At 47.7% G+C, this 143,570-nt stretch overlaps 3 protein-coding genes across 16 annotated transcripts; 1 reads left to right on the top strand and 2 right to left on the bottom strand.

The window, feature by feature from the left end:
• Positions 1-26,047: 26,047 nt before the first annotated feature.
• On the bottom strand, positions 26,048-29,183 carry gpr85 (G protein-coupled receptor 85). 2 transcript variants are annotated; one of them, XM_029825839.1, is made up of 2 exons: positions 28,978-29,183; positions 26,048-28,053 (listed from the first exon to the last, which is right to left on the bottom strand). In XM_029825839.1, exon 2 carries the CDS (start codon positions 27,900-27,902, stop codon positions 26,769-26,771), a length of 1,134 nt encoding a protein of 377 aa, XP_029681699.1. In that variant the 5' UTR covers positions 27,903-28,053; positions 28,978-29,183; the 3' UTR covers positions 26,048-26,768. The 2 variants fall into 2 exon arrangements, with proteins under 2 accessions (XP_029681699.1, XP_003977435.1); XM_003977386.2 differs by lacking the exon at positions 28,978-29,183 and adding an exon at positions 28,669-28,968.
• A 10,204-nt stretch (positions 29,184-39,387) lies between these two features.
• ppp1r3aa (protein phosphatase 1, regulatory subunit 3Aa) lies at positions 39,388-52,182 on the bottom strand. Of its 4 annotated transcripts, XR_003885793.1 has the most exons (7): positions 51,329-52,182; positions 51,053-51,111; positions 50,899-50,978; positions 47,019-47,118; positions 46,681-46,796; positions 39,653-39,743; positions 39,388-39,491 (listed from the first exon to the last, which is right to left on the bottom strand). XR_003885793.1 is itself a non-coding variant. In XM_029825828.1 (5 exons), exons 1-5 carry the CDS (start codon positions 52,066-52,068, stop codon positions 46,789-46,791), a joined length of 987 nt encoding a protein of 328 aa, XP_029681688.1. In that variant the 5' UTR covers positions 52,069-52,182; the 3' UTR covers positions 45,570-46,788. The 4 variants fall into 4 exon arrangements, 2 of the variants coding, with proteins under 2 accessions (XP_029681688.1, XP_029681687.1); XR_003885794.1 differs by lacking the exons at positions 39,388-39,491; positions 39,653-39,743 and adding an exon at positions 45,308-45,429; XM_029825828.1 differs by lacking the exons at positions 39,388-39,491; positions 39,653-39,743 and having other exon boundaries at positions 45,570-46,796.
• Positions 52,183-54,262: 2,080 nt separating this feature from the next.
• On the top strand, positions 54,263-134,097 carry foxp2 (forkhead box P2). Of its 10 annotated transcripts, none has more exons than XM_029851562.1 (19): positions 54,264-54,769; positions 61,731-61,797; positions 62,392-62,455; positions 87,148-87,334; positions 101,824-101,913; positions 109,076-109,213; positions 110,313-110,402; positions 111,928-112,105; positions 112,766-113,051; positions 114,415-114,519; positions 119,172-119,259; positions 120,553-120,636; positions 122,588-122,798; positions 123,660-123,736; positions 123,889-123,990; positions 126,148-126,269; positions 126,350-126,419; positions 127,107-127,390; positions 130,734-134,097. In XM_029851562.1, the coding sequence occupies exons 4-19, from the start codon at positions 87,158-87,160 to the stop codon at positions 130,876-130,878; spliced, it is 2,247 nt and encodes a 748-aa protein (XP_029707422.1). In that variant the 5' UTR covers positions 54,264-54,769; positions 61,731-61,797; positions 62,392-62,455; positions 87,148-87,157; the 3' UTR covers positions 130,879-134,097.
• The last annotated feature ends 9,473 nt before the right edge of the window (positions 134,098-143,570 follow it).

Here is a 143,570-nt window from a genome sequence, read left to right as displayed (position 1 = left end):
AGCCGAAATGACTTTTTAATAACCTGACCTGTTCAGTCTCGCTGAGCTGTGACGATGAAACGTCTGATTCATTAATTGTGCCGACGAGGGAGAAATTAGCCCAATAATGAATCTGTTTGTGCCGTCCCTTCAGTCCACCGCCAGCGCTGGGATTCCCGGTAATCAACGGCAGCGGCGATAATGGCATTGTTCATTAAACACACACACAGCTCCACAAATGAGGGATTGGACTTCCATCTCCCTCGCAGAGCTTTAATGTCTCCATCTTGTAATTGGCGTGGATTACTCACCGGTTTGTCAAGTGTGAACACAGTCCGGCTGCGCTCGCCGGGCAGCCTGCAGATGGATCCAGGGCAGGAGATTCGGTCGCTTGATCCGCCCCCCCACCTCTCTGTCAGCGTGCCCACACCAGCACAAATTGGCCTCGAAGACGAGAGCGCGCCGCGGAATTGGGCAGCGTTCGGGGGTCCCGCCGTGCCTCGTCAGGTCTGACAAATCAGCATCTGTTGGCAGGTCTGACAGCCAAGAACTCACGGAAATTCAGCCTTTTTGACGAGGTTGGAGGGGGGCGAGCCGGCAAATAGTTGTGACCCCGGCGCTGAGGGGTTATTTGCAGAAATGTAGGCAATTATTAAAACAGCTCAGGTTGACATTTGTGAGACAGACAAGCTGCAATTGTGGTCTCAGCTGTGGTCCAGGTGCTTGAGTGGATGGTGAGAAGGGTTTAGTGTGCAGCAGGAGCTGTTGCATAAATCACTCTCAGTGTCTTGGTTTAAATAACAGCGTTTCACCGCTGTGCAAAAGTGTTGCTAATGGAGTCTGGCACACAGGCGCCGCCCCTAATGTAGGAGGTTTGAAACCAGTTGAACTCGTACAGAATTTAACCAAAAGGTTCTGGGTAAAATCTCCCTTTTCTCTGATGTTCTCTCCATCCAGGTACTCAGGATTCCTCCCACAACCAGAGGACAGGAAGTCAAAAATTGGCTGTAGGGTTGGTGTGAATCCGAGTGTGATTGGTTGTTTGTTCTGTCTGTCACCCAGGATGAACCACACCTCAGCTGGGGTCGGCTCCAGTCCTCGCTAACCCATTGAGGGAAGTCTGGACGTCGATGTTAGCAAAGTTAAGCTAAGCCTCATGTTAAGGACTGATGGCGGTGAGGCTAATTCCTGCAGCCGTCCTGCTCAGGCTCGACGGTGGCTCTCGTGTCAGCCATATTTGTGTAGCAACAGGAAGTGTTGAGTTTGAGTCCTCTCCAGTCTTGAGCACAACCTCAAAACCTTCGCAGGAAGGCTGTTAGCGCCATCATCCGAAGTGTGATAACTGAGCGCGAAGTGACTCACTCGTGGGCAGAGCCGAGCGTCGACGCTCAGGTTGGGTTCGCTCTAATGTTACTGGGACGTCGTCTGTCACGGGATTTGGAATATCGGAACAGTCCGCCGGAGCTGCGGATCCACACGCCGGCCGAGACGCCGACATTTTTATTGTCCGTGAAAGAAACACTGGAATTAAACGTGACATCAAGAACCTCCTGCAGAGCTCCAAGAATGAAGCAAAGTGAATTTATGTTGCGGGGCACATCATCATCATCTCCCTGTCTCTCCTCTGCATCGTGTAATTTCGTGCAATTTCTGTGTCACGCTCACTTACGTCTGTCCCTGCAGAGCCTTTGCACCCCCCCACCCCTCACCACCACCTCTCTGTCTCTCTTCCTCTTAAATGCGACACACATGCAAACACATGCAGAGATGAAGAGAGTGTTCTGAGTGCATTCATTCATTATTACTGGGAGCAGCACCGACACTAAAACCGGAAAGGTTTTTTTTTTTGCATTTGGCTCCATCGAATATTATGACATAAACAGCGAATGACTGGGGGGGTCCATTAAGAGTTTAGTGGCCGACCCATGACCACCACCTCAAATCAGTGGGCCTCTGCGATGATAACACTTTCAAAGAGGGATTTCATACATGGAGAGGGCTCTGGTGTCACTGTCAGTCACAAGGTTTCCCCAAACGGACACGGCCCCTAACTGGCTGCTGCTGGTCCGACAGGCTGCTTCTCCGAGGGACGGTCGGCCCTGCAGCCGTCATTACGGCTGGAAAAGCCGCCCGTGTTTCTCCCGCTCTGACAGGATATCTGCTGTGCAACCAGTCCCACCTGTCAGAGCCAGATGCAGCTAATTGGGTTTATAATGACGACATTCCCTGCAGCCGCGCAGACGTCTGACTGACACGTTCAACCGGAGCTGATCCATCCCAACTTAATTACCTTCTTACAGCGCGCTTCTAACGGCGCGTTGGTGCTTACCTGCTGTGGCCAGAATGTCAGGAAATGTGAAACAGGATTTAAAGGATTTCCTCTCTCCCACTTCATTTATGAAACTGTATTAGTATAAAATGTGTCCACTTGTCTGGTGGAATTCTCTGGGTCTGGTGAACACCTTTTTAGGACTGCTGAGTATCTCAAGGTGTGCAGACTTTCTTCAAACACTCTGCTAACACCTGCTGGAATGGCTAATAAGAACCTTTCTCTGGTGATGATGGATGACGTGAACCTTGTGAAGTGACATGGTTGAGTCTGTTGAGCTTGGAAAGAGTTAAACGTCAAATCCGTTCTGACTATTAGAGGGAAACATCATTTAAAACCTTTTCTTAGTGTTTAGATGATATTGTACTATCAGTTAAAGTAGTTTTGGCCACGCAGAAAGAGAGGAACAAATGGTCCTAAACATCTGCAGAGCGAATGTTCATGCGCGGTTTGAGAACAGTCGGCGAATCCTGAATTTGAAAAGAAGATTAATGCTGGTTGACTCTGATCGCAGGAGCTCAGTCGCTCTTGCTGAGTCCAAATATTCCAGTTAGTGCAGTGAATAATTCTCTTTAGAGACATCAAGACATCACTGACATTAGAGGGAATCTTTGATGAGATAATCAGGTCTGGCAGAGGTCTGCGTGGAGGCTAATTTTTAATTTTAAAGAAGTCCAAGTTCCTTTTAAATAAGCAGGAATCGATGTGCCAAACAGACCACAGCATTTATTTCCTGCAACCATTTGCAAGAAGACATTTTAAGAGTATTTGCCAGCCATTCCCCCCCCACAAGGATTGATTGACATGGGAATTATGGACGCCAGTGGGGGAAAATAAGAGAGCCTGACCCACAGCAATCTTATATCATGAAAGAACCTTGGAACAGCTTGTGCAATCCGGTGTGATTAAGAATGTGTTTCAGTCATCGTGAGCTCTCAGCCTAATAACAAGTGGAGGAGGAGGAGGAGGAGGAGGAGGAGGAGGATGAGGATGGAGACGGAGAGAAAGACGGATCGTTTTTAGGTCGACTGAGAGACCACTTCACACTCACCGGATTAGCAGAACATCTGAAAGAGACCAGGGATTTCACCAGAGTGGGAGAGAAAGAGCAGGACACCGGTGGAAGGAAGGAAGAGCGGATTGATAAAATACGTGAGGGTTGAGCCTCCAGCCACATGAAAAATGGCTACAAACCCCAACTCGGGTCAGCAAGTTAGCAACAGCAGCTGAAGAAGAAGAAGAAGTCGTCTGCAGGTCATCTCCAACAGCTCGAGGGAAATATGAAACTGTCTCTTGGGTTTGCTTCTCTGGCCTCTGTCCCAGCAGAACCACCTGATCGATGCTTCGGTCAGGTGGTTCTTCTCTGAACATGAATGTGGTCGCGCAACAGTCATGGGTCCGCCACCCCTCCTTAACTCCCCCGACAATAAACAGGACTTATCTTCAGCCGGAGCTGTGTGAAAAGAACTCGAATCACGATGTCATTAGATGCTGCTGTTTTCGTCGGCCATCCCAAAATTATAAGCACAGATTGAGAAAAGGGGTCAAGCTCCCGCTGCGGAGATGAGGCAGAAAGGGGCGGAGCTAAAGCACACCCTCGAGTACAGCTGAGGTAAAATTTTAAATAGAATTTTAGACCTTTTAACCGTTGTAATCGATTTCCTTTCAGTCGCTACATTATTATAAAAAGTAATTTTCCGAACAGATTGAGATTTTTTTCTATGGTTTAATCAATGTCAGCTGTGAGATGAGGGAGTTTTATACGTCTTTGATGCAGCATCTGTCCGTCGTCCTCTTTGTTTTAGAGTCTTGAATCGTGCGCAGTTTTAATTGTAACTACACGCTAATTCACAAGCCACTTTTCCACAAACATTTCTGGGAATTTCTTTACTTTGTGAATTTCTTGGTTATCTCTGGTCGTCCTCCTCTTGGCCCCGGTGGAAACTGAAGAAATTGTTCAAGCTAGTTACTGACTAAATGCTAAATGTCCTCGCGGTGGAAAAGTGGACAAACACGGCACATTTGGACCAATCCTCTGTCCACCGCTGCTCATTTAGTAGAAAACCCTTCCACAACTCACTGATGACACGTCGGCGTCTCGACTCCTGCCAAATCCTTGTAAATTTCTACTCAAGCCGATCCCCCCCCCCGCCCCCAATCAGCCTTCATCCCAGTTTTTGCCCCGTGTCCCTCGTTGGCACTCATCCGTCCGCTGCTCTGGCGTGTTCACAGCCAGAAGGTCGGTGCTTGATAATGACATATCAGTGCGGAGTGTAGTCTGGTCGTGACTCACCCGCAGATGGCTCGGAGGAACACACGTTTCCTCCCCCGCAGTGCCCCAGTTACCGATAAAGACGCGTCTGAAGCTGTCAAACTGAACTCTCTCGCCGTGACATTGAAATGAGGTGATTTGGATGCAGTGATGCCGGCTGTAACTATGGTGACGCTGACTCATAACGTAAAATGTTCGGCTTTTGATTATCCCTGATCAAAGGAAGTGCGCCTACCCTACATAAAACCAGGTAAACTGGAGGATAGTTTTACGACAACGGTTTTCCTCGTCTGTGATGTGGACGAGGACGAGGACGAGGACAGGACGCTGTGTGGTACTGTTGGAGCTGCGTCTCAGTGGTCATCTGCTCTCCCGCCTCCTCTGTGCTTGCACCAGACTGTTGCAGTACTAATAGTGGTATAATTACCTCAAAAGTGCCTGGAGATTGTTTACCCACCCGTAGGTGGCCTTCCACGGTGCGACTTAAACCAAATAAAGCAAAAAATTTATGCCATCCCTCGGAACCCCTCAAGCCACCTGGCTACCACCGCCGCGCCGCTGCTGCCGCCACCAATTTTTATAGTTTCTGAGCAAAATAACTGTGACATTTTACTTCATAGCCACACGTTTAGCGTGATTAACTGCTGCTATTTGTGTGAACAGGGAATCTGTGATAAATAGAGCAGCTGTGCTAATGCGGGTACGCTACACGCTAACGTCAGCGAAACAATGCGGGTTCAGGAGGAGGAATCAATTGAGTAATGGTTTGAAAATGCCTCAAAATCAGAGCCACTAGCAGTATTTATTTGTTTGGTTGAGGACGCATCTTCATCAAGGGGGGACTGGAAGTCCTGCCTTGTTTATGGAGCGGGACAACACTATATACGGCCCACCGTAAGCCGGCCATGATGGAAATTGTCATTGGCGTGTTAAATCTAAACCATAAATCAGTTTCAGAGACTCTTCAGTCCACGGCTGACACAACGCGCCGCCGTTCCTTTTCAAGAGGGGTTTGTCGGATTGCTTCGTTAGCGGCGCAGGTGATTTACTCCAGTTCTTTATCGCCCTGAAAGCTGCCGGAGCAGAGGGAGACGGTGATACATGTGAGGATCTGCTGCATCCTCCAGCTCCCAAAGGCCACGCGAAGCTTGTCGGGATAAGCACTCTGAGGCGCTGTAGCATTCCCAGACTAACAAACAGGAATCTCTGCAGGGACGCAACAGCTTTGCAGGCCGCAACATTGGTGCGATTCTATCCAACAAGACGAATGTTGTGTCTGTTGTGGTTATTCGCTTCGGAACAATACAGTTTCCTACACGCTGTCAGGATGAGCTCATTAGGCCTTGCGCAGTTTGTTTAAAGGGAATCGTGGTGTTTGGTTTATTCTATTATGCTCCATCATCCATGCTGTCAAATTAGCAAAAATATGCTAATTATGCTTAAGTTACGATTTATGAATACCCCTCACCCATATTAGCAAGGCAACAGTAAAAATAGGTGGTCACTTTTTTTTCTTATGTCAAAAGCACCATCTAATAATATGACTGGAACCTAAGGAAGGGAAATGGACGCTCTGATCTTCTCATCCAGTGAGCACAACATCCCCCTTTCTTGGTAAAGCTAATATAGCAAAAGAGAAGTGCACGCTGGGGGCCACGAGCTGACAGCACTAATTGGCAGATACCTGTTTATTTGTTCCAGAAGCCCCAGTGTTAAAGGAAGTGAAAGCCAATGGGAGGGGAGGTGGAAAATGAGCGTTGGGAGTGCTGGACGTGGGCTGAGACAAGCATGTGTCGCAGCGCCTGTGGACGGTGATAAGCACCTTTAGGTGGGAGACCTCCGAGCTCAAAAGGACTGGGCTTTTATGGGATGCAGAGCCCACTGGGCTTTTGTTGCTTGCGTTTGTAGTGAAAGAAGTGATTTGTGTGCTTTGGTGGTGTTTCAAACCTGCTCTTATAGGAGAAGACATTAAATCATGTCCCTCTTTAAAGCCATCTTTAATCTGAAAAATGAGATTAAGGTTACCACCAGGTCAACATCGAGCTATTAGAATGAATCAAAATAAGCTTCTGCACCATAAAGGATTGATATTAATGTGTATTTTAACCGGGGGTTTTATCTTCCTTTGGGTGTGCAGGCTTTTTTTTTTTTTTTAACTCTCTACATTTCTATTTTGCTAAGTGCTGGACTGAAGTCTGAGAGGAAACGCTGCCGAGTCCATCAGGACCGACGTGACGCAGCAAAAAACACTGGCGTTTCTGTGGATTTGGACCGGCCAAGTGAAAAAGCCCGCAACGGGAAAAAGAGAGAGAAAGAAGGATTTACATCTAAATGTAGCTTTTTAATCTATGGGCCGAGTTCCTGGATACAGAAAATCCCATAATTGTTTTTGACGCTGTCCACTGCAAACGGTCCCGGAGGCTGTCAACCACAGGACTCAATTACAACTACTCAAAAAACTTCAGAACCTCTAGAATCATAGCCGGACCCCCTGATAAAGATCCTGGAAGGTAGCAGGAATGTCTTTATAAGACTTTGGACTCTTTTGTCTACCTCATGTACCCGTCTTGCACGCTTGCGTTGTCCTCTGCTGGGGGGACAACGCAATATATTGTCCAGGCGAGCCTCGGGACGCTGCGCTGTGCGCCGATGCGTCGCCTCAAATGCAAATCACACTCCAGCACATAAAATCACGACCAGTTTTTGGAATAAAAAAAGAAAAGTGGCTGTGACCAGTGAAATGTGAAGAGCAGAGCGGAGCGCCGGCCGTCCCCGGCTGAGTCGCTCACAGTTTACAGCTAATTTGTCCCTCCAAATGTGCAAATGGGATGAATTAGCGTTTTAATCTAAACTGGTGCGTTAACAGAAGATGTGAGTCCTTGTGGCGATTGACTCAACTGTCACAGCAGAGTCTCCCCACCCCCCACCCCCACTCCCCATGAGGCTCTTGGGGACCTGGAGCAGCTGGATCGGCCGATTCCAGAGGGATCTGATATCTGTTTGCAGGCCGATAATATAGGTCGGTTACACTTTTACACGCGTTTGTACCACTGCATCATTCCAAAATTTCAACGCCTACTCACCTGTCGCGATCAGTCTGTTGCCAGGGTGATGCACCTGTGTGAGGATTTCATAAAAGAACAGTCCAGCTGTGAGACTCGCTGCCTTAGTTTCAAATATGAGTGATAATTGTGGGTAAATTTGGCTACGTGGAGAAAACAAATTGCCTTTTGTTGTTGTTTCGGTGTCAAGCCTTTGATTAAAATGATTCATTTTTAGCCATCGTTTAAGTTGTTTATTTTCTCGATTCGTTGAAAGTGCGCAGGGTGTCACACCTCCCTCCGCCAGCAGGGGCGCTAGTGTAGGAAACGGCGTCATGTTGGACAAATGTCATTTTGGCTGCACATGTTGCTGTCCCTGCTTCATGGAGGCATAAAATACATATCTGAAGGAAACATATATATGAAACATGCATATTTGTCAACATCTCACAACAGTGTCACAATAAATACGACTCCAGCAGCACAGGAGGAGGGTGCCTGCCAGCTCCTGACTGGGTCACTGGAGTTTCTGTCCTCACGACAGAAAAACAAGACGCATAGCAGGGAAGAAAAGATGAAGAGAAGCGTTCAGAGAGGAGGAGGGGGAGGGGTGGTGAATAAGGGAGGGATGTGGATGGGAGTCACGGAGGGACACGGTCAGAGAGATGGAGGCAGACGTGCTGCAGCATTCTGGCTGCTTTCCAAGGGCAGCGATGCTTCTAGTGAACAAACAAAAACACTGGTCAGCTAAATATAACATTTCCCTCCAGCGCGCGAGCCCCCCCGGAGATGTGTTGGACTCTGGAGAGGAGAGGCAGGGATGTTGTGTCCCGGTCACGTGCACCCTAACCTGCAGGGAAGCCCACCTGAAGCAGATGGAGGCATGGATGGACAGTGGGGGTCACGTCTGCCCTCTTGTTTGATTAACTGTTGCTTCTCCCTCTCTCTTCCTCCAGAAAATGTCTCTCTCTCAAGTATCAGCCTTCTTCATCTTTTTTTGTCAGCAGACACAAATAGAGCTTTGCAAATGAACCGCTCCTGATGGGTATTAATAATTAAGACGGCAGCCGGTGGGATGGCAGAATGGAAATTAAACTTGGGCGGGTCTACGCAGGAGAGGCGGGAGAGCACGAAGTGACTTTTCCAAATGTGAAATGGGATGATGATGCGTTCAGGTGCAGGCTGACATCTTCACCATAACGCTCCTCCTTCACCCCACTGACAGCCATCAACGATGGTCGTCTCCCCCCAGGAGCCTGGGCCTGCTCAGGGTTTCTGCCAGTTGAAAGGCAGGTTTTCTTTGCCGCTCTTGCTCCCTCAGGGAGACAGGCTTGCATGGAACAGATGCAATATAAATACAGTAAAGTTGAATTAAATTGACACTGACACTTGTGAGTAAAACTGTTTGATTTTATCTTTCATGGCTTTTCCCTCGACATACATTTCAGAATAAAATTGTTAAAATTTCAAGCACTTGGAGATCTAAGAGAAAGACTCGGATAAACAGTATACGGCGGGGTAATTTAACGCTAAATGCTAACGCTATTCAGAAATAAAAAGGAAAACCAGCTAAAACAGCCATTTGGGGCCGATTTGTCCATCATTGTTTTAGCTTTTCCGGGCTTAATCTGAGAACTAAAACAATGGGCAAGCACGAACCCCGGTACAGGCTTCTGTGGGGGTTCCCCCCCATCCTTGTGTCTTCTGTGAAGCAAAGACTTGTAGGTTCTTCAAAAGAAAACAACAACAACAGGCCTGAAGTCGGTGGCTGCGGGGTGTTGGAGGCCGCATGTTGCTTGACACAACATGCAGAGGCAGACGCGCACTCCGGGCCTGGCTAGGCTAGGACTCAGCGCCACTCCTCATCAAACAGCTTCAGTGTTGCCCGACTCTGTGTGTGCTTCATGGGGTGGAACCTCCAGGTAAACAACAATCATATTTCCTCGTGTCTACATGCTCCAAAACCTGCCACGGGTAAATTAGCGAACTAGTTTGAAGATAAACCGCGTTGATCGGAGACAAATTGAGCACGGGACGCAAGATGCCGCATGATCTGTCGAATTAATCATGAGGAGGAAATTCACACCTCCCGAGCATCTCAGTCACTTCCTGTCTAGCCCAGTGGGACACAGACGCTCCGCCACCCTCGGGCGGATCATGACATGCAATGCAAATCGACATTCCTGCATGTAAATTACACCCAGTGATGAAGCTCGCATGGTATTTCAGGAACTCTGACGTCTCTGATGTGCACAGAGAGCCTCTGACCTTCAGCTGTGAACAAAATGCTGCTAACATCCTTACGGGGAGTATAGATAATAATATTATTACAATTTCCTGGTTTTCTTGTACGCATCATGACTCAGTTTGGAACTGGGGGTTACGATGGAAACGGAATCGTGCGAGTTGTACCAGATGAAACGTCACTAAGTAGCTTTGGTACAGGAAGACACTCAGAGCTATTTATGTAAGCTAACAACAATGGCTAACAAAGGCTTTTCTCGAGGGGCTTTTTAGCAAACGTTGTCAATTGCTACTCGCTGCGTTACATCCGTCAGTTTCTAAAACCGTCACAACATTGTCATGCCGCTCTGCTACCTCATTGCCTATGCACAAGCCATCTGGGTAATATGACTACCCCTGATTGTGAGGAACCACTTAGATCCTCTTAGGAGTTGTATATTCCTGTCTTCATGGGCAAGAAGCTAGTACACAGGAAGTGCTAACAGTACAAACACAACCACCTGCCAGACTGTGGGGGTATTTCGTTTAATGAAACTTTATTTCCTGTCAAAACACTGTTCATAATATTGATGCATCCACCACCTATAGTAAAAAAAACTGGGACAAAGTACCCGCCTAAATGTCCTCGATGACACATGTGTCACAGGAACATGCAGGTTATTGCCTGGTTGCAGCCGGCAGCAGCCCACGCAGCTCACTAAAAGCCTCCCTGTCCTTCCCTCTTCGACGCTCAATTTTACATGAGTACATGCAGCCGGAAAACGTGATCTTACTGCGAGGAAAAGCCGAGAATTTATAGCCTACATGGGATTAGAAGGGGTCTATAAATAGATGGATTCAGGTAAATGTATTGCTTTTCGCATTAAACAGAAGACTGGTGTGTTCGGGTTTTTAGTGGTTGTTGATGAGTCGGAGGTGCTTCTGGAAAGAGCGGCATAGCGCAGAACAAAGCCTCGCAGGTGATATATAACATCAACAGCTCCGGAGTCAATATAATGTTTGCAGTCTAAACATAACTGCCTATAAACGATGAATATTTCATAAGATTTAAATGGCTCTCAGCAGCCACTTTAATTGAGTTGCATCAGCCTTGGCGGCATCCAGCTCAGAACTTTATTATTCCATAACAGTCTAATAAAGTAATCAAGTGCTCCGAACCCTCACACTTCCTTAGCCTGGATGGCCCCTTGTTTTATATTGATCTATATTTCGGCTTTTTTTGGACAAAAACAGGAGTCTGGCCTCCCCGATTAGAACCATTTTTTATCTCCCTAATCAGTAATGCTGCCATTATGCAAATATAAACACGCATGCACACATATCTGTGCATTAGCACTCGTAAACATGATTATCCACTTGGCATGGCGTGGTGGTTTCCTGCCGTTAAAGGTTATTCCGATGATTCCTTCTCTTTTAATTACAAGGGCGTCTGATGCAAAACGAATAAATGGGGATTATTAGTCGGAAGCATCACGTCAATTCGGATTTTATGTGCAGAGAAATATTCCGTCGGCTCAGTTTACATATTTTATACCCTCAGTGGAATCCATTACTGTGTATCTGAGCACACAATACCACACTCCATGGGACAAATTTGTCTCGTCGCGACGGGGAGCATATTTACTGAGACTGTAAATAACACCCCCCGTAGAGAGCCTGGGCCTCGACGTGTATTTCGACTCCATCCATAATTCATCAGCAGATGTTGGTTTATGTTGGTTTCCAGGTGTCCGAGATGTTTCCGTGGAGACGGTAACAACTCTGTGGTTTTTGGAGTCATTTATTTGGCACCAATGTGAGTTTTATGAATTAGCTGCCAGAGGTGACGGTGATAACATCCTTGTTTGGGCAATTTATGGTTTGCTGTACAGACTGCTGCCCTCAAGGAGAATAATGGATAAAATGCTGATATGTGGTCACTTTTTGAGGCATGGTGGCGAAAAATAACAATTTGGTTCACTGTATGCCGATTATGCGTTTTCATATTTGAGCAATATAAGGATCAAAAGTGATGGCTGAAGCACCATTTTCTTTCAAAATCTGATATTTTTGGCCACAAAAGGCAGGGAAAAAAAGATCAGATCAAAGTGTGAAGGGAGGCTGTTGGCTTGTGCTTCACTGCTGGGATTAAAGAGGAAGCATCCTGAGCAACCAGAGAGACCCTGCTGCCCCGCTGGTTTGTTCCTGTCTTTGAAGACAGAGGTGGGTGTGATGAGGACTGTGGGGACAGCACTGATGTTGAACTTTTGCAAGAGAGAAAGAGAGAGAAAAATCTCACAGTGACAAAGTGTGTGTTTTCCTAGCAGGCTTCTCTGAATCCATTTGAACGCCCACTCGGACACCTACGGGCTGGCTCATCCACAGCCAGCTCAGGTCCTGCACTAAATCCATTACCTGCTGCTTGGAATGGACGGCAGCAGACTCGACATCAGAGAGGAATGAGGCGTGGAGGAGAGAGGAAATACAGCGGCCAACGGTCGAATGTGAGATGGAAAAATAGGACAGGACATAGATTAATTTGTTTGGATTTGGCTTTATGAATCCACATTTGTCACAGCTCTGTGTCCCTGTCCGCTCTTTAAACACACTGAACTCTTTTTCCAGTCGTGGTAAACTCGACTCCCGCACGGCCACGGCTGACGGAGGAAAAGCTCCGGGACCGGCGGTGTTCCCTCTAGGTGCCCCGTTTTGATCCGTGCTTGGCCAACTGTCCTAGAAAGTTCAGGTATCCGTTGGAGGAAGTGGATCCAACGAAGAGCAGAAACACCATCAAAGCTGCCACTCATTTTCACGCATCCTTGCTGCAGCCTTGAGACGGGATGTACAGTAGAAGTGGGGACACTAGCTTGTCACACTGCTGTTTTATTTTGCGAGAGTGGACTATCTCCCCGCCTCTCCTTCTCTTGAGCCGCCATCCTCTGTCTTTTTCTCCGAGCCCTCCAATCAATTCCCCTTGACTGACCGTGTCACATGGGATTACGGCTAAACTGGATGTTGTTGTCGCAAAAAGACACTCGCTGCAGCCTCAGAAAAACACTCCACTCACCGTTTGCATGTCAAGGAAGCAGATTTGGTCGCTCTCTTTTTAGAAAGGTCTGCTCCGATTTCGTGATGGGACCCTCCTGCTTCTGTGACAGCGAACACACAAGTTAGAACACACAACTCTTGTTTGTTTTTGGGAGGGTTCAGAGACAGATGTGTTTTTGTGATTGTGTAGATGAAATAAAGTGATAAGTGTCATTTCTGGAGTTAAAGAACTGATTGGATAAATGACCTCCTGGGTAGTTTCATTGCTTTCATGATTGAATGTGAACAAGAGGCCTCGAACACCCTCGCGAGGCAGCTTCGTCCCGTCCACTGAAGCTCGGCCTGGGACATCGATTGGACCATTAGCATGCGTCTCGCTAACCCGTTCACCCGATGACAGAAATGTCTTCCCCCTTCTGGCACGGAGCTTGAGATCTTATTCAATCTGTCAAGTCAAGCAACAAAAACGGAGGATTTGTGTGGGAACGGGCGCAATACGACGCGATGTTGGTCAATTCCACAGGTCGGAAATAAAAATCCTGACACTACGGCGCCTCTTGGCCGCGGTGTAAAGTCACCTGACTTAAATATACGCTGTCAAAGGCAAAAATAAAGGTGCAAAGGTCAAGGCCCAGGACGGCACAGGCCAATTCAATTACTGCAGCCATCGCCTAATGAAGAACAAACCCTGCAGGTGGGGCTCTGTCGGGACGGCTGTGCTGACTGCTGCCTCTTGTCTACATGATCTAATTTGCAAAGACATGCCGCTATTGATTGCCTCCCGCATGCCAACGTTGGAAAACCGTTTTAAATGCACATTTGCAGTCCGCTATCTGGCGGCAGCTGAATAAGCTCCAGGTGAGCCGGCATCGACGTCAGGAGGCCTCACGCCCTCGTCGAATCGCTAACTAATTTTCTTATCGCTCTAAGCTGCGATGACCAGATTGCCTGTGGGCTATAACAACACGGGTCAATAAGCATGTTCAATGTCCTCAAGATAGCTGGAATACAGATTTTCGCATTTCTGTCATGAGTGGTATTATCGGTGCTTGATGGGGTGGTGAGAGGGCAGTTGTGTACGAAAGAAAATCACCTCACCACTATTACACTTCCTGTCTCTCCTCGACGGTAGACTCGCTGATGTCCACCAAGTCTTATCTAGCCTGCCTCGCTGTCAGCAGGAGTCTTCTATTTTGGGCGTTATCTTTAGCGGGTGGGCCGGTTCGGAGCCACGGGGCCGGAGGAGATAAGGCGGACAGGGACACTAACCTGCATGTCGGTGGTCAGGGTAGGGATGGATGAAGCCCGCCCCGCTCCTCTCGCTCAATAGATCCGATCGGGATCACCTGGGAGCCGCTTTCCTGAGCTGGGGCTTTACATCTCCACCTTCGTGGTAGTTTTGTTTTTAAAATATTTTCTTGCTTTTCAGATGAAGGATTAGCTGTGATGACGAAACATTTGAGAAGAAACCAATTGGAGCTTCGGCAAAAATCGTTACCCTCTGAAATTATAAAGGAGGCCCGTTGAAATCAGCGTGTCTAAATCCATCAGTGACGGAGTGGAGCATCTTTAATGAGGGAGTTTTTCCAGGTGGGGGTCCTGTAGCTCAGGACAACGTGGAGTGTTTAAGCTAGCTAACTCGTGTTCCTGTATAAGTATTAGTTGATGTAGCAATAAAGAAAAATGTCTTCTGGGTGTTGGAGGACCAAATTTAGGAAAAAAAATGTTGCTAACGTAATAGTGGTTTAGCATTACGTTAGCAACATATCTTGGACCGCACTGGACCAGGACTGATACCGAGGTCGCATCTGCGCAAGAAACCGAAGTTTGAGCCCGTGGAGACCTCAGACGAGGCTTCGGTACGATGCAGCGAGACTGCAGATGAGGATATCTGTGCGTGCACGGAGGCGGGTGGTGGGGCGGTGGGGGAAGGGGGGGGGTTGCGCAGACAGAGAGAGCAAAGGAGCAGACGAGGCCAGTCAAACGCTCAGGCTCTCTCCCTGGCGGACGCACCACCACAGTGGGACGGTTTCATTTTCAGAGCTTTTTCTCGCACTTTTAGCCTTCATCTGCTTGAGCCGCGGTGCCGTCGTCATAATGAACCCCCCCAGCGGCAAACCCCATCACTGATGCCTTTTGAGAGTCACATATTGACTCAAACACTGTTATTTTGACTTTAATTAGGCTAAACTCCATTGTCACCAGCATAATTCGCTCCGGAGCCTCACTGTGTTTTGAAGGCCACGTTAGCACCTTGCATGCTAACATGACATCTTCATTTGTTCAGGCTTGAGTTGAGTTTCTGGCAAATGTGTAGCTGTTATGCAATTCAAGATTAAAATACCATCAAGCAGAGATAAAACAGTAAACTTAAGGTTAACCATATTTTGCTTGTAGCTTCTTAAATAATTGTGTTTATTAGATTTCCAGGAGCATTCCATTAAAGGTCATGTCCTCGTTGCAACTGCAAATAAAATGCTGTTCTCCATTTCCAGCTGTGCGTGGGGCTTTGAAGATAAAAATATTTCAATTTTCAGAAAAAATGGATGGCATGCTTCTAACTGGCTTTCAATTGTTGCTAAGCAACAACGGGTGCAAAGACAAGCGCTTCCCCCGTTTGGCGCTTTAAGCTTAAAAACAGATCCCTTGTGGGCCGAAAAGGGATCTTGGATCTTGTTCAAGGGAATATACACTACATTTCCAAAAGTATTTGGCCACCTGCCTTGACTCACATATGAACTTAAGTGCCATCCCATTCCTGACCCATAGGGTTCAATATGACGTCGGCCCACCTTTGGCAGCTATTACAGCTTCAACTCTTCTGGGAAGGCTGTCCACAGGGTTGCAGAGTGTGTTTATTGGAATTTTCGACCATTCTTCCAAAAGCGCATTGGTGAGGTCACACACTGATGTTGGTGGAGAAGGCCTGGCTCCCAGTCTCCGCTCTAATTCATCCCAAAGGTGTTCTATCGGGTTCAGGTCAGGACTCATCCACGTCTTTATGGACCTTGCTTTGTGCACTGGTGCACAGTCATGTTGGAGGAGGAAGGGGCCCGCTCCAAACTGTTCCCACAAGGCTGGCAGCATGGAATTGTCCCATTCCATGAAGCTCTCTGTACGTGGGCTAATTTGAAGGTCACATGAGGTTTGGAGCTCTGTAGCAACTGACTGTGCAGAAAGTCGGCGCCCTCTTTGCACTATGTGCTTCAGCATCCGTGACCCCTCTGTCAGATTACGTGGCCGACCGCTTCCTGGCTGAGTTGCTGTTGTTCCCAAACTCTTCCATTTTCTTATAATAAAGCCGACAGTTGACTTTGGAATATTTAGGAGCAAGGCGTCCTATGACAGTTCCACGCTGGAACTCACTGAGCTCCTGAGAGCGGCCCATTCTTCCCCAAATGTTTGTAGAAACAGTCTCCAGGCCTCAGTGCTTGATTCTATACACCTGTGGCCGGGCCAAGTGATTAGGACACCTGATTCTGATCATTTGGATGGGTGGCCAAATACTTTTGGCAATATAGTGTATTGAGGACTCAAGCTGACGCCCTCCCTACCACGTGCACGAACTTCTGAAAATGGACCCAGGCAGATGTTTGCGAACTTTCCCGCGCTTAGCGCATATGTTTTCGCCGCGGCCACTTTCATCTGCAGGACGGCGCTGCATTATTATGCGTGTTATCCGGTCACCTCCGTGTCAGGGAACAATGGGATCAGGGCTCTGGATGAGTAGGTAATCATATCAGTGGCGCGTCGCGGCCCTCAGCTGCTGAGCAAAGCTGCTGATGAAACTGATTATATTACGAATCAAATCCCCGCAGCGTTTTAATACAGCATTTTATGTTAATTTGGTCTTCACTTTGCAAATTGTCTTTCACAATACAGCTGTTTTGTGCAGGACTAATGGACTGTAACCCTGCTAATGCATTCTGAGCGGCTAACGCTACGTTAATCCCAGCAGGGCCGATGACAGTCTTAGACAATAGGAGCAAATTGCCATTGTTAGCATATAATTTAGGTAACTCACTTTCCTTTTTGTTGATCAAATCTTCATACGCAACCATGTGTGTGTGTGTGTTTGTGTATTTGTGTGAGAAAGAGAGAGAGAGAGACCCTGCTGTTTTCTTCATCTTAGCTTCTTCACTTTGCTGTACAAAGGTCCCACGTGACCTGTGTTGTTGGAAGAAGGCCATTTGTTTGTTACAACACTGTCTTCTGTCTCCCAATAGCATGACTGGATTAGCACAGCCAATGCTCAGACAAAAGATCGTCAACATCTCCAAATGTGATGATGTCTTATAGCGATACGTTTATACGAATTCTCAGAGAAATCTGATGAAGGGACACCCTAGAACAGCACGTTTAGTACATTACCCCTTGATTTCATTTGATGTGTTAGCCTCATGCTACAACGTGTCATAAAAATGAAGACATACTCCGACACAATTCTCAAAAGGTAGTTATGACATTCTGGTTCTTCCCTGCTAACATTTGCATTTGACCCATCTGAAAAGAAAGGCGCCAAAATTGAAGACTTGTGTAATTTTAGCTTTAGCTTTACCAACACTGAAGTGACCCTGCGTTCATTAGAATAAATGAAGCCAATTATCGAGATTTTCGATGTAATTGAGCCCAGGAACACGACGGAGCTGCGGATCTGGCTAATTACTGAGGGAACATACAACAAAAGGTCTTCTTTGAAAGTCCAGCAAATATTCCTTTTAAGATTTCTCATGCCATAAATGGATTTAGCATCAAACAAGTGGGCAGATTTAACACCATCAGCTCTTTGGAATCAGGTCCCTGTGATCCATAATGCAAAATGTGTGAAGTCCAAGTGTCAGTGCAGCGGTTTTAGCTAACAGAGGTCGACAACTATTCTTGTCACTCCCAAACCTCTCCGTGACTCTATTAACCTGGCAGCACGCCGAGGACGGAATCCAATCCGGCATTTCGCTGCGCCGCGGCGCAAGATATGATCAGCAGGTGATTGACAGCGAGAGTTTTGTCGCGCATTTCTTATTTGGACGCTCCAGATGCTGATTTAATTTGTCTGCTTGTCGTCTGCCCTTTGCCTTCTTTTTGTTCATTTACATTCTGAAGAAATTTAGCCTGTGTGCATTTATAACGTTTTCTTTTCTTACGTTTGAGTAGAGAAAGTGTTCAGTGATACCCACCATTTTGCACATTCGTGTTAGTCTGATGGCTGTGAAATATTGTAGTATAATTATCTGAGCTATCAAAAATAGATCTTTCTTTGGTTTTGCAGCCTTTGTCCTATAAAATTCAGTGATTACATTTTCTTTAATTTTTTTCCCCCTTCTGAGCTTGCCTGCTAGCATGCCAGGCCAACCTGATTTGTTAAAAGATGCCTCGACCCCATGCCCCCAAACTGTTAAAGGGTTGCTACGCTAACAACACGCTACCCTCAGAGCTTTGAACGACTTGTTTGTGTGCAAGGCTGGGAAGAAATAAAAAAATAATCCTGGCAAGAGAACCCTTTTAAGGATTTATTTTTAAAAACATCATACAAAGTTCATAAATGTCACAAGTCTGGAGAGGCAGAGAGAGAGAGAGAGGCAGAGAGAGAGAGAGAGAGGCAGAGAGAGAGAGAGGCAGAGAGAGAGAGAGGTTGGGGGTGGAAGCCTGAGCATTTGCTGTTTTCATCTCACGAGCTCGGGGCAAAAAAAAAAAGAATTGTAAAACGGCATCTTCCAAGAACTAATCTCAGGCTGAAGAGCAGCGAGAGATGAAGAGGAAGCTGTTTTTCCTGTCAGCTGGTTCATGGTCGGCGGCCATGTCTGATGGAACCACACCGAAAAACAAATCACAAGGGACGCGAAGTACAGGTCACTGTGCTTAAACTAGACGTCACGCTGATAAATGACGCAGTTTCTGAGGCAAAGCTGGGACAAAAAACACTGAATAAACAATATCAGATGGTCTGGGAGGCTTGAGATGACGAGAATTTTATAGTAACGGTGCTTTGGGGGAGTTATTTCATCCATAAATGCACCGTTATGATGATGATGAATTGATTTACATGTAAATAATGAGCAACCGGAACAGTGCAGGTTTCTTCATCCCGATGCTATAAACACATTTCCGCCATCTTCCGTGGTTAAAGCGCAGGTGCCAGCAAAGGTGGATGCAGAGATGGTGGCTCCATCCAAGCTGCAGCAGCTTCATCAGTCCCAGAGAAGGAAGCCTTCACGGTACAGCTGTGTAGCAAAAATAATTCTTCAACAGGAAAACTGGACACCGACATTCAGGAAATTGCTTTTCCCCCAAAAGAGGGCAGAAGTTTACAATATCCCCACACCAAAAATAAAAAAAGGAGGGGGGGAGGTCATTAAATAACATCATCTACAGCCTCCAGAGGAGAGAAAAGCATTTCCTGAATGCTCTTTAGTGCAGAGAGGGTTTGATTCGTCACTGCAGGTTATCTCCGCAATTAGCGCACGTAAAAGGAGATGAATCACCCCCCCGCCAACGCGCCGAACAGATAACACCGCCATTGTCTGTGTTAGATACACTCCCGCAAACGTGATGAGGCACAGAAGCAATGGGTGAGTTTTTTTTGTATAAATGACTGTTGCTAGGCGATGCAATTTAAGCAATCTGCCTGATTTGGGTGACAAACAGTGCGGAGGTGTAGGAGGGTATCGTGAATTAGAATTACGAGGGAGATGATTGACAGCCTGACCAAAATGGACAATAGTTGCGTATATACTGCATGTATACCATGTTAATATATCTTGTTTTTCCATTTTTCTGAGCGACTCAAGGCTACATTTGAAAAGTGTTGATAAAACTCTTGAATGAAAATGTCAAATTCCTTTAACGCTGCAACGTTAGCTTTCTTCTTTTTACTTTTTTTTTTCCATCAGAAAAGTTTTGTTTTTTAAAAACTGGGATTCACTAAGAAAAAGTGCAATAGAAGCGGAGTTCAATCCACCCCGTGATGATCAACGGTGCCATCGCCGCCACGCTTCAAATCAAGATGGCTGCCAGGAATGTGGCGGCATCATATCGCTGATTTCGCCCCGCAAATGGAGCGTGAAGGCGGCGAGGTTTGAACCCGAGCCCGTCCGTCGGCCTTTGAACGTAAAACGAAAACTCAATCTCCATCTTCCACTCCGTGGCGAGGGGGACGATGGGGAGGAAGCAGGAGTGCTCTGCGACCGTGACGGGCTTGACTCACGAGAATGAGATGTTTCCAAAAATAAAGAAGGGAAGGAGTCGGAGGGGGAGGGAGGAGAATGTGCTGAACAGGCCCGAATACAAGGAAAACGGTGGATTAAGTGCCTCGCATGCCCCTCCTCCCCCCCCTTCCAAAAGCCGCTGGATTCATCCCGAAACACGCCGAATTAGAGGGAACAAATCGCCTGCGTAAACACCCCTAAACGCTTTCCCAAACGCTACCGTGCGGGCAAGAGAAAAAAAGGGGACTAAAGATGGATCAGAAGAATCTGCTCAAAAACCCCGTGAATCTGTCGCCGTGTGCGTGTTGTCAGACATGTTTACAACTACAGCACAACAGATTGTCCTATAGAAACACTGCGTGGTGAAAATATGTCATCCCCGGCCTCCTCGCTGGGAATCGTAATACTCTGAAAGCCTTCCATAAGCTCGAGATCGGCCTCCCTCTGTTTTACAAAAATGTTTTGCAGTGGCGGATAGTTTCCGGTCTAATTTACGTTCGCTAACATCGGAACAACGTGCTAAAAAACCATCACAACACACGATTTCACGTGACCCAGATATTCCTGCTCCACTCTGCTGACTGCGATGTAGCGCACGTCTCTTTTCAGACTCTCCGGGTGCTCACGCCGGCGTGTGTGCGTGGGCAACGCCTGGTGAATAAGATGATTATCTCCACACGCTCAGACTAGCAGGCTGCTGATTGGTCAGCCCAGTCAAAATTCAGTCGTCTTCACTATCAAGGAGGGAGTCCCTGAAAACAAAAGAAGACAGAGGTGGTAGTTTGTTGTCCGGCCCGGCGGTTCCCTAATCACGGCTGGGACAACGCTGCAGGGTATCATGGGACCCTTTAATCTAGCATGAAAGACATGGGTAATCCTCGCTGGAGGATTTGCTCCCGACCAGCACTCAGATTCCAACTTTGCGCATGTTTGCTTAAGCACTAACCCACCAATTGAGATCTATCCCCAGCTCTGTCACTCATCCCGAGTCTTAGCGGCGCAAGTGGAGGGGGTGGACGTGTTTACTCTCGACTCCCGAAACAGCCGAGAGGATTTAACGGCAAAGAAACAGAGGTTACGCAAGCTTACATCCCGACCTGGGCTCTGAACATTCCGACCGTCGCCGCAGTTGCTACCTTCCTCTGGAAAAGCTCAATCCTGCAGGTGTTTTCTGTTAACGCGTACGTCTGCGTCGGCGCGATAACCCCACCCGAGATGAAAACGTGGCAGCGACGCGTGTGCGCAACATGACGGCGGGTTGGATGAAAAATGTATGAACATGTGTAAACATTGTGTTGAACAGCTTCCAAACACACTTCCTGTTGTACAGCTTCCAAAACAAACTGGGCCCATGTTTCCATCTTCATCAACCATGTCAACACATGATCGGACAAACCGGCATTGGTGCGAGGTTTCGCTGAATCCGATTTAGACGATTTCCTCGTAGAAACGGGAATTAAAAGAACCTCTTTCCACCCACAAACTGATTGTTGTCTCTTTCTTTTGAGGGCTTGTTCCAGGTTCTTGGAAGGACGTTCCACAGGGTTCATCTAAGGCTAACTCATACCTGACCACAATGAGTTCCTGTTCTACTTTTGAGCTAAGTCTGGCCCCTTTTGCAGTGCACAGAACCATGCAAAGGAACCTTTTTGGCATCCATTTACATCAATATACTGTAGATGGTGAACTTGTCTTTTAGAACTCCCTACCTGGCTCCATTCAACAAAACTGACCCACCATCACCTGTAAATAATAATTAGTACATAGTGGTGAAGGATTATCTCTTGGCTGGGGCTAGTTGCTAAGCAACGGGGCAGATGAGACTCTTGTAAAGAAAAGGTCCCCTTCGTAACCTGGTGAAACATGACGCATTATGCTTTTGCACAGCTGAGACAAACAAGATATTTTGCCGGATTTAAAAGGGTTTAGGGAGCAGTGTGTCACCGTTGGACACTCCACGGTGTTAGCGAGGGTCAGTCCTCTCACCTTGAAATGATAAACACCCACAACACTGCATTTCATTACGAGATCCGTCCCTAGAACCAAAACAGCATCCATTAGCTAGCAGCTGAAGACAGTGCACAGAACATGTGACAGAAACCTCAAGCATAGCCCAGAGATAACTTCCGGTGCCCACAGCTGTGGTACCAAAAATATCCCTCAAACTACGCAAAAATGAGGGGGAAAGCTGCTAGCAATTTTCCAGAGAAACAATCCCGCCAGAGAGATTAAAGAGTGAAGGAAACATTTAAATATGCAGGACAGAACCTTTGAAGCCTCCTCCCCAGTTCAATTAGTTAATATTTAAAGTATTCTTTATAGGAGAGGTCCGCAGGAGGAGGTGGGAGAGGTGGTTGATGGAAGGGAACACACAAATCTACATCATCGTCTTAATATTAAATCATTCTTCGTGCTAGGCCAATATTAGCCAGTGACATCATAGGTAAACCTCCAGCATCACTTTTTAATGCTAATAACTTTAAATGTAGGCTAACTTAGAAATGAGCTCGGCTTAGGGAATCAAATATTCATTTTTGATGCAGAAAAAGTGATGCAACAGCATATCTGGACATCCCGAGCTTCATTTTTGAGGAGAAAATCAGCAATTATACATCGTAAACAGACCTTAATTGGAAAATGTTCATAAAGCTATTTGGACTGTTGCAGCGTCACACAAACACACACTTGCAGGTTTGTGGTGCTTAAATTATCGCTCATTCTGGACATGAACAAATTGCTGTGGCACATTATTCCTGAAGATGCCATTAAAGCCATTAGAGGGATGTTGCTGCAGCTCTGCACGCCGGTGGTTATTAACCGTGTGGCAGAACCTGCAGCTGGATCCGTCTAATACGGGCCGTTTTAGAACACGGGCGGATCTAAACAACCTGTGACTGAGGACAGATTACGGAGGACAAAAACAAAGGAATTTACCCAAATGACCCGAGGGGAAGTCTAAGAAAGGGCATTTTAAGTCAACGTCGCTCCACAGAACAAAATGAAGGCCCCGGAGAGCCGACGCAGAGGCCAATCGAACCGTTTCATTTCCGGCTCTGTTCTCAAGCGGTCCGCACAAATATGCAGATGCCAAGACGGGAAGCAGTTCTTTTATTTCCCGAGCAGCTCGTCAGAAGATTGAGTCCTCCACTTCATTTCGTCCCAGGCAGCATTTCATATCGGAAACGCTTCTTGGCGGAGGCCAGGGCTGCACTTTAATTAACGTTCCGTGTGCATTACACAGATAGAAAAGCGTTGGAGAGGAGAGGCTGACGTTAAAAATTATGGATCGAATGTTCATAAAAACAGATGGTGTTTATTCAAATTATACACAGCCAATCAGGGAGCTTTCATTCCACAGCCACTGGCAGTCCATTAAAAGCCGGAATTCTTTGTGCGGATACGAGGAGAGTGACATGGAATTAGGGAGGGTTGGATTATTCATCTGCAGCCAAAAGCCAATAGGAAACTCGTCTGATCACTGGGTAAAAAACCTCGCCCTGCAAAAACGTTTCTTCTCCTCCTTGACGATCTAAATGCAGGCGGCAGGAAGCAGCCACAGCGGGGCGGTACGGATGAGTGCCACGTCCTAATTGCTTTGATTACCAACAGTATGTTGCTCGACATCCCGACATGAAAGGTGGCCCGCCTGTGCCAGAACCAACCCTCCCTGCCCGTCAGATCCTCCCGGACAAGGAGCAAGAACAGGGGCCAGCGCTCACCAACGGGCCTCTCTCGGGTCCCAGGTGATGTCTTCAACACCACACGACCACGATACGCACTGAGGCCGGACCGTTTCATCCAACGCTTCTCCGAACAAGGCTGTGATCCGCACGCGGAACAAAACTGCGCAAAGTCAAGGTCCTCCCAACAAAAACGTGTCCCCCAATGGGGATTTCTCATCAGTGGACCCTGCAGCACCACATGTAATTACCAGGACTGCTTAGCAGCACCACACCTGGGCTGCTGCCATTACTGAGTAGCATAATAAAAACAACAGCATTACACGTGAATGGAATGAAGCAGGAACATAAATAGGTAGTTAGAAGCATGTTATGCACAGGTTGACATTTTATATTTACACCTTTACAGAGAAATTCCACTTAATTTAGGGGGGAGTTGTGATGGCGTTTATTATCCTCAGAGAAATATTCTATTATTCAACAAAAGTGCTGTTTTTTTTGTCCTTGAGACACAGTAGTCATTCAAGAATGGTATATTTGCATTTTTTTTTTAACCTAACAGAATATATATTCATGTGTTCACATTTTCCGAGCTCTCATTTCCATTTACACTGCTGCTGCATGTCAATGTGACCTTAAAAAAAAAGAAGAGAAAAACCCACTAGGTCATTTGTGGCTACAGGGTATTCATTAATCCAGGGTGGAGGGGTGGGAGTGGGGGCTGCATATATATTGCATCTGAATTCCAGTGGAATTCCCCTTTAACACAGTGCAAGGTGGAGTTTTTCCATTGGAGAGAGATGATCTCCATTACATGCCAAACACACGTCAGCGACACAGATCACCCTCCGTTCCGATTGGACGGGATGACAGAAAAGGCCGCGTTCAAGGGAGAAAGAACAGAAATCATTCACGCTCCCATAACAAGCCTGTTAGCATGCACAGAAATGATGCAGGCAGCTGGTAATCTCAACGCATATTAAGGACATTTGGAGATGTCGCAGACAGAAATGCGAGGTTCTCGCTCAACATGGGGTTAAAGGCAACAGAGCCGGAGTAGGTTGAAGGAAGGAATCATCGCCTCCTTACAAAATTAGAATCAAACCTGCAAATCTGTTTGAAACACTAGAAATATTTCAACATGAAGAAGTTCCAGGTTTAAAGAGCTGACTGCATTCTTTTTTCTTTTAAAAAAGCAAACTTTAACACGTTCACAGCGCAACTTTAGCAAATCTGCCCCCCTTCATTCATTTGCAAGTTTCACCCCAGTAACCGACAACGGCCCTGACCCAGTCACACCGCCTCGGATACACCAACCCTTCCTGTCGGAGCTCCGCCCCACCGTTGGGCATTAAAAGAAAATAACAAACGTTGTAAAATGGAGACTTTTTATTTTCGAAAAAAGCAACAGATTACACAGGTAACTTTCAGCAAATGCAGTCCTAACTGAAACTGTACTCACATTCGGGACTTCAGAAATGAAAGACTCACATACTTACGCACAATCTATCTATAATATACAAAAAAGAATACAGAATAAATATTAAAATGGCCACAAGAGAAGAAAGAAAGTCATTGAAAACAATCAGTAGAGAGCAAATGTAGGGAAAGTAGAAACGAGAAGGTGTGCCTTAAATGTGTGTTGTTGTTTTTTTTCTCTCTTTTACATTTTTTACAAATTGTGCAAGATTTCATACTAAGGCTCTGGTCTGAAGTGACGATCCAAGCGTCCACGAAAACGCACGCGCGCGTGCATGTGGAATCATGGCGGGATCAGACTGGGCTGCTCGGTGTATGGCCTGTGATATTCACGGGGAGTGGGACCAGCTTTGGAAAATGAACATGCACTTCATGTTGGTGTGACCCCCCCACCCCCCCTTAAAAAGGGAAGAGGAACTGGAAAAAAACAGAAAGATGAGCTTTCTAGGAGGGAGTGACACGAACGAAATATTGACAGTGACAACATCGTAATCATTAAGGCAAGAACACCTGGAGTGGCATCGGTAGTACTGGAACGTCGTGATAGTTGGTGGAACATTGAACTACTTCCTCAGTGTCCTTTTTGAGTCTCGATATTCTTTCTGTTCCGCTTTCTCGGTAAAGAAAGTGACAAGAACATAACATCAGGGTCTGATGGGCGGTAAAACTACGAGAAAGAACTAGTTTTAGCTTGCAGCTTCAAAGAAAAAAAGCCACATTTTTGCCCATCCCACTATAACTAAGCCCCACCCACCCTGCCCCAAAGCCCCACCCACCCTGACCCAAAAGCCCCACCCACTAAATGAAAAAGATATCACTTACATCAAAACCATTTTTCTCCTCAGGTGATGGTGGATTCCAACAGTCACCAAGTTTTGCTTTACTTACAGCGGTTGTGTAGTCTGTTGCAAATTAAAGCATTGGTCGGGAGTGGTGGGGGGGGGGGGGGGGGTAGGTTGTCCTTGCACTGCAACCGGCAACCGTTCACCAAAGAAAAACGGCATCTTTACATCTTCTTTTTAGTGCAACTCCTAAAATGCAAAACATTTCCGGTGATTCCTGGAGAGGTATCGTTTCTTTGCTTTTTTTTCCTGTTCTTTTTTTCTTTACATAATCATGAATTTCACACCTCACAAAGAAACGTTTCAAAATATCCAAAGCGAATCGGTTTTGTTTTTACTCTTTTGTCGATTTTTTAAGTTTTTTTTTTTCCTCTTTTTTTTTTTTTTTGCTCCTCTGAAACAGCGCGGCCTTCCGAAATGTCTAGAACGAACACGGGAGGAGCTCCACGCCTCCCGTTCTTTTCAGCCTCCTTACTGTATTCAATGCGATGGAACCTTCCGATTCCTTCGATCTTCGATCGCTGAAGAAAATGAGCTAGCGAGGAGGAGCAGGAGAAAAATAACGAGAATGGAGAGAAAAGATAAAAAAGACAAAGAGAGCTCTGTACAATGGGAGTAAGCCCAGATCAATCAGGGGAATAGACACATGAGAGAAAAAACCACAGCAAAACCTTCATATAACGCAGTAGGGTTCCCTTGGTAACCTGGATTTTCTGCAGTACAGGAGCGTGGTGCTGAAGCAACGCCGGAGCTCCCGGTTGGAGAAAATGCAGATGAAAGGATTGACCCCGGCCTGGGCAAAGCTCATCCACACGGCTGCTGTCAGGTAGCCCCTGGGGACCAGCAGGCCCCTCGCAAATACCCGCCAGTAGCAGGCAACCAAATAGGGCCCCCACAGCGCCAGGAAGAAAAACGTCATGATGTAGAACATCCTACTAATCCTCTTCTCCGTTTTAAACTCATCCAGTACCAGAAGTCGCCTGCGGCCCGCCGCGTTGCTGTTCTGCCGGATGCCCAGCAGAGTAGGCGGGGTGGGGCCTCGCCCGAATCCAGCCAGCCAGTTGGCAGCGGCCTGCCCGCTGGCGCCCGGCCCGTGGAATGTCCAGTTTTGGCTAACAGCAGGCACAAACTGGACAGGCTTCATCTTCCGGCGGTCGTGGACAAAAAAGATGAGCTTGAGGTAAACCAGCTGTGTGGCGAGAAGGATGAGAGCCAGGAGGAGCATGAAGCCCAAGGAGTCGTTAACCCTGAAGGAGCGGTGCTGGAATGTGCACTGATCCTCCTCCGGGATAAAAGAGTATGTCCCCACGTCTAACACCGGCGGGAACGCCATTGCTACCGACAACGTCCAAACCATGCAGATGACGGCCAGGCAGGTCCAGAAGGTCAGCCTTTTGGTGTAGAAACGGTGGTGCGCTATGGCCAGGTAGCGCGTGACGCTAACACAGAACAGCATAAAAGCCGTGTGAAAACAGGAGAGCACGCCCAGGAAGGCAATCACCTTGCAGGTCAGCGTGCTGTACGTCCACACAGATCCATTCTTGACGGAGGTGAAGACAAACGGGAAGCAAATGGCAGATCGAAGGATGTCCGAGGCGCACAGGTCCAGCAGGAAATAGTAGGGCGCTCGGTGCAAGCTCTTATCTTTGACCAGCAGGATGGAGATCAGGAGGTTTCCGACCACACCGACGCCGATGATGAAGCCCAGAGAGGTCAGTTTGAGGAACGTGGCGAGAGGAGAGACATTCTGCAAGATGGTGTGGTCCCCTGCATGGCTATAGTTCGCCATAGATGGAGAAGGGATCATAAAGATAGCGGTATAGCTTCAGCCAAGTATCATGATCTAGAGGCGGCAGGGGGAGGCGTTAGATCCATTTGGCAGTGTGCTTTGAAGAGGTTTCCAGGCATATAGGCAACCTCTCCTCTAAGGCATTCTTTGTTCCTTTGTCTCATCACACCTACAGGAAGAAAAAAAAAACCAACCCATCAGCATCCAGTCAACACAGTCAACAGCTGCATTGTTTTCAAGCGCACCCTCTGGAGCGCCACGAGATCTCCCCATCCCTGACACTTCAGTGGGGATCGTCACGGCAGTCAATCGTTTATCGGAAACAGACGCATTTTATAAACATCAACCCCCCCTTTTTGGACTCAAAAAAAAAAAATCTGGACGATTCCAGACGCGCACAGCCTTCCCAAATAACTGCGATCACACCCTAAACATCAGAGGATACGACCCGCCTTGGATTAAATACTAACAGCGCCTTGTGCGTAAAGCGGTTCTGTCTGAAGGTTAACTGGATCAAGGTGTTCGGATCGCGATGTTTATTGCGCCAGATCGTCGGTTGTGCACGGCTGACAGCCGAACCGCAGTTTTGATCGAATTCTCCTTGTTAATGCGCCGCCGTGATTATCAGTGGGATGAACTGGCGAAGGATGCTCGGAAGTGACAAAAACACGCCAGCAGCTAATAATCAACACACTCATGAAGCCATTTTCATCGTCTGAGGGGGAGAAAATGACACAGCCTTCGGTGTTACACAGACTGGCTGGCGTTTTTGCTGGGTACTTACGTTTTTCATTGTCGAGGATTTTTACGCGCGTTTGTGAATCCGACCCATTTAATTTAAAAAAAAAAAAAAGAGAGAGAGAAGATTGAAGCCGCGTTATATCATTCTCGGTCCTCTGCAAAAAGCGGCTCCTTGCGTCCGTCAGACTAGAGAACCATTTCCCCGAGTCCCCGTTGTAGACTTGCCCAGAATCGCAGCCGCCGACACAGAACGCGCCGCACAAAGCAAAAAAAAAAAGAGAGAGAAAGAAGGGAAAACCGGAGGAAGAACCCGAGAGGCGAACAGTCGATTTGGGATCAATCAAAATCCTACCTGTTGATAATCCAATGTCGCTTCCCTTCTGGACGTTATTTACATTGCTCTACTCGGGTTTATTTGCTGCCCAAAAAAAAGCCTGATTAGTTGCTTGCCCCCCCTCTTTTTTTCCTCCACGGTGAATATCCTACAGTAAACGGGAGCCCACTGCGCATGCGCTCTGCATCCCTATTTGTGATCCAAGACGCGTCTTGTCTCGTGTTGCAGCAGCGGTTCTCTCTCTCCCTCCCTCCCTCCCTCTCTCTCTCTCTCTCCCTCTCTTTTCTCTCCCTCTCTCTCTTTTCTCTCCCCTCCACATCTGCTCGGTGGTGCCGCCACTGACCGTGAACGCGTCACTCCACAACATCAATTAAAATACATCTATATCATCCCGTGCTGCCTCAGACCTATTTCTATATGCATTCTTCTCAAACACACCGGATGTGGATGCCAGTAATTGCGTCACAAGATGCGTACTTTTGATCCAAATTAACGCAGCCCGCGTCATTCCGATCATACTGATATTCTCTTGTCTTACTGATTGGAGTCCAGCAGAGCAACACGTCTGCCTTTCTTTGCACTCATGCATGTTTCAATCCAAAATGTTTGACATTACCTACAAAGCGAAGGGTTAAATCAGGCAGCCTCAGTCACCTGGAGCTAAAATGACTTCCCCTGCACTGTATATGCATAATTGACAAGCACTTTGTGCGCTGTTGTTCATTCCGCACGAGCGCCATGAGAAATTCATGGGGTTTGATTTCTCGGCCATGTATGAAGGGCCGTGATGTCACAGGCCTTGTAACAAGTGAACACAGAATCTGACTTGTGCGTCTTGCACCCGCCAAAGCTGTAAAATGGAAATCCATCCACAGCTGGAAACAACTTTCAGGTATGGAAACTGTAACGTGCAGGTTTAATACATCCGAGGGCAGCAGCCTGCATGCTGGACATGGCACGGAAGGGTTTGTTTGACTCCCACTGCCTTCCAGACACATTCAAGGGAACACTTTTCCATGTTTGATGGGAAATCACTCACTTTTTGGTTTATAAAACAACTCTGTAAACACCTACAGCATCCTCTGTAATTAGTCTAAATTCAAATTCAGCACTGTGAAAAATCAAAATGGACTTTTATTTTGATATTACTTGCATTTATAGTCCCACTGTATTCATCTGACTGACTGATTCTTTCAACAAATTGGTTTTAATGGATATTTTTCGTTAAAAGTCAAAATCAATACCAGATTCATCAGCTTTAATTGTCAGAGTTTTGAAAAGGAGAGTTAGACTCAGAAAAAACACTTAACTGGTTTTATGAGCTAATGCATTTTAATGCTTAGGTACAAAATATACAGAAATGTATATATATGTAAAATATGTCAAATAATATTCTTTAAAAACTTGTAACAAAGCGGTAGTTTAGGGCGCGTGAAGAGATGGAGAAACGTGATTGGACAGCACGTCTGTCAATCATGCAAACCGGAAAGTTTTGATTACTGCCAGGAAATAACGTCGCGCATTAAAACAAAACCTTTTTTCAAACCACCCCACTTTGGTGGCTCCGGATACGAAAAAATGATATGCACAGTTTTCAGTGTTACGAGGAAAATATCAGTCTTTTATCGAGGCAGGACTGACATTTCAGCAGGGCAACAGTTCGGACTTCCTGGATGCTTTTCCCCGCCCCCTTCAATGAATCCGCATCGCTCTTCGCGTTTATCCCATTAAAGGCACGTTTTTTTAATCAGTCACAATGGCGCATATCTTGTGCCAGGTTGGTTCCGGACAGTGAATATAGCGGTGGAGGGCAGCATCGGGGTACAGGCACCCAGCCCGCAGAGTCTGCCTCACAGCTGTCCGTTCCGCCTGCGCGCGTACCAGCCGAGGCAGGCGCAGACGCCCACCATGGAGACGACGATGACCGCGACCAGAGCCAAAGCGTTCCCCGCGTCGTTCGCCTCCACCGGGCGGATAAGCGAGAAAAGGACGAGCCACATGATTGCTGCGGCATTTGGAAGTTCAAGTTTGGGAGCCATGTTGCTGCTGTCAGCAGTTCGGGAAGCGCAGCGTCAGAGTCAGATGGCGCTCAGGGCGAGCAGACTTCCGGGTCCGCTCAGCCAATCACAGAGCAGCTTTATTCCAGCCGCGCCTGCAGGATGTTTTCATTTTCCTCTTATAAAACAGGCATAGTTGCTCTCAAATGGGATTTCATCCCTTTGAACCTTAAAGTTTCAGATGAAATCAATGTGAAACAGCCTGTGAAACCCATTGAAAGGAGAGCTGTGACATTGCTCCCCTGTGTGTTCCTCATGTGTCCTTCTGCCAACACAGCAGACACATCAGTCAGCCTCATCAACAGCCCCTGTCTGCAGCCTCATGTCCCCTCAGAAGACAAACGTGTGTTGACACGCTTCAATGGGAAAATGGTTAGATGAGGTCAGATCAGGAGGGGTGAAAGACAGGCTCGCAAGGCTGGGAAACACGTTAATGCACATTTTTCACCTTTCCAGCTCTGACAGGGAGAGAATTACATCCCTCCTGGACCTCAGGATAACCCTTGTTCCCCTGAAACACATAAGTTGCCTCAAATCTGTCATGTTGCAGTGAAAAATCAGGGTGATTTCTTGCCTGTGTCAAGAGATTGGCCTGCAGAAGAGGGGGATCGGAGGGGGGATTACAGGCTTTGTGTCTCCCTGCCTGTTCTCTTGGAACTCTTTGGTTGTAATTTAATTAGAGCACTCTAGTCCAACTAAAATATTGACCCTGCAATGCTGCTATCTGTACCTGCTGCTCCATGCAAGTGACGAACAGGGACGTGTTCTTTTTGCTGTCTTGTTAAGCTCCAGAAAAAGCTGCAAAAATGTCCCATCCTTTCAAACACAGATCCCCAGAAGGGTCTTGTTGCATATCTCTCCAGTAAAAACACTGGTTGCCTGTGGTCTGTCCCAGTTAAGTTACAGCTCAAATGCTTCACATTTCCAAAGAGGATTAAAAAAAAGACATCCACCTGAGCTTTTCAGGTGGATCAAGAGGGGTTTCAGAAGCAGCTCCTGACTCTGCTCCAGACTGTGATCTAATTTGATGAGGGCATCCGTCTAAACAGACCCAACCACCGCGGTCGTATTAGCATATACAGCATTATTGATGAACCCGCCTTTCTGAGTCATATCTGCAAATCTATCCGACGCGCGTCGACGCTGTAGCCACGCGCTAAAAGGCGGTTCGAGGCGCTTCGTCCAATTTTCCAGGGGGGGACGTCTCCAGACAGGATGGACAGACAAATGAAAACAGGAATTACCGAACACCTTCCAAGTTTTCTCTTGAAGGTGCCACTACAGACTAGTTACCACAGAGGACGGAACTACAACTGGCGGAGAACCAGAGTTAAATACTGAGAGCTTGATGAGCCAATGAGAAGCAGGTGTGGGAGCAGGTGAGGCTCAACGGGGTGAATTATGTCGGCCACCCCCCCGCCTCCAGCCTGACCCCTGTTTGCTACCAGGATGAGATCCTCAGATCCTGTATTGTTTTAAAGCTTGTTCGTCAAGAGCTAAGCCCGATTCAAGCCTCTGCAAATGTTTAAAGCTCTAATGAAGTCTGTGATTATATAAGATTCATCTATTTTCTGTTCCTTTCCACCTTTACCAGCCAGCACACAAACATCTCCCCCGAAGATTAATTATGTTCCGAAATTGGTTTCTCAGAAAACACCGAAAAGCTGACCCTTTAAAGCGACCGCGGCTTTTATAGGCGCTCGGTGTGTCGCCTGTAATGAATTGTATCAAGAGAGGGAGACGGGGGGGGGGACATGACAGACGAATTTTCCTGTCCTTTATGGTGGGGGACAAGACTCTGAAGCCATGAAGAGGGCTAGACTCAACAGCAGGAAAACGACAGAAGGAGCAGCGGGGGTCTCTGGAGTGAGTCAACGGCTCGCTGAGATGTGGGATGTCTTAAAAAGATCACAACAATACAGCAAAATAAAGCGTAATTATTTACTCGCACCGGGCTCGGTGCGATTGTGAGGGCGGATCCTCGACAATCACACATCTGAGTGTTAGTAACAGTTGTGTAACGCATTAATCAGTCCCTTCAGTTGTCCTGTTTCATTGTAACACGCAGATCTTTTCCCACAATTACATCACCTCTTATGTCGGCGTTGTGGTTCGGTATAAACTTCCCACTCAGTCCATTCGAATTGCTGATGGTTTAAGAGAGAATTCTCCTCTTTTCATGTTTTCCGAGTTATCCAATGCCAAGTGCTTGGTTTCAGCTGCCCAGGAAAAAAAGTCTCTTCTGTGATTGATTTCCTATCTCCAGAGAGTTCCACTTTCTGCAAAACCATTTACTTGAATTAATGGGAATTAATGACTCCCTGGAAGGTAGGGCATAAATCCAAAGTGCTGTTTAAATATCGCCCTCAAGGATTTGTCAGAGGAGAATAAAGATAAGCACAATCTCGCGGGTAAGTTTAGACCAGCTTTTGATTAGCGACCCTTTTTTTAAGCGTCCCAATCCAGCAGGCAAATTCTTTAAAACATACCAGCGTTTCTTTTGTGTTGCTACCAGCTAGCAGCATTAGCTTTTATTTTGAGGATACTTCAGCCATGGTCAGCAACATGAGGCGCCCAAGCCACAACTGGCACGGTACCGAATAGTCAGCGGTCCCTGATGATAACATTGAGTTAGCATTGTTTTAGCATCACCTCTTGATGAAGGCTACATAGTTGTGTGCATAGGTCGAGCCTCAAGAAGTTTTTGGATAAAGAAGACCTTTGGAGATCAAGTGGAATCCAGTAAACGTGGGGCCTCTTATCAACCAAATTCAACTTCATGTGTTAGCGCCCAAGTTTTTGAGCCCAGAACCTGAGCAGTGGTGGGATCCATGATGGCCAGGCAACTGCACAAATACAAAAAAAAATAACAGCGTAGAACCACAGCACATCACAGTGTGTTCTTAAAATTGAAACATCACAAAACAATGACGACAACACTCCGAGTGATTTATTACAAAACATCTGAACCGAATCTAAAATAAATCATCTCTGGGTGGGAAAAAAGCCCGACTTCACGAACTCTTATATCTTTCATGTATCAAGTCTTCATTAATACCTTGGTGTGTGTGTGTGTGTGTGTGTGTGTGTGTGTGTGTGTGTCAGAGAGAGAGAGTGTGTGTTTGTGTGCGCATGAAGGAGTTATTTTCTCGAACCAGCTAATTTCTTTTGCATCTGTTTTACCAACGGGCGACAAAATTGATGGTTGGGAAGAGCTGAGAAACAGCACGGCGCTGATTTACTGTAGGCGATCCACTTTTCCTGCCACTGTCATCACCGGTATTCATGGCGCACGAATATCCGCGCACGTGTATATGAACCAGAGATGAATAGCTCGAGGCGTTCCCCATTGTGATGGGAATGTCCCCCTCCCCCTCATCAGGTGCTGCATGCGTCACCTGTAAAATAGACAACAGGATGTTGATTTTCATAACCCTCGACACGAGTAACAGTGGCTTTGACCAGGGAGAAACCTGGAACAGGACCAGGCTTATATGGGGGTCACTCCAGGAGAGCATACATCATTTAGCATGTGTCCCTTTCTTCCTGTTCCTATTTTTTACCCACAATTCTGCTTAGAACTGATAAAAATATTTGATCCATCTTAATCCTAAATTCTGTCAGCACCCACACACACACAAATAATGTAAGAAGGCTAACAGAGAGCAGCTATGAAAGGAAGAAGGAAGCAGCTCACTGCAGCGAAATAGAAATCAATTACATCCTATTGATTGTAAATAAGATGAATGGCAAAGCGGTGACCACAGCTTAGAGGGCTGTGCAGCGTCGGCTGCAGGCTGTTTTAGCCTCGGTGGAGATTACAAAAACCCCGAATCAGACTTTATTTCTCACGACAGAAGGCTAGTCTAAGACTGTAAATATGTGCATGTCCCTGCGCTAATATTAGCCACATAGCACCAGCATTCCAAAGACATAGCAAAAAATTAGCGAAAAACAAAGTAGAAGAGTGACTTGTGTTTAAAATCAGTGACTTTACATTGTTTTTACACGCTGGTTTGTTCGGTGGTGTTAGCGGTTAGCTCTCAAGCTCTGCCGCGTTCGTGCATCCTCACAGGTAGGGGTCCCGGCTGTTCGCTACAGCCCCTACAGAGATCTATATCAAATGTATCCATGATACAAACAACAGTGTGCGTTATGCCACGTTTCTGAATGTCTCCGGCAGTCGGCTACGGCCCTGGTGGGAGCCGCCGTCCCTGCATGGAGTGATGTTAAGTTATGCTCGCCTCATTGATTCGTACAGGCTTTTCATTCCTCTGCTCCCATGGGGTGTATCCTTTTCATTTTTGATTTTTTTTAAAGCGTGCACGAGCAGGACTAGAGAATAGCTCCAGTGAAAGGCCTCCCGAGTGAGAGGAGGAGAAAAATGGACTTATTGCTATTTATCTGATAGAGGCTGCTATATTTATTTTACCCTGTCCTTGAATTGTCCTGTGTGTGTTTGATATCCTCTTGTTTTGGGTTCTCTGGACCCTAAATATCACCATTTCTGTATGGGATCACCTGTGATTACAGCCATAAAGAGTCAATTAAGTGACCTGGACTAATGACTAGTACAATCAGCTCCTTGTTTGATGCTTATTTTCATTAGTTTTCACTTAAATCAATACCTTCAGCGGGAGTTTTGGTGGATTCTGCATCCACTTTGTGTCGTTTTATGTTGTCAAACGGAGCTTATGCATGATGGACTTTCTCTCAGTGGTTTCTTTATTTGTGTGACTGTGTGTTCATGACAACATGCGTTCTGATCGGCTAAAGAACGCCTCAGAACGCCTCAGAACGCCTCAGAACGTCAGTTCCATTTACTTATTGAAGTGGCACAAGTGCGGGTTTTTGTGATTGAGCCGTCAGTCAGGGGAAATTAACGAATCCGCTGATTGCACTGCTGGTAATTACAGAGTGCAGCTGGAGCAGCTCCGTCAAGCCCGGGAGGTATTTTAAGCTTACGTCTGTCCTTTCTCCAGGCAGGCAGGTCAAGCACGCCACCAGCACGCTCGGTGGATCTGTGCAGCCACTGGCAGCACCAAGCGGGTACGTGGCTGACAAATCTCCCCCACGCGGCCACTGGAATTCACCCCGTTAATATACGAATAGTTCCACTGATTCATAGTTATTGTGGCTCTTCATTGAGCTCTGAAGAATGGCCTCCTTTTTTGCAGCATTCAAGGCTCAGGGCAAGTGTGTCGCCACACGGCTGCTTAAAACCCATCCTTAAGACTGCTTAAGCAGGGCAGATTATCTGTCACAGACATGGATGTATTTAAGACTCTAAAATGGCCTTAAGGGAGATAAACATATACTGTATATGGACTGTGTATAAGTAGTCTCAGTCTGTTAGTCGCAAAGCTAACGCAGATAGCGGTTTCCTAGTTTTAGCTGAATGTCCTCCTCAACGACGAGGCTTTAAAATGGCATTCTCAAAGCCGATAAATCATTCAGGTGATGCTGTTCTTTAATTCCCACTTGAGACAAAGTCTCAAGGGTTCTGTCAGGCTTTTTTTATACAAAACCTTCCCCTCAACTGTCACTCATCCATGTCACGGCTACTCGGTCGATACAGATGCTGACGTGTGGACAGTAAATAGTTCAGACGTCCGATGCTGCATGTGGATTTTCTGCCTCGCAGAACTGGTTAAAATAGAATCCACACCAGCATTGCCTGCAGCAGCCTGCCCTTAGCCTCCACTGTGGACACTAACATGGTTATGTGGCAGAGGGAGGGAATAAGAGGAGGTTACACTGACAAAAACAGACATCCTTGTTTCTGTATTCACAATGAATATAGATCCCCTTAGTGGGAAGATGAAGAGCGGTTGCATGAGCGTGCATTTTCTCTCTCTGCACAACGTACGCTATAAAAACCGAATCAATCTGAGCAAAGCGCTCAGTTCTGTGCCAGCATCATAAAAATGCTATTTGCACGTTGTGCACTGCAGCATTTCGGACCGATGCGCTCTGTCAACGAGCCCAGTCCATCAGGAGTCTTCTCAGAGTCACGTCCACGTTTTTGACCTGGACTCGCTCGTGTGGTGTGTAAATGCAAATGAGACACGAGGACAAAATTGCTTGACAATGTGAAGTGGTGAAGTTCTGTAGTCTGACACTGAAAAAACAAACTTACACTTTAACCCCGATCAGTGTGACGACTCCGCTGATGTCTGCTACAGTTAATGAGCACAGGACAGGGATGGGCGTCAGCCCCGAGTCAAGGGGTCCAAGGGATCTTGGGGCCTGGTTCACGAGCGGGACATAGACAAGCGGATCAATGCCGCATCGGCAGTGATGAGAATTTTGCTTCAGTTCATTCAGCTCTTGATTTAGCAGCTGCTGTACACTCCGACTCTCTCCTATGGCAACGAGCTGTGGGTAGCAACCTAAAGGACCAGATCAGGGATGAAGGTTGTTGCTGGATAGCTGGACTCTGCTTAGAGACAAGGGGAGAGGGTTGATCATCATGGGAGTGCTCAGGGTAGAGCAGGTTAGGACGCCTCCATGGACACCTCCTTGCCACAGCCCACTGGAAGGAAGCCTCGAGGAGGACTTAAGAGACGCTTGGGATTTCCCAAAAGAGCCTGACAAAAAGGTGACACTCTACTTAAGGTTCTGCCCCCACGATAGATGGATGGATGGATGGATGGATGGATGGATGGTTAGATGGATGGATGATGGATGGATGGATGGATGGATGGATGGATGGATGGTTAGATGGATGGATGATGGATGGATGGATGGATGGATGGATGGATGGATGGATGGATGATGGATGGATGGATGGATGGATGGATGGAGGGAGGGAGGGATGATGGAGGGAGGGAGGGATGGATGGATGGATGGATGGATGGATGGATGGATGGATGGTTGGATGGAGGGAGGGAGGGAGGGAGGGAGGGATGGATGGATGGATGGATGGATGGATGGATGGATGGATGGATGGAGGGAGGGATGGATGGATGGAGGGAGGGAGGGAGGGAGGGAGGGATGGATGGATGGATGGATGGATGGAGGGAGGGAGGGAGGGAGGGAGGGAGGGAGGGATGGATGGATGTGTTAGGAGCCCCTCCCCTTCTGTGTCTTGTCTGTTTCCTGTCTGTCTGTTCTCAGGCTGGACAGAGCAGCTTCCTGACTCTCCCCCGTCGGGCGATCGAAACACACCTGAGACTGATCTCCAGTCAGCCCTCCACACCTGCCTGGTCCACTCTCCACTCAACGCCAATTAGTCGTTATCCGCCTGTGGTACAGCCTGGCTCCACCGTGTTTGTCTGCTTCCAGCACCTTTCGGCTTTGTTCTGAACCGGGTCTTCAGTAAATTTGATTTTCAACCTCGCCCAGTCGTGTGTGTCTGCATTTGGGGTCTTGATTCATGTCTGCAGTGCCTAACCGGATGGATGGATGAACCCCAGTTTGGGAGAGAAAAAGGGCCTTCAATGGGCTTTTTTTGCCCCACAAAAACGAGAACTATGATGTGCGTTTCTCCGTGACTCGGCTTCACCCTTTCAATTCATTTAAAACGTCTCACCAAGGTCAGCGCATTACGTAATTCCTTCTCCAGGCTGAGGCCAGGGTCGCCCTGCTGTCGGTGTTGGAGCTGTGCGTGCTAACATTCTTCTCTGTGTGGTTGCATTTCCCCCTTTATCTGCCGGGCTAGAGGTTCTCTAGCACCGTGCAAGGAACCCAACGAGAGAGGGAGGTGTGATGTCAAGGATTTCGTAACATAATCCCGACAAACCAACAGCAGGAGAGGATTTTTTTGTTGCACTAAACAAAGCACGGAAACATTTTTTCCCCCATCAGGAACTTCTGTTATAAATTTTTCTCCAGCCTGTTTTTGCACGACCTGCCATCTCCGCCTGCCAGAGATATTCCCCGCGTACCGAAATAACGTTCCATACGTTAGCCCCGTCTGCTTTGTTTGTAAGCTCTCCTGCACGAATCAGAAAACAGGATTTCACACATATGGCTTCCTTTATTTGTTCATCCCCCCCCCGCCTCCCTTGATCGGAGATGTCATTTGGCAACCTAAACAGACAGGAACAGCGGATCGGATCATCTATTTTAATCATGTTTTCAACGAAAAGTCTGAAGTTTTAACATTGCAGATGCACTGAAACAAGTTTATTTTTTCTTTTGTCTGCATTGAATCGAAATAAAGAGCCGGGATTTTATGATTGTAACCGAAGAGGAAAGCTTTGAAATTTGAAAGGTCCTAATCCTTAACATCACAGTTAAATGTGTAACCCCAACCCTACACACACACACACACACACACACACACACACACACACACACGCACACACACACACACACACACACACACACACACAGGTGGATATCAGAGCAGGACACAACCTTGAAAGAGCTCTGCTCTGCAGGGACTTTCCTTCACTGGCCTGTTTGCAGGAGTAAGACAATTGCTTGCTCACTCCATCTTTTCATTCTTCCATCTATCCTTCAATCTGTCTGGGGAAAAGAGGGTGAAACCTTGATTTCTGTTAACCGATACCTCTGCAAGCCACACGTCACTTCTACGCAGCCGATTGATTGATTGGCTGTTCCATGACTGTGAAATGTGTGAAATCAGCTAAATTGCTAACCACAGCCGTTTTACTTGCTTAGCGAACCTTCTGCAATGACAACCTCGTCGGGCCTCGCAACGCTCTGTGTCCTTGACTGAGTCTGGTCCACAGGTGCAGTCCAGTGGCGGCCCACTGCCTGCAGGGTTGGATTAGTAAAGAGGTCAGATTTAGTGTGCAATATAATACACAACAAATAAAGCAGCTTCATCATAAAGGATATGCTAAGCCATCAATCCACTAAGGCTCCGGCTCATGGAACCTAGCTTGCTTCCTCCAAAACAGAGAGACCTACTTTTATATCTCTTTCACTCTAAATGAACCTGACAACCCCTGCTAGTGATCTCTCTTTCTCTCTTTCAGTTCGTACTCCTAAGCCCCTTAAGTGTAAGATTCCTCCAAAAAAGTTGCGGAAGGTTATCTCCACCAAGGTTACAATCTCATCACCGAATGTGGCTCCGGCAATGAGCTGAACATGGAAGGGCTGAATACTAAACCGTGCCCTCAGACGACAGCTAATCATACATTTGCCATATGTTCAAGGATATCTACGCACAAGGAGCTTATATTACAAATCCAGTCACCTAAAAAGAGTTGATGTAGCTGCTGATGTGCTCTGTGATTCCATATCGCAGCGAGGGACATCCGCTGGCACGGTTGTTCCCGTTTTACCTTCCCTCCACTGTCACGTTGGTTTAGACTACATTCATGCCTCAGCTGCAATTGGACTACAGTCGAATGAATAGGTGCTCTCTCTCTTCCCGTTGCCGGCTCGGTTCTGTCCTTGACTCAACCTGCCCCCAAAACAAGTATACATTTGCATGCATTAGGACCCTCCCCTGGCTCGCCTTCTGCCCGCTGTGCCGTCGAGTCTGATTAATGATCCAAGTGTGCTGCTTCTCGCAGCAGCCGGGCCGACCGCCTGCCCGCGACTCACATCAAACGTCCTCACTCGCCAAAACTCAAACCCATTGTGCGCTCGCCTGCTCGCGTTGCATCTAATGCCGGACGCTCTCCCCACCTGTTACGTTCCGGCACCTGAAGGTGCCCAAAGAGGTGTCAACAACGCAAACTGACCAGCTAAAGTCAACCAGCATATTAAATGCTAACAAGCTACCAAGCTACCAATTTCTTTATAGTGTTGTAAACTGCGTCTCCGTGTAGGTATATGGAAGGGCTAGTGAGCTCCCAGAACAGAGCCATAGCAGCGTGATGCTAATGGGATTCTGCTATTCTTTGACTGCAGTGGCCCTGATTGGACGGATCTGATGCGCTTCTGGTGACTCCAAACAGTCTGAAATATCGTCCTCCGCCCTCACCGCGGAAAGTGACAGCGCGGCTACGGGACGCACTGTCTGATACGCAGAACATAATGTCCAATGGAGCTAAGCTGGCGAGTAATTGCGCAAAAACACGGAGAGCAGTAAATCAGGTTGATACTTGGCACGGAGGGCAGCTGCAGATGTAGGGGGTGGCGGGGGTCCAGGAGAGCTCCCGGCCGCTCTGTGGTGATACAGCACAAGTGAGTAGACGTGCACTGTACGTGCAGTCGACAGCGCTGCTAATTGTTTCTGAAATGTTCTAATGTGAAAATCATGGGATTGACTCTAATTTTGCGCACTTAATCACATATATATATAAACATATATACATGAAAAATACACATCAAAGTGGAGCGTTTGATTTGCCCCCCTGAACGTGCCTGTGTGTATCCATGTGTGTATTTTTGTCTTGCATCTGCTGCCCGTGCGGGTGAATCCTCAGAAACGGACCAATTACGGACGCGCCGAGCGTTCGGCCATGTTTATTAGCCATCTGACTTTCATTTCAAAGGAAGGAACGGGAGGGGGGGAGGGGGGTACTGTTGGTGTACGGAAGGTTGCGAGTATTCGTGGAAACCCCTCAGCACAGTTTCTCCTCCTTGAGCTGCCATTGGCTGAGTGCTCGCCACATTCTGGCGTTGCCTGGTACGTGGAAGAAGCCCTCGCTCTCTCTCTCTCCCTCGAGCGGTGCAGAGGCTCGTTGGTTGAAATGGAATCCCCGCCTCCCCATCCCCAAAATGAGGGCAGAGAGAGAGACGACAAAGGAAGCAGGGAGGAAGGCAGATTTCATAAGAGCGCACATTACAAAAAATACACTTTTTCTTGCTAATCTTGGAGATAAGCGAGATAAGTGTCTCTACCACAGTGTGACCACGTCCTCATGTATTCACGCGCTCAGCCGCTCGTCACGCCAGCAGCTTACCACTATCACACTGGCTGGTGTGCTGAACTGAGCTGAACCCACCGACGTGGATGGAAAGTACCCCGTTGCACGTGCTCAAAGGTGGGATTAGCGACATCAATGTCCTCACCTTGATGCTAAATTTTGTCTTCTCCAACCAATAGCAGCAACCCGGGAAGTGGTGTCCTCAGATGACTTGAGGTGTTCGGATGATTATTTAATGCCAGCAATCTATCTGGGTTTGGGGTCTTTATTTAAAACTAGGATCCTCTTTGGTTTTGAAGCCGCGGAAGCTGTGGCGGAAATTCGATACACTGGACTTCATAAGCTCACCATCAGGGGATTTATGGTGCTGAGAGAAACCGTTGCTGGGCCCTGGCCGATGCGGCGTGCATTTCGAATTTCCGGAAGGTTTTTTTTTCCTTTTTTTAAATAACTGTATGAACTCTGTTTACCCTAAGTGTCCTGTCTCACTCTGTGATTTTTTTTTTCGTCAACGATCCAATTTCCGAAAAGTTCCAGACGTTAAAAATGCCAGGTGTTAGCAATTTTTCTGCACTCGCGGGGAACTAAAACATACTCCTGAGCATAATTGGACTAAAACTGTCACTGTGCTCTTCACGTGGCCGTCATTACGTAGCACTTTTACGAAAACAAGCAAAGGTACAACGCGTTTTCCTGCAAAACTAATCTGTTGCCATGGCGAGGGCTTCGCAGAGCCTGCTGCGCTAATCATGAGGTACTCTGGAGCGTTTGCCTCACATCTTGCATTGGCACTTAACGCATGCTCATTCCCAGCGATCAAGCGTCCGCTGCGGATAATCACCGTCGTACTGCACCCGGCGGCGTTCTTTCTGTCCAGTCCGGCGACACTTTATGATACCAAAATTTTCTCTGTCTGATATTTGCCTTTGCTCCAAAGGCACGTTTGATCAAAGCCTCGTGCTTTAATCATAACCACGACATCAGAAATAGGAATAAAATGGAAAAGAAGGCCAATGCCTCGTTGAGGTTTCGAGAGGTGACCTCACTAACCTCAGGCGACCCAACGAGTTGTCAAGAGTCGCAACCTCCATTTCCATTACGAGAAAACCTCGAGCACATTTGCAGCATACGTGATTTAACCCAATTTTTCCTCTGCCTGCGGGTGGAAATCTGGTGACGGTGAGATTTGACTCTCCAAGCCTCCCAAATGTGTCCGCACCCGCGGTATTTCGGTAGTTTTACGTCCTCGAGCGCACTTGACGGAACGGTTTTACACGCCGTGGATGCACGAAAGCTTTTAAAGCCGGCAGGAGGAAAGAGTGGGGGAAAAGTGTACCAAACCCAAGAAATCTCCTTTCTATCGATTCAATGCAAAGACAGTTGCCATGGCAACACAGCAGTCCCGCTGTAAGCCGCTTTCGCTCTCCGCCCTCTTTTGCTCTGCCTGCCGACAAGGTGCACAGGCAGCCGCCAACGCCAAGCAGCTGTGATGTTTCTCTGAGTGATCAGGGGCTGGGCCACTTTCACACCCTTCACTTCCTTTACGTTTTTGTTGTTGCCCCCCCCCCCCTGCTATTTTTAATACAGCTCTCTGCCTTCCAAGGGCGATCCTCCTCATTAAGATGCTCCAACCCTCACCGGACGCCCGATAAGACGGGAGAAGGAGTTCACCAAAGGTCACGGGGAGCTCAAGCTCGGCGTGAACGCTGGGAGACGGCGGTGGAGCTCAGCGTCTCCACCGGGGAGGGGCATTTGCGTGGACAGGGGAAAAGAAAAGGCAGGGATGTCAGAGAAGGGAGGGGCAGTTATTCGCATAAGCTGACAGCAGCAGGCTGAGGTGCTGTTTCCTCTCACCTGCCACTCAAACTAAAATCAATCGCTGTAAAAAGCAGTTGAATGAAGCTGCCCCCCCCCCCCCTTACTTAATTCTACATCCATTCCGGCCTTTCTCTCCCCGTTTTCCTCACAACCATCCTCTCACATTTCACAGGCCTGGAAGCTGCTGAGCCACAACGCATCTGTCCGCCTTTACGCTCCTTGTTAGCGGAGAGATGGGCGATGGCGGGATGGGGGTGAGAAAGAGAACTGTTACACATTTCTGAAAAAGACTGAGATGTGGGGGGGTTCAATCCACTTCAACTTGATGATATGGCTTCTGTTCCTGTCAAGTATCAGAGCTGAGCAAGCGACAGAGGCCGGGAACAGGAAGAAACCTTAAATCTGGGTGGGGGGGGTAAATGTCTTGGATGTTTCCAACAACTCAGAGCCAATAAAGAGACATGTCTCTTCCTGTTGTGTCTCACCTGTCCTCGTCCATCCTTCTCATTTTGCAAATCCCATTTATTATCATTCTCGTCCTCTCGATTCAGCTATAAATGAACTTCCTCTCCTCCCGCCTGTTCCCGTCTATTCTTTACCACATTTCCTGCAGCTCCTCATAAATTATTTCTGTCGTTACATCCCTCCATCACGCTCATGCCCCCCCCCCCCCCGCCCCTTCGTAATCCCCCTCAAATCCCCTGTGCCCATCGGTGTTTTATTCTCATCAATGACGCGCCGTTAGCCTGTGCGTGCATCTCCAGGGGCGCTTACAGTAGGTTGAGCGTCGCAAGTCAACAGGATTACGGCGGAGCTTTATAACGGAAGGAGAGGGAGATGGTGGTGGTGGTGGTGGGGGGGGTGACGAGGGCAGCCGAGGTGAGAGGCGGGACGAGGGGAAGTGGGCTCAGCACGCAGGAACGGGAGGAAGTGGCTGCCAGCGAGAGCAAAGAGACACGACTGCTGTTTGTGGAAGCACAAGCGCAATTTGGAATTCACAACAGTGCTCCATTTGTATGGAACGCAGCCTGGGGGTACGGGTGGTGGTGGGTGTGGGGGTGGTATGTAAGGGAAAGGGAAAAAGCACTGTTGAAAAAAGCTATTGGAAACAGGAAGAAGCTGTTCAGGGTATGACCTTTCCCTCCACATGAAAGACAGGTAGAGTGAGTGGGTACATGCTAAAATGCCCCCCCCCCCCTCCCCACTGGTGCTGCACCTTACCCCGTGATGACATCACTATGGGGCGCAGGATGAATGCATGCGGCATACATGGAACATCAAACACCTGGAAAACCCTTTCTCTACTGAACCTCTTGTGGAAACAGGAAGTGGCTCCGATTTCCGACACCTTGAGTTTCACCGACGTATGTCTGCTAACAGTTTGTGGCCATTTAGTCGCTAGAGTTTAGTTTGTCTTATCCCTGATCCATTTAAAGTTATTTATGATTTAAAACATGATGCCGGGACACTTTTTTGCAGAGAACAAATGCTTGCCTTTCAGCGCCGCGGTCCAAATTGGACACCAAAGGGACATTTTCTCAGGAATAGCATGTCTCCTTGTATTAGCCGGCTGACTTGCCGGACGGCGCAGGGGTTTGCTTCCTCCTCCGAGACCGCAGCTGACAGAACCTTCACGCGACGCAGCTTTCCTCATCACTGCATTATCCATACCTCCTCTTCCTCCTCCTCCTCCTCTTCCTCGTCTTTTTCTCCTCACACCTCCTCGACGTGATGAAATGGACCCGGCCGGCAGCGACGAGGATGACAAACAGCTCTGTCATCTCGTTGTAATGCCACAGCTGAAAATGCAAGAGAAACATGGACGCGGTAATGCACGCATGCTAGCACCCATGCTAGCTCCAAAAAAATGTGTCATTTGAGGGGATTTTTTGCTTTAAACATAGTTGCCTTTAATGATTGTGGGCAGACTGATATACAGACTCGGTTAATCAGCCCTGTCTCATGGTTTAGTGTTAAAAAGGACACGTCTCTGTCTGATACGAGTCCTCGAGTGCTCACTACACTGCAATTAGTGCTGAAAAGGGAGGTGAGGGTGTCCTGCACACAAACGGCTTCCAAATGTCAAGTGACATCGCGGAAAAAGCCCGGCTGCCACGGCGACAAGAGAGCCGGCAGACATCTGGGGCTGTCGAGTAGCCGAGGGTAGGTAAGGTTAAAGGTCGAGGGGGGGTTGTGAAGCGACGGTCGGGACGTGGGCGAGTAAAAAAGTGGTGGACATGCGGAGTGTGGACGATGCAGACTGTCAGGTCTCCAATCTGTCAGCAGAATGCTTCTGTTGCCCTAAGGGTCTACAGCACAGCTCTGCCTACATTTATTTTTTTATTTTGTTTTGCTCTCACATGCACTCATGTAACATGTCCTCATGCACCCTCTTGTCCCCCCTGTCTGTGCACATCACTGCACCGTGATTTTTAGCTACAAGGGGAGAGATAGGGGGAGTGTAGCGGCGGTCATGTTTCTGTGTTTGGGGTTAAGCAGATTGGGAGAAAATGCGTGCGTGAGGTGATGGCACGTTGCTTGTGCTATTTCAAACGTTAAAACCTTTAGTTTGGACCAATTTCGGAGGATTCTTTAAAAAGCGGTGCCGCGTCGCCACCTACCGGTCGGAACTCGCCATTACACGTTAATGTTGCTACTCCTCACTTTCTTCCGACACATTTTTGGTCAAAAACAGAATTTTGGCCTTAAATCATATTTTTTCAGAAGGGGAAAAGGCGAGTTATAGTTGTATGAAATAAATTCTAATGGTGGAAAACTCCATATAAACACCTATACACAATAGTAAATGGTCCAAAACAGTTTTGCAAACTCACTCAAGTGCAGTGAGTCTATTTTATCGTTGGTTTCACAGCAGTTAATTACAACTAAAAGGAATTACTGTTGTCTCTAATTTCTCTTTGTCCCACCCCCACCTGACAAAAGGCCAAAGCAATAACTTATTCTGCTAAAGCTCTGATGGCAGAGCACCCTCTCACATGACGCTGCAGTCCTTATTATAGTTTGCTGCCTCTCTGTCTTCACATACTCACGTAGCCACAGCGACCCGTAAGGGGAGACGGGAACAAGAAGCACCTCTGCGTGGGATGCTTGGCTCTCGTTTCTTCAATCACTCGCATCACAAGGTGCGGAGCCTGGTCTCAACAACCTGAGATTAGCAGAATTATATCATAGCTGTTCCTCATTTTAAAAAATGACTGCAAAGTTTTGCAGGAAAATAAGCACAGAGTGTCCCTAAAATACATTAGTGCGCCTCCTCAGCACAGAACACAGTGAAGGGTGGCCTCCCATGCCAAAAATACTGGCTTTTGGCCACTTTGTTAAAGGTGCCAGCATGGAAATGGAGCCAGTTTACAAAAGGTCAGCATACCTCGGGCAGGATCAGGTGACTTCAGCTTCACTCCTTCCGCTTTATTGCTCACATTGTGAGACTTCCCTGCCGAAGTGAACGTCTCTATAGTGCTGTCGTGCTATGAAAACAACATAAGCTTTATAATAAACAGTCAGCCAGGACTGGTTTTCACATCAGTAAATGGAGATGCAGACATGCTGCAGACAGACAGATGAGCTGAGAAACCCAGGGGACACATATGAATATATCAAGAAGCACCGTACATCCGCCCACTCAGTATTCCTGGAGCAGCATTCACCCCTAAATCAGATGCAAAACATTTGTAATTCACAACAACAAATGTTCGACGGCGAGACGGAAGCAGTTTCAGAAGTTTATTTTTGCTCGCTGCTTCAAAACCTCTCACATCAAATCGTCACATGATCAGCCGCACCCTTTCATCCGCATGAGTCACGCAGATACATGACTGACTTTGTTCCGTTTAATACGATGCAAAGTGACGTTGGGCCCGTAAAACACAGCAAATATACACACAGCATACGGAGTATTGTTCACGCTGTCTCAGAATACACAGCAAATACAGTATTTCGCTAGCCTGTACTAATGTGTTCCAGAATGTGACCACAAAGCGTGTCGAGATCTTAAAAAGTCTTATGGGAAGACTTTAGCCTAGCTTCCGATACACTCCCAGTGTTTAAGCTAGCCTAGTTAGAATAGTTGATTCTATGAGGTTAGAAGCTGTTCCAAAACTGTCAAAAACCCGATCATGTTATGAATCACGGTGCAAATTCATGTTAGAGCTAAACAATAAGAAAAAGACAACAAAATATAAAATATAAACTAAAACCAAAGACATTTCTCCTACACGCAGCATTTATGGTACAGATGAAATTATGGTTGATTAGCCTTTGATTTATTTTTCATTAAAACTAGAGTGACACAAAAGTCTTGTTTCAAAGCATTTCTCCTGTCTTGACACATGGATCAGGCCACCCCAGCATCTCTTTGGTGTTTGCCGTTTCCCCTCTCTTCCACTTGTAAAACCAGCAGCAAAGTGAAAACATGTAGAGCGCAAAGAATGCTGGGAAATCACACAGGAAGAAATAGAAAAACAACCCGACGGCAAAGCCTGAGAAGACCGAGAGTCTGGTGACGTGACTGAGGAGGTAGAAGACGCTCCACCACGTCAGACTATCTGGCTGCTTCAATTTTTCAGAAGGTAGTGGCTCCGTCGGACTAAAACTGTCCCTAAACGCAACTTCCTGTTCTTCCCTTACTTGGGGGCGACTTTCCTGTCTGCTAGTCGCTCTTTCGGACGAGTCCGTCGGTGATCGTCCATTCTCCGCCGCTGTCAGCACGAGGCCTCCACAGAGAAGAGCGCTCGGACCTAAGCTCGTCTGCGGTTCTGCAGGCGGGTAGATTTGTTGTGTGGAGGTGATTTCCTGAGGGAGGGGCCGCTCCAGGTGCCAGCTGGGAAGTGGGTGCAGTTCAGTCAGGGAAAACACACCTGAACTCAACCCTTTCTGGAAAACTGCTTGTGTTGCCGTGGGCAGATTGTCCAGGTCGTCCACCTTCCCATCAACACTGAGGTCCTTCCTAGAGGTCTTGGACACCTCTTCCCAAATGGCCCAGAACAGATCTTCCCCAAACTTTTCTATGACCGCCTTCTTCAATTCTGACTCCGTCACATTTAGTGCAACCGTGTCTTTTGTTCCTTTATACTCGGCACTTGAGGTGCTCACGGCTTCTGCTGACAGCTCTCCTTCTTCCAGTTGAGTCAATCTGTCCTCGTCTTCACCCTGAGGGACCCCTGCGTTACCCCTTAGCTCCTCCTGCTCTTCTATTTTCAGCTCCGTGATGGTTGCCCTCAGATTCACACCATCCTCCATCCTTCCAGATGTCTCAGGTTGTCTAAGAGTATAAGTCTCTTTTGGGATGGTATTGTTGCTTATGTCCTCCTGAGATTCCATGTTGTCCTGGGAAAGCAGCCATCTTCTTCCCTCCACATCTGCAGTATTCAGGTTGGGTAAAAGTCCGATTGTCTCACCATCATCTTGAGGGACCTTCTGCCTTTCCCTTGACACCACAGTTCGTCTTTCTTGCGTTACCGGGTTGACCTCTTGTTGGTCCTTGGTCGTTCCATCAGAAGTTGGACATTGTCCTTCTGTGCCAGTTTGTGAGTCCTCTTCCTCTTTCTGGGTTGCTTCTGGTACCATGTTGCGGCCTCCTCTGTGGAGTTGCAAAGCTTCTCCACCATGCTGCTGTCTTTCATCACTTTGCTGGATTATTTCCAACCCTTCACCAGTCAGACTCCCTTGTTCTTGGCTGGGACCATCATCCATCTCCACCGCTGCACCTGTCACTGCACTTTCATTTGTAGATCCCTCTGATTTAACTGTACTTGCTGTAACTTGGGTCCGTTGCAAACTGTCGGCTCTGATTGGACAGATTTCATCTGTCCTGGACACCATGGGCCTTGAAAAAGGACTTTCATTCTTTCTTGAGATCTTGTCAATGATCCTGGTTGTCTTGGACTCCAGCGTCTCTGGCATTTCTGTTGACTCTGAGCCCCCTGAGCTGGGTTCTAAGTCAGCTGTTAGTGGCGTACAAGACTCTTCACCCATTCTTTCTATTCTTCCTCCTCCCGCTTGCTCGTGCATGATCTTCTGACTCTCATCTGATCTGTCAGCAGGACCTTTGGACACATGCTTTGCCCCTTTGAGACCAAATTCCTGCCAAGTATCTGTTTGGAACTTTGTCTCTGACCTGTCATCTCTGGGGCTGCTGACGCAAGCTCCTTCTGGCTGGGGGTTTAAGACAAGGCCAGGCAGCTGACAAGAATGCTTGCTGGCTGTTTTGGGATTGTTTAAGGGGGACAATGATGTGGCTGTCTGCAGCCATTCTGACTCTAACACCCCAGAATGCTCACCACAGCTGGACCCATTCAGAAACGCCTGCCAAACGTCGCAAACTGAGGCTTTGATGTCAGAAGATTTGCCTTTCACGTTTGGGAGGTTTCCACGTGTATCACGACAAGGCGTCCCGCCTCTACTGTATGCAGATGCCTCCACTGAGGTATTTGCTCTTCCATTACAGAGGTCATCTGCTTGCGCGCTCCCCCACGTGCAGGTTTTGGCACTATTCCAGTCCAGAGTGAGCAGAGGAATCTCGTGGTACGTGAGCACCCGCGGACTCGTCTGGCCTTTGTCAAGAAGGCCGCCAGGGCCGCTCCACATACTCGGCAGTGGCCGATCAACTTCCTGCGATTGGACCTTTGGGAAATGGTGCCTTTGTTGAGACATGAAATCCTGCACGCAGGCCAAGCGGGTTTCTCTGCGTCGACTTTTTACACTCTCCACCTGTTAAACAGGTCAAAGGTCAAAGGTCAGGCCAAGCGTCAATGCCTGAAATACCAGCAAAGCGTTTTATTTGTCGCTAAGGTCAGTACCTCCTTGAAAGAACTGCGAAGCACTTCGATATTTAATGGACTCTTTGGACGTTTTACTACTACTTTAAACCCCTATTTTATATCTAATAACTTCATCTACAAGTCACCTTGTTGAATTTGCATCATTATATCTTCTATCAGAGTTTTCAACAACATAAAAAACACAGTATCCCATTTATTACACATTTAAGGAACGTCATGTAAATGATATGGCAGCGCTAATTGCAAGCTCACAGTGTGCAGAGGTGTTTGTTTGTATCGTCATCATGCACGTTTATTTGTTGACTATGCTCGGTAAAAACAGGTTAGCTGACTCAGCGAGCGGTTTAGCAGGTGCTTAGCCAAGACATCCAAGCTATAAGCTATGGTACCAATGCAGTCACACAATCTCCGAGCGTATATCCAGTGTTAATTTCTGTTGACTTTTCTCCAAAAATGAAGAAGCCTCACCAAAGATTTCTGGTATGACAAGAACTGCAGCTTCGCTTTCTCGGCCGCCTCTTGGTCCTTCTCTGCTTTCCGTGCTACCTCTAAAAAAGATAAAAACAAGCAAGACGGTCACCCAAAAGCAGGCGCCTGCTGGTGCACGTATCTCTATACGCACCTACGAAACCTGTTGGTGTTTTACTGGGCTCGGCGGCCTTTCCTTCTGCACTCGGCCTCCTGTGGTTTATAATGAGATGTTACATAAGCAGGCAGAGGGTTCCGTACAGAAACAACACCCAGATTCCCTCCTAACACCAAATGCTTTACAAATCAAACTGTGGATCTCATTTTACACTGAAGTTTCCCCCACCCCATTTAGATTAATAAGTTGTTTTTAGGGTTAGGGTTAGGGTTACCATTAAACTGCACTGATTGATATGAGTCTCTCTCTCACCGGCTGGCTCTGAGGCAGCTTCTCTTGCTCTTGCCCTCTTCTTGCACCTGAGGTCCATTGACTGGTGCCTTTTTGGAGAAGAACAGCACGTAGTTCATTCCCTTGTTGTTGGCCCAGAAGGTGCCCAGCGGTGTTTCATAGCGCAAGCAGAGCTCCAGTCTGGTCCCCTCTGCCTCCAGCGGAGGAACCAGGGTGTACGTGAAGGCAAACCTGTCTGTCGTCAAGTCACTGGAACCGGGCACGTAATTCGCTAACAGGTCAAAGTGGGTGACCCAGCGATCCAGGCTCATCCGGACATGAACGAACTTGGTGTAACACAGGTTGACCACCCTGATGTTTCCACGGACGGTGGTGGTCCCCGGAAGGAGCTGGATGCTTTCCAGCTCCACCGTCTGCTCCCTGAGCTTCTGGTCGAGCTCCTCTGGAGAGGAGGGAACCGTGAACAGACAGGACATGGAGAACTCCTCCAGAGACTGGGACAGCTCTCTTCCTGCAGGGGAGTTCTCATAGGCTTCGGTGCTGTCGGCATTGTCAAACTCCTTCACTGATACCAGGTTGAGGCCAAAGGCGTCGGCGAACGACACCTTCCTCCGAGGGACTGGCGGAGGCTCCGGCTCCTCGTCCTCGTCCTCATCGGTGGCAGAGTCTACTGGAGACAAGGCCTCCACTGCCTGCTCTTCCAGGTCCTTCTCCATGATCGCCCCATCTTTCTCCCAGGGTTGGATGCACAGAGCCTCCATGACGCACAACAGTCTGAGAGGCAGACGTCTGCCCGTCCTGCCGTCTGTCTGGCCAAGACAGAGTGCCCCAAGCCTGGCTGCAGCGATACTGTAGGTCCGCAAGCAGGGAGAGGACGTGACTTGACAGATGGAGTTTGGTTACAGCCTAACGTTGCAAGTGTGAGCCAAGACTATTAATAGGACACATAAAACTAGACTGGGACAGGCTATTTATCCCCCCAGCAGCAGTTTGCTGCATTTATGTTAATCACAAATCAATATTTTCTATTTTACATATTAAATCAATATTGCAAATGTTTCATTATTCTATGATATTAGCAGCTATTCAACAGGTTTTACACAGATCTTATGTGCCTTTCACTTTTACCTATAAAAATGTTTGGTTGATTAAAAAGATAAAGTCTGCATACATGTTTCCCCTTTTTAATTCAAATTTAGCACGATAAAATGCTTGGATAGGCTTCTGTAGGCATACACACAAAGGTGCCTTCCTGTTTCAGAATAAACTTCAGCTTTTCGGCTACCGCCATCTTCTGGTCATACTTTCAATTAAAAATAAAATCTATAACTCAGTGTGCTTGTTTGTACCATTTTAAAAATCGGTGATTCAGGTTAATGCAAGAGATGCAGACCAGGATTTCGTCCTCCGGATGTTGTTTATGGGGTTTCCTGCTTCTTAAAAATCCACTAAAACGTCACACAAATACACCAAACACAGAAGTACATTCGCAGAATCTTCATGCGCAACTTTCAACACAAGGTTATAAACTCCTGTCAGCTTTAATTACTGTATCCAGGCTTGGAGTTTTAATGGGTTTAGTGCTGTGATAACGGGAGCCGAATAATGTCAACTTCCGATCTAATATCCGATTTAAGGCAACGTGAATATCGAATCTACGTCAACAGATGGCACCATATGACCACAGTCCAACAGTCAGCTGAGGCAACGGAATAAACTTCTTCCCTTATTATAACGCCCGAATGTGCAGATTGTGTTCATAATCATTCGCGAAATATGGAAGTGTAAAGTTGCACTATTGGTGTTTACGTTATTTTATTTTGGGGAAAAAAAAGAAAATAAATAAATTGGCCAGTAGGTGGTAGCAGCGCTCCACAACTTCTTAATACTTGTTTTTCCTCTATAATATATGTTTTGGATTTTATCAGTCGAAGTGTCTCTGAAATAGACTGAATCACAACAACCTGAACAACTGTTTTGTGATTAACACCTCCTACGTTTCTCATATCAACTCCCACAAAAAACACCGTGAAATAGAAGAAATTTGTTTTTTGTTTAAAAATGTTTTTAACGATATTTTACACGCAATGTGACAATTTCTGCAGGAAATGCCATAAATAATATCATTGACAAAAACGACTATAAGAAATAATTATAAGAAAAAAATATGGCATATGACACATCAACAATTGCGCAAATTTCTCTTTTATTGCCTTGAAAATAAACGTGTAATCACATCCATTGTCAGTTCAGGAATTTCAACATGAAAATACAATATTGAAGTGAGAAAATAAATCACGAGAGCAAGGCTTCAGATTTTAAAACCTACCCTCTCCACCCTTTCTTTAGCTGAACGCAAATGCTTCATCAGTTTAAAGGAAAAATAAAAGCAACATTGGAAAAACCTGCTGGTCCAAATACATCCGCAATTATACGACTATAGCTAATACGACACAAGAGAAATCTGCTATCTGTTGAAAAACAAGTTTAAATCATTTAAATAATTGTTGAATCTCTGACAACAACTGAATTTAGGTTCCATATTTGGACAGTCTTGATTAGGGTCAAGATCTATAAATTAAAATGCACTGATGAAAAGTGCGAGACGTGAACAGGGGTGGCGATGCAACAGAATGTTAGAAATCGGCTAAAATAGACAGAAAATAACTCATAGCATCATCTTAACACGTGTTCGGTGGACGGATATCGGGGAAATCAGGGGGGAAAAATGGCCAAGTCGTGCGTGATTTTAATCCAGACCATTCATTGTCACATGTAAAGCGACCTTCTGATAACGTCCATCACGCGGCTGCACGTTCACAGGTTCCATCCCCGCAACACCGGCGACGGCTGCGTGGTCGGAACCGCATGAAACAAACTTTTGGAAAACATTTGTTCGCCGTGCGGATGACGTCACACGCCCCCAAAATAACAACACACACACACACACACACACACACTCAGACGCACACACACACACACACACACACACACACACTCAGACGCACACACACGCACCAAGCAAGTGCCTCCCCCCGGGGGGTTTTCTAGTCCCAAATATACTTGCTTGCTGGGATACAGCTTGATGCGTGAGTGGGGGGGGAAAAGAAAACAAGCCGAGTCTTCTCCGCTGCGCGTCATTCAAACAGGACTCGGTGTACCGCTTTTCCAGCCCGCGTTGCATTAGTAATAACGGCGGCGTCGGCAGGAGACAGCACGAGACCGCGCGTGTATGCATGCATGTGTGTCCGCGCGAGTCGGACAGCGGTGCCCAGCGGAGGAATATTCGAGCTGTTTTATTTACTCCCGCGGCTTGTTGTCCGGTTCCCTCCGCGATGGTGAAGTTGGACGGTCACGTGTGAAGACCTGCGCGGCTGTTTAGAGGACGGCGACTTCTCACCTGGCGTGGCAGAAAAAGAGGTCCATAAAAAAAAGAGAGAGACACCCGACAGTTTCCCTGCGGTAAGTTTTTCTCCTGCCCGTGAGCTTATTTCTTCGCGACTTCTTTCTTTTTTTAAAAACTACGCTGTCCGCAGTTGAATTAAGACATAAGTTAGTCCCGCTCCTGCGTTGGCTCCAAACAACGCGGTTTCCACGTTTGCAGTTATTTTCTTATTAATATTCCTTTGTTTTATTGCCGAGCTGTGTTTTTTAATTAGTTTCACCTGGTGTTCGACCTTTTTCTCCCTGACCCGTCTTGACAGCAGCCAGGAACATGAAGCTTAATTTAATTCCTTAAACCGAATCATTTAATATCTGCGTCATCGTGAAAAGCTGTTTGCGTTAGTGTTTAAACAACTTTTAAATGACGATTTATGTTTTACTAAATCATATTAGCCTTATTTAAAATATCCTTCTATTTAATTCGGGAGCTTCTTTAAATTTATTATGTATCCGTTTTATTTAAATATCGCTTTTGCTTTGATTTATTCGTGATTGAATGGTCAATAAAACCAGAACATCAATCATGTATAATTCAACTTTTAATGAGAATTGAATCTCATAACTTACATAAAATTACTGCTGTATTTCAGCTACTGTTATCACATGCCAACAATTTTTATAAATAATGCAAAAATGTAGGTAAACAATTAAATGTCCTGCTTGACCCTTAAATTAAGCAATGACTGTCAACACCTTACCGTGCACGCTTCTTCCAATTTATTATTATTTTTTAATTATCTTTTTTTTTGCTGATGTCCAAAAACAAACGGGGCAGCTCGAGGAGTTTTTGCAACGATTATCCTCAAACCCCCACGAATGAAACTAAACACTGAAAAGCCCCGAACAATCTTTGTTCCTCCAGGTCACTCTTAGAAACGCTCCCCCCCCCCCAAACAAAATCAATAGCTAATTTTTTTCAAAGGCTAACAAAATATGGTGGAAACCGACTCTCCGGGCCTGTCCTCTGATCAGCTTTCACCCCTGGATTAGCCAGATCGACCCTCCCTACTGAAGCCGCGGGGTGCACAGGTGTTCCCTCCTCAGTTATGCAGGTGTGGGCCGGTCCCCCCCCCCCCCCCCCAACCATCCCCTCACTCAGCAGCTCTGGCTCTTCAAAGGCCAGGCGGCAGTAAATGCCCCTCGTGAAACGTGTCAGCGACAGTGCACAATAAGCACCTTTGTTGAACTTCTCCGGCAGATGTTTGAAATGTTTTCCTTTTGTTTACTTGTTGCTTTTGCGATTTTCCCTCCTCAAATCCGCCTCGTCTTTCTGCTGACGTGGTCGGGAGCCGTGCCCTTAATGCCCCGACTCTCCCCGCTCCCTGCATCCATTTTGATTGCCGCATTTATCATCTGGCGGTCGCGCTCTACATTATGGTAATGGGAAAATGAATGTCCTCCGCAGGATTAATGCGTATACCCTGTCGTACATTTCAATCACTCATCAAAATTAAGAGTCGGCTTTCAGCCTCGTGGACGCCGGTCGATGCCCGATTACTGTTTTGGTGTTTATCTGGGGTCAATGGTCGGGAAAGCCGTGAGAAAAGTTTGCACGTTTCTGTGATTGTTACAGCCGACCGGTGCAACGGTAAGTCCAGGCTGTCGGCCTTTTTTCTATTTTTTTTCTTCTTTTTTTTTTTCGCACGTTGCACCGATTCAAACGTGACTTTTTCAGATCAGTTCTTGAACCCAGCCCCCCCCCCCATCCCCCAGCACCTTGGTAATGAAACACGCCGCTCCCTCAACCCTTGAGGTGTGGCGGCATGTGGGGTAGAAGTGAGCAAAACTAAAATATTTGGGGTGGTGAAACGTATAGGGGGCGCCTGGCTTTCTTGCCGTTCACCTGTCCCACGTGTTTTCAGATACTCTTCGATTAAAAGCAATTAAACGCCGAACGTTCAGGTCGAATCCACGCTAAGTTCGTGGAAACGTTTCCATGACAACGGACGTGCAAGTTAAAGCAACCAGAAGTCATCAAGCCTCTCCTTCCCATGTCAGCCCCCCCCCCCCCTTCTCCCAGTAAGAGTGGGATTTGTGTTGACAGTTTTGGCCTTTAAAGGCACTTTTGTGCCGCGCAAAAGTATTTGTTTACCGGAATCATGCTGCAAGCTGTCAGACTGGGAAGATTGACTCCTGTTGATAAAAGCGTGCGCTACATGCTTAAGAGGCCACCCCCCCCACCCCCCCCCACCTCTTGCACTGTAATTATCCACATCACGGTAATAGTGTTTTGTGTGGCCAAGTTGAGCCTTGAGACAGCTCAGACTTTTTTAGTTCCGCTCTGGGTAACTTCTCAGGCCCGGCTCGACGCCGCCTCCAGTGAGAAATGTTGTGACTCTGGTTTGGAGGGTGGGGTCATGGCAGGAGGATTATGAAGCGGATCGCAGGCCACCCTTACAAATTAGGGAAAATCTCCATCCGGCGGTTTGTTTTATCCACTCCTTGGGCTTTTGTGACGTTTTCAGTGAAGTCAAACTGCATCGTTTCGTGTCAAAACAGCCAGGTGGTGAATACCGCTCGCCAAAATCGTTTTGCGAACACCTTGCGTCATCGCAAAGCACGAACAGAAGACCCGACTCGTGGAAGTAGCTGTTGGCTCACGTGGCCGTGAGGGACGCGCCGAGTTACAAAACAAATGTTTCGTTTGCGAACACCATGTTAATTTTAAAGTTGTGTACAAAAAAAACCCCCCAACGATTCTTGGCGTTTCCTTTCGCCTTTTGACAACGTGGTCTCCACATGGTCGTTAACAGCACCCCCTGCTGGGCTGGCTCTGAGCTTGGCCTTTAACACTGACTGACCTGTCACTGTTTATTTAGGCAGTTGTGTGCTCGTTTAGATCGCAGCGGTGCACCAAATGTGACCACAGAACTTGTTTTGGGCTTTTTTTCTTTCCCAACAATTGCTGGTGCCAAGATACGACAGCTTTTATTCGCGCCACGGTCGGATGACGTGGTGTGAAAAAAAAAATGTGTCAGGTTTCGGGGTCTTGCCCTGAATTAAAGACACGGGGTCACTTGTGATAAAAGGCAAGGTCGCTGTTGCTCAGACCGCATTCAGCCTGTCACTCACAACCAGAGAAATGTCATGCGAGACAGGACGGAGGCTAACGGAAGCTAAGTTGAGGCCATTGTGGCCACGTTTTAAGCAAACACAAGCCTCTCTCACGCTGGAACATTTAATGAACGTGAATGTGAATAATAACCACATTGAAACATCCCATTGATGGTGAGTTCAGATTCCCAAAAACAAAGGTTATCCTGTATCTGGATGTCCAGTCCTCTCAAAACAGGGAGACAATAAGAGAAAACAGGAAGAATGTTTATTTCAAATGGCGGGCAATAAAATGTGTGTGTAAATGGGGGGGGGGGGGGGGGGGGGGATGCTAATAGTTTTTGACAGGCACATTAGGCTGCAGAAAGAGCATCCAGCTCGGGGCTGGGGGCATATGGTGCAGCCTTCTGCCGGCGTTGCTCTAGACCAAGTTCCAACACTGGCGCAGGGTCACGACTGTCTCAGGTTTGTTCCTTCTGTCCCGCTCTTCTAAATAAAAACAGGAGGGAAAAACATGAAAGGGGGGGGGGGGCTGGCTGGCGGGCAGTGGGGTTTGTGGTGGCAGTAGTGGCTCTGTCTTTGAGTAAAGGACAAAAGGAATGCTTCCAGTCGAGCCCTTTGGGTCAGGACGTGATTGTCATCATCGTGCGGCGAGGAGACGTTTGACATTTCCAGAAATGCATGGTTTTTAATTTTGTTTCATGAGGTTCGCAGGAAGACAGAGACGGCAGTTCTCTGGTTACAAGGGAGTCCAGCGCACAGATATTTTATCTCCTTTAACACCCGGTTCGCACTCTCGGACAGCAACCCCTTAATCCCCCTCTAAACGCTGACGGTGTTTTCACCACGCTGGCTCTGTTAGCTTTGCTCCTCTGTATTGTGGCGAGGATGGAGTTGGATAATGTGCAGGATGACGCACGGCTCTGGTCTGAAGACAGCGGATCGGTGCGAGGGGTAATTACAAGCTACCGTGCGGCTCACTGGATTTTCCCTGGATCACAGCTACTGTACCCCCCCTTCCCCTCCACACACACACACACACACATACACACAACATATGGAGGCAGCAAAACAATGGTTTATTTTTATGACGTTTGATGAGTGGTTTTTAATTTAGATCGTCACTTCTGGCGAGCAGCAGGGCAGATGGTGCAAACTCGAGTGCCCATTAGAGCCTAAATACCTCTGTGCAGCTGTTGGTCATAAACTTCCCCCACCTCCCCCCTTTTTGCTTTTTCACTCTTTGACATCACCTAGGTCAACGGGAGTCAAACCTGTTACAACACCTGTTTCTGTGTATGCAAATCTGTTGTTTTGTCGTTTCATTAGGCAGGCCGAAAAGGCCGGGGTCCCTCGTGGTTGCAAATGCGACTGGCACCGGTCCCAGTTGGCACGCAGCTCCGCAGAGAGGCGCTCCAGGCGGAGCGAGGGGAGGGAACAAGAAGTCGGGTCGGATGCCTTCACATTACGGCTAAATCTGACCGGGCTCCTACGTTTCCCGTTCGGTTGGAGCTGGGGAACGGGAGCTGCTCCCCCTTCAGCCGTCTTTGTTCGGCGAGTCCATAAAAGACAAGCGAATGATGGAGAACAACACCCAGTAGCCCAGACCTGGCACACGCGCGTCTGCCACAAGCAGCCCTCCCTCCACACACCCCCTTAAGCCGTGTGCTCTACTCTCCCCCTCGTCCCCTTCATCATCTGGTGGTCTCCCGCAGCGCTCGCCTCTTAACCACATGTGCCATTGCCGGGTCTGCTTTTGCTCCGGGGCTAATTGTCCGCTGGTAAACTGCGTGCATGTTGGTGGGGGTCTCCCCTTCACGCAGACACGCCGCTGCAATGCACGGCGATAGCGGCGATGATGGCGGCGCAGGGGGGATAAGATCATGATCTCTCCATGCAGGTTTATTTTCCCCCGTAAGTCTTGAGATTGTCAGTTGTAATCCATCCCGTGCACGGAATGCAACAAATGCACCATGAAATTGAAGGTTATTGTGGGAGCGTAATGCAAAAGCTCTGTTTAAGAACACCAAAGCTGCCGTCAGACCTGCTGAGAATGGGTGTGGATTGGATTTGCTTTTCATTTAGATGCGTATTTATATGTATAAATTAAAAAAAAAAAAAACGGGTTTGACATTGAAAGACAAAGATTAAAACTCTATTTGTAGTCAAATAGCATGCCAAGTTTCCATTTTCCCCCCTGGCCTAATCTGATCTAGTGTACTGTACTGGTCTAATTGAGTGTTTTTCAAAAGTCCCCTCCCCAGCTTGGACCTACTGTAAGGGTAGGATGGATGGAAGACCTCAGAGTTCTGCCTGCGCTGGGCTAATCTGATCTGATAAGTGAGGATAACTCCTCCTTTCTTGTCTCCCCCTCCTTGGTTCGACCTCCTCCCCTCCTTCCTCTCCTCTGCCATGGTGTGGTAGGTCTGATTTGTAGTTCTGCTCCTCTCTCCCCACACAGACGGCATTTAAGCCAGGCCCCACAAGCCCCCTCTGATATGGGGAGAGTTCATTAGAGATGTGCCTTTGATGGGCAGCCTTTTCATGTGACTACCGGTTTTTCAAATACCTTGATGTAGAAGCTTAAGAAGGCATTGTGCAGTAAGCCCTCCTTTTGATGCGACTTATTTAGATCTGCATAGTAAATCAGGGGGAGTAAATAACCAGCCAACAGATGGAAGCAAGGAGATAAGGCAGCGGCGAACAATCGCATTTGTATTTTGTTATGATGTTGACAGCAGCTAAAATTCACTAATCTAGAGCCACTGATCTGCATTTCAAAGAAATCTCATTTAGCAGCAGGGAGGATAAAGTTCCCCTCATTGTGTCTGTTTTATTGCATTCTTTGCTAATTTATCTGCCGGCAGATTTAAACGCGCGGGGCTCGGTGGTCGGAGCCGGCGTCCGCTCGTTGCATAGGGGGTCTTAAATACTGTGAAAGCGGTTCCGTCTAGACTGTGAGCTGAGGGTAATTACACGTCTGACCATGAATAGAATGAGTTTGAAGACTCATCTTTCTTCGGGCGGGCCTGAATTGCTCGACGAACGCTGATAAGGAGCATTTGGTCCCCACAGAAATATTGCCAGTGACTTTCCATAATGTCCCCCCCCCCCTCCCATTTCAACAGCAAGGATGGTATTTACTTTTAAGATAAAGTTATTGTGTACAGTAATCTGACTTGTTAGCATAATGTCCTCTTTCATGGCAGGACACTCCTTCTTCTGCTGTGTGGAGGTATTTGTAGTCTGGGTCTTAAATAGTTTATCTTGACTTAGTGCACGAGTGCTTTATGTAAATACCAGCCTATAGCATTCTTAGGCCTTCATGAATACTTGAATGCATTTGCCATATTTATAAGTTGATAGAATTTATCGGCTGGGTTTATATTTGGCTATGTGTGGTATTTGTAAATCCCCGTGAATTGGAGGTCATACAGCCCAATAGACATCCTAATGCTTTTTCAGTGAATAAAATATGACAAGTGCGCAGCCTGGAGGTATATGCACCGGTAAATAATGGGGCGGGAGGGAGCAGAACTGGCCTTTCATATCTAAATCGCGGTTAAAACTCCTAACTAGAGCGCTGAGCGTACTTAATCTGCTCTTTAAGTTTGCAAAGTTTGGTCAAGACAAATAAAAATGGCAGCAATTGTTCTGTTTTTTGTTCTCTCCTGCCATTAACATTAAAACCTCATGGTCGCTCCATGCTACCCTTAGCGATTGCGCAATCGCTAAGGCGGCAGCTGAGTGCATCATCTGAATGCTTCACATTGCACTGCTAGTTAGCTCCGATGAGAGGCACAGAAGCAGGATTGTCCACACGTCTTCCTGCTGGCCCTCAATTCACAGATGCAACAAACAAAACAATTTGTTTTTTCCAGCTTTGGACTCACGCGACACTTTGTGTGTTTTCTTCTCTTTCCAGACAGCTGACATCGCTGGATTCTCTCCATACCTGTGACAGACAACAGCAGCAAGTTCTGTCCCCAAGGGTGAGTGTTTGAACACGGGCCCTTCGTGTCGTCCGTCAACGATTCCTCCACCTGGACAGTCATTTGGCGCCAGTGGCGTCCGTACAGTCGAGTTTTCATCTTCGAAATCTGACTGTTTTCATAACGCCAAGAGGTTTTTATTGACACACCAACCTGTAACTTTCCTCTTTGGTGGCCCTGCTGCCTTTTGGTGATTGGAGTGGAGGTCAAGGGGCCCCCGTTCCCCTGCTCAAATGTAACAAATCTTCATCTTGTCCACCTTGATAGAATTCCCCCTCCACTGGGCAACCTCTCAGTTGTGCCTGTTTGGTTTTCACACCCCAAGGATTTTCAATCTACTCCAACTTAGAAGTTATGATATGCGTTTGTGGCGGACAAATGTGCGCCAGCGTGGACATCGGGGCTTTCTGTATTTATTTCATGCCAATTGAGATTTGCAGCCCAACATGAGGGAATAATGTGGACAGAGGGGAGTCAGCGTGGCCGGTTTGATTTCACCCACTAGGAGCAAGAGGGCAATAACACTGCCTTGTTCATAGCCATGCTCATGTTTTCAGTCTAAACACAATCCCCCCCCTTTTTTTTTTTTGTCAGGATGAAGTATGCACACACAGTGCCCGTAGGAAAAAGCAGACAACACACACTATAAACTGAACGGGTAAGTGGAAGCACTTTTTCCTGTCCTCGCATGCACAGATAAGCGCATCGCCCGTAACGAGCCGCGCCGCTCATAAACGCCAGCTGTTCCTCACTGTGAAAGCCAAGAACGTAAACAGGCTCTTATTTACAATTGGCCGCAACGTGACGGATATGATGCAGAAATGAGCGCAGCTGATTTGCGAAGACAGAGGTCTCGTCTTCCCGAATTGAAGCAGAGTCCATATTTCCTCTCCTACCTAAAAGAGATTTAAATATTAGTTCTTAATTTGTCTCGTACGCTCTTACATCTTCAAAGATGAACTCTTACTGCCTATCTGCTGGCCATAAAAAGCCCTTCTGATCATGGTGGGGAAAAAAAGTTAAATTGCCCCAACGTGTCAAGCTACACTTCCAGTGTGGACCTATACAAAATCGCCGGCAATTAAACTCCTCTTTGACTTAGAGAAGCTCTTCAAGCCCAGCCGTCCTCTGCTCGCATTTCCAGTTTTGAAATTGATTTCAGATCAGAGACCGCTCCGTTTCCAACCCTCAAATGGTTTCTCTGAGCCCGCTAGCTGTCGTCCCCGAGTGGGCAAACGGGTCTTTACCCTGGGCACTCAGAGCAGTCGAGGGGGTTGGAGGAGAAATCAAAGCGACTGGGATCCTTCCCCACTGGCAGCCTCCATTGTCTCGCTGATCTGGAATTGGTGGAGAAGGTGAACACGGCAGGGTGGACGGTGGGGGTGGATGGAGATCAGGCGAAGCAACCCCCTCTTTATTTTCCTAATCTTTATCCACCATTAACCCCAGTGCCCCAGTGTGTGGTTGAGATCAGGGCCACTGGTCAATCCCCCATTCACTGCCACCCGGAATATTTTAAAGTTAAGCCCCATCGCTTAACAAAAAAAGTCTTACTCATCAAAGGTTTGCTCTCCCGTCCGTCCCTCTCTTCCTTTCGTTGACGCTCGTTCCCCAGGATCTTCGCACATAGACAGGAGAAAAGTTTGAGAAGTGTCCAACTTTGCATCTTGAGCTAATGAGGTTGGGTACTTTATTCTTAAAGTGGTCAGTCGTCACGCGCGGATCTTCAGTTCATATCAAACGAAAGCGCTGATGCCAACTATTGGGTGCGACGGAGGAGATGGGGTGGAGAGCCCAACGGTCTTTGAACTCCATGGACGTTTCAGATGGTTCTCCGTAGACGTGTCGTGTGTCGGACGTGGAGATGTGGAGATTAGGCCCCTGAGAGCAGAGAAAAGAGATTGTGTGGAGAGTGTTTGTCCAGAATCCACAGTTGCCATGAGAATGGAGAGAAGCAGGGTGGTGAGGAGGCTTAGGAGTATTGCCATCATTCCTTAAGGAGACGATAAAGAGGCTGAATGACTCTATTGATCCTCCCAGGCGCCTCGTTTTTGCCTCCTTCCTTTGTTGTATAAGATGGGGTAAAAACAAAAAAGCTTTGTGGAAAAATACGTGGAGCCCGTGACTGATTCAAACTTCAACGCGGATTCTGATTCCAAATCCAGTCGCCGTCATTTCCACCAACAGGAGCGGCTCTGAAGTTCCCCCGTGTTGTTCTTATTCGAGCGGTTTAATTGGAGAAAAGGTTTGAGTGCGGCCTCAGTGGCATTTTTCCAAGAGCCGGAGATTATTGTGAAACCCAAGCGGACGCGGGCGTGACATCAGAGCGGCCTGACACGGGCCTGAACTCCCCGTTTCAGGTGGGAAGAATTACAAGCGGCTTCGCTCGCAGGTGATCGTGTCCAATGAATCGGTCCCACACAGCGGCGCATTCTTCTCCCCGGGTCTAAATTCTGATTGTCTTGACAGATTGAACTATCGTGTTATCACCAAACTGTCACCCGGCCTCATTTTCCAGCCTGCACACATAGTTCTCAAGTTTATATTAGCCCTTCACAGTCCAGTGTTTATAGGATATTGTGGTTACGGCCTGAACTGGGCCCACACTCTTAACCCCTCTGATCTCTATTTATGTCGGCAGGTTACAGTATGTCAGTCTGCACCGAGCTGCCACAAATCACCTGATTTTTAGTGCAAATGGTGCAACAAACATGCTAAATAGGGCTATTTATTGTATTCTGTGCACATAAATTGGCTTCTATGAACCGCCTTTTAACAGCATCAGTAGGTTTTGAGCGCAGGCTCGTGTGTAACTTTGTATTTTAATGAGATTTTGGCAAAGCCGTAACTCAGAAAAGCATAAACGTGTGTTGTGTTTCGACTTGACGAGGGGTTCCGACCTCCCATAAAGATTTCTGTTACGAAAGGGACACGCGTTTATCGTCTTTGATGAGACGTTCGTAAAATTGCTGTCAGAGTTTCGAGCCGCTGCCAAAAGGCTTTTATTGGGAAGGCCGGGAGCCGAGTCCTTTGTTCCAAACGATCACTTGATCGCGGGTTGAAAAGGGATACAGGCGGCAGTGAAAACAACAAGAGCTCACAATCCGACTTCCCCACCACAGACCGCAAGCCCAGGCAGCACAGTTGTTGCTACCTGGTTGGAGAACTGTGTGTGTGTCTGTGTGTGTGTGTGTGTGTGTGTGTGTTGGGTGCTTGATTTGGGTCAGGGAGTTGACAGACAGTGGAATGTGAATGTGTGTATGTTGACAAACTCCACTGCACTCTGAATGGGGTTTGTGATTACACCTCATCATGCGTGCTGCATCGGTCTTGTCCCCGGCCCCCTGATCCCTCTCCCTCTCTCTCCCTCCTCTCTCTCTCTCTCCCCCCCCTTCTGCCCCCCCCCCCCCCTCCCTCACCACGGTGCCTCTTGGGCAATCATGTGGTCACACTACCTGACTCCTCGCTGCTCAAGAGTGCAGTTGACAAAAACAGCCCGAGGCCCGTCATGTGGAAAAGATTCGCTCGGCACACAGCATACATTTCACCCCCCCCCCCCCCCCCCCCATCCCCCATTACCACCAACAGATCCTCACTTTCTCCCACCCAAGTGAAGCACAAAGGTGTTCCCTTCTCCCGCTCACCTGTGAAGGGTAGCGCCGTCGCCTCGGTCCGGCCCGAAAGTGCATTTCCTTTCAAATTAGCCTTTGCAACTTCGCGCACGGGCGCCGCTTCGCCCGGATCCCACCACCTCTCCCGTCTCCACTCGGAGCGGCTCGGGCAGCTTCTCTTTGTCTGTTTGAGTTGCACTGCTCATGTCATGTAACATAAAGCCGGCGGTCGGTGAGTGCTCTCGGCTGTCAGTCAGCCCGGCCGTCCTGGCCCGTCGAGCTGCTCACCTGTGTTTATTGAACGAGAGCTGCTCCACGTCACCCAGGGAGAACACCTTGTGTCTCTCTCCTGACTTTCTCTACTTTTGTTTCGCCCCATTTCCATTCCACCTCTCCTTTATTTAGTAAATCCAATACTGCCCACTGTCCGTGGTCTAAATCTGCCCCCCGTCTGGTGTCCATCTCTTCTCTGCACCTGGCTGATCGCAAACACCCACGCTCAGACGTGCACCCACCTTGCCGGTTGAAACCTGTGTGTGAAAGTTGCTAACGCTCAGCGGAGCATTATATTGCAGATAAAGTAAATAAACTGGGCTGGGAGAAGTCCCGGGAATAGCGCGGCGGTCGCGCAGATGGTGCACCCACGCAAACAGACGCACACGCTGGAAGGGGACGGCCGCCGAGGTGCCGGGCGTCCCGAGGCGCCGGCTGTATGTCTGTGCAATTTCAGAGGTTTAATGTTTTTTTTAAAGAAACTCTTGAACAGCAAGAGATGGATTTTAGGGTCTAGTAGCTACGTATCTTGTTAGCTGAGAGCACACGCGGGATGAGGGTTAGGGTACAGGACGCGGCTTTTCATCTGGAATTCGCACCAAAACTGCTCGGAAAAGTCCCCGAAAAGTCAAAGGTAGCCAGGTCATTTCAACTCCTCTAACCTCTATTCTTCTTTTCACTGCATATCAAACCCTTTTTTGTGTGGGAGCCACTTCTCGGCGACTCCACATATTAGTTGAATTTCAGGGCTAATTTTTTTCCCTTTGCCGAGGGGCTTTAGAGCCAGCGTCCACTTGCTGAGCCCCCAGTTTAGAGCGCTAACACGTCTCAATGGTTGATAGAACACCCTATTCACGTTTCTACCTGCTGTCGGAAAAGACTCTCCTTGTACTCGCCACGGCTCCATTCTGTGTCATAAAGTGGTATAGGTAACATAGTAATACATTTGCATTGTGCCTCGTGACAAATACCCGACCAGGTCCCGCTCACTTCGCTGCCTCCCACCGTGTCCAGAGAGCGCCCGCCTTATCAAAGGCACGGGGGTCATTCAAAACTCAGCCGCCATCCACTCTTCGCCTTTTGTTGAATATTTCTGCGCGGGTGATAGTTTTCTCATTTATTTAGTGAATAGGCAGCAGGCCCGGAAGAAGAAAGAGAATTTTACATTATGGAAATGACGGAATAGGTTATAATCTTCCACATATTCATCACAGCAGACATTGGACCCTTGTGATACTGTCCTCCATTGGGCTATTGTTCTGGCCCCTTTCCGCACGCTGTTCCCCCTCAATGGCTGAATCGAGCTTTAATACTGTCCCTCTTCGGAATGACAATGTTTACCAGCTATCATTCAATAAGGAGCCAGGACGACACCCCTCTGCTGCCTGAATGTGCAGATATAGAACGGCAGCCCTGCTAGAATGGCAAGGAGAGGCAAAGTGATGAGACATTTATGTGTTTTACCAACGCATAAACCGTCCCAGCGTGCGTGTACGTACACCAACACGCTGACGCAGCAATATTTGGTCATTATTGCCTCTGTGGGCATTATGGCTGAGTATGTTGACAGTAAACTGGCCCTCACACCTCGTGTTGGGCTGCATCCGTCACTAAAATATTTACATATCTCTATAAAGATCCTTTACTCACATTGAGAGGTAAATAAAGGCCTATTTATTTCACTTGTCTCTTATTGTTGCTGGACTCTCACAGGGGAGCTAATGAGATTTCTATATAAAGAAAGTCGAGCTCAAACGTGATGTTTGTGTGCCTTTTTCCTCTGCTGTCCTCAAACTGTTTTCCCTTCAAAGTCCTGGCGGCGTTGGGGATTAGTCGCCGCGGCTGCTAACAATCATTAGCGTGTTGTCGCCGTTGTGTTGCGTTCCGCAGCTCCTACCTCTGGCGTACGTCGCCTAGTTTGGAAAAAAAGTGGGAAAAACAATCATTCCGACCTCCAGCGACCCCGCCTGACGCGCAGTCAGTTAAATGGTTTGTAAGACGTTTAATTACCAAATGGCATCATCGTTATTCATCTCATCATTAGATGTATGATATTAAGTGAATTGCCTCCCCTGGGTCCCCCTGTTTCACAGATCAATAGATTTAGCTGAAGCTTGAAGGGGGTGAAGGTGTGTGTGCGTGCGTGTGTGTGTGTGTTGATTTATTTATTTTTTTTATTTAGTGAGGGAGGAGGGGCAGTTAAATACACTTCCTGATACCCACAGCAGCAGTGACACTGGCTAATTTATTTATGCATTTAGCTTTAAAATAGTTTCACTTATGCTAATTCCCATGTCCACAAAACGGTTCTGGCCGCTGGGTTTATTTTGATGGTTAAAGGACACGTAACAAAAGACAAGGTTACGGCATCCTGCACGCCCCCCCCCCCCGCTCTTCCATGCAGTGCTTGCGTTTGCACTTCGGGACACTTTGTTGGTGTCCCGCTTTGTTTGAAGGCATTGTGGAGATTGCTAATGCAGCGTGTACACCTCTGAGGCCCTGCAGCTTGATATCGCCTCTATTCCCAACGTGAATGTGGCTGAGTGGCGATCAGGGACCATGAGCCGCTATTCACTGCAGCTGGCACTACCAGCCCAAGTTAATTGTCCATTATCTACTATTATCAAAGCTCCCCCTCCCACCCTCTCTTTTGCTCACAATTCCAGTTTTCCCGACTCAATATGCTGCTGCCACATCCATGCAGACCTCACCGCCAGGCCTTGACTGACTCCCGATACCAGCGAAGGCTTCCTTTGTCCCTGACGTTGCACCTTGAGTGTATTTTTTCCCACCCCTTTTTGCTTTTGAGGAGGATCTGCCAAGGAATCCTCGGAAATCTCACTTGATGGCACTGTTTTCCTTTTTGCTCCCCCAGAAGCAACAGGGCATGTTTTATGTATGCCGGGCACCCTCGCTGGGGCACGGAGACGTGCGCCTCTCCCCTTCCTGTCCCCGGGCACTGGGGGAAACAGACAGAAACAGCGATAAAATGAAATAAATAAAGCTCGCACAACATCGTTAGAAGTGCAGCTCGACTCCATTCGGGTGATTGTTTTTATTCCTATTGGCCCTTTTTAATATTCCCTCTTTTGAATGTATATTTGATGTCGATATTACAGCCCTGCAGATTCATTAACGTACGTTTCTCCTGTGCCGTCAGGCGTTGCTTGAATAATCGCATCAACAAGACGATGCTGAGAGTTCCTTTGAATCCACACCTACTCTCATTCACCACTTGATGCACCAGCAATTAGTCTCCAGATAATATTTCCCGTCCCGCACCCTCATAAACACACAAACGGTGCATTTTAATGCCCCTTCTCCTCTGTGCTGTTATGGTTTCCAGATTAATAAAAAGTGCAGATGTATAAATTAAGTTGAAAGGGATAAATGGTCACAATTTGACCATTACGTCCTACGCTGTCTAATGGGCAGCAGGAGTTAAACTTAGTTTAAATAGGAGTTGGATGGATGAATTGGGGGGGGGGGGAGCAAATGGTTCAGCACTATGAAGCATTGGTGTGACGGCCCCGTCTCATGAGCAGCCCGTAAAGATGCAATACATCACAGTGAAAAATACCTCCAGCTTGTGTTGCAGCGCCGCGCACATCATAAATAAAGGTGTGCCTCGTATAATTGAGGCTCGTGTGTGGGGTGGGGGGGGGGGCTCAACTGGAGATGAGAAATGGAAATCTGTGTACTGGTAAATAGATAATCACACAAAAGTAATTGAGGTTTTCAAACCCCAATCTAGTCTGCCAGCATGAGCTCGTTTGCATGTTAATCACGTCGGTTGTTTCCCTTCATCGCAGGGAAGTCCGCGCACACGCGCATAACCAGCTTTTAATTGCATTTAAAATGTCACAGAGGTGGAACACATGTAATTTAGCCAGAACTGTGTCCAAATTAATGGGTACTACTGAGACGCTCCATTGGACAGGGTTGGAAATGAGAGAGGCCGTCCATTGTTTGCGTCTTTATGAAGCTTTGGGCGATAACGTCTCTACTGGACCGGCAGTCGAAGCTGAATCTGACAGGCAACCCAACGGTACAGTACATGCTTATATATGTGGGGGGTGGGGGGGGGGGGGGGGGGGGGGGGGGTCGGATGGACGGTAAAAGGTTGGAAACATCAAAGGGATGGTCCATATACTTGAAGGGAGGAAAGAAAAGCAGGGATATATTTCTCCTTTCATCACCAGGTGTTCTGTGGAGTATAAATTACCGAGGCGATGTTTCCATAACTAAGATTAGGGCGCATGTGAGAGAGGGGAGACCCGCCAAACAGCCCTAGTTAATTTTTCATAGAGGTGGGCCATCAGAAGCAGGAAGCCAGTATTGCTCTCCCCCCCCCCTTTTCCAGATGCCTTCCTCACCTCTGCGTCCTACCAGCACCACAGTCCCTCTTCTTCTACCCCCCCAAAAAATAAAAGTTCTGCTGAGACCTACATGAAAGCCAGAGACTGCTAAAATGTTAATTTTACCATTTGCTGTTGAGGCCCGCTACCTTTTGTGTTTGTGTTCATCCCCTCTTCTTTTTTTACCCTTCTTTAATTCCCAGTAGCTCTGTTCTGTTTCATGAACGTGCTGCTATTTTGGCCGTTTGAAGTCTTGAGGTCTCGGCGAGCGTGGATTTGACTGGCTAGAAAATACAATGCCACATGGCGGATGAAAGAGTCCAACCGTTCGCTTCCTGTGTAAAGCCCGGTCCTTCCTGTTAATGGTGTGTCTTATACCAGTCCCAAGGCTCCAGTTGTGCTCACAAGCCCACCTCCAGTACACAGTCTGTCCGTCTTGGACTTTGGCTTGGATCAGTTGTCCTTTTACTGTCCTCAATCACCGTTAACCCCAGTAAGTCTGACCCCCCCCCCTCCCCGCCAAAAAAAACAAGCTTTTCTTTAAAATAAAAAAGAAGCCAACAATGAGAAAGGTTGACACTTTCCAAAAACAAACAAAAACAACAAATAAAACGATACCGCCAAGTGCACAGCAAAGATTTGGCCAAATGGATGGATTCCATTGTGAGATTTGATAGTTGGCAATTAGGGTGAGACATCCTGTGTGCGGAGTTGCTTAGCATTTTCCTTGGCCGGGACCAGATTGTTTAGTCTGCTCTCATTGTGAGCTGTTTCTGAGCTGCAGTCGACGGTTGTTTGCAGAGCGCTGGGGGGAAAATGTGAGAGGGGCCAATGCCTTTCTCTATTTATTTATTTTCCCCGTCCTTGGAGCTGGAATCTGATTTGTGTTCATGTTTCTCTATTCTCTCTGAACGTTTTTTAAGTGTGGCTGCTGAAATCTAGACTCTGCATGACCTCAGTGCGCGGCCTGTGTTTCATTAATGACCGGCCCTGTGGTTTAGGGAGAGGAATATTTTTCATATGACACCGCCTTGCATTAGCGCGGAGCGGCAGCAGCTGCACAACCACAAAACCATCCAATTTTGTGGCTTTGAAAGGTGTGAAAAGTTCAGCTCCCCATAGCCAGCGCTGCATTTTTAATTTCACCCTGTGTGTGTGTACGCGTGCCTACGTGTCGCAGAGAGGACCTGCGAAAAGGAATTCTATTCTTTTTTAAAGAAGTCACCTGCTAATGAAACATTTGTGTTTCATCCCCCTTGGCAACTTGTTAAGTAAACAGTGGAGATGTGTTTCAGAGCGAGACGTTTACGTACTTGCAGATTTGACGTGCTTTCGCCTCGGAGAAGCCTCCTAAAATAACAAGCAGGGAATTCAAAGTGGAGCAGGTAGCATTTTGACAGCTTTATTCATTTGTGATAAATTCTCCTGTAACAATGGTTTTATACTGTTTGGACCCTTATAGTTCAGAATACAAGCGGGCCCTTTTGAAGTCTCTCCCTCCTCCCGTTTTTTTTTTTGCCACATCTGGCACAGGAGGGTTTTTTTTCACGGATTGATTGATTTCCCAGATTCTGGTGGAAGCAACTCACGCAAAGCCACACAGCAACTCGCTAAGAAGCATGCAAGCATCCACGGACACACTCGCCGAGCCTTTTGCGCCCCCCCTTCCCCTCAGTCCCAGACACTAGCCCACTGTAACTCTGTTTTGTACCTTGCAGGATATTGAATATCCAAAAGGAAACCTCAGATTTGTCCCGTCCTGAAAACAAAGAGCCCTTATGCTCCCCTCCACCTCCTCTCCTCTTCACCCTCTCTTTTAAGCCGGTCCCGTTATCAACAAGTTTCTCCGGCATCGTAACATGTTTATCCAGCCCCCCATCCCCAAGTCATTCTTCCTCATCTATCATTCCTACAGGCTCGGCGGCGGTGCACGCTGTCAGCTCGGGGGTGAGAGATTGAGGTTAGTCACCGAGGCTCAGGAGGGCGAACAAAGGAGACGATTACCTAACTGCCCCGCTATGTATTTGATGTGGAGCCCCTCTGTTTGTTTGGGGAGGTCCGGAGCTGAATGCACAGGGAGACGTCTCACAGGAGGCTGACGGGCGCTTTAAAGCTGACACCAACGCCCCCCCCCTCCGCCATTCGTCTCGCTAAACACACGGCAACAGGCTCTGACAGGGGCAAACAGCAGCACACACACAGGAAGTTTACCAGGTTTCCCAACCTGCACAAGATTTCCAATCTCGCCTCCGACCGTAATTGGGAGCGGGTTTTTTTTTTTTTGGGAAATTTGAATCACCTGTGACGACGGCGTGACACATTCTCCGAGCACCCCCGGTGCACGCTCCGTGCACTATTTTGACAGCTCTCTCTAATGAGTCTGCTCTCCGTGGTCACCAGAAATAAAGTTTTTATTTTGTCTTGGCGCTTAATCGCGAGTTGGCGTAAACTACTTAATTGGATTCCAGAACTAAAGACAACATGGCAAGAATGCTTCTTTTTTTGTTTCTTTGCATCAGCAAATTATTGGTTCACTTTTCTTTGATTAACCTCCTGTTAGGTGACACTTAAAAACGGTACGGTGCCGGTTTGAAACCAACGGTTGATCGCAACCCAAATTATTTAAAAAATGTTGGTGACTTTTAAAAGCGGGGTGACTTTTCCTTTAATTCCTCTGAATTGCAGTTTCCCTTTCTCCTCTGATTCCTGAACAAATACTTAGGACTGTTGATTCACTGAATTCCCCGCTGGCCCTCTCTGTTTTGATAAATTGTACATCTCGCCCTATTTTCAAAGTCATCAGCGATTGCTTTTTTGCCACTCTGTACTGAGCGTGGACGGCTTTTAAAGGCAGTGAGTAGGTCTGATAAGTGGCTCAATCCCTGTACTAAAGCATTTTACTGAAGATTTAATAGCTACTGTATAATGAATTATAATGTATTCTCTCCAATTGCAAACGTCCATTATTATTCACCTTCCGCTACGGCTGGAAATCGTCTGTATTATTGTGACCAGTTTTTCAGGATACAAATCAATCGCTCAGCTCTAAGTGGGGTTATAATTTTGTTGTAAATTTCTCCCAATGCCAAATGGAATAGCGCTCGTCTAGCCGCAGCGGCTAACCAATTTCAAGCGGTGACATCATGGTCAGCCCCCAAATCGACCGTTCGGAATACAAGCGTCCGTCGGAACATTTCAGCCTACTCGGAACTCATTGAAAAGCTTATGAGTTTCCTTGCTGTTCCGGTTTAATGGAACATACCTTTCAATGACGGCGTGCGCCGGCACATCATCGAAGCCGAGCTTCCAAAGTTCCGCTTAACTTGTTGCTGAAATAGTTTTCTCCTTCTCGGGGAAATTGCGATCCTGAAGAAGTGTATCGGGGAATCTTTCCTGAAGGGAAAAATTGCAGCTCGCGCACTTGTCTTTGACCACGGCGAGGTCCTCGCCCACTCCGCGGGACCGGCTGCTGTTTAGGAAGATATAAAGGGGTAATTTTATTACTCGGTACATCTCTCCTCAGAAGCTATTTCATTTTTTTCTCCCCCTTTCAGCCTCCGCAGAAGCCTTTATTTGATCTCATATTCCGCAGCCTGGCTGCCTCAGACCAGTCCGGCTTTTATTTTCATTTGGAAAAACACATTTGGTGCGTGAAGGCTGATGGGTTCCGAAGGGGACCGAGGCAAAGTTCCCTGTCGCGCAGGGATGTTTTTTGCTTCCCGCACTTTGGCCGCCAAACTTTTCTATCCCCCCACCTCACAAAAAAAGCCTCTCCGGTTCTGCGTCCTGCTGACAAACACTCAGCTTTGTGTAGGTTCTCGATGGTCCTGCTAAAATTGATACCAGGTGCTTTGAAAGTGCTGATCATTGGGAAAGTGTGCAGTTTATTACTCGACACACTTAGTCACTCCAGCTGTAGCTGGTCATTTGAGAGGGAATTGAGCACATAAAGTCTGAGCCCTCAGAGCAGGCACAACACCCAACTGTAGGGTCAAAATTAATCCCCCCCCCTCCCCTAACATCCCCTCCTCTCCCTCGCCCCGCTTTAAAGTCCACATCTTGGACTATTTACTAAATTGTGAAGCAGTGCAGCTGTCTGTAAGAAGTCCCACATTTCCTGGGGCTTTTTCCCTCCATCTCTGTCTTATTTATCAGCGTCTGCCTCGGCCTCTGAGGCACATATATCCTGTCCTGGCTGGTGACAGCACAATGAAAACAGTTTTGTTATCTGGGTCCTACTTGACCAAACACTATAGCCTGTCTCTTTTTCCTTTCTTTTTTTTCGAGCGGGGCTGGAGGGAGATATCGTAGCTTCCACTGGGCTTAGTTCCACACAATGAATTATCTCCAGATGTAATTCCTACCCCCTCCCACCACCTCCACCACCCCGCCCGCCCGCCCACCCTTCAACCTCAAATTAGTGGCCAGTAAAAATTAGGTTTGAATTAGTCGTGGTGGAGAGAAGAGAGGAGTTTAAAATGTCTTTATAATTAGTTTATTATTCTTAGCTGGAATGCAGTTTTCCCGAATTAATTTGGTCAGAGGGGTTTTTTAGGTGTTACGGGTTCGTAGCCGAGTAGCGTTTCAGTCATGAATGGATACCCTCCGTGTCAGCGCTGGAGTCAAAAGGCCGAGGTAATGGGAGCAGAAGCCCGAAGACAATTCCCCCTCTCCCTGAAAGTTGCTGTGGAACTTTACCCGCTCTTATCGCAAGAATTCACAACACAATTTCTGGTTTTGCCCCCTGACGAGGAATACCAAACAGCGCCGTGCCGTTCTGATGGCCAGTCCGTCTTACTGCCGTACCACCCGCGCCGATGTGGATCTGGAAAGGACCGACCTGCAGCTGTGCCATCCGCAGACACCACGGATCAGTTTCATAAATTGGTTTCAGGTTCTCCCCTTAGAGGAAATCAGAATGTGGCTATTGTATCTCTTTTCCTCTCACTGGTGTGCCATCTTAATGGCGTGACCAATAAAAAAACCTCCCTCTGGCAGCGAAGGTTGTTATTTATATACCATCCAATTTGACTATATGATAATACCCACAGCCCGGCTCTTTTATGCCCTAACAGGTAAACTGCTGTGAGCGGTTGCTTGTTTAAAGTTGCCCGCTTCTGCCGAGCCTTTGATTTCGACAACTTGTTGAATTCAAATGCACTTTTGAAGAAAAGCCTTTTTCTGGACGTGGTGGTTGAGACGGTGGTAGCAGCTGTGGTGGCGGTGGTGGCGGTGGTGAGGGGGGGCACAGGAGGGCCAATTTAACCTCGAGTGTCTGTCGCTAGTCTGCCAGCTCCTTCGTTTCAAGAGGCCCGGTCAGCTTGAACTGTCTGACTTCTGTCATTTCGATCTCTTTTTATTTTTCAGCTGTAATGTATACTTTAATGCTCGCCCGCCTGCTGTCTGTGTGCGGCGGCGGCAGAAGCAGCTGGAGGGGAGGCGCAGGTATCAGTAAGCTTTGGAGAGGCGCCAGTGGATCGCCGCTGAGTGCTGTACGTGGTTTCTCGCGGCGCATGTTGATATTTCTGGGTCCAAGCGAATGCGCAGTGGTTTATTTTCAATAGGGAACCTGGGGCAGGACTCGGCCAGAGGGACCCCCACCCCTGGCTGCTTACCCGGGCTGTTGATATTGAGTCAGGCAAACACTCTCTCGGGGATGTCCTGTTGGGCAGGGATCCAAAGCAGCAAATGGAAATCACATGTGGAGACTCCAAAAGGAAGGCAATGAGGCCTGGATTCACACCCATCACCCCTATATTTATTTTCCATGTATATGTTGTATAAGGAGTCAGTTTTTACTGCGTAATAATACAGTTTTTATCATCAGACCCTTTTGGCAGTAATAATTGATTCCCCCCCCCCAAACAACAAATAAATTATTTGAATAACAAAAATCACCCCCCCACCCCCCCACTTTGATTCACTTATTTCACTTTTCCAGTAAAATACATATGCAAATATATTTGGACACTGTCATTATCAGCCACTTAACAGGCATTTCATTAGGGATTTTCTGAATACGCCGCACCGAGGAAGTTGCCATGGATACCCCTGGTGCTTAAGTACAGTATATTAAAATGGTGCTGCCTTCCAACCACTTATATAATCACCAGACCAAAGTGGTCTCTACTCTCCGGCCATATTCCGTCATCAACGTGGCCCAAAAGGCTCCAGCTCCTTCATTTCTATTTACTTTGTAATTATTTCTTTATTTAGTTGCAGGGAGGACAAAGTGGTTTATGAAGCGTGCTTGTGAAAACATTCGTGCAACTGTGATGTAATAATGCGGGACGATAGTCAAGTTGACCCCCTCGCCAGAAACTGGATGCCCCGATTCTCGTGATGAATCGAGTAGTTGCACCCCCCCCCCCCCCTGCTTTGTGATCCTCATTTGCTTGCTGTGTCTTTCAAAAGGTCATGCGGGAATTAATTCCACCTTTAATTTTTATCCTCAGCGTGCAGGTTCTTTAATAATGGTTATTAAAGGGTTAATGGAAGGAGTCACGTGACTGGAGGACGGGCGTCTGCTGATTGGCAGACCTTTTGGCAGTGCATGCACTTTATGGTGGCCTGGCGAAGTGATGTTGGCAGAGCTGACAGGGGGAACCTCCTGTGTGACGGGTGCTTGCCTCTGTTAAATGCCCCAGAGGCGACGCACTTTAATTGAAAATTAATCGTTAGGGCTTCTTCCCGCGTGTGCGCGTGTGTATGCACGTAAACTACTGTGCGCAGGAGAGCAGCAGCGACGCTCGATGCCATCCGTCGCCCTCGTAGATCGACTTCCGCTCCCCGCTAGTGTTAGCGACCAGCTGCCACCACATCGCACCCCCCCCACCACCACCATCCTTCTCTCTTCACTGCTCTCCTGCCGCCACATCAAGACGCTGGTGGGCCCGTTCGTCTCTGTTGACCTTGGCGGCGGAAAGCAGAGGAAGCGAAACACGCAGGGGATAAACACCTGAAGGGAGGAGGGAGAGATGTCACAAATGCGTCGAAATAAGGGCGGAAATCCCACAAGTGAGGGGAATATTTCAAAAGCCGGGGGCCTCTTGTTGCAGGGAAGCTTACTGGCTGGAGGCTCCTGGAGAAATTCCTGGCGTAGTAATATGGACGCTAAAAGCAATTAGCAGTAGTTTAATGCTAGCCCCGTTTGGCTGTCTCGCCTGTGCTTTTCCCTCTCTGCTCACTCGCCCGAGCTTTCACCATCTCTTAGTCTCTCTGCCACGACTGTCTGGTGTTTACCCTCCTCGCCCGGGAGCGCAGACAGTTGACACTAATGAAATTGCTGCATCTTTTGCTCTGTGTTGGTCTCTAAATAATGATATCATTCAGCTGAAATATGCTCCAGCGGAGCCTGGGAGATAATTCAGAGGCCGTTAAATCACGCTGGTGCATTGCTCAGAGCTACAAGTTCAAGTGGTCTTTACCCCGCGTTAGGGGCATCGTCTTTTCTTAAATAAATCTGTCACGGTTCCCTTGGGGGGGCCTTTCCTTAAAGCATAAAAGTTGCTAACCCCATGCTGTGGCTCCCGCATGCCGTCATCGGTCGGCGTATGGATGCGAATTTAATTTCAGTTGCATTTGCGTGACGCTGCGCGCCGAAATGAAATGGGGCAGATGTTTAGAGAAATAATGAATAAATAAACGTCCTTTTGTATGAAAGGCCCATGTGGCAGAAGGAGCCGGTGGCAGATGGACTCGCTTTCTGCATCTGCTGTAAGCAGACTTGGCTTTGTACTCCTCTCTCCTGGGGAAGATCGCGGCTCTCTCCTCGCCAGTGGATTCCTGTTTGTTGGAGCGACAAAGGAAAACATCTGTGGCATGTGAGGGAGAGAGAGAGGGGGGAGAGAGAGAGAGGAGGGAATTTAAAAAAATGACAAAAGGATCGGCAAACACCATTAACCCTGAACGTTCCAGCTCATTTGCTTGTTGTGCGTTGTTTACAGTAACATGTTGATCCGTCGCACTTGGCGCGGATCAGCCTAACTTGGATCCGCTCTTCGGCTCTCGGCGGGACGGCAGAGGGGAAACTGGGATTAACCGGGGGAGGCTGGTTTGTCTGTCTGACGCCCCGTCTGTGCAGAAAATTTGCCTTTTTTATCAACAGAGCTGCTACTAGCAGCCGTGTTGCTGTCTTTTCTTCCTCTTTTTCTTCCCCGTTGAAAAGTATTTAAAACTAAAAGATTTCAATGTTCAGTGAGTGTGTGGAGGTCTCCCCACCTCTCAACCTTTGTGGTCTCCCCTTTTTAGATTCCTCCACAAAATGCCTCTTCTGAACCCCCCCACCCACCCCCTACACACACTCACACACACACACACACACGCGCTCCATTCCTTTGCCACTTCTCGCAACCCTCCACCCCCTCCTCTCCACTCCCCATGACCAGCCCCCCTACCCCTCCAACCAAGCCACTGGTTTTTTTGTGTACTATTGGTCCTCAGGCGTCAAAACAATCCAGCAGGGCTGCCGGACTTGTTTTAATTAGGCGGCAGTGAAACGGCAACTGTCTCTCAGACGTGACCAGGCAGAGGTGCTCTCCCCTCTCGCTACTGTAAATACTGCCATAAATACTTTTCTGCTGATGTCTTTGAGAGTAACCGTCAAGCCAGTTTCTCCCGACTTTTCCCCTTCTTTTTTTTACGCTCTGTGGCATTTCCCCCCTCTTTCTTTTCATTTCTGACACACACTGATGCTTCCAGGCTTCTGAGAATACTTCTTCAAATGCTTCTTACCGAGGAGAGTGGATATCACACTCATTGTTTAAAAGGTAGGTCATTTTATCTGTCACTCTTTCCTTCCATCCTCTGTCAGGGACTATTTAAGACTCTCTTGGATGCAGAACATCTTTTTTCGACGCTACGGCTGCGATCGGACTGATTGTCGTTAAGAGCGCCACACACTCTGCCGGAGCGGCGGCGCGGAGGCAGCCGACCGCCGCTCAGCCCTCGCTAATCCCATTCAGCCTCTTTACACACACACACACACACACACACACACTGACATAAACACAAAAAGAGCTGAATAGAAGCGCGCGGAGCTGCGCTAGAATAAAGCCCACGACACATACCTCTGCGGTGAAAAGCACCTCTTTTAGCCGCGTCCTCCAGTCCCGCTTCCCCTCTCGTCTTCCACAGCGCTGCATAGAGAGAGGGGTAGAGAGCCAGCCCAGCATTGCATGTGTGTGTGCGTGGGTGTGTGTGTGTGTGTGTGTGTGTTTGATCGCACACTTGGGAGAGAGAGCCTTAGGACCGACAAACGTTCTGAGCGAGGGCAGCAGAAACTGCACCCAGAGCCGGGATGCGGCGGGATAGACCGCGGCATCCTGCTGGAAGACAGCACTCCCCGTGTGAGGATCTCCTCACACACACTTTCTCGTCCACGCGTAGGACCCACCCACACACACTTGACTACCTACCTACACCCTGCACACACGGGCCAAAGCGCTCTGCGTGCGCGCCGCTCAATCGCAAACGATGGGAATCAGCGTCACTGAAGCTGAAGGTTGCACCGTAAATTAAAAAGAGAGAGAAACCAACAGGATAATTAAGACGTCTCTCGTTTTCATTAAAATTAGGAGTGAAATGATAAGTACTGTTTTCCATTAATTGTGATATATTTCGGCGGCGGCAGGCATGAGAAATGATGGTCTAATTATTTCCAGCGTGGAGAGAGAAAGAAGCTGCCGTGTCTCTGTCATAAATTTCCATTTTGTACACTCCCCCCTTTCCATTCACACACACACTCACACACACACACACAGGCACCCTCCACTGTCCCCTCTCTTACTCTCTCCATCCCCCCCCATCCCCCCCAAGACGAGCCTCTCCTCACGGGCCTGCTTGTCCGACCCACACGGGGGGGCCCGGTGTCAACCAGAAATGATAGAATAATTGTCAGGAAAGGCGTCCGGGCTTCCTTTTTTTTTTTTTTTAATGGGGCGAGGGTGATTTAAGCATGCATGAATGGCACGGCGCTGGTGGTGAGAGAGGAGAGGGAGCAGGGGGGAGCCGGGGCGGGGGCTGGGTGGCGGCTGGCAGTGGTGGTAGTTGGGGGGGTGGGGGGTGGGGGGGTTGGCTTGTTTATGATGCCATCCCCCATAAACACAGCAGAAGTGATGACACAGATAGTGTTTCCTCTCTACGGGGTGACACCAGTCGACTTGTGGCCGTGGCAACACACCCTCGGAGGTGGTGGAGGCGAGCGCTCTGTTCTCCGGTCAACTTCTCGGGCACTCCTCACCTTCAGGTAAAAAAAAAAAAAAAGGAAAAAAAAAAAGCCAGGCACTTTCCATCCCTCCATCCATCCGTCCATCCACCCCTCCATCCCTCCATCCATCCATCCATCCATCCGCCCGTCATTCCAGTGTCATCTCCAGTTGACTCCGGGCTCTTTGCTGGTTTTAATGGTTTTGTTTTATTGCCGGTCTGCGTCTCCTCACCGTCCCCTGCTGGTTTGTCCCGCCGTGTCACCGCGCTGCTCCGCTCTACAGGCTCTGTTAATCTGCTGCTTAATTAGTGCTGATGAATGGCTCGGCGTGCGCGCGCGTGCGTGGGCGCGCGTGCATGTGCACCCCAGTGTTGTTCTGTGCGTGTGAAGTCAGCCAGTGTGGAATTTTCCCCCCTTCGCGTGAGTCGGTCCTGTATTATTTTCAGCCCGACCAGAACTGCAGTTAAACTTTTTATCCGTCTCTCACGAATGTGCGTTTTTTTATTGTGTGCGTTTGTTTGTTTTTTGGAGCGAGCGACGTCTCGGTGGCACCGATGTTTGATTTGAAGTGTCGAGAGGTCACAAGACCGATCATCGGTGAAGCACTAATTATCAAAGGCGAGAGGGATAATTTGTTTACTTAAATATTGATGAGGGGGAGCGAGGCACGCTATTGGGCTATTGTGGCTGTATTATTAACATTTCATAGGGCTTTGTGCAGGAATGCGAAGGGGACTCCTCTTCATAATTTAATACCCTAATGCATAATGAGCTATGTGATTAGTTCACATGGAGAATTGGCCAAACTCCATTTTGAAGGCAGATAATTTACATTGTTCTCCAGAGTCTGCTGCATAATAGCTTCTTTAGCGCAATAAAATTAAATGCTACACATTTTATATTTCAGCTTACAAATCCCCCTGGCAATATCCAGTTTTGAGGAGATCCCCCCCCCCCCCCCCCCCCTGCCTGTTTTAATTTTCCCTTCCTACAAATGGAGAAAATTAATTTTAGAATTGTTTAACTAAAAGATGTGTTTACCTACATGTTTTATTTAGAATGCACGCCGGCCAATTAACACCGTTCATTAGCAGCGCCACGTTATTTGTTTTGAAAGTTGAACCGATCACTTTGTTATGCTAATTGTGATGTAATTTAATTTGAGTTCCCGTAATGATGATGCCGCTATTATCCACATAAATGATGCAGTTAAACAGCGCCGGCTCATTTGCATGTGCTGGAAGGGAGAGGAGCTGCTCCCGGATCACTCTGCTTTCATTCTCCACCTTCGCTGCTGCCCTTTGGGTCGTCCCGGCCCCGTCGCCTGACGATTGATGATCCGCGCTTTTATCTATTTCTATTTATTATATTTTAATGAAAGAGACTTTCTTTTGTCCTCTAAGAAATTCATGGAAAATTAAGGAAATGTTTTTTGTTTTTTTTAATTGTAATATTTTCATATCGGAGCGTTTGATGCTTAATGCTGCGGCGGAAGACAAAATATTATTCCTGTAACAAAACGAAGGGTCGCGGTGTTTGAGCCCCCACCCGGCAGGAAGAAAGGGTGACTAAGCCCACGTTAAAGACGAGCCATTATCTATTTTGTCACGGGTTAGACTTTGGTAATTTTCCCGTGGAAAGATTATTTTTTTTCCTCCTGACCAGTCCCCCCCTCCTGTTATGCTCCTAATTGGTTACATAAATCTTGTCTGCAATGAATGAGAAATGTTGCGGTGTTGTCAACCGCAATCTTCGCCCTTATTTACCAATTCATTAAGATCTATCGATGCAGGACAGCGAGGGGAGAATGACAACATAAATCAGAGCTGGAGACATAATGACCCTAATCAGCCAGAAATAACTGGAAACGTCACAATGAACTATGTCTCCGTGGCGGCCGCGGCCGGCTCCCCGCGCCTGTCCGCTGGATGCGCCGCGCTGCGAGTCGGGCCATCCGACTGTCATTATCTACTCTGATATCTCCCCTCTCGCCTTGAAGGGGCCGCTGCAAAGATTTTATCCAGGTTTTCCCAGCTCCCTGTCCGAGCGGCTCGCCACGAGAAGAACGTCCTTTTCTTCCCCGAGGTCTATAAATACAGTTCAGAAGTCGCCAGCACGAGCCTCCTCTGCTCTCGGTAAAGATGATTGGATGAGACAATGAGGCCTCCCCTCTTTATAGGTCAATTAGCCCTGATTAGGTGGGCCGAGTTAATTAATGCAATTGGCAAATATGCAAATGAGAGTTGACTGATCGGCTTTCGTCACCGTCTGGCTCGCCCGCGGTGGCGGGGGCTGTCTCCTGCATCAGCAGAATCAGGCATCGGAGGGGTAGCACGTCCACTTCCTCTTCTCCCATTTTCCTGCCAGGTTGTGCGTCAGAGCTGGGAGATATTTCGCTGTTTAAATTATTTTTATTATTACTATTGGGATGGGATTCAGATGGAAATAAATATCCTCTTTTGAGGATTTTAACTTTATTTTCTGTCATATTTAACTGCTGGCTTTTTATTCTCCCTCTTACATGGAGACATTGTGCAGACCGCACAATCGAACACACACTTTTTACCTTCTCGATACTCCACAAACACTCCACGCCACATAGTCCCTCTATTATCTTATTCTGTCCCATCTCCTCATTGCAAATAAAGGGAATGACGTTCGGAACATGGCCGTCTGAATGTCTCCCACCACAGAGCTGCGATTTATTGTCGGCTCAAATGAAAAAATTGAAACCCGACGGAGGTTTTCCTCGTTGGACGGGAGATAACCACCTTTGATTCCTGTTGCTTTGAATAATGGTAATCCCGGGGAGAAAAAAAAGAAAGCAAAGTCCATTATTCGCATTCATCTCTATTCATTCGGCCCCACTCCTGATGTTGTAAATATGATTTCTTCTGCCCCCCCCCTTTCCTTTTTTTTCCCAAAGCAATCTTAATTCACATGTGAAACACTTTTGAAATTCCTCTATCTGAGAGCAGAAACCATTAGCATACACAGGTTTATAAGGAGCAGTCATTAATGCTCTTTTATGGTAGCCCTTTACTGCCAAAAAGGAAGCTTTTAATTCTAAAGCCCGACAGCCTGGCCTACCTTCCTTAATCTGGGCGACTGGGTTTTGTCAAACGTAGCTCTCCAAGTGGCTGTTCCCTCTTTTTTTCCCTCTCTAAATCCAAACGCCCTCACTGGAATCTGAAGGGCTGTAATAAACTGCTCGTGGTGTCGTGTGCCGTGACAGTCGGCAACCAGAAGATATGAGAAAAACACGCCCGAGTACAAACAATCCTATGATCACAATCAAATAAATCTGTTGTACGACCCGTGTGAATCCACGCAGGCTTCCTGGCTAACTTCCTGTTTCACTCCCCAGCAGTTGAAAGCACTTTCTTTCTTTTTTTTAAGTCAGCACATATGTGGCATTTTGATTTATTAAGCAATTTGACGTATTGGACATGTGAGCCCTTGGCCAGTTACTTCTTTATTTTGTATGCAGAGTAACTTATGGCAATGATGAATTAGTTTCACTCGAGCAAAGAATCGGTGATTATTTTAAATGGTGACCATATCTCAACTTGATCACAGAGCTGTGAGGAGCCAGCAGACTGTGAAATGTAATTTCTGTTATTCTCTTCGATTATTATTTTTGATCTGGCGGCCCAAAAGGATTCCACGCGCTCGTCTGAAATGCAAGTGGGAAACGAAGGTACTTTTTGAAAAATATTTTTGGGTCTTTGTTGTGTGGTTTTTTTATAGCGTATTTATAGTAAAGAAGAGATGGATCAGCGTGTGTGTGTGTGTGTCTGTGTTTGTGCGTTCCCCAGACATTTGTGTAGTCCCCCTAGATGGATGGCAGTGTCATAGTGTGTGTTTACTGCACATGATAGAATGGGAGACAGGCCAGGTAATGAGGCTACATTAAGGGCTTTTAGGGCTCACAAACAAAGATGGAGGACTGCTTCTTTCCTGTTAATGATAGGTGTGCTTTTGCTGTGTGTGTGTGTGCATGTGTGTGCGTGTGTGATCCTGTTTGCACCTATTTTGCGTCACTTTTCAGAAGGAGAGAAGCTGTTTTCCTGTCTCAGGCCATCGTCGGGCCACTTTTGCACCTGATGAGGGAGTCGGATTTGCGTGGCGCGGGATTCAGAAGTGAATATTTGTTAACGCTGAGGGCGACTAGCAAAGCGAGGGTGCGGGGGCTGCAGGAGGAACGGACCAAAGCTGGAGCTGGAAATTGTCTTTGCTCTTCAGGAAATTTTGTTCCGTTCCCGGGAATCCGCCGTGATGGAAACGTGGAAGCCGGCAGTGATCAGCAGCGGCAGGTTTGGGGAGCGCAGCCTCTCCCTGCATCACCATCACTCTCTGCAGACATACATCTATAGACTGCCCCCCCCCCTTCTGATCGGGATAATTAGCAGTCTAACTTTACCCCCATCAGAGGATCACGGGTACAGGAAATGGCATCAAATAGCAGGTTGAAACGTCAAACACACGTGAGGACGAGACGGCTGCGTCTGTGGTGACAGAGATCAGGATGAGGGCCCCCAGCTGATTCTCTTATTCTATGGGGGGGGGGGGGGGGGGTGCAGCATCCCACCCAGTTGATGTAGAACAGGCTGAGTTGGGGTCACGGCCACTGCCCCTCGGGGGGGAGAGGCTTACGGGCTGGTGGCACACACACACACACACACACGCGTCTATACAGTCGCACCCCGAGGTGCCGAGCACTGTCGCTGTCAGTCACACTTGAACCGCACACGTGCGTGCACGTGGATCTGTGACAAGTCCATCACCCCCACAGTCAGATCAGCGGCTCGGTCGCCGCTCATCACTGCAGCCTGGCTGTGTTTCTAATTGACATTCTAATTGGCAGATTTGAATGCTGCCTTTAGATGGCTAATTAATTTATCTCACCGCTGTCGTTAAGGTTAAAGCTCCATCTGATCTCCCGGATAGACTTTGCATATATCTGCATTATCATTATGATGCAGTCGGACCGATTTTATTTTGGAGCAGAGATCTTATTGTTGCTGTTTATACTTCCTTTTTTTTTTCTTTTTGCAGCTTTCATGATTTGGACATCATTAATGGCATAAACACAGGAACAAACAACTTTTATTTCACGTATAATATTAAAGTCGTAATTTACTTGGACCGTGTATTGAAAGGAAAAACAAAGGGTTTCTCCTCTCGCGTCTTCCAAGTTTTTTCCAGCATCCGTCACTGGTACAGGCGAGAACGCTGTAAAAAAAAAAAAAAGAAGAAGAAGAAATCCAGGCTCCATTAAAATGTTCATAAAATTGTAGTAAAGGCAATCAGACAGTCTTTCTCTGAATATTTTAAACATCGGGCATGTAAAATTTATGCCTAATTTGAATACTTATTAGCCGGCTGATCTCGGCTGCAGCCTTGAGTTTCTTATGCTGAGATTCATCACCGGATTGGATGTCACATTGTGCCAGTACCACCCCCCACTCCCCACACACACACACACACACACACACACACACCTCCACCAGCCTCCTCCCTCCCTCCCACTCACTCCTCTTTTCTCTCTTTCACTCTCATTCTTTTTATCTGTCACCTCCTTGCTCGCTCTTCGCTTCCCCTCTTTCCCTCTCTCTTCTGTGTGCGCCTCTCCTCCGTCGGCGGCGGGCGGGCGGCGTTAAACAGGGGCCTGTTTGTTCACAAGCGCTCCTCGTCCCGGCCTCTTCCTATTTACTCGTGTCCCGGGCAGCTGTCGCCCTGCTCTGTGTAACAGCTCAGCCCTGTTTGTTCTCTCCGACTGGATCCTGTTTATCCTGGCTGTGGACATCCTTTAAGACCTGTCCTGTGTCTGCCCCCTCGTCAAACACACACGGCGAATGACATGTGTGCACGTCTGCAAAATGTTGCGTTCACCGCTGAAGCTGCGCTCGCTCGCTCGTCCTCCGCGGCTGCGTGGGTGTTTTTTATTTTGTTTTTTAGCCGTGTGTTGCGAGGAGCGGTTTAAGTGTGGGCTGACGTCGCCGGGGCTCCTCTGTGCCCCCAGTGAAGGTAGCCAGCATTAAATGAGCGGGAGAAATGATAAAACATTTATTACTGGAGAGAGAGAGGAGGTAATATGCATAATTTATGCTGTTTTTAGCACAATCATTAGTGATATTCCTGATAGATTTTTATCCCCCCCCCCCACCTTCTTTGCTTCTCCTGCCTCCCTTTGACTGATTTCATTAAACTGACGCAGGAAAAGAAAAAGGGGGGATTACAAATGTTAAAAATTTGCGTTTATTTACAGCTGTGCCTTTTCTTTATTTATGTGTTTAAACATAAATGTGTACGTGCCATTAAAGCCAAATCCGCGATGTTGCCGTGCGGTTTCAGTCCCTCCCACTTCTCTCCGCCACCAAATTTTAATTTTGCGTAATTAGCCTTGCGTCATTAAGCAACTTCATTCAGATCCCACACGCTCTAAAAATGAAGCTTACACACGGCCAGCGCGGGATTGTCTGTGTTTCTGTGTGTCTCCTCCTCAGTTTAGAGGGGAAATTATGTTTATTGTCCATCACACGCTTAATTTATCAGAGTTACATTTTTATTTAAGAAGCAACCCTGATTAAAAATAAAGAGAAATGCTTTAAATTTTAGTAGAGGAAACATTTACCACGTTTGGTCACCCCCCTCCCATTTCAAATAGCGCCAGGACGTGTATCTCTTTGTATTGCTTCATTTACACAATGAATGCATAATTGCTCCTCCTGCATCCCCCCTTCTTCTCTTCCCCCCTCCCTCTTCTTTAAATGCTTTAATTTGCAGAGGGGGATTGAGGGCTTGATAATGGAAGCTTTGCACAAAAAAAAAAATAGGAGGGAAAAGGGGGGAATTGTGAGAAGAAGAGCCCTAACTGGTGCCTCTTAATCACTTCTAGGTTTTAAATCATGATGATGCAGGAGTCGGCCACAGAGACAATAAGCAACAGTTCAATGAGTCAAAATGGAATGAGCACCCTAAGCAGCAGCCAATTAGAGGCTGGCAGTAGAGATGGGAGATCAAGCGCTGGTGACACGAGCAGCGAAGTAAGCACAGTCGAGCTGCTGCATCTGCAACAACAGCAGGTAAGTTGTGTTTCTCCCCGTCTCTCTCGCTCGCTCTCTCTCTCTCACTCTCTCTCTCTGCCATGCTCTCTCCCTCGCTTTCTCTCTCTCTCTCTCTCCGGCTCTCTTCCGCTCTGCTCTCTTCAAGCAGCGCCGGGGCTTTTTTTTTTAGAAAAAAAAAAAAAAAATTAGCCAGGAGTGACATTAAAATGTTTGATTTTCTATGTATATTTCCGCGAACGCTGTTTTGGAGGAATCGCCGTTTGGCTCTCTTTCGCCGGTGAAGCTTTCAGCTTCTCTCCAGCTTCACCGCTCGGACAGAGCGATCAAAGTCTGTTCCTGGCAGCTTTTTGCAATGCTCGGGCCCTGTTTTAGTTTCAACAAAAGCTCGTATTAGTCACGCCAGGGTGTGTTTGTGTGGGTGTGTGTGTGTACGTGCGGCTGTGCGAGACGCCTGAAGAACTGTGAAAGTGAGTGCGGAGTCGCACGGACCGGTCTTTGTGTATGTCATAGCGGCGCTGGATCCACCAGAGGGCCTCCTAACTCGGCACTGGTTGGAGACTGGTGCGCGGCTCCTGGAGGTCTGACCACAGCAGCAGCAGCACAGCAACCACAGACATGTTCCCCCAGATGGATACATCAATAACACCGCTGGGATGTCGTCGTCTTTAGAAGCATGTTTGCTCTTCTCTCTTTTCTGCTCTACTCTCCGTCCACTTTTGTCCTTTTTTTTAAAAATCCTTCATGTGTTTTTGCTGCACCAGCCCTCGAGTGAGTGGAATGTGGGTGATTTGCTCTGTGTGTGTGTGTGTGTGTGTGTGTGTGGGAGGGGGTGAAAGTCAGTCACCAGCTGAGCAAAAGAGTCAAGTGTCTCTCGTGTCTTTTCACGGTGAATGATGGCTTTGACAGTTCCCCAAAAGAGCAGTGGGAGACGAGGTCAGGGGGCCATGCTTTAGGGTAGATGATGGGGTGGGGGGGGGGAAGCCGCCGGTTTGTAATGATGCGTCGGATGGGAATTTTCATGTGCGTGCGTGTGCATGTGCTTTCTGAAGCAGCTGAGCCTCTGGTCAGTTGGGTCAGGGTCTCTCTGTGACTACACACACTCCCCCGTCAGAGGTAGGCGCCCATCCTGGGGGGGCCCAGCCGGTGGCTGCTGTTTCACTGGAGCACTCTGGTTAGTCAACTCATGCAAATGCAGCAGCTACATTTGGAAAATGCCAAAAAAATAACAACAGACATCCCAGGCCTGCAAAAAAAGTAGCCTAGCATAAGATGGTTGTTGGGAGGGGGGGGGCGATGGGGGGCTGTGAGGAAGTGGGCGGGTTCTTGACAGTGCGAGCCTAGTAAAGAGGCCGGTTCGGGCCTTTCCGCAGACCGGCGGAGACAGACACATTGAAATGAGCAGTCCGGCTAACAGGTCTCTGGAGGCTTTTTAAAGAACGGCGGCATTACGCCGTTAACTTCACATACACTTCCTGTGGTGCGTTCAGTCCACATCTCTTCTGAGGGAAAAAGCCTTCACGGAGCTCTCTCTCCTCTTTAACGAACGAAGCCATATTGTTGCGCAAGAAATGGAGCGCCTGTGTCGATCTTTAACCCCGCCCTCTCACCTGCGCTCACGCTGAAATCAAATCAAGTCCGTGTTTGCTCACAGCCCCGTTCGGAGGAAGGCTGTTGGGTGTAATTTTCCACCCATATTTGGAATGACATTGAGTGGTCCGGTGGGTATAGGAGCTCCAGCCTCTCATCATGCTGCTGCGGGGATGATTAATAATAAGCACTGATGAATTCTCCACCGTCCCTCTGGGTTCTGCCATTACCCAGCAGCTCCAAAATACCACCTGCAGCTATAATTAGAAAAGCAGCATCTCACGTTCTCGTCACCCCCGAATCAGCCGAGGGGTTATCGGACGCGGATCACAATGAAGTTACACCTTCTATTGACATCCGGATGGTTTCTTCTTTTTCTCGTTTTTCGCCGTTTCTCGAGAAATCCACGCGGAAACGGCGTCGCGCAGGTCGCTGTGTTCAGCGTGACAGCCGCACGTTGGCTTATCTGTGCGTCTGAATAATAACTACTGTGTCACAATTGAATTTTCAACCCCTAATTTCTGCCGGGGTTTCATCACCCTCATTCCCAAGGTTGTCTAAATAGACCTAATTTGATTTGAGATCACAGATTAGATAGCCACTGTATCTGATTGCAATTTGCCAGCTGCAGATACGTATCGGGGCCAGTGATGAATGTTGCACAACCTTAATTACTATGTTAAAATGATCAGTATAAAAGCCCTATTGTTTAAAAAAAAAGAATTGTGCTGACTTCATATTACCATCAATTTATCACCGGCTTATATTTTAATATCAGCTGCTGCTACACGGTCTTGTACAGGAGAGCTATGCATTGATCTTTGGATCTATACCATAATGTCCCGTAATGAGGCTGTTAGTTGATTACAGTGGTCTGCGGGTTTAATCCTGCCGGGGTTATCGGTGGGATTGATGAGCCAATAGTCAGGACTACTGCCCCACGGCAGGCGTGTGCTTTCCTTTCTGAGCAGCCTGGCTTATCTACCATGACCTGGTCAGCTGATTCAGCCCGACACTGAGTCCTGGACACTCCCGTTGCGTAGAGGGAGGCTTGAGCATCAGTAACCTGCTTAGGAACGCATATGACGAAGCAAAAGCGCAACCATCCCAGCTCATTTGGGCGGCTGCAGCATTTTTGACTTGGATTACAATAAGGACGCCGAGGTGCCATCTTGCGTCAGGGGCCGGCCCTGCCGCTACACGAGCGGTCCGACTTGAGAATGACAGCAATTAACCTGCCTTCCTCGCTGTTTAGCTGGAGGAAAGACAGGAGGAGCAATCTGACAGCCAGTGACGGGTGATATTTAGGGTTTAGGGGCAAATGAAATTCTCCCCAAAATGAAAATCATTAGGGAGAAAGTTGGCCGACAGACAAAGGACAAAATGACAAATGTGTCTGTGTGTGTGTGTGTGTGTGTGTGTGTGTGTGTGTGTGTGTGTGTGTGTGTACTCATTTGACAGACTCATTAGCTGGCCTCCCTCATACAGCAGCTGGAGTTTGTTGTTTGTTGTGGATTCATATTTAAAATACTGATTCACCTCTCAAACAAGCCTGAAGCATCTTTCTGCCCTTCACCTGCCTACTTCCCAAAACACACACACAGGCGCGCGCGTGCGCACACACACACTTACACACACACACACACCTAAGATGCAAATCTGGGCTTTGCCCTTGAGGATAATTTAAAGGCCTAATCACCCAGACTGTCCCTTTGGATGGAAAGGGGAAGGGGGGGGGTGGATGGTGTTTCTCATTTGCACTCTTACACAAAGAAGCTCATTAGGTTTATCTTTCAGGCCTGAGATTGCCCCACTCAACTGTGTAAATAAGACACCAGCCCGGGCCTGACGCATCAATCACCTCCCAGGACAGGAGCCAGAGCTGGGCTGAAATATGAAACATTTCATAAAGGGGGCCTTTTGTTAACCATCGTCATCCGTGTGAAGATAAGGTTCTTCTGTAGAGGTTATGGAAGCATGAGAAAAGCAGCGCGCTCTGTATCTCTCTGTAAAATTATTTCCCCTTTTCAGCGTGAAGGCGGCTGTCTACCAGCCAGCCTCGTGCCTGACTTATTTACAACAAATGCCATCCCTCCATTTCTAACCCCGCTGTGTCCCAGCAGAATAGTACATACAGACGTGTGACATATAGGCCCTGTGGTTTCTCTCTTTGTGATGACACTAAGATATAGGGTGTGAATGACAGCATGGCTACTGTTTGCTCACTCTTCCCCAGACAAAACACAATATGATTCTATTATCTGTACCGCCTCCGCCTCTTTCTCTCCCCTCTATCTTTTCCTCCAAACCAGGACCGTCCATCTATGTTTAAGACACATTACATGTGGCCTCCTGGAATTTACAGTGGTACTCTCCCAGTAACTCCATTTTGTGCGGGAGTCCCCCGAGAGCACGGTGAAATGTCAAGCTCTAAGGCTTGAAAGAGATGAGGAGAATGGGATGGAGGAGATTGAGCGACGGCGAGCGCGAGGGAGACGGAGTGAAATCTGTCGGAAATAAACACTTATGGCTATTTTATGCTCAACCAGCTGAGCTGTGGAAGAAGCAGTTCGGTCGACTGGTGAAGGTGGAAAAACCATTGGCGTGATACCTCAAAGTGCTTTGATTTATGCAGAATATAAAGCATAAAACCAGGTGGAAGCCCACCTGCAGTTTAATGCTGTTGCTTTTGAATGGAAGCTGTTCCGATTCTGACCTGTTGGGCGACCTGACACATTGTTTTCGCACATTAGCCCAGTGATAAATGAACTGGACTTGGGTTAAGCGCCTCACTGTAAATAAGAGGCGGCCAGGCGGTCTCGCACAATGTGGCCAGTGGTTCTACTGTCGCCAGCACACCAGGATCAATGGCCACTTCACAACTCATTTCCTTTTACGCCTCCCTAACTGCCCCTCTCCAGCTCGGGGAAATAAATGGCACTGGATCTATAAGTCGACTTGCGTGGGCACAGCGGCATATACACAAGCACGCGTACACACAAAAACACACACCCGGGCCTCCTTTGAGTGGCCTGCCCAGGCAATTGCTTCAGCTCAATACCCTGCACAATAATTTATTTGCTAACAGCTGCGGCGCTGAATGGCGTCTCATCTTTCACGACCACCACAATCGAAAACAGGTATTCTGTCACCGCCTGTTGCCACTCCCCTGCCGTCGGCTTAAACTGAGCGGCAGCCGTTAATGTGGCGCCGCTGGACTGTTGCTGTCAGCCACCGTCTGAAAACACGCGCGTAAATGACTCTGTTTGCCTCTAATATGGCGTTAACAGGAGAACTGGAAGTCTTATGTGTGAAGGGTGCGTCCCATTCCTAGAGGTAGCGCCTTCCTGTTTGCCTGTTTGGGCTCTTTCACCCTAAACCCCCCCACCCCTCTAAAAAAAAAAAGGCAAGTAGCTTACAGTCATTTGATAGGCCACGACACCCCTATCCATTTAACAGAGCTTAAAAATCCTACATATGCATATGCCGGGGTGTCTTAAGCTGACAACCAAAAGACAGGATTTGCTAGAAGGCAGCTTTGGAGTGTTGTGAATTTAACAAGCATGTCTAGTATTACAGTTCCTCTCTGCTTTAGCCATGAATAGTAACAAATCAGACTCTGAGACGCATGCCTGATGGTTTGTTGTGTGAAACCCCCCCTTTCTCCTCTCCCCTCTCTGCTTAAACTAAAATCTGGTGAAGACGGCTACCAAAACAGCGGCATCATGGATGTCACCAGCTTTCTAACGCGTCCATGGTTTTAGGTATCGTCAGGTTTGTGGGTGAGTGCGTTGCACTTGTTAACGCCGCTCTGATTACCTTCATCCCTGACCCATTTTTGAGTGTATAAATGGCTCCATCCTCCCAAGTTGTTTGTAGTTGTGCCACTTCGGCGTGAGGAGGGAGGGGAGGGTCGCTCCTCCAAACACTGTATACATATGTAACAGAATGTAAGAGCTTCTCAGTCCTCCCCTACTCACAGCTTTTCATTCAAATGGTGTAAATAAGCTCAGGCCGCAGGGAATTGAAGGCTCCAAACAGGAGAACTGACTGACACATCACTTAGTGCTGGCTTTGGCTCTCTTCACTGCAGGCTTTTAAACAGAAGCTGCTGGATTTCAGAGCGCATCAGCCAAGGTCAGCCACGTGCTCGGGTTTTAAGGTGCTGTGGCATCTCTATCAAGTTCTTGCTATATTCTACAATGTATGTTAATAGGGGAAACAACCATCAAGGAGATTCCCAGCACAGAATCTATAGTATATAATGAGGTCTGAAGTTCTGAGTCTCCTCCAGAGTAACAGACGGGCTGTGTTGCAGCCTGCCATTCCTCATCAAGCCCTAACTGCGGCTGTTTACCCACGCCGGGCGACTCAATTCCCAAGAATTGATCAGCGATAGCACCGGAAAGCTGCTTGTTCCGCCCCGATAAAAGCGAGGCCCATCAGCATATGCAGAACACGCCTCCAGCGCCAGGCGCGGCGCTTCATGCTCGACTTGGCGCTAAGCTGATATTTGTTTCACGCTTGAGTCTGTGGTGCAAAATCCTCCAATTGAAAGCCGGAAGATTTGATTGTTTCTGCATATGCATTTATCAGAGGTTTACATGATAAATATACATTAGCCTGCGCAGTTTGGCCATGCATGGTATTGTTTCAGAAATGCGTTCACCTGTTTGGTCCTCATCCGATTGACAGCAAATACATGGAATTTAGACCTATTTTAAATGGATATGCTTGGCTTATGTGCATTATTACTCTTGTCATAGTAGTTTTAAACTGAAAGTTAGGGTCCTGCATATTCCATCCCTCTCTTAGCTTTGTCCTGGCTTAATTTTCTCATGCCCTCACATTCCTAAATGATATGTCATTTATCTTTCATTCAAATTTGAGCCAGAGGTTTTGTGTTTTTTTTTTTTAATAATAAGTCCTGTAATTGCTCCCTACTGGTATTGAGCGTTATGAAGGGAGTGATCATGCTTTTGGCACATTTATCAAAGCTAACGGAAAAAAAAAAACAGACGAAATGGGGTCCTTTTTCTGGCAGAGCCACAGTAAGTGTGCGACAGAGTGATAAATTTTCTTGTTAGGAGAAATTACATCCACTAACTTGAGCTACTTCAGCATGAAATTGAAAAAGAAGCATTTCTTGTGAATTTCCATTCTTGATTCAATGAAAGATGTAGATTAGCCCTTTGCAAAAGGGCGGGGAATCAGAATGAAACTAAAGAAGTATGACTCCGCTCACGCTTTCCTGTCCTCGGAAGCGTGACACGGGATGCTGCTGGGAAAAAGGCTTTGTTTGTTGAAAGCTCAGTCAGGCTCGTGGCAGATTTAAAAATATATATATAAAATGGCTCTTTTTTTTCCCCTCATAACTCCTCAATCCCATTCCGGCTCTCCACGCGCACGTGCACATTGGACACACATGCGTACCCGGCTCAGTCTAGGCCTTTTCTGGCAAGTATGAAGGGCTGCAACGCTGATTGATAGGCGCCGAGTGTCAGGGTGGAAGGCAGATAACTATATCTTCCATAGGGACGTAAAGGTCAAACACACACCTCTGTAATTGGAATATTCACAAGACAACTGCAGGCGCACAAAGCTGGGAGAAAAGAGAAAATGGAGACGGAGGAGCTCGGTTGGGATGGATTACATAAGGAAAAACGTATAGGTTTGACGAGATGCCATGATGGTTTATTGAGTTATGAACCTAGGAGGATGAACGGAACCTGTGTTGTGTCAATATTTAGAACTTTTTAAAAAAAATCAAGAGGATTTGCACGTGTGTGGCGCGAGTGTGTTTTTGCTGCGGTGAGGTCATTCGCATCTAAGGTCAGCGCCTCCTCTCATCCACCCCCAGTTCGGGGTAATTAGAGTCGGCACTTAACCTGAAGTCGTACTGTTGACCTGTGACTCCAGAGCTGGTGCACGGGCTCGTTTTCGTGCGCACACAGGCACTGACTTTTCAGCCATTTTGGGGGGGGCTTGTTTTCCTTCTTAAAGGTTGCCGTAAACTTGGCCGTGTCTGTATCAGCAATTCACTGGAGCCCAAATACGCCTTCTCAGGGCGCAGCGGCCGTTTATTTACCACCCTCTGCCTGCTTTCTTGTTTGCGCGCCTCTTTCAAGTGCAGGCACATCTTTGTCAGCACATTCTCGAGCAGCATCCATCTGTATCGGCAGCCTGCTAAAAAACAAGCCGTCCCGCCGAGGCTGCTTGTTCTCCAGAGCCTCCGTCAGTTTGCCAGTCGCCTCTGGCCATGTGTTTGGAGTAAAAGCCTCTAAATAAGGCCTTGTCAACACAGTCCGACACAAGCTCCATGACAAACCACTTCAGTCTGTGCTTGCACTAGTGAGAGTTGGAAAAATGTAGACGTATAGCTTTTTTACTTTTTTTATGTGCCATAGAGACATCAAGCTTGTTTTGTATTTGTGCCAGGTGTCTTCTCCCTCTAAGCCCCGAAACCATGTATTCCAAATGAACCACCTCCGCCTGAAAGCAACGTTTCATATCGGGTATTCATCCAGCTGTGCGACCACTCGGCCAGAACTGTGAAAAGGAGACGGATAATAATCACCTGAAGAGGAAATCAAGCGGCACAGAAGAAAGAATTTGTGTTTGTGTGTGGCTGCGGGGTACAGAGTGTCACATCTCTGAAAGTGCATACTTTCACTTTTCATACGTGAATGCTCGTCCGCATCCTGCACAAACACACATGTGGTTTTACTTGTGTCTGTGTGAGGACTCTCATTGGCATATCACAGACCCCAGTCCCTTACTGTCACCCCGACCATCACAACTAAACCCCTAAATAGTGTGGAGGTTTGTCCTCACTTCCAAAAAGGTCCCCAGTTTGTAGATGGAATTCATATTATGGTCCCACTCTGAAGGATAACAAACACACACACACACAGAGTCACCCAACTGCCTCTTCTCTCTCTCTCTGCTCTTCTTCCTCTGGCCTCTTTGTGACAATATATTATGGTGGCACTCAGTTGTCTCCTCCTAAAGGACGTCTCTTAGAGCAGCTGTAGATAACAAACCTGGCTGAATGGGCCTCCTGTCACCTTATCTGGTTCACCACAGGTCAAAGCGAAGACAGTAGAACATCCTGCAGGGAGAAGCGGTAGAGAGGGCTGGAAATCCTGGAGGTGTCTATTTGAGTAGTTCCATTTTGACACAAGTTCTATACTCATGAGTGGTCATTTAAAAAATAAATCAATCAGATTAGTTTAAGAAAGAAGCAAGTTTTTACATGACTATACATGATTTTAGTTGTGGAAAACCTTTGAGAGGAATTATTTAATGCACAAGTCTCTGAAACATCAATGTTTGTAGTCATCAATGAATGGTCTGGTGGTGCCAAGTGGACCTATGAGTAGTCCAGGCAATCAAAATTTTATATGGAAGACATTAGGAACTAACTACTGTCCTGACTTTGCAAAATGGAGTCAGCTCGGCTTCTACCAACGAGGAACTCTGCGATTGTTGCCTGTAGCCAGTTCTAACTGTATATCACTGTGAGCCTCATAATTAAGATGCACAGCAGTTTTCCTTTCCTGTCTAAATATATTTGGATTGACCCCCCCCCACCCCCCCACCCCAAAAAACTGGTGTTAAGGTTAACAAACAGCAGGACCAAGTTCTGAACCGCTGCTGGTGCAGGTCTATGACATGGGCTCTCCTCGGCAGATCTAATCACACTCAATTCATCTATGGTGAGCAAAGCAGACCCTTTTTGTCTTTGTCAAAGGGAAAATAACAGAGGTGAACCCCCCACCCCCCCCGCCACACTTTCCCGTGGTACGAGCCTCCTTTGCCGGGGTAGAAGTGAGCAAATTCATTTTGTCAATCCTCCCGGGAGGGTGTAGCTATGCAGCTCTGTTTACTGTGGCAGAAAGTTAATATAAATTTTCATCAGTGGGGGAAGTTTACACATATGATTCTATTTGTCCTTCATTATTAGCACCTGAGTCTGGGCCTGGGAAGGCATAATTGTCTACAGACACAGGCCAAATAGATGCAAGGGAAAGGCAAATAAGCTCACCCCCAAAATAATTTGATGCTTGTGTGTTACAGTCCTCCACCCAAGGAATTCTTAATCTAGAGAATCAATAAACAAAAGGGTGAGATGTGGGAGAGCAGAGGGAGAAAGATAGATGTTGGAGGGGAGAGAAATGAATAATGTGAGATGAGATGAGAGGGAGAGGAGAGAGTTGTCAACACGGACCTCTTTCCAACCTCAGCTGCAAATAAGCACAAAGCGTGTTGTCTAATGAATAACCCACTTCTGTGTGTACCTGGATGGGAAGAAGCTGAAGCTGCAGAAAGAGAGAGAGATAGAGGCAGCACACAGAAGCCCATTGTTCTGCCGGCTGGTTCTGCCTTCATCCTGAGGCCCACGTTAGCAGATTCCCCACAGACCCTTTGCCCCCTCCTCTATTCGCTGTTGATTTATTGAGTCGTACATTAAAATGCTCATTGCGTCTACACATTCTTTCCAAATTCTCCCCCCCACACACTTTTTTTTTTTTGGGAACAGTCCTTCCTAGTTTCTCCGTAACGCACCTCTGGATAAATCAACTGGAGGTTTCAGTTGGGAATTGTCAAATTTCGGTGACCTGTTTGCTGCCCGTCCTCACTTTATTAGTAGCAGATGACCCATATTAGGGAGGGAGCCTTGAGTCGAGCTGTGGAATGACCAGGAAGTGGCTGGTTTTGACTTGTTTAAACACGTAAACACAGCAGATCTATGTGTGGAGACATTTGCCCTTTTTGGAAAGTCGACTGTTGCAACTTAAGTAATTAATGAATGAATTCATCTTTTGTTTCTGCAAGAGTTATACTTTTTTAATGAAAAGCTATTAACACGCTTCAACTATAACAAAATATTGGGGGAAAAACACATAATGTTGACTACAGTAAACAATGAAAACCCCGGCATAGATAAACTGCAGCCTATTATATTGATGCTCTGTCGGCTTATTTTTTATTTTCCTGCTAATGTTGCTAAGTTGCTAAGGACAGTGAGTATGCAGCATCACCAGTTGTAACCTTTAAGAGAGGATTGCCAACTGTTTACATTCAGCCACGTACGTTTCTGGAGATAGATGGTCCTCATTCCTAAAAACTCTGCTGTCTTCCTTTTTGTGTCTGCAAATCTATATACAGACGAGCTGAAGAACTTCCCTTCCCAGCGTGTCTCACTCACACTGTCCTCGTTTTTATATGCAGCTGATGTGTTTGACCCCTCATCCTTGTCCACTTTTGTCAGTCCTCTTCAGCAATCCCATATCCATCCATCCATCCATCCATCCATCCATCCATCCATCCATCCATCCATCCATCCATCCATCCATCCATCCATCCATCCATCCATCCATCCATCCATCCATCCATCCATCTTGCCCCTGAGAAGATAGGGTGTAAATATTCTGGTGTCAGCTCCGTCTCCTCCGCCTCGTTCCAATCAGCCGTGTTTGTTTACTCAGCTTAAACTGTTCGTGTCTTGTCCTGCGACTCTTTTCCAGTTTGATAAAATGTTGCCCCCCCCATCCCACACACACACACACACACACACAGCACTGCAGCAAGCTTATCTATCTTTGCTTCCAGGGAAACACAGGCACAGGCACAAAAGGAAGTGTGTGTGTGTGTGTGTGTGTGTGTGTGTGTGTGTGAGTGTGTGTGTGTGTGTGTGAGTGGGTGGTTGTCAGTGCTGTCAGCATAACTGGAGCTGTTCTGGTCGACAGCCTGGTGTTGAACAACAGCCTTTACCCCCAACAAGCAACAGGCAAAACATCTGCTCTGCACATCACAGCCAGACGGCGACGGCGGCACAAACCATTTCTTATTGATCAGCGATCGACGGCGCGTGTTTACAATCCCTCCTCCTCCTCCTCCTCTCGCCGTAGCCGTGAAGGGACATCTGTTGAGGGCATTTCATATCCGTGTCATCATTCCAATATCTGCCTTTCCCCCCCTAATAACAACAGCCCCCGGTGTGACCTGAGGCAGGAAGCGATCTGCACTCGCCAAACATCATGTCACAGCCCTTCACATATATCCAATTCCAATGTCATGGCTGGATATTGTGCGGTCTCCAGGTGGATTTGAAAGACTGACATTCTTGGCAGATGGCTTATCCCCCCCCCCCCCCCCCCCCTCCACGCACGCAGTGAGCAATCTGGAGATTTGCAATGGTTGGGCTGGAGGCCTGCTAATGTATTTCATGCTTGTTTAAGATCTTTGCATGCTCCTTACAAAGGGACATTGTGGAAGGTGTTCCTTATTACCCCCTTTCTGTGTGAAGTCTAAACACCGGGATGGAGAGAGAATGGAGGAGAGCAGGAGGGGAGGGATGAATGGATGCGATTCCCCCCTCTTTACCTCTGTCGGTCTCTTCTCACTCCCTCTCTCCTCTCTCCCGGGCGATCTCTGCATGCCTATTAATGTAGCAGAGGAATGCCTGTGTAAACATTCTTGTTTCTCAGTCCGTTTCGCATAATAGTCGCCTGTATCGCCTTTCTCCTGACCTCACTATCTGAAACCAATTACAGCAGATCCATTTGGGCTGAATCTTATTTTCATAAGGATCCCCGTGTCGCGGTCTCGGTCGCCCGGTGTATTATTTTCCCTCCTTCTTGTTTTTGTTCCTCCTTTTCCAACCTCAGAGATGGATATCAACATCAAATATGCCTCTGAGTGTCTTGTTATTTATATAGCAGGGCCCAGCCCCCCCCCCCCCCCCCCCCCCTCCTCTCTATCTGTCTGGCTTTCGCTCCCATTCCGAAGAATGTGTCACATTGTGCTGTTTTTTTAATACAATGTTTGCATTAATAGACGGGAGGGATGTCATTTTTTCTTGCATAGCAACCCAGGTTAAATAGATGGTGCGCTTGCACTCGTCTGCATTTTTTGTCCTCTCCACCGGCTCTCCAGCAAACTTTTGATGACTCCCCCTGGCATTTTGCACTTTTCCTCACCCCCGCCCCCCCCCCCACACGTTGAGATGGGCCTCGGCTTGCCATCTGTGTGAAGTGGGATAGGGGGTGGCACAAATTGATGCTTTTTACTCTAATGGTTGAATACTCAGAGGCAGTGTAAGTGAAAGGAAGGGGATTCCCCCCCCCCCCACACACACACACACACACACACACACAACACACAGTTTCAGCCGCCATGCCTTCCACATACCGCAGCGGACAGAAAAACACGGCTACGCCGACCTGCAGGGAGGGGTTGACAGACAGTTTCAGGCACGCTGGAAAAGTTTGGCCAGTGTTGACAGAGGTGTGTGTGGTGTTTGCAAAGTGCTCTTTTTCTCTTAAACCCTGTGCACACCCACCCCGACACACCCCAGGGGTTTATTTACCCATCGTGCCATCTCTTCTCCCACAATCTGTCTTGAATTTATCGAGAGACTTGAGAGTCTTTATTGATTCGCACCCGGATAAACATTTTCCTCCTGCTACATCGGGTCACGCTCATCAAGCACCCCCCCCCCCACACACACACACACACACACAGACACACACACACCACCCTCAAAGACTGCGTGCAGCACTCAGTAAACCTTATAATTACTTTGAAATACCAATCATGGTAAAATTAATTAGGCCCCGCGCCGCAATTAGCAACGCAATTGGCTGCATCCAAGGAATTTGTTTTGTCTTTCTGAACACAGCAGGCATTATTAGATCTTTTTTTGGGGGGGGGGTTCTATTTTAAGATGAGCTGCTGGTGCAGGTGCTGGTGTTTGGGTTTTCAAAGCTGGCTTGGCTCGTGTGCACACTTGCTACATCAGCCAATGGCGACTGGGCTCCTCTTACCAAGGAGACGGATCAATGCGTTTAGAGGCCAGTACTGGTATAATGTGTTTGTTTACTTGGGTTCAGCCTGGCTCCTCCAGAGCAGCCAGACAGACAGACAGACAGACCCCTCCACGCCACCTCTGTCTTTTCATAATTGATCAGGGGGGTGGCTGCGACCCCTGAGGGGTTAAGACACAGCAACTTTTCCTCCTCTCTCTCTCGCTCTGTCTCTCTCTCTGTCTCTCTCTCTGTCTCTCTCTCTTGTCCTTTCTTGTTTGCTCTGGATCACAATGTACTAGTTCAAACATTGTTCCCACCAGCTGGCAGAGCTGCGCCATATGCACGCCCTGTCAAGGCAGCAGTTGTCATGGATACTGGCAAGCACAGAAAGTGAAATGAGCACCCTCGTTTGCGAAGGAAGTGTCACGTTGTTTTATCGTTGATCTCTGGCATCTCCTCCTACCGGCCACCCTGTTTTTTGCCCCCCACCCACCAAAAAAAGCAACATCGGTGATCTGGTTGTATTGTGCGTTGACGCACAATCGTGTTCAGTGTTCAGCTGCTCCGCCAGCTCCACAGAGTCCCTGGTTGTTTCCGTCGGCTGTTTTTGTGGACGTCTTTCTACGGGCGACCTCATCTGCGCTCTGTAACACATAGCTTGTTAATTCTCTCAGAATGTAATTTAATGTTGATTTTTGTCAACTTTAATTACAGCTGCTGGGGACACTTCACATGGTGCCGCCGCGGCTTCAAATTGATATTATGAATATGCAAATGTAGCAGTAATTTGCAGAGAGAAGTGGGTTGAGCACACACTAGACAGGTCAATTCGACTGGATCTACCGCCTGTTTCTTTCTTTTTTATTTCCAGCCTCACTGCTCTCTCCATCCTCTTCTGCTGGGCACTCTGCACAAGCTGTGTTTATTCTCAATCATAACTCGTGACTTGTTAAAACCGAATCCCAGCGAGGCGTTCAGGGCGTAAAAGCGCCGATGATGTTCTCCCTGAAAATGTGAAGAATCTCCAGTTGATTTCCACTTTTTTCTGCTCTCCCCCCCTCCCTGTTTTATACATCACCCTTTTGTCTTGTGCTCTTTTCTTCTCAGGCCCTACAAGCAGCGAGGCAATTACTCTTGCAGCAGCCAGGCAGTGGCCTGAAATCTCCAAAGAGCCAGGACAAGCAGCGTCCACTGCAGGTAAAGCAGCTCCCTGTCTAATCTCTTTAAGTCCATCCATAATACATGCTCCTCCAAAAGGAAGATTTCCTCTGTTCCACGAGTGTGTTTGATTTGTCGGTGCAATCCTGGCACTTGCTACTGGAATCCTAAAGCTGGACCGGCCTTTCCCCCGGAGAATCGGCATCATATGACAGCAATAGAAACAGAAGGCAGCATCCTCAGAGGGTGCAAATACAATAGTAAAAGCCATAAAACTGGACAATAATTAACTCCTCTGGATTTGACTAATCGGCTCAAGTGCTATTTAACCTCTGGACTCTCCTCTGCTGGTTATTACTTGCCTGAGCGCTATAGCTTACGACAACAGCTAATTTTAACTGCCTTTGGTTTCCACCTCTCAACACTAATTTGCCTTATTGATTTGTGAGGCTGTCAATTTCTGGAGTTGGTAAATTGGAAAAGGTCACACGCAGTGAATGTTGCGCACGCACGCACACACACACATACACTAACACATTTTCTGCAACCCTCTGTCTTTCTCGCACTCTTTACTTTCGTCTTAACAAAGCCGCGCTTTCACCAGGGGTGGGTTATTGTCATTATATACGCGTTTCTGTTTTAACGCTGGTTGAAATTGAGGCGTGGGAGTTTGCGTCTTCCACTTGTGTACTGACAAGGAGCAGCGGTTTGCCTCATTAGAGGCCCAGCATCTCATCCATGTAAGCGAAATTGACATTAAGCTCACCCATTGATATTTCCCTACACAGCCGTAACACGCGACACCTACAGCCGGTGTCACACCCCTGATTTGCTAATTACGTGCTGGTAAAGAGATGAGGTTGGCTCAGACTCTTTTAAGTTCAAGAGGAAATTGAATTCAACAACGCCAAGGGTGTTAAAATGATCAGAATTATAAATAAACAGTTTTAGAATTGACTGAGGAAACTTAAATAGATGCTATAGGTAGCTTGTTGCTTGGGAATGGCATTTCTGTTTCTGTATGCTAAAGGGAATGGGTTTAAGCAAACAAGCCCGGTCTACAGATGCCTGCATAGTCAGTGAGGACGATCCATACATGGCAGGAAGAACAATATTGAAAGAGAACAGTGTGGGTGCATGATAACCGTGAGGCCCCCGCCTCTAATAACACCAGCAGATGGTAAATATTGAATATTTACATTTGCTTACTGCATCCTTTCTTTATGGTGGCAGCATGAATCAATATGATTCAGGAAGGATGTCCTCCTGCTCCCCGACTAATCCGTCTGTTGATCCAGGTTTTATGAGCTCCCTCACCTGTTCTGAAAAGTTTCCACGCAGGGCGGCATAAACAGGATGCGCTCTGGCTCAAGATCACCCCTCCTCCTGTGGGAAGATGCTACCGCGCGCCCTTGAATTCACTCCTTGAATGACATTTTAGATGCCAACTCCATTGTGCAAATATCAGCCCGCCAGCTGCAGAACCTCTCTTGATTAAAAAGCCTTGGTTTTTCCCGCCCATTATTCCATTTATTCCACTTTTATCGGAGGTTGACTGTATTCACGTCTGGTGGGAGCTTCGCTAATGAAGTTGCCTTATTTACCTCGCTTGTAAGGCCAGTCGGGGTACAGTTTGAGTTTGTTGTCAGCGTCGCGGCTTGATAAGAGTCTGCAGCAGTCAAGCTGCATTTTTTTCCACCGGGGGAACGAAGCAGATTGATCCCCTTGTATGATTAGCGTAGCAGAAAGTGGGGAAAAGGATTAGTATTACCATGACATCCTGCTTATGGTAGAGATACTGATAAATCCTCCGCCGCTCTCGTTTCCCCCCTCCCGTTCTCCCGTCTTTGGTATTTAAGAGAGGGAAATGATCCATAGATCATGGCATGTAAATTATTTAGTACACAAGCATCTAAGTGCCTCAGCTTGCAGTTTTAATTACGCGTATTAGCGACTAAAGGCTCTCGCCTGACTAATTTTATCCGCACGCTCATCACTGCTCCTAAGTAGTTGATGAAGCAGAAGCGCCCCGCTCTGCAACTAACACACATGCGCCCGTGTATTAAAAAAACAGCCCCACAAACACGCTCACAAACACACACAAGCTGCTTCTCTGCATTTGCGTAATGTGACAGGTCTATTATTACACAGTAAGCCCACGGGAGCACTCAATAAACACCTATTTCTCCCTGTAAATCCCCCTGCCTTCACCGTGCTGCTTACACGGCTCTCCCAAGGCACACAAACACCCTGTCGTGCCAGTGCCGTTTCCCTGCTGCTCCTCGCATCCCTTGCTCTCCTCCTTCTCTTTGGCAATACCCCCCCCCCCCCACACACACCTCACACCGAAAGCCATTTATACACTGACATTTGGAATACAAATAAAGAAACGCGGACAAGGAGAGGCGGAGAGGATTACTGCGGCCTACCGGTCTGACAGTTGTTTCGCCCGCTCGCACGCCAACACATTGCGTCTCGTTGCAGCGCGAACGCTACGACTTGGAAGTCGCTGGAAGTGACTTTGGAAGTTTAAACAGAAGACTGAGACTCTTAAATTTAAAAAAAAAAGAGGTGCGAGGTTTAAGCGTTAGTGTGTTCAATGGGTCAAGAGGGGGAAAAGTCTGCCAGGACTGTTACAGCCACCGTCTCCATGTGTCAGGACGGGTCTTTAGAAGCTTGTGGGGGGGTGAATTTCTACCCCTGCTCCACATTAACGCTCCTTTTCACCATCTTTTTAATGCGTTTTTGCGTTTCACAGTGGGTTTGTGTATCACTGCAGACGTGAGCTTAGCCTTACTTACTCATAACGCTCCAGCTTGCGGATCGCTCCGCGGAAGTATTGCACTTTTAAAGGTCAGAGCCACGCAGCACTGAGCCAGGGTCCCTTCAGCGGCGCCATTCACTCGTCTGCTTACTTCCTTTCATCTGGAACGCACCCACATGCAGGGAAAAAGGGCTGCAACGCTAGGTGAGAGTACAGGTTAGCAGACTGCAGCGCGCATGGCTAAAGGACGTTAACTCGCATTTACATTTCTGAATATATCTTTCCAGTGCATCCCCTCTGGTTGCATCTGAAAATAGAGAAAATTATCTCCACGGGGGAGGAAAAGGGGGGGGGGGGTATTATGTTATTCATGAGAAAAACTTGTGTTGACTCTTAGAGTGAGGGGGGGAAAAAGGCGTCAGCACATTTTAACTCAAACACACTTGGTTGCTGCTTTTGTAACCAGAAAACAAGCTCTCCCCCCACACACTTCCACCCCACCTCCCTCTTTTTTCCTCCCTGCATTTACAACACCTACAGGACAAGATTGCTAAATTGCGAGGACAGAGCCGGTTCATCATTGTGATGCAAAAGAAGTTGAAATGCAACCCCGAGGCGAGGAAGCTGAGTTAGGTGTAGGATCAAGAGAAAGTGAGAGCGAGGGAAGGATAGCAAAAAAAGAGAGAAGAAGGAGCTCAGACCTTTGATGTTGCAGCAACAAATTTACCTTGTGACAGAAGATACATGGGTGCAATAAACGAGTTATACCAGCCCTTACACATGCAATCAGATGATTCCGGCCAGGGTGTTAATTGGATCCTAACCGGCAGATCTGATACGCCCGGGCCCCGGTGGTGATGGGGGGGGGGGTATCCAAGTGATGAACTATAATTCACTGAGCTGCTTGAAGCACTTGTAATTTACTGTGTGTCACTGATGAAGAGGCTGATCCAGCGGAGGCCGTATTACCTGCAACATCAGAGAAAAGCCTCACCCCCCCCCCCCCCCTTTGCCACCTCTCCCTCACTTTCTTTCTATTTCAGCACTCTTCCTTGTGCACTTTTCAGTAAAGTTCCCTCTCTGTGCACTTCTAAAAAGCACTGCATCCACAGGGAGGCCTCGGTCCTGAGGAATGTCGGGCGTTTAATGATGGAGGTGATCCAGCTACTACAGGTGTTCTCTGAGCTGGGGTACTTTTGATGATATTTGAACCAAATTTGCGGTTATTAAATGAAAGCACTCGTACGGTGTCACGGCTAATGATGAGAGTGAAGTTATTTGTATCGCTCAGCCCCTCCAATCAATAGTTACGCGCAGATAGAAATCAATATGGAAATGGTAAGCTTATCCTAATCACCTCAGGGTTTTTCAGAGATACTTTTACATGATGGGTCTTTATGTTATGATAAATTACCCCTCACATGCACTGCTGCCAAACTGCTGCGGAAATTGATTGAAAAAAAACCATTCACTAATCCACTTAGCTTCACTTCTGACAATCTGGAATATTGATCTCCCAAAGATGAAACTCTGAGCGCGCCTCACGCGTGCAAGTATTCGGCAGCGTAAACACGGGGATGTGCTTCCTGGGGGCCGCACACTTGAACTTCAGAGGGCCGTGTCAGTGGCCCCGTAGCCTCGGTGGCCCTCGAGTGGAGAGCACCAGCTATCGATAATGGCGCGTCCATATTTGACAGTAATTGGATAGTAAATGAGCAAAGGGAGCCAAGAGGTCAGAAGTCCAGGGGGGGGTCTTCGTCTTTTTTTAGGCCCAGTGTCCCCTGGGCATATTTAGGAGATTGAGACGAAGTAGGGGACGATGTTGGGGATGGACTTTTTCCCTCCTTTCTCTCTCAGGGTAAATTGAAGCTAGTGGCTTAATTAGCGGCGACTCTCCCTGCCAAGGATCCACACTAATTACCGTCTTGGACCCTTCCGTTCCTCACTGCATTTATCTGTACCACTTTCTCCAACAGCTTAGTCGCCTGTCCAGTGCAACAAGAACAACCTCCAACGTTGATAACACCCCCACCCCGAGCCCCACACGCGACATCCAATCAGCACCACCCCCTTCCCCGGCTTATTACTGCTAAGTGAATTGTATGGAAGAGAAGGGAACAAAAGGAATTCTTCTCTACTGGACGGCTTTAATTGTTTAAGTTTGAACTCTGATACAGCGCTCGTCTGCCACTTTAAATAATTCGAGGTTGCTCATAAAAACTTGTCGCGGTGAAGATAAAGCACCACACGCTGAAGTGGAGGTAATTGCTGGAGGTGCGTTTAGACAAAGTAGCCGAAGGAAGACGGGTGTTAGCCACCCGGAATACAGTGCTAAGTACCATTAACAGGTTTTCCATCAAAGAGGATCGACCTGCAGCGTGTGGATGTTTACGTCTCTGCCATCGTGGAGTAAATGCTCATTAATTTTGTCCCTCCGTGGCAAAATCGCTTCTGCGAGAGGCAATTCAGCCTCCTGCTCCTTCCAATTCACCACTCCCGTCAATCACGGCCTTGTGCAGCATCCGACAAAATGGAGGTGTTATATTCCTGCAATTATCATGTCATATACTCGAAAATGTAAATGAACGTGTGTGTAAAATTAAATTTATGGGTTGTCAGTGAAGAATAAGAACCAGGAGAGCAATTACTTATCTTCTTTCATCTTGGAGCCTCTGATACGTCAAGCAGAAAAGCATGCCGTTAAATGCTGGAATTGCCATTGTGCTGCGCTTCACAATGGACATAGGCCACGTCCTCTCTCTATTCTCTTCACGCAGCAGCTTCTGTCCCTCAGACTTCAGGTTCTTATCTCTTTAAAGCGAATCGATGCGTTGCGGGAAATTTGATGTTTTCTGGGTAAAGCCCCGTTCATGTTAAGTCCTCCACGTCTAATCCTGCATCTCTTTTGTGAACCGAAGCATCTCCAATTAATAGCCTTAATGACAGCATCACTCGTGTTGTTTCTCGGTCTGCGCGTGTCTCATTGTCCTGGCATCCACCACAAAAAAACCAGGAGTGACTGCAGGGGTAATTACTTACCTAACAAATGTACCTTTAAGGGTTAATAACATTGAAGTTGTAAGCAGAGCATTTGCATAATTGCACATGGACGGTGTAATTTGCAACTTTTGACGTCTTTTGTTCGGCGCTTCACTCGCTGCGAATGCATCTCCTCCTTGCACCCGTGCACAGAGGCGCCTGGAGAAGAAAAGCGCTGTACCACAACATCCTCCGCCTCCTCCACCTCTCCCACCTTAGATGGAGTCTCTTCTCTCTAAGACCCTAATGAACAATGGAGGCAGGATTTGTTTGAATATGAATATGAATGTGCGGCGGGGCCGGCTGGAAGTTGACCTTCAGCTGTGATTTTCAGTTCATCAGGATTAGTCAAGGCGGGCGATCAGGAGCCACTAATGCATAATGACTTCTAAAATGAAAAATGTGTAGTGACCATGCAAATGTCTCGGCTAATCAAAGAGGGGGGAAAACTCGGGGTGGGGGGTGGGCGTCGAGGAGAGGAGAGCCAAACAAGGACGTGTCAAGGCCTGACAGAGAGGAAGAGGGAGAAGCAGCGAGAGAGGAGAGACATGCATGGAAAGTAATCAAGGCCGCTTGATTAGCTGGCAATGAGGACAGGGATGTCTTATTGGCCCCTTGACACACCATATAGACCGGCTACTGTCAAGGAAGCTCTACGCTTGATACCGTCGCAATTAGCGTCCGTGAAGGTGCGGGTTGATATTTTAATTGTCCTATCGCGGCCTCACCTGTCTGTCAAGAATCTTTCTTTCCCGTCCAGAAGTACGACATTCGGCGTCGGGGTAAACGATTTGAAAAGGTTGCGCAGGAAACGGTGGCGTTAGCCTCCGTTCAGTCGTTGACACCCCTGTTCATTGGCGTCACCTCACATACAACAAGCGGGTTTTTTAAGTTCTCTTTGACAAGATATTGTATAAGCTAGACCCCCCCCCACCCTCCCAACCTGCCAGGCATGATCCACCACAAACTCCTTCCTCCTCATCACCGTAGGTTTAGCACATTTTCCTGAAATGCACATGTTTGCACTGTTTCACAACGGCAGCGCTGAAGTAGGGTAGTTCAAGGGTCCTGCTAATTAAGGTCTATGTCTATTTAAATCTCTTAGTTTTCCCAGTGGGGCGAAGGCAGAGCAAATAAGAGGAGCAACACAAAGGCACAGCACCCATCTGTCCTTCAGCATCTCCTCTAGGCTGCCAAGCACGGTGGCCATGAGAGTCCTGCTCTCCCTGCCTCACCGTTACCAATTACCGAACTCCCAGTAGATCAGCGCCACAAGGCCTGACACTCATCTCTAATGATCCGTTTTCTTCCAATTTAGTCTTATTTGTCTTTTCTTCTGCCCGTCATGCCGCGGCTCCGTCGGCGCCAGTTTTCACCCTCTCCCTCTGCGTGTCCCAGGTTCCAGTGTCGGTGGCCATGATGAGTCCTCAGGTGATCACGCCGCAGCAGATGCAGCAGATCCTTCAGCAGCAGGTCCTGTCGCCTCAGCAGCTGCAGGCGTTGCTCCAGCAGCAGCAGGCCGTCATGTTGCAGCAGGTACGCAAACCGCCCGCACGTGTTGTTGACCTGTTACCCACCTCCTCCGCACAAACTCAATATATGTGCCTACAATCAACGTTATTACCTCGTTAAGTCGCAACTAATTTGAGGCATCACGATCCCCCCCGCCCCTGCCTGAAGCTTGTACCACACGCGTCCACGGCCTTTTTGTCCTTGACACGCTTACAGAGAGGCGTCTGAAATTGACGAACTCGTTCACGTCACCTCTAATTAACCGTCTCCGGTGTGTCGTTGGTTCAATTCCCTGACAAGTGTCCACCGGGGAGCGGGGCGCACTCTGGATTGAGCACGAGGAGCTGAACGATGGGCGACGGATGATGTAATGTTGGGAATCAGCTGGAGGAGGAGGACACACTCAGCAGAGTCGGGTGTCAAAGTTGAAATGCGTTTCTCATTCAAAGATTTGATTAAGGGATGGGGAATTGTTTAATTAAGGATGTCAGTTGTTCTGAATATCCCTCTTCATTAAGGCGAGTCAGACTTTAGGTTTCAGCCTGTAAGGAGGGCTTTTAGTTAATTTGTTTCGCGTGCACCAGCGCTATAAGAGCTACGTGGTCGGTGTTGGAGAAAAGGTAATCACGAGTAAGATCCCTCACATAGACTATTAATCATCTGAAATCAACAGTTTCCCCCCCAATAGCTGCCATTAATATTTAATGTGATTATTTTAATGGTAGCAGCAAACCTGCTCAGTCTGAGGGCTAGACCATGAAAGCCACCTAAGGTTTACAGGACATAAAGAAAGTGTCACATAAATAGCTGCCATTGAACGAGTGCTGAAAGAATCAGTTACTTATGATCATTTGGGTTATTTCCGGAAGCTGGCGCTCTCTGGCTGCCAAATACGTCCTCAATGTGATGAATTGTTACCACATTCAGGAGCTTTGGGACGGTTAAATGTCCAAATGGAGAGGACAGTGAGACGCAGTAAAGACATAAATGTCAAGATTGATAGAAGATAGATAGAAGTGCAGCAACATCTGGATTATCATTATTATCATTCCTGTATTATTATATAGGGGGCAATGTTACACATCTGGACATTCATGGTTTTTTTAATCCTGTGTGTCTGCAGCAACATCTGCAGGAGTTTTATAAGAAGCAGCAGGAGCAGCTTCATCTGCAGCTTCTCCAGCAGCAACACCCCGGCAAGCAAGTCAAAGAGGTACGCTTTGAGATCAGTCCTGCGACCCCTCAGGTGTGAAGTGTGCCGTGTCCTCTCGCGATCAGTCGTGAACTGTTCAAGCTCTGCTCATGGCGCTGATGGCGCCCGCTGCCTTTCAGCATAAAGGAACCCCAACAACGCTGGCGATGCCCTGGAAACCGGAGACAAAAGGCTTGTTGATCCAGCCCGTTAATGAATTGATTCCATGCGCGGCTAAATTTGCAGCTGAAGACGGCCATAAATCAAGGTGACAGGCAGCCGGACGTCAGACGCGGCGCCGTCTCCTCCCGTCTGACGCAGAATTTAAGATCCATAGCCACATTTGCGTAGCCATGCGTGCGCCGCACAAGGTTTGGCCCCTCATGGGTCGTGCAGGGCCACATCCAGACGGTTAAATTGATCAGAAAAGAGGTACCACACCAAGACGCACGCCTCTTTTTTGTTATTATTGTTTCTCTCTTTGTCAGTGTCTGCTCAAGCAGCCCATTATGCTACCCCGGCAGGAAACCGCCGCTGACCTCCCGGTGGCTTTGTTTCTGTTTGGATTTGCGAATCGAGTTTTTCAGAGGCCCCACCATCAAATATGGAATAGAAATTGGTCCCTTATTTCTCTCGAGGCTGTGCAAGGAGGGGGTGGAGGGAGACAAACTACCTCCCTCCATCACTCCATTATGCCGCCTGTTTTCCAGTGAGCGCATCACAAGTTTTACCCCCCCCCCCCCCCCCCCCCGTCCAGGTCTCCAAGCATGCAGAGACAAGTAAACATGTCATCGTGTGAGCAGGACAAAAAAGGGGAAAGAACTGATAAAATGTTTCAGACTGGGAAACATGAATTTATTCCATCCATTCCAATAATGTGCACTTACAGACAATTATTAGCTGTATTATTAGTGATTCTGTGTGCACTTATAACAGCCCACTGTTTGGCAGCAGCTTTTCTGGCTACAGATTCACTCCCGGGCTGAGTGAGCTTGATGTTTTTTCATTTTGTTGTTATTCCCACTGTTGCACAGAGCTTACACAATCACCTGTCTGGCCCTGGGACAGAAATGACACTACCTTTGTGAGCGCATGTGTGTTACTTTGCTTTGTGTGTGTGTGTGTGTGCGCATTCACTCTAAGGCTTGCCATCTCCCTCTTGCCACAGCCGCCTGTAACAGATCGTCAATGAAGGCGAGACAATTAGCTATCAGTGGCGGTGGAGGGGGTTGTAGGATGGGGGATTATGCTAGAGGCTTAGTATCGTACACAATTGCCGTCCGTGTGTCTGGCAGGCTCCAGAGCCGCTGTATCCGGACAGCTTTGTGTCTGTTTATGCGTGCTCGCAGACTCCAACACACACAAAGAGATGCGGAGACAGAGGAGACCCAGAGAGGTTCGCTGAGGTCACGGAGGATTCCAATGCCCACTTTGACCAACAGAGTTGCGTTGTGCCCCCCCCAGCTGTCAATTCGCCTGTAATCTTCTCTCCCCTCCTCTCCTGTCTCCTCTTCTTGCTCCCCTCTTCCTCGTCCTCTCGCTATAGCAACAGCAGCAGCAGCAGCTGGCCGCCCAGCAGCTCGTCTTCCAGCAGCAGCTCCTGCAGATGCAGCAGCTCCAGCAGCAGCAGCACCTGCTCAACATGCAGCGGCAGGGCCTGCTCTCGCTGCCCGGGCCTGCACCCGGCCAGGCCGCCCTGCCCGGACAGACCCTGCAACCGCCAGGTAAGGGGGGAGGATGTCATGGGGGACGTCTTTGGTATGGACCCTTTCCTTCTATGTTATCTCTGACTGTATCTGCCTTCATCTTATTGTGTGTTCTCCTCACCGCGTCTTTAGTTGTGGTATATTGTCTTTCCTTTCTCTCTCCTCATCTGATCGGGGCTTTGGTTTTTGTGTTTATCTCGTTTAGCTCTGCCCGTCTTTGTTGTTTTTCTTTCCTTCTCAGTATTCCCCTGTTCCCCAGCCTCACTTCTTCCTTCCTCTGTGCTGTTTGTTATTGTTGTTTGCCGTCCTCAGTGATAGCCAGACATATAGGAAATGAAGGAAAGAGAGAGAGAGGGAATGAGAAGATGCTCCATTTTCTCTCTGTGAGCCCAGTAAACACCTGTTTGTTGTTTATCTCCAAAATGGCGGCGATCAAAAAGGAAAAGAAAGGGACGGGTTAGTTAGCGAGACAGAAAACGCGCCGTCATTTGTGTTTCATCATGTCTTTTTGAGAAGTGAACTTGAAAGAGCGATCGAACGGAAGGTTAATGAAAATCCGGCAAAGGTGGAAGGAAAAAAACGAGCGTCAGTGAAGCAACGCGGGAAGATCGTTGTGTCCTGAGCACAAGGCATGAAGTTTTGTCTCACCTCTTTCCTTCACTCGTCTGTGCTTGGCAGCCGGTCTGAGTCCCGCCGAGCTCCAGCAGCTGTGGAAAGACGTGACCGGCGGAAACGGGCACGGCATGGAAGACAATGGCATCAAGCACAACAGCAGCGGCAGCACGGGCGGCGGCAACGGCGGCGGCCTGGACCTGTCCACCAACAACTCTTCTTCAACTACCTCCTCCTCCAATCCCGCCAAAGCATCGCCGCCCCTCTCGCACCATTCCATCGCCAACGGACAGTCCCCCATCCTCAACCACAGAAGAGAGCGAGAGAGGGAGCGGGAACGAGAGCGAGAGAGGTAAACGAGTGTTTGTTGCAACAGGGGACAGTTGGATCTTTTGTTTATTTGTTCTGTAATTTATTAGCATCTTTGTAATGTTAAAAAAGGAGCCCCTGCTCTCCCAGGGGGGGGCACGTGCCAGCGAGCGCGCTCAGCCTGCACACAGATATCAAACAGAAGCGAGAAGAAGCTGCACTTCCAACAATCCTGTCTGCCACGCAAGACAAGCTAACCTCCTCGTACATTAAGTATTTAGTGTTTTCACCCCCCCCCCCTTTTGAAAATCACCTTGCTTGTTTGTCATGTAAACAGAATATGCGATGCCTTGTTTGCGGGATGTTTGTCTTTGTAACGCCGTCTTTTATAAAGGCGCCCGGCACGAAACGCACCGACTGCTCACATATCTGCGTATCTGGCCCATGCATTATTCAAAGGCTTGTCTTGGGCGATATTATAATAAGGACTTAGTGTAGCTGTGTGTGTGTGTGCGTATGTGTGTGTGTGTGTGCGTGTGTGTGTGTGTGTGTGTGTGTGTGTGTGTGTGTGTGTGTGTGTGTGTGTGTGTGGAAATGCTCGGCACAGACTTAGAAGAGGTGGAAGTGCTGTGTAATTGGTTTAAAGTAGATGCTATCTCTCCAGTACCACTAAAAGGAGGCTTGAAAAAGATACCTTTAGAAGAAAGACGGAGGGAGAAGCCGAGAGGGAAGGGAACAAGAGGAGAGGAAGCAAAGTAGGGGAGGAAAAAGACGTTATCCGTCTGTGTCCCGAGGGGGGGGGTGGCGTCTCATAATGATCGAACATGGAGTATTGTCAGGAGTGCTGCTTACTAACACGGCGTGGATCGATGTGGGGGAAGCCCCTCTGTAAAACACAGTGTGAGCTCTGCCAGCACAACACACACACACACACACACACACACACACCCATGAGCTCAGCGACCACACACGTGTCCCCTCACACAGATCGTACGTGCCAGCGTTGAGCCTAAAGGTTAAACTGTCATCTTTAATAGGATGTGCTGTCTAGGCAGGGTCGTAACTTATTTGGCCGCCATTTGAGAAATGGCAGCGGCGCCGCGCTCTCGCTCCTCCTCCGTGAGCCGAAGTTACTCAGAGTATTAATCTCCTGATGAAAATTATATGGCTGTCTGGAATTTTTAATGTTTACTTGAAAGCCCCCCCCCCCATACAGGAAGGGGATGGGTGGCGATAAAGATAGAGTTGCAAACCCTCTCTTATTGGATGCATATTGTGGCCCTGCGTTAATTTACTAATGCAGATGTGTTAGTGTGTTCCTGTTGACCCCCCCCATCCCACACACACACACACACACACACACACACTAGAAGTCCTCTAAATATGCCGCCCTTCCTCTGTTTCAGTTCTCTACATGAAGAAAGTGGAGGGACCCATCCGTTGTACGGTCATGGAGTGTGCAAGTGGCCCGGCTGTGAGAAGCTCTGCGAGGACTTTGGACAGTTTTTGAAGTAAGACACGTGCACCGATGTCCCCCAGGGGGACGTTGTCCTCTCACATTTGCATCTAACTCTCTATTGGGGCCCCCTGAGCGTGAAATGCACCAAAGTTTGTCAGCGCTTCCTTTCAGAAGCCACGTTTTGACCTTGGAGACAGGCGGGTGACAGGATCCAACCTGTAATGAATCACCTCTGGCGTGGGGGGGCCTGATAGGTTTGTGGAAAAAACAAAACAAAAAAAGCTAATGGCAGCCTGCACGGCCGCACACTTACCTCCACGACAAAGGCCCCCCATTCACTGTTGTCATGGTGCAGGCACCAGAGCGAATGAACTCTTCATGCTCCATCAACAATTTAGTTAATTAGCTCATTTGTAATTGGCCGGCTTTGTTGCCTGGATGTTAGTGAGGGGACATCAAAGGAAGAAGGTGTTTGCAGCACTGCCGATTACAGGTTATCACATTGCCACTCACCCACCTCTCTCTCTCTCTCTCTCTCTCTCTCTCTCTCTCTCTCTGACTCTCTCTCTTCCTGGCTCCCTGCTCGCACCAGAGAAGAAAAGGAAAGCTTTAATTTGAATATTCTAATTAGATTTGTAATTAACTGTGAAATAACAATCTGGTGAGTGTTTTTCAGGGACTGTTAATGTCCATGTGAATTCGCATAAACTCTGAAATCAGCGCATTGTTCCGCTGCATTTCTCCAAATTATGCATTTCTCTCTGGCGGTGACTGTAATAAGTTGCACAAAGTTAAAAAAAAAAAAAGAAAAAGAAGAAAGTAGTCCACCCGTGGGGGGGGGGCTACTGTACAATTTAGGTCAGGCGTCTGCTAATTCAACAGCAGCTCGCAAATTAAAACTAATAAAGGTGTGTCTGTGGAGTGAAATGACGTTAATAAACAGTTTATCACTCTTTGAGACACAGATTTTCACACTCCATCAACACGCGCACAATCGCAGCAGCTGTTACTGGATGCGAACGTATCCGAGGTGAGCGCGTGCCACGACTACAGCCCGGAATACCCAATGTCAGCGCCCACAGAGGACGCGTCCGTCGGCATCATCTGGCATAATCGGCCGCTCTGATTTTAAAAGCAGTTCTTATGGAAAGCCAGTTTGCCGCATGCAGGGCGCCGTCCGGGCCTGGGCCACGCGCTCCGGGCCAGGCGGAGGAGTTTACCCTGCAGCTCGGGAAACAAATGTGCCTGTGACCCTGGCAAGCGTGTGTCGGATTAGGAGGCTTCCTGATCTCCACTGCACTTCCTTAAAGAAGACGTCCTCGGCCGCCCTGGGCGGCGTGCGCTCCGCTAACACGGAGTCAAACTTGCGTCTTGCTTAGCTGGGTATTTTTGGGCGAGGGGCTACATTCGCACGGTAAGCTGTCAAGCCAATCCAAAAGGACGCATGGATGCGAAGAAAAAGAGGAACAAAGGTGGATTTGGAACTTGAAAGCAAGAAGACGGGATTCCAGACACGCGTGCGGCTGCGAGTCGGCGTCTGGGTCTGCACCGTAACCCAGGCAGCGCGTAAGAACAGGCGCCAACAAAGGAGGCTGTTCATCAGAGCAAAGATGGCTGCTCAGTGGCGTGCCCGGGAGCAGCGATTGTCGGTGTCACACGAGTCCTTTCATGTTTTTCCTGAGACGCCAGTCGGCTTCACACGCAACATTCGCATGCACACACATCCAGACAGAGTCTAAACGGGGTTACATAAAGCAGGTGTCGGATTTAGATGACAGTTTAGATGTTCAGGTAGTCGGGCGTGTGTGTGGGTGTGGGTGTGTGTGGGGGGGATCTCGCAGCTCACCGTAGGAGCTCAGCTCAGCGGCGGTGACACGTTTAGTCATCTATTGTTTTGTCGCATGAAGAAACTTGTCAGGATCAGCATTTAATAGCTCCTCACTTTGCTTTCAAGTGTTTTCACCTGGAAAAGGTAGCCGCAAGGTGGCTGGCACCCCGAATTAGCTCCTGTGAAGTTCAAAACCAGATGATATTACAGGAAGCGCCGGTTGAGTTTGCATCCATTTGAGTTCGTGTGAGAAGGGGGAGCCGAATATTAGCCGTGTTCGTGCACTGAAGCCTGCGATACAAAGATAAAGGGCCACACTTGGACAAACAACACGTCCTTAACTCCACCAGCGAGCTGCTCTCCTTGTTACTGGCAGGGAGGCGGCCTCCATGTTAAAATGGCACTAACCTGAGCGCTGCCGTCTGTAACCCTCTGCTAATTAAACCCACAAGGCAGCTACCAGATTTTTATTTATTTTTTTGCCATTTAACATACACACGCTCGCGCGCCCACGCTCGTCGTCAGATCAGGCAGACCCTTGGCCCCCCCGGATCGCTGAGATTCCCTCCGCACAGTGACAAGACCTTTAAAATGGAGGCCATTACTGATGCACCATGGGGGAAGTTTGCATCTCTGTGCACGCGTGCCTGTTTGTGCACACGTGTGGGCATACAGTCATCACGTATGGCTGCTGATGCTTGGTTAGCATTAGTTTGACCCAGCTGAAGTGTTTATGATCCTTATATTAGTGCATCAGGCCCAACTTTGACTTCCAGTTGCTGCCATTAGCAGGATGCTAGCATGCCGCCATGACTAGATTTATTATCAGGCCCTCGGTGGATGTTGACGGCCTATACATATTCATATATACAGCTGTCAGGGAAAACCTTTGAGACCTTATTGTTCCAATCCCCCCCCCATCTCCTATTTACCGCTCTCTTGACTAGCAGTTATTTGCTCTGATTTCTTTCTTTTTTTTTCTTCCTCTGATCTGCCTCCATCACATGGGCTATTCCCTTTCCAAGGGATCGATATTCCTCTGCAATGAGGCCTGGGCAGTAAACACAAACACTTTCAGCTGGTTTCAGAATTCCACCTATAGTGTCGGGGTTCTTTCTGTCTGCCCATCTGTCCCCCCGCACCCCCTTTGTCTTTGTGGGGCATTATTAATGCACAGTGGGACATGCTTCCATTTGAATATTTCATAAACGCGTGTAGTAATCTGCCTGTAATCACCTTGCTAACCAGCCAGCAAAGGGGAAGAGCATGTGTGTCTGCGAGCGGGGGTTGTTTTGGTGCGGGAGGGGGTGACCGACTGGGAGGTGCCGTCGTAAGGACACGCCAACTGCAACCGAAATACAAAATAAAAGCAATACAAGCTGCTTGTCAACGAGAGGGAAAACTTCATAAAGGACCCCCCCCCCCCCAACACACACACACACACACTCCTCTGTCCCTCTCTCTTTTTGTAATGAGGTATCTTCGGGGACGGCGAGCGGGCCGCGCCGCGCTTTTGAAGCAGCTGTAATTCATGACATATGCCATACATCAAGCGCATAAGATAGCATTATGGGCAGTGGAATGAAAAGGGTATTTGCAACATTAGTTCCCTCATCCTGCAAGGGACATGATTAAATGATTAATGTAATGCCCCCTCTTTGCATGTGCATTCTGAAACAGCAATTAGGCACCAGGCTGGAGAACCCCGCCAGTGTGTCCCTCCCCTCTGCACCGCTATCCCTCATCCATCCCACCATCCTCCCACTACTGCTGCCCTAATGCTACCCCGTTCTTGCTTTATAATGGGAAAAAAAAGAATCCTAGCATTAGCCCTGAAATTGTTAGAAATGAGAATGGAATGGTTTTAAAAACTGCGCGCGGCGTAATTGAAAGGTGCTGTAATTACACGGGTCCCGCTCAGCCGTTGATTGGCAGAAAAGGGCAGCCCCCCCCCCCCCATAGATAAACAAGAAATCAGAGGTTTGGGGACAAGAACCTGCACCCTGCGTGATCTTCCCTGTGAAGGGAGATTTTAAACTCCCTCTACTGCACCAGAGGCAGCGCTGTAAATGATCACTGAAGGGTCTGCAAGCTAACCTATAATTACTGGAGATAAAGTGGCAGCTCTGGCATTTCATAAGCATGCGTCCTCAAAGCTTGCTTTGTGAGTTTGTCACCAATGATCATTTGGATAGAGGCTCATTACCCAGCATCACAACACTTTAGAACCCCCCCCCCCCCCCCCCCCCCATCTCCATATTTGTGTGCGCATCTGCATACGTGTGCTTTACGGGGAATAAAGGTCCATCCTAATGGTGAGGCTCTTTTGTGTCTTACAGACAAAATCCAATCAAGACAAAAACCCTCATTGACTGTTACGGCTGTCTGGCAGCCCTTTTTTCCTTCTAATGAGGCGAACACAGCAGATACGTTTAATGCGTCTGCCGGCAGGATAATGCACCTTCAGTCGAAGAGCAGCTTTTGTGTGTCAAATGTTGCCGGTGTTAAATTGTGCGTATTGTTTTTAGTAAACGGACGAGACAAAGCCGTTCTGCTGGGCTAGCATCTTTTATTCTCAAAAGAATGCGGCGCGCTCGAGGAAGGGGGGGGGGGTGCCACTGAAGTTAGCCATCTCAACTGACGCACCTCTATTGTCATGCTAAACATGGCAACACACACCATCATGTTACTTCTAATTACCTCATTTCACAGTGGAACAATGGCTCCTGACTGTATTCTATAGATAACAGTCCCAGTATAGAATTATTATCATTATTACACCCCCCCATCCACCCACCTCGTTGATACTACAATTATCAACCTGTAGAGATCATTTCAGGTTTAATATTGATGTTTTTTGTTCCCTCTTCCTGCAGACACCTAAACAGTGAACACGCCCTGGATGACAGGAGCACGGCCCAGTGTCGAGTCCAGATGCAAGTCGTGCAGCAACTGGAAATCCAAGTAAGTTTTTGCCCCCTCGGCTCCTCAGGAGCGGCAACAAAGTCGCTCCCCATTGTCCCATTTACTCCGCCGGTGACTCCCTTCTCTCGCATTGTCGCAACTTTGTTTTCTGAAAGTAGTTTGAGTGATGGAAAGGCCTCGACGGTGGTCGGCTTAGTAGTTCCAGACGAGCAGGACCTACTGAATTCAACAAAGCCTCCAAACAAAAGAATCCTCGTGCCTTACAACCAAAGCCATTATGATTGTTTTAATTGAATTAAGCATGTGCTTTATTTTCTCTGCTTTCTCCCCCCCCCCCCCCCCCACCTTCCCAATTAATAGCTAGTGCATCTCTCCCGGTCTGCCGTGTTAATTAACTGCACTTTGCACCTGAAGAAAGCTCAAAAGGAGGGAACTATTTTCAGTAGGTGGAGCGTGACCTTATTAAGAAGTCATGCTGGCTAGATAATGAGGCCACTGATTGAGCGGCATTATTACTCAGCACCGGCCACAGCCCCCCCCCCCCCTGCTGTTAGCAACAAATACATACATATAGTCTCTTTAAACAACACTCGCCAAGCACGTTAAAAAAGAAAAACTCTCTCCAAAGTCCTCCCGCACAATTACGCCGTTGTCTGTCTGAACGTGGGGAATAAAGTTGCTTTCTGTTCCAGCGGACTCTTGTGCTTTCCAGTGTGACCAATTACAGCGGCGCACTTGTGTTGTCTGTCCTGTCTCCTCCTTCCTTTCACTCTCACCATCTCTCTCGCTCTCTCCCTCTCTTTTTTCGCTCGCACAACCCGTCACTCGTAATGAGGTCCAGCTCGGCGTCTGAGCGTCCACGCCCTGTCTGTTTCTCTGTGTTCGGACCTTTGCTACGCGTGTGTGTGTGTGTGTGTGTGTGTGTGTGTGTGTGTGTTAGGGTTGCCGGGCGGGTGCTGAGGCTTTCTCCTGGTCCCTGTCACTTCCAGCGAATTAGATTGATGATAGGCGATGGCCAGGGGCCGCTAACTGGACCGGGGAGGCGGGGCCAGCCAGCACCTTGTTTAGACGACCCCTTCACCTCTCGGCAGCTGCTGGCTGGGCCCCGTCCCCCCTAACAGAGTCCACAGGACTTTGAGACGCTCAGGACCTCCTCATTTATGGCCTAACTACCTTGTTACTGTCAAAGCTTGGCCGACCTAAATTTTGGTATTGACAAAAAGATGAGGGGCTATTTGTTTTGTCTGACCTGTCTGCACCCTCCCCCACAGCCCCCCCCCCCCCCCCCCGCTCCTAATCTACTCCTAACACGCTCTCTCCTTCTTCCAACAGCTTTCCAAAGAGCGCGAGCGTCTTCAGGCGATGATGGCCCACTTGCACATGCGTCCCTCAGAACCCAAGTCATCTCCCAAACCCGTGAGTGCATATTGCTCCCGCTGCCGTAAACAAGCCCGGCTACGAATGAAGCCCCCAAGCCGCCACTTACGGGCAGTAGAAAATGAGAAGGCGAGGGGGGGGGGGACGTATTGTGATATGGAGTTAGATCTGCTGCCGCGTGAGAGGACAATAGAGTTTGGAAAGTGTGTTAGGTGTCGGAGTCCTTTAGGTAAATGCCGTCATTTCTTTGTGATGGATATAATGGCCACAACAACCTGTTGGATGCTGGTGATGTGGCAGGAGTATGATGAGGGAGACGAGGTGTCATTTCAGCAGCAAACACCTGGGAATTACAGCCGAAGATGGGGCGATGTTGGTGTAAATACCCAGGATGAAGCCGGGGCGGCTCCCACGCCCTCCTGTACGGGGCCGTTTGCGAAAAAATAACCATATTTTCTTGGGAGGGGTTTAGGTTGTTTAGAGGAAGAGTCATTTTCATCCTCATCGCGTGCAGATAACCACGAGATAGCGTCATTATCTCGTGATTCCATCAGGAATCAAACTCCTTCTTTGACTGATCCAACACACTCTGATTCTCTATCTCCTTTTTTGGGGCTTTTCTCTTAATCTTCAAAACTCCAGCAGCCCGATCCTTCTCGTCCAATAAAGAACTCGCAGCCCATAATCCACGCCTGAATATGAATGAATGATGCTAATGATGTATTGCATTACATAAAGCACACATGAAAGAGCAGCTAATTGCATTTGATGGTGGGGGCAATTCAGACAGAATCCTTAAATGAACAGTTAAATCCTCCGTTTTAAGACTCCCCCGCTTTTTTGTTGAGAAGGGGGTAACGTTATGATTGGGATAATATTTGTGCTTGTGTGCATGTGCAAAAGGAAGACAAGTAGCCCCATTCAGCCAGCGGCGTCGTTTTAGTCGATGCTAACCTGCTAATGCTGGAAATATGTCAAACGAGTGGCTGGAGGCCTCAATTTATGAGAATAATAATGCATCTTTTACATTATCGTTGTGTTTTAATAATATAAATGTAATTTGTGAATAAACAGAGAGAGAGAGAGTGCACGTGTCCAGGTTGGTCCCAGCCCATCACGTAGCAGCTCGTTTACGGCTAAGTGGGAATATAATTATCCCCCAAAAAACCCTCAAGTCTCTCAAATTTGACATTTCGCCATATTTATCAACACATGCCCCCAATGAACGCCGCTACCTTCCTCTCTCAGCCTCCCTCCTCCGTCTCCCTCGTTTCCCTTCCATCTTTCCGGGCATTTTTTTTTAAATCCACAAACGGGAGCATTCCACTCGTGGACTCACAATTAAGGCAATTTGGTGTGAATATGTAACAATGTCATTACCATTCCAGCTAAATTAGCAGAGGGACTAAAAGGTCAGCGAGGAATTTTCCAGTCGGTTAGAGCCTCTCACTTGAGATTTGAAGCGAAGGCAAAGGTGGCGGCAGCGGGTGTGGGGGTCGGGGTGGGGGGGTGCCGGACAATTAGCGATCGCGGTTGGCATGGGCGCCAGAGGTAATGGCGGCGTAACGTGGGTCCCTGACGTCGAGGGAGACGAGCACCCCGGCGAGCTCCAGTCGGAACAAAAGCAGGAAGTGCGAGAGGATCGCGGGCGGGAATGATGGGTAGAAGTGGGAGGTTAGGAAGGGCGGTTTGGGAGGGCGGGCGCGATGGAGAGATAAAGCGAGATGGGAGTCAGGATAGCGCGGAGGCTGATCGTGGAATAATCTCCAACAGCGTGTTCTAATTAGAATTCTTATGATACAATTTGGTGGTTGTAATTAGCGGAGATGGGCTGGCTCCTCTCCACGAGCCTTGTTAGTGGAAACACAGCTGTGTTAAAGAGGAGGAGAGCAGACGCTCGGCTCTGTCGGGGAAACCGCAAACTAACCCCCCCCCCACCCCCCACGCTACTTTATCACTGTCTTACCCGTGTCTCTCTGTCCTCCTCCAGCTCAATCTGGTGTCCAGCGTCACCATGTCCAAGAACCTGCCCCCAGCGTCTCCCCCCAACTTACCTCAGACCCCCACCACGCCGACGGCTCCCATCACGCCCATGGCCGCCATGCCCCAGGTGCCGTCAGTACTGGGAGGAGCCAACGTCCCCAGCATGGGGGCCATGCGCAGACGCCACTCTGACAAATACTCCATGCCTCTGTCGTCAGGTAGGACCAACTACTCAGCACACACACACACACACACACACACACACACACACACACACACGTACACACACACGACTTTATGTTCTTGGAGAATTCAGCTCAAAGCGAGATGAATATTTGTGAATTTGAGGCACACCTGCAGATTTGACTTTGATTAAAATTCAATTTAGAAACTTGTTGACTTTTTTACCGACATGTCTTCGTGTTTAACATAATGTTGAAAAAGCAAATTTCTGTGTGAGTACTCCTGCATTAAAAGCACTCAGCCTATAATGGTTTTCTTGTCTCTCACACACACACACACACACACTAAACAGTGACATAAACACACATGACCGCAGCCTTTCCAGCGTCTGACATCTGCTTGGTTTATAAAAGGAAGCCTGTGTTTAATCACTCTTTATGTAAATAGACAAGAAATTCCTCTGTGCATCAATATTAAATGACTGTTAATTAAGTTCAAATAACAGTGGGAAGAAAATACAATATTTATTACATTAAGATGTTCTGTGTATTAAGCTTTGCATTTTAAACGCTCGGTCTTTGATGTTTGTATTTACGCTCTGTGTTTAGTGTGAAGACGCATAAATTATTCAACTTCACCCTTAACTAACTACACAGATCTCATTTTATGGATGTATTAGTGTTTAAGATCTCTCATGAGAAAGATTAATTAAAAATGCATTTTGTTAGACATGGAAAATGCTGATTTGCTGCCCCCCCCCCCTCTCTCTCTCACCCCCCCTCCCACTGTTTCTCCTCCCATTTTTGATTTTGATGAAACCTTGAGCAAATTCACTACCTGAAGGAATAAAAATTTGCCAATTATTTCAGGTGGTGACACAGTATTTATTTTTCCAGAGATCGCCCCAAACTACGAGTTTTATAAGAACGCAGATGTCAGGCCGCCATTTACTTATGCAACCCTCATAAGACAGGTGAGTGGGAAAGAAATTAACTTTGCTTGATTAGATTAAAATTAATTGCGGCATGAATCACGGCGGCTCGCACAATCCGGCGGCGCGTGCACGGCGCCCGTGAGTGGCGCGGCCTCCTTAGTAAAGCGTTCTTTGATGTCATCTCATTCCAGGCTATCATCGACTCTGCCGAACACCAGTTAACCCTTAATGAAATCTACAGCTGGTTCACGCGCACGTTCGCCTATTTCAGACGCAACGCCGCCACCTGGAAGGTAACCTCGACGACCCCCCCGTCTCCCCCTCCTCCTCACGTCTTCCTGTTTATCATCTCAGGGGTGTCTTTTATCTCCTCTGTTGCTTTATTCCCTTCTCCACCATTTTGGCTTTTTCTGTTTGGAAGTGACGGCCGAGAGAATTATTCTGCACCAGATATCGTTTTCTAATTCTGTGCAATTAATAGCGGAGGCTTGGCGTGGAGAGGAGAGGTGCTCTGACGCCCTAATTATACAGCAGCCACTCCATCATCAGCATCTTTTGTTGAGAGAGACACCCCACCTCCCACCCCGGCATCCACCTTCTCTCGCATATCATTGGTTAATTAAAAGGAGGGGAAAAATGTCTGTTAACCAGCTCGCGGCTGGGGGGGGACAGACAGGCGCGTGCATGCAGATGAGCTGCGTCAAAGAGAGGGTTAAGGGTGTGTTCATGTGGAAGAAAGTGAGAATCGGCATGTCACGCGTGGAAGGAGCTCCCTTTATTTCTCCATTCTAAAGGGCCCGTTTGTGTATCCGTCCTCTCTGTCCCCGCATTTATGTTTGTCTCCCCCACACAGAACAGGCAGAAGTGTGTCGAAGCGCTGATAAAGAATATCTCTTTTTTATAATCCTCCGGCCCCCTCAAATGTCGCCACCTTTTGCTTTTGTGGCCGCTCGGAGGACTGGAGGGAAAACCTCCGAGCAGCCGTTCATCAGCATGCAAAGTCAGGGACGGCACTAGATTTAGCAAAGTGAATTAATTTGGATTTGGGATGCAAATGAGCTCAAGAGTGTGTGATCACCAATTCAGGAGGGCGCGCAGGAAGACCGGCATCCTTTTCCAGTTTGTTAGCGACAGCGGCCACATTTTTGCCGCGTAATGAAGTTACGCAAGCTACGTTCACAGGTCTCATCGCCAAGCGGGCGCTTTCAAAGAAGTGGTTATTATTATCTTGGTTATTAAAAAAAAAAAGTTCCATTGTTGCTGAGCTAGAATGGCAGCGGTGGCGCACTGACATCAGAAATAGCTCCATGTCTCCAAGCCTGCACGATAACCATGGCGATCTATTTACATCCACCCCCTTCTCAACGCTGATCAGCAACCAGCACATCATTTGATTAACAGAGAGAATGTATGTTTAAAAAAAGGAGAGAAAGAAATGAAAGGTAGTTTAATATCTCAGTCTCATCAGCCCCCAACACACACACACACACACACACACACACACACACTCTCTTTTTCGCTCACCCAGAAGCTTATTAGTTCTAACTATATAGCATGCATAATAAAACTGCTCATTTGCTCATTAATATTAAAATTATCATATTCAGAGCCATGGGCATTAAGATCAATCAAATCCTGGGATTTTCAGGTCAGATGCTAGATCTGCTTATGAGGTTTTTTTTTTCCCAGAATCCTTTTTTCTTGGAGAAAAAGCAGTACACACCACGCTCAGGGAGGTGATAAATATGAGAGGTAGGGATATTAAAACCAAGGTTATTATTTGTAGAGTCTGATGCATGTTTTAATTATTGTCATATTAATATAAGAGGACCTATTTTTAATACATCCTTCTCCCCTTTGTAATAAACTAAGGCGCCTTACTGACAGACCCGCCCGGTTTGAATTTAAACACACTTTCCATCATACGTTTGAGAGATAATTGTGTCATGTAAGCACGCGTTTGACACCACATGCAGATTATTGGGACATATAGATGTCAGATACAGCTCACCTTAATCCTGCTTATCGGCGCGCGTGCTGAAACACCGCGGGGGGGGGGGACGGCCTCCTGATGACGCTCTTTCTTCTGGCGCTACTGTCATCTTTAAACCGATGTGTCCATTAAGAGGAATGCCTTTCGTGAGCGGAGAGGGTTACTGACATCACCATTATCAAGGCCGCCATTACCACTTCTGTCACCACCATAAGCCATTCGCTATGCTGATTACCTCCTTTTAGCCTACTTACTCTGATTGATATGTACTGTGCACAGGACTTGTAAGAGCATTCACTCTCACTCAGTTTTTACTAATTAAATCAATGATGCGTGAATGTTAAGAATTTCCTTTTAAATTCAAGAAAGGAAAGGGGGGGAAAAAATCACCCCACCCCCCGACTGCCTTAGTCTGGACAGTCGGATGAATGTTTCACCGCGTCCCTCTGACCCGCAGAACGCCGTGCGCCACAACCTCAGCCTGCACAAGTGCTTCGTGCGGGTGGAGAACGTGAAGGGGGCGGTGTGGACGGTGGACGAGGTGGAGTACCAGAAGCGCCGGTCGCAGAAGATCACGGGGTGAGGACCCGCTGCCCGTCCTCCGCCGCCTTTTTTTTTTGCGTTCCACGTTTGACACCTCCTGTTTTGTGATTTTCCAGAAGCCCTTCGCTCGTCAAGAACCTGCCCTCCAGTCTCGGCTACGGAACGGCGCTAAATGCCAGCTTACAGGTAGGAACCCGCACCCACTCTGACCGACTGGCAGGACTTAACCGCCGAGTGACCAGCGTATGGTTAGCGAGGACAATAGCGGCTCACGTTAGCGCCCCACGCTCATAGAAACAAGTTTTTCTTCCCCTTCTTTCTCCTCCCTCACTTCCCTTTGCGCCCTCAGCCTCAGAAGGCCACCGTGTGGTCAACCCAAGAAGCATCTCCTCCTCCCTCTTTCCCTCCGTCTTTCCCCTCTTTCGGCCACGGCAGGCCGGCTGGATTGATAGAGGCATGTGCAAATGCAGGGGGCACGTGCATTAATATTTATCTAAGCTGTCATAAATGATTTGGCTTCATAGTGTATGCCGGCGAGGTGCTCATGGCAAAAAACTTTAAAAATTTAATCACTGTATATAACTTTAATGCTCAGCAGGCAAAAGTGTCAGGAGTTTTTTATTATTTTGAAGTAAAGTTTTTTTCTTCCCCCCTGGAAGGGAGGGGGGGGGGGGTAACCAGCCAAACCACACATGAGCACATGAATGGCAGCTGGCGGGACGTGGGTGTCTGCACGGTGTAACGGGGCGAAAATAGCCCCCATCAGAATGAAACACCACCGAGCTTGGACAATTATGAAGATTTTCATTTTCTCCTCTGTCACGTCCCCCTGCCCCTCTTACCTGCCCCCGCCCCCACCTCCTCCATCGCCAGGCCGCCCTGGCGGAGACCTCCCTTCCCTTGCTGGGGACCCCCGGCCTCATGAACAGCGGCTCCACGGGCCCGATGGGAGGCAGCTGTCACGGCCTCCTGGGCGGAGACGCGTCTGGCCTGCTGGGCGGCAGCCCCCCCGGCCTACTGGGCGGCAGCCCCCCCGGCATGCTGAGCGGCAGCCCGCCGATGCTGATGCAGTCGGCCCACGAGGAGCTGAACGGATCCCTTGACCACTTGGACACCAATGGACACGGCAGCCCTGGATATTCCCCATCTGCACACATGTGAGTTCTGCCACCTTTAGAATATCTGCATGGAAAAACGTTACGTTTCTGTTATAAGCAGATAATAACTCCTTTATTGATGCTGTCGAGGAATCCAAGCACATACCAAACCTCCACTCACTGTCCTTTTGCCCTTTGTTGGTTTAATTGGCTGATATTTAATCCACAGTCTTCTTCGGTATCCCCTGACCCGGGGGGCAAGGTTCCATTTGTCGCCACTATCATATCATGACTCGGCTCCTTTGCCTGCCCCCACCATGGTCAATGACACCGGTGTTTGAGTTAGTTCAGTCCTATAAATAGTCCCGATTCTACTTTAGTCTTTAATTACAGCACTGTCTGCGTTACAGGGCGTTAGCTGCCATATTTTATGCACGGCCGTCTCCATTAATATTGAACACGTGTAGCATTAATTACGTTAAAAATCTCTATTTCCTATTTCTGGTATAATGGAGCTGTGAGGGAAAGACATCATTTTTAAAAATTGATGTCGGGGAAAAGGGGGTCTGGAGCGGGAGAGTCCGACGGTAGCACGCGAGGGGGTTACACAAACAGGAATTACACGCCGCTGGCTCGCCATGCTGTCCATCAGAGTGGGCGTGGCTTCTGTCATGGACAAACACTGCACTCAGGCTCCACGTGAGCGTGAGGTCAGCCGCAGACGCACGTCCATACGCTCCTGTATTTGGACGTGTTTACCCCTCTCTGAAATGGGGCGATAAGTGGGGCAAATCTTGACAGAATCCCAGTCTTGGCGCTCCCCCAGCTCATCTAACTTTCAGTAACCGGACAGCGCCGACTGCCGTGTTTTCCACTCGCTTTGCTGTTTCCCCCAGCCTCGCCACCTCGACGCAGACAGAAATGGCCGCGGAGACGTGTTGGGCCCCCACCCCCCCAGCCCGCCCTCACACACCACGACAAGCTCAAAATGGAAGAAATGTGTTTTTCCGTCCTTTTTTTTTTGCCTCCACGATGTTGTTTAAATAATAGAGTGGTTTGTAGCACCAAACTAAATAGTACATCACCTTGAAAGGACTTCCTCAGGAGAGAACTCCGGCACGGCCAAAGCTATCCGGCAATTAGACGGAGCGCTCCATCCCAACCACGTCCAGAGGTTAATGCCGTTTGCTTAACCGCGGACCGGATCGCCTCAGGCCGCGGTGCGTGTGCGTATGCATATGCAGGCCACTCGTGTACGCCCTCAGGGCTGCGCTTAAAAAGCGTTACTGCGGCCCAGGAGGGGGTAAAACCGCAGCATTCTTTGCAAACAATTTTAAAACTGAAAATGACCGTTGAAAATAAAAAACCAAACCTTTTTAATGGGAGCGAGTACCGGCTCCATCTTGTGCTGTCTGACGGTGACCGCCCAGCTTTGGTGTTAGCTAATGAATCATAGTGAGGCATTATGAATTCCTTTGATTGTCCCCTGCCCCCCACCCCCCCACCTCTGTTTCCTCTCTGTGCTGCATCTCTCATGCCCCCCCCCCCCTTCCACACACCTTGAATCTACCATTAGACCTGTGGACTAATGACCTTATTTGCATCCCTGACATACCTCAGCATGATTGCCAGTGCTAATCTTCTATTGATGTGAGAGCGGGCATCTCGAGAGCACACACACACACACACACGCACACACACACACGGAGCGCCTCATATTTATTACACCGCAAAGTCCGGCGTTGACTCCTGATCGACTCAATAATAGCAGCCGGCCATTAAGCACTAAATGGTTCATCCACATATTTTTAATAAAGCGTCAGAAAGCGGCTCCGGGAGTGTGGCTCCTCTAAAGACGCACAAACAACAACGAGCCGCGTACGGAAGCATCAGCAGAGGCCTTTCACACATTCACCCAGGTCACGGTGCGTTCAAGTGCTCGCTGGCCTACTTTAGTGACTAATCCATGATGATTTGAATAGACCTGGACTGACTGAGCGTATTTATTAATACCAGTATCACATGACAGGGTGTGTTCAATCTATTCATCTCTTTATTTTAATATAATTCACATAATACGTTGTGTGAATCACTAAAACCCTAAATAAACAAATATAATAATATGAGGTGTTCACAAGATTTTGAATTAAAAGGACACAAAAAAATATTTTAATCACAAATAATTCACAAAAATCATCAGGCATCATATTTTACATTGTTAACAAATATTATCATATTCACTTATTTGTGTGTGTGTGTGTGTGTGTGTGTGTGTGTGTGTGTGTGTGTGTGTGTTTCTGTAACCTCCATCAATCTGGAGGAAATATTCATGTGTCTTCTTCATCCCACCAGAATATTAATTTACAGTATTTGGCTCTGAATATTAAAGCCATCTGTACCTTTTAAAAATTCTTTTCAAATTCAAAGCCACCCCCCCTCCCCCCCACTGATGAAGGCGGCCCAGGAGAGAGGCTACGAGACGAGTCCTAACGTACCACCACTTGATAAGTCTCCCTCTCTCGTTCGGAGTCTGGTGGGATTTTACCGATGCATCCGATGTGTCAGGAATAATTAGGTTTTGTCAGATTTATCATCGCGGTACAAAACCCCTCTTCCCGACTCGGGGCCCCCGGATCGTGTTACGCCTTGTTTGTGCGTGACAGCGTTATTATTCTTGTTAGTTGCCGACACTTTAAAAAAAAAAAAAAAAAGCCGCCCGCTTCTTCTGTTGTTCTGAGGCGAGAAGCATCGCCGCTTATTGACAGTGGCTGAAGATATTCATCCATTTAGAGTTAAAAACATGGATCATGGTGTCCGAGCCAACTGCCGGGCTGAAGTTGATTAATGGCAGAACCTAGCTGCCGGTTTTTCCTCTTGAGGAGCGACACGCACAGCCCCTGCATATTAACGAGTAGCTGCGCTTTCTATTAACTAGATAAAAAAGCCTCTCCTCTGCCTTTGCTCCAGGGGGCTCAGGGATGAGAAATTCTCCATTATTTATCATGTGGCCTGCCCCCCCCTCCCTCTCTTTTGCCTTTTTCATGTATTTCAACCTGGTGTCATCAGTAAACTTTTAAATGCCAAACATGTCTGGAACATCGCGGCTTATCTGCCTTACACGGCCGTGTTTTTCATGCAATTTTCATGCACTTTTCTTACAGTAGACGTGAGGCATCGTGTCAAATTAGCGTCTCACCAACGCGAGGCTTGTAGATAATGCATGTAATGGATGTTGTCACCTTTTTTTTTTGATGCAACAGCATGTTTATCTGTCCTGGCCTGAACCCTTTTTCCCCTCCAAATTTTTCTCCTACCGCCATTTCAAGGAGCTAACGAAATTAGCGCGTTAATTGAAACAAATTTCCCATTTAACAACTATGATATCTATGTGGTTGTGCCACAGGCCGCCCATTCACGTGAAGGAGGAGCCACTTAACATGGATGACGATGACTGCCCCATGTCGCTCGTGACGACGGCCAATCACAGTCCGGAGCTGGACGACGACCGGGAGCTAGAGGAAGGGAACTTATCGGAGGACCTGGAGTGACTAGCCTCGGTTTTTGGTCCAGCGTATCCCATCGCCCAGCCGCACTGTTTCTCCCACACGGACGTCCTGCGAGACTCGAAAATAAAAACCACTCCACACCTTTCACCACTCGGACTATTTATTGAGCATGCATCTGACCGGAGGCCCAGTGCAGAGGAACTCTTTGTTGCAGCCCTTTGGGATCCCCGAACCTGACAGGCGTGAGATGTCTGACTAAAAAAAAAAACCAACAAACCCCCCCCCAACACTCTTTCAATGATGGCGCAGCCACGAACACTAGAGTGACGACGGAGGAAACGACAGGACACAACCAAGCAGCTCGTGTTCTGTTGAAAGCTAGCAGGCTCATATACTGCCAAAAAGAGAGACATTTTATGTTTGTGAATAACCCCCCCCCCCCCCTCCCCCCATCAGTAGTTGCTGACGTCTAGAGACGATTGCTGGTTCAAGTCGAGTTGTTGCTCTGTTCCCATTTTGCACAGGAGTAGTCTCAGAAATTCGTGTCACTGCCTGTATGTTGCTATTACGAACCAGTATTATAATTACTATTCTTATTGTTTCAGCTTCTTTAAAGGCCATTCTTGATTTCAAAGCATCATTTTCAGACACCATGGACTGTAAATGCCACCCCCCCCTCCCCCGACTCCCAAAAACAGAACCGCGGTACCAAAACTATCCAAACAGGGGACAAAAAAAAATCCTAAAAAAATAGAATCCATCTGATATCTGTTTGTGGTTCAACGTAGAAGAAACTGTAAATTCAGTTAGGGAAGAAAACCCCAGTTAGTGTGAAGCACCATTTTACAAAACAAATGCATTTCTGCTTGATCTCCTTCTCGCTCTTCTGCTTTTACCTCCTCGTTCGAAAGCTTTGTCTACCTGCAAACCAGTCACAGGCGACAGCTAGAAACCAAAGCCAACACTAGCAATGGCCAATAGTTCACGGACAGGAGCCTCTCGGCCCTCCTGCCACTTTAAACTCGTACAAAGAGACGCTTTTGTTCCTCAGACTACCTTTTGAATGACCTCTGGGATTGTTTCATCCAGCCCCGCGTACAAAGAGAGAGGGGGGAGCTAGCTAGCTTAATTTGGTAACTTATGGAACGTCAAATCTTTTTCCTTTGTTGCCTTTCACCCGGCATACTGTTGGTAACAAAGGAGCTATAAACTGCAGGTATTTTGTGGCGATTTGACCGGTAGAGAGCAGCTAACTGTACAAATGGATTAATGACCAAAACGTTTGTGTGCTCAGTGGACGTGCAGAAAACACGTGTGTTGTCGTGATTTTATTTTTGATACATCGGGAGTGTTTTTCCTTTCAGTTCTTTTCTACCTTTGATTTCTAACCTGGTGGTAACGTGGTTGTTCTAAGCGAGAGCGTCCGATTAACGTCACGTCTTGTCTCCGATGCCGCGTCGAATCCGAAAAACTGAAAACACCGCTAACCAAACAAGAATATCTAGTGAAGCCAAATACTGGTAAGTCATGATTTCAAGGTGGTATGAAATGAAGTGGCTTAGTTTAAAAAGCAAATAATAATAGCCATCACAGAAGGTGAAAATTAGCCGCTCCTAGGTGATGTTTGCTTTAAGCTCCGGTCGGTCGCTTCCGAACCAGACGCTTCCTGGCGTTCCCCTCGCAGCTAAATGTCATTAAGAAAAAATGTCGTCGCTTTAAGAGTCATTTCTGTTTTCAGTAAACCAAAGTTACACAAAATTCTGCCTCCTCTTCTATGGGATAAACCACCCACATCGAGCGTTCCCGTTGGCGTTCTCCAGAAATTTGTCCCGCCAGCAGCGAGTCTGCTTGGCTTTGACCAAAGTGGAGACACTGTGCCAACGTCAAAGAGCTGGACAGAGCTCCACCTGCAGGTCGTACGAATGCAACACACACAGGAGCAAAGCGTATCCCTTCAATACGTAGCTGAGTCAGCAAAAACAGGAAAATGGCGTTCTTAATAATCTCATGACACCAAATAAGGAGAACATCATCTTTTAAAAAATAGGGGGTCTCCCACTTACCCAAAAAAAAGGCTTCTACCTCTGCACAGGAAATTCCGAACAATTACGACAGATTGCACGAGTTATTAGAATACAAGAGCTGTTACACTTTACCGCGCTTGTCTCATTGGACGTGGCTTCAAACCGACGTTTACACCCCCCCCTCCCCTCCCCCCCGCGTCAAGATACGGAAGATTTGCATTGTAATAGGTTGTCCTCAAACATTTGTAGAATGATGATGTATAGATTACCTGTAAGGGAATATTGTGGTTTTTTTATTTTTAAAAAAAAATGCATGTCTAAAACTCATTTGGTGGACTGGAAACATGAACCAACAAAAAAAAGAAAGAAAAAAAACCCACGGGGAGGACAGCCCAAATGGACGTCCGATGCATAGGAGTCCGTTACCTCAGAGATGCTGTATCGGGAGGGATAAAACCTGTCAGCCACAGAATGCATATTACCTGTAGATTTGCATGGGTTTTGTATAAATTAAGTCAAAAAAGAAAAGTCTAAAATAGTTGCTTGCACATAATACCAGAAAGACCTCCAGAACTGCGATCTGCTCCTCCACTAGATTCTAGGATTGTCTGGATTTTTTCTGGGTTGATTTTGTCTGTATTTTGATAACTGTGCATACTTATGTAAAAAAAAAAGAAAAAAAACATGTTGGTGGACCCATAAATTTACCAGACTTTTTTCTAAGAGGAAAAAAAAACTTAAGTGTTTCTTTTCTGACTTACCTGAATTTTTACTGTTTCTCTCTCATTGCTCGCTAAGAATAGCAAACCTGCTTTTTCTGCATCTGCTTTGCTTAGCTGTAAGGCTTTACCTACTGTGTGTATTTATTGCTTGTACCTCTGTGCATACTTTATGAAGCATTATGTCTGGCAGTTGAGTCATGTATCCTTTCTACGGCTATCCTCTAATAATTGGGAATATGATCCCCCCTATGTATACAGTAAATCGGGACTGTAGCAAACATATGTTTATGTAATTGGTGACCTTATTTCCGTTCCATTTCCTTTCGCTCGAGATCCAACGACTTTAATTTCTCCTTATTTTCGAGTACTTTTCATTACCGTGTACTGTGTCCATATGTTCAAAGTTCTCCGACGTTAGAAGGTCATGGTTGAGAATTGTAACAGACATTATTTTCTGTATTCATGGCATTTCACTGCTGAATAAAATAAAGGACCAAAACTTGGAAATTTGAAAAGCAGCTGTCTACCTCCAGCATCAGAGAGTGTTTTCCCCATATATCTTTTATTCTACAAAGGCGCTGCCATGGAAATCTAGCCGGCATTACACTTTTAACGTTCCAGGCTGCTACTTCAGAGACGTGAAAGAAAGTGCTGGGGAGAAAAAAAACAATTAAAGATTAATGTATATGTTACAAGGCTTTGTTCCAGCTAGCAGCACCTAGAGTCTTGTTTAGAGGAGCGGGACAGCCCTCTGGACCTGTAATGGGTTTAGCCTTTGCATGACTCAAGCCCACTGCTTTCATGTATAAACACGTCCCAGTATGGAGTTCCCAGTATAAAGCACCAGTGTTTTGTTGCTGCTCATCTTCAAAGTTGCTTTTCAAACTCGGTTAATAAATCAGGCTAATCCAAAAAAAAACACCTGCTCATTAGCATTAGCAAGAAATTCCCCCAGTTTTTCCTCTCCGCCCTCCAGAAACACAGATATAAAATTCGTTTCACCCAAAAAAAAAAAAAAAAAGATGGACGTATATTGACTGGTAAAAACGCTGTGATGGCCCTCGTGGCTAAATCAGCTCCGGCGGGCCTACCACACCTTGTCGGTCATGGAGCAGCGGCACGCCGACGCCCTCATTGAGATTCAAACGGAATCCACCATGACCAATAGGTTGCCCATTAGCTCGTCTGTATGCCGACAGCCTTCGACACGTTCCAAAGGGTGCCCAGAGACGTTGCGGGACTCTTTGAGTCATGTCCACTGGTCATTTATTCCTAACACTGATGCATGTTCTCCCCCCCCCCCCCACCATATGATGTCCCATGAGAGGTCAGAAAACAACAGCATTTTTCATAAAGGCTGGCAGACAGACAGTCCCAGGCACCAGCCATGGCAGGCTCCTGTTATCTCCTCAGCAATGGCGTTCCGGAGCATTAGCTAGCTCGCGAGGCGCTCCTCCTCCGCGCTATTTATGCACTTGGAAGTGTTTGTGAATTCAAGTGAGGGATCGCATACGGAGCGCAACAAGGGCCGCTGTGTACTACACAACATCAGAGGGAGCTCCGACATTAAAGTGTGAGAGCGGCTGCTATAGACCCTTCTTTCAAAAGCCATGAAATAATAATGGCTTGTGGTTAGAGAGGTATCCGTGAGTCACACTGGCTGCTTTTCATAAAGTGGAGTTATTTACAGTGTGATGAATAAAAGAAAGGGTAGCTGCTGGTGCAGGCCTTTTCCACATGAATGGTGCAGGGGGAGCCAAGTTCCTCTAATAAACTATGGCAGTGCAGTACACTAGATCAGACACTGCCAGACAGAGTGCACTCAAAATGGACGAGTTTTCCCTTTTTCAGGGGGGCAATAGTTCCTCGTTTTTGGGTAATAACCTTATTCATGTTCTTGCCGGTGTTAGCTGAGAGGTGAGGTTTTGTGTTTAGCATGGCCTAGCTCTCAGTTCCCATTGCTGACCCAGAACTGTAAAGTAGGTTTAGGGTTGAGGAACCACCACTGGATGTGCTCCCAAACGTCTTGATAAGCCAGTGCAGCAGGACGCCAGACAGTTCCTCAACCTCCCCGCAAACTCTCCTCATCAACTCTGACCAATTAGGTCAAGCTCCGAACCATCTCCGATCTCTCCATTTATTGATTACTAGTGCATCCTCTTCTTCTCTGTCTTCCTGTCTTTCCCTGACCCAGCGATGCGACACGTCAGCTCCCATGAACACCCCTCTGCCCCCAGGCTGCGAAATTGCCTGCTAAATAGTCCGAGGCAATGGCAACGCTAATTGAGATCATCATTATTATAATTGCGGGCCCTGAAAAGCGCGTCTTAAATAATTTGCATTGCTCTCAAGTTGATATTGGGCACAAAAAAATAATTGCATAGCTCAGAGGCACGGCACGAGGCTTCGGTGGCGGGCGACTAGGCTCCACCCCCCTTCCCAAAGCCCACTGCTGCAACTGCCCAGCCGGTATCCAATTTAGGTGCCAGAGGGCATCAAAGATGTGTTTCTGGTAAGTTTCCTGGTTTGGTTCATTGTTTTAAGCACTGAAAAAAGCATTAAAACAGTCGGAAAAGACAAATTTTCCCACGAGGCCGGAGTTCCGTTGGTCACTTTGTTTGGACGCAAACAAACCAGACCCCGCTGTCGCACGTCAATACACAACTTCAACGGAAGTCGGTGATACATAAAACCTTCAGTCATCGTTACATCAGAGGGACCTGAAGTGAAGGTAGCAACAAAGACGGCGTGGATGTGAGGCGCAGGCGTAACGTACGCACGGGAAATGCTTATTTCTCCAAGTGCAACGCGGGATTAGTCCCCCAAAATGGTGAAAAAGTGCTGATATTCATGAATTCTCGCCCGTGGCGTTATCTAACAAGCACACACGCATCAGACGCCCCCTCTTTCACCGTCTCGGCCCCACGTTTGCCTCCACAATGGATCCGACATGTTGCCCTGATTCATCTCATTGTTTGTTTCCTGGATGCTTGAAAGACAACAACAACGAGCACATCTAACCAGAATGAGAAGAATCCGATTAGCTAAATCCTCTTAGAAACAACACGTTCCTCGCCTTTATCACCCCCCCCCACACACACACATCTCCAGCGTATTGCTTTCTCCTCTCGCGTGTTCGAGGTGGATCTCGTGCAGGTGGTTGCAGAGGTTACGCTCCAGAAGAAAATAGGAAAAAGGGGGAAAAAAAGCTGACTATCATTTTAAATCCACAGTAATCACCTCTGGCCTTAATTACCAATTCATAATGGAATTTATAATGGAATGATTTCAATTACCCACCACCGGTGGCACCACTGAGTTCTGCAATTAAATTACAACAATGCAGGCGCGCGTCTGTTTCGCCGCATAATTTTCAGCATTTAGAGATTCTGGTGATGTTTTTGCGTTGACAGAACTTCCGATGGGGAAGCTTGGAATCACACAAGGGCCTTAAAAATAAAAAAAGAGAGCAACCTTGGGGTGGTGAGGGTGGTTGTGGCACGAAGAAATCTGTAGCATTAGCAAGGAACGGTGGGTTAAATCACTTACTGAAGATTTTTAATGACATTTCAGTGTTCCCGGTATAATTACTCTTCATCTGAGATGGGCCGTAATGCTGTTGGACAGTCGCAGTTCAGGCTCGCTAGCTCGCTTCATTAGCGTGTCATTCCTATTTCACATCAGAGGCTTTAATTGTAATGCTGAATATGCACAGCTCTCCACAGAAGCCTAATCAAAGTGGATCCACTTGTATTATTAATATCAGAAATCAGCCCGCTTGGTATTTTTTTTATAAATAAAAGAATACAGACGCATAAATCAGCTGTCATTTATTAGCGCGGCCCTGGCATATCCGCCAGACATGCAAGGAGAGCAACCCCACCCCGTCCCTGTTCCCCCACATCACTCATCAAGATTTAAAAAGAATAAAAGACGGCGAGGAGAAAGGAGGTAGAAAAAAATGCATTAAATATACATACTAATTCCGGTGCAAAGTAATCAGATTACAAAGCAGGTGACATTGAGCGCAGGAAGGATTTCTGGCAATAACAAGCTGACGGTGGAGCTGAAGGATGAATGCATGATTGTGAAGGAGAAGGCGTTGAGGACTGTGGATTCAAATACCTGGAGGGGGGGGGGGGTGTTGTTGAGGCGGGTCCTGTTTGGCCCACGCCGAAACCCCGGCTGTGTTTGGAATTCTGTGTGCAGTGAGAGTCAAAGTGCTGCGGAGCGCTAATCCACGCTTGGGGAGGAAGGCGGCGCCCGAGGAGCAAAGGGGACTGGCCTCCAGGTTTTGGGCGATCAGGGCTGTTGACTGGCCAACGTAAGAGCTAACAGTCGGGTTCTGCTTTCTAGCTTATTTCAGGTAGCGGGTCGGCCGTTGCTACCCAAACTCCCGACAATCGCAATCATCTTCTCAAAAGAATCAGACGACCAATCGCTGATGAATGGCTTTTGGCGTTCGCTGTCCGAGGCAGGCGACAAAAGCGTCTGGCGCGTGACAACATTGTCACACTTCACGTCGGAGCACAAGAAAAGTTCTGACAGCTTCAGGTGGGCGAGGCAGACCTGAATGATTAATCAGACATTAATGGGGGGCAGACATTAATTAGACATTAATGCGGCGACTCTCCCCATTCTTCCAGTCACATCCGTCAAGCGTCACATCGTCTGGACGTCCCGTCCCCCGTTCACCCCCTGCCAAGGTCTCTGTTTGTTGTCCTGCGACTTTGGAGTTCCTCCCTGACTTTAGCCTCTTCAGCGCGAAGGTGAAGCCATAAGAACGTTGTTGTTTTGGGGGCCTGGGGGGGCCAGCGTGGCGCCAACGCGTGAGAGCGCAATTTGACGCTGGTTTGACGGCAGGACTATGAAACCGGAAAGAATGACAGTAGTTTCCAGTTTACTGTACATGCAGGGAATGGTGGCGTAGTAGGGTGTGTGTGTGTGTGTGTGTGTGTGGGGGGGGGGTGTTCAAGTGCAGGTCAGCTCCATTACCTGGGTCCAGCGTGTCTGTCTCACATCCTGAACATACATATATAACCCTGGCTTGATGATATTCTCTTCCAATCTCGCTCGTTCCCATTCCAAACCTCTTTGATCTGTGATTTGCATTTAAACGCCCACGGGGTGAAAATTATTTGGATTAGATTTTTTTTCTTCTCTCCCTCTTTCTCTCCCTCACCGCCTCCTTCTGCATCCTCTCACTCATTCATTCACCGTACCTGGGGCTTGTAAACTCATCCCACCCTCCCCTTCCGTGCTCTTTTCCCCCCATTCCGTCCTCCTTTTCCCGTAGCCGCGCCGCTCATGGTTTCCTTTTAATATCAGCTATGCCCTCAGAATGAAACAAACAAATTAGCTGACAACTCACCTAGCTAACCTGCTGCGGTGTAAAATTGGCCTCGAACAACCACTAACACCAGACAATGAGATGCAGCATTCCAGGCCTAGACAGAAGAAGAAAAACCATAAACACAATTACTTAAGTAGACGATATGCTTAATTGGGCTAAAATTAGGTTCTTTCTTTGAGGATTTCCTGTTTTTCTAGTCTATTTGAGGCAAGCTCAGCGAGCCAAGTGCTGACTCTTCCACTACTTTTGGCTGTTCCCCTCCGGCGTCGCCACAGCGCATCTCCATCTAACCCCATCGTTTGCATCTTCTTCTCTAATCTTCTAATTTTGCAAATGTTGCCAGTTGCACCATTTTCTATGTGGAAAGGCAACGTAGCTTATATACAACCCCAGATCTGCATTCACTAACAAAGGGCAACTACTTAACAAGCTTTATTTTGGCGGGGGGTCATAATTTGGCTAACAGACAAGCTAACCTATAAAAAATGTCCCAATATGTGTTTTCCAAACTGTTCTTTAAAGGTTGAAGGTCAACAGTCGAGGAAAGTCTGTTGAATTTAGACTCAAACTTCAGCAGACAAAAAAAGTAGAAATTTGGTGATGAACCAATTTGTTAATTCTGTTGTACAGAAGTACAGATTTTGAATAACACTTGTAAGATTGTATTTTCATTTTACTGAGCTCCAAAGGTTCTATTTGCTCCCTCAAGGCTAACAAAAGCTTTGATACAGAAGAGCTTTAACTTTTATACCAAAAACCCAAACCTACATCAATCCAACGTGCTTCAAATCTGTAGGACCGGTCCGTCGCCCCTCCCCCGACCCGATATTTACATCCCACTGCCCATTTGATGCGTTTAACTGTTTATTGTCATATCAAAGAGGAAGCGTGCGGCTATCAAACATGCGAGGTACATAGTCTCAGCCGAGGGGGCCGAGGGGGCCGAGGGGCCCCTCCCGCCCCTCCGCTTTCCTTATTCTGTTTTATCTCTTTTGGTTTTTGACTAATGTCAGTAACAGCTACTGGTAATAAAATGCTTGTTAGAGTCGGCGCCGTTGCCTCGGAGCACCAGCTTTGATACATTGTCAGGCCATTCGCCGGCGTTTCCTGATTACCTCGCCGAGGAGCGCATGTTTATTGATTGGGAGTTAATAAAGCGAGGGCCTCCACTTACCTCGCCCCCGTTTTCCTTTGCGAAAGGTGAGGCCCGCTTTGATGTGGAAGCGATACTTTTGTCGGGCGTCAAAAACGCATTTGTTGTGGCGTCAGCGTTGCTCCTAGCTCCTTTTTCCTCCTTTCGCATTGTGTGGGTTTCGCTTAGACTTTTATTGTCATTGTTGGGTATAAATTGAAGGGGTTGGAAGAAACAAACGGTGCCAATTACCCAGCGTACCTGCGGGCTGCCGGGGTTACTTTGAGTTGCTGTCTGGATTGCTGACATCAGATTCTGCTGTGTATCTTTGTATCTCGCTTTGTTGCGTCAGACTTTTTATTTTCATGTGGATGTGAGCCTGTCATCTCTGCAACTGTTTATCTCCTTTTATCCTACCCACCTCTGCACACACACACACACACACACACACACACACACACACACACACACACACTCTTCTTCAGTGTCTGTTCCCATGACATTCAGAATGGTGATTCCATCCTTACCAGCCAATTGTCTTTCTCTCTGTCCACTCTTTTCCCTCGACACAAGCCTCCTCATATGATTCTCTGACTATCTTGTAGCCCCCCCCACCACACACACACACACACACACACACGCTACCATGAGCCCCCGCTCATCTCAAATCAAAATAATGCCTTTAAGAATTCAGTCAACATTACCCCCTACAAACAAAGGGGGTGCTTCTTGTTGGCTATTCATGAATTTCAGTGTACATTGTATCATTGTGGCGATGCCTTCACGGTGCTGGGGGGGAAAGGGGGGGGGGGGGCAACACAGTTATTCCATCAGAACTTCATGTATTCATTCGTAGTCATTGGTAAACTCTGTTTGTTTGCAGATAACTGCGATGTTTACCAGGGGCCCAGTGGACAGGGCAGCGGGCCCAGACATGCCATGCAGGTCAGTTTCTCATCGTCCTTTGGTGCCCCCCCAACTCCTGCTGTCATTGTGCCCCCCCCCCCCCCCCGCTTAGCTTGCCCTCCTACACATGCACACATGATTGCAATCTGTAATTTTTACATCCCGCGTTGCGACACACAAGCTTGCGTCCCTCTTCCACCACCTCAGACTCGCAGGTTTGTTTAGGCGGCAGTTTGCCCCCCCCCCAAAAAAAATCTTCATGTCAAAATGCATTACGGACATCAAAACATTTCTGTTTACACCGCCACAGTCGCATCAATTAAATCTGATAAATTATTCAAGCATTTACCCCCCCCACCAGCACCACCACGCCTGGGGAATTTTTAATCAAGCCTCCTATTTGCTTTAAATTAGCGCCGTTGACTGTGCGTTTGTGTAAAATCCCTGGTATCATGAAAGATTTATCAAACGGAAATCCGTTTAGGTTGATTTGGCTGTTAATTGGCGAGCGGGTGGCGCCACAGCTCAGCGTGCAACAGGTGGCTCTGCGTCGGGTCCGAACACCCGACTCCTCGGTCGGCTGCGATGAGCGGGTGAATAATCGGCCATGGTGGTTTTTAAGGAGTCATTCATCTCTCTGCTCTCTGTTTGCCTTTCTGGCTGCATGACCTCATAGTTTCCCCCCCAAATAACTGCTTTCTTTAGCCTCCGTGGTGGAGTTGTGTGTTTTTTCTTGATATCGAGTGTATAATGACCAAGTAAAGACTTCACTCAAAGTCTGGTTTCATCAGTTCCTCCTACGTAGCTCATGAGTTGCAGGATCCCAAAAAAGGTGTTCCTTACAATGTTTTTACAGGTTATTTTAGGTGTTTGTGTGCTACAATAATGTAGGAGAGGTCTTCCCTTGCAATAGAGAGTCTGAGTAGGTCATGGATTTGCAGATTAATTTGATTTGTGTAACCATTAACATTGACTTTGCAAATGAAAACATTAGCTATCAGAGTTCGCACCAGCCCCTTTTCCACCAAGGAACTTTTATTAGCAGGATTTTTTTTCATCCTGGGAAATCTGAAAGGGCACCAAGGCAGACCCACCTACTCTATTCAAGGAAGGTTTTTGGAGGAATTTGGATATTCTTATTTGACCAGGCTGAAGAGGGGTTGTCATGATAGTGAATGACCAGGGGGGTCAGCAGGGAGCACTCAGAGTAAAGTTCTGCTACAGTCATTAAAACTTAAATAAAAGTGAATGTAAACACCTGAATTTTAGCTTGTTGTGACTCGTGATGTCATCTGAAAACTTCAGGTCGTCACGGCCTGGATCCTAGCCCAGCTCGGGCATATTGGCGATGCGTCCTAGTGGTCAGAAAACCTCGCTGAATGTAACACTTTAACACAAGAGCCAAACCCATTTGAGCTAAAGGAAATAAAATAAAGCTAAATCACCCATAGAGGCGCAGTCCAACTAGCATTTAAGAATAAATCAGCAACAGCACGGTGAGCCAGGCCAGATGGCAACCACATGTCTGTCTAAAGTCTGTCGGAGGTTAGACTGAGGGTAAAGAGCAGACCTGCGACCTCCCGGTGCAGCCTCATTTCTTTCTCTCCTGTTTTCTCCACCCTCTGCATTATTTCCACTCTTTTTATCCCCCCTTTACTCCTCAAAATGCAGCAGAATAACCATCAGGGGCAGATTGCAGGGAGCGGCCCCTCTTCGTCCTTCCGTTGTGTCGTCGTGCACTTTCTCTTGTTTTTGAGGCCAGGTTTGAAGTCATATAGGAGATGGCATGTTATACTGGTGCTTTCAAAGACCTTTCGTTTGTAATGCAAATAGATGTGACTCCGCGGGTAAGGAATGGATCGCCTCAGAAACTTTGGCGGCGCAGAGTTGTGCTATGACGGATCGTAACGTTAACTGCGTGTGACAGGGTTGGTTTTAGGCGCACACCGTGCCCGTTCCCACGATTGGGATTCAGCGCTCTACATCATAACAACAGTGTTCCACGCCGGAAGGCCTCAAAGACGCCCAGAGAACCTGCAGCACATCTGCCCCCCCCCCACTCCTTTAACCGTGGCCAGGTGTTTGCCCACAGCCACGCAGCGCTTCATCTCCACACCGCCAGACCGACGCTGATGTAATTGCTCTCTCCGCTGATCCGTGAAACCGGAGAGAAGGGCGAGGGAGGCGAAAGTAGCGAAAGACAAAGAGAGAGAGAGTCAGAGGGAAGGCGGGTGGCGAGGGAGGACGTGTGCGCGCTAGACTTTTATAGAGGGTGGAGTGTGAGGTTCTCTTTGAGGAGGTCAGGGAGAAGTTCTGATTTCTGTTTGCATGTTTTTCCAGGTGTCTGCACGCACCACCTCTCCCATGAGGCTTTGCAGCTCCACAGTGGGACAGTGGCTGTGCTGTTCGTTAATATACTCACAAAATGTATAAATGAAAATATATCTCTGAATCAGGGGAGGAGGGCCCGATGGTTCCTAAAAGGTTATCGACCTCTGGGTGAAAGACTTCCGAATTCCCCCCCCCCCAACACATTGTGAAGTTCATTTAAACGCTGACGTTAAATGATGACAAATACTAGCATAGCTGGCTCACAG

Source organism: Takifugu rubripes, chromosome 18, assembly GCF_901000725.2.
Source record: "Takifugu rubripes chromosome 18, fTakRub1.2, whole genome shotgun sequence".
In the NCBI taxonomy this organism is placed as follows: Eukaryota; Metazoa; Chordata; class Actinopteri; order Tetraodontiformes; family Tetraodontidae; genus Takifugu; species Takifugu rubripes.
This window is presented reverse-complemented; position numbering and strand designations above follow the sequence as displayed.

Excerpts from the sequence above, each read along its gene's own strand:
- gpr85 (XM_029825839.1), bottom strand. The coding sequence starts at position 27,902 with ATGATCCCTTCTCCATCTATGGCGAACTATAGCCATGCAGGGGACCAC.
- ppp1r3aa (XM_029825827.1), bottom strand. The coding sequence starts at position 52,068 with ATGGAGGCTCTGTGCATCCAACCCTGGGAGAAAGATGGGGCGATCATG. Across the intron at positions 50,979-51,052 it reads AACACCAACAGGTTTCGTAG|AGGTAGCACGGAAAGCAGAG; the intron begins GTGCGTATAGAG and ends TATCTTTTTTAG. Across the intron at positions 50,360-50,898 it reads TGTCATACCAGAAATCTTTG|GTGGAGAGTGTAAAAAGTCG; the intron begins GTGAGGCTTCTT and ends CCTGTTTAACAG.
- foxp2 (XM_029851559.1), top strand. The coding sequence starts at position 87,158 with ATGATGATGCAGGAGTCGGCCACAGAGACAATAAGCAACAGTTCAATG. Across the intron at positions 101,914-109,075 it reads ACAAGCAGCGTCCACTGCAG|GTTCCAGTGTCGGTGGCCAT; the intron begins GTAAAGCAGCTC and ends TGCGTGTCCCAG. Across the intron at positions 122,799-123,632 it reads CTCCATGCCTCTGTCGTCAG|GTGGTGACACAGTATTTATT; the intron begins GTAGGACCAACT and ends CAATTATTTCAG.